Source organism: Narcine bancroftii, chromosome 8 (genome assembly GCF_036971445.1).
Source record: "Narcine bancroftii isolate sNarBan1 chromosome 8, sNarBan1.hap1, whole genome shotgun sequence".
In the NCBI taxonomy this organism is placed as follows: domain Eukaryota; kingdom Metazoa; phylum Chordata; class Chondrichthyes; order Torpediniformes; family Narcinidae; genus Narcine; species Narcine bancroftii.
In genome coordinates this window covers 126098404-126242582 of record NC_091476.1, presented here as the reverse complement: position 1 = coordinate 126242582, position 144179 = coordinate 126098404, and positions in this window count along the sequence as shown.

Here is a 144179-nt window from a genome sequence, read left to right as displayed (position 1 = left end):
GGAATCAGATATGGGGAATCAGAGGTGGGGAATCAGAGGCAGGGAATCAGATGTGCGGAATCAGAGATGGGGAATCAGAGGCAGGGAATCAGAATCAGAAGCGGGGAATCAGAGGCCGGGTATCAGAGGCCGGGAATCAGATGCTGGGAATAAGAGGCCGGGAATCAGAGGTGGGGAATCAGAGTCCGGGAATCAGAGATGGGGATTCAGAGGCGGGGAATGAGATATGGAGAATCAGAGGCGGGGAATCAGAGGCCGGGAAACAGAGGTGGGGAATCAGATATGGGGAATCAGAGGTGGCGAATCAAAGGCGGTGAATCAGAGATGGGGAATCAGAGGCGGGGAATCAGAGGCAGGGAATCAGATGCGGGGAATCAGAGGCGGGGAATCAGAGCTGGCGAATCAGAGGCGGGGAATCAGAGGTGGGCAATCAGAGGCGGGGAATCAGATATGGGGAATCAGAGGCGGGGAATCAGAGGCGGGGAAACAGAGGCGGGGAATCAAATATAGGGAATCAGAGGTGGGGAATCAGAGGTTGTGAATCAGAGATGGGGAATCAAGGCGGGGAATCAGAGGCAGGGAATCAGACACGGGGAATCAGAGGCGGGGATTCAGAGCTGGGGAATCAGAGGCGGGGAATCAGAGTTGGGGAATCAGAGGCAGGGAATCAGATATGGGGAATCAGAGGAGGGGAATCAGAGGCGGGGAAACAGAGGCGGGGAATCAGATATGGGGAAAGAGGTGGGGAATCAGGGGCAGGGAATCAGTGGCAGGGAATCAGAGGCGGGGAATCAGAGGCGGGGAATCAGAGGCAGGGAATCAGACACGGGGAATCAGAGGCGGGGAATCAGAGATGGGGAATCAGAGGCGGGGAATCAGAGGCAGGGAATCGGACGCCGGGAATCAGAGTCAGGGAATCAGAGCTGGGGAATCAGAGGCGGGGAATCAGAGTTGGGGAATCAGAGGCGGGGAATCAGATATGGGGAAATAGAGGCGGGGAATCAGATATGGGGAATCAGAGGTGTGGAATCAGAGGTTGGGAATCAGAGGAAGGGAATCAGAGTCGGGGAAACAGAGGCGGGGAATCAGATATGTGGAATCTGAGGTGGCGAATCAAAGGCGGTGAAACAGAGATGGGGAATCAGGGCAGGGAATCAGAGGCAGGGAATCAAACACGGGGAATCAGAGCTGGGGAATCAGAGGCGGGGAATCAGAGTTGGGAATCAGAGGCGGGGCATCAGAGGCGGGGAAACAGAGGCGGGGAATCAGATATGGGGAATCAGAGGTGGGGAATCAGAGATGGGGAATCAGAGGCGGGGAATCAGAGGCAGGGAATCAGATGCGGGGAATCAGAGGCGGGGAATCAGAGCTGGCGAATCAGAGGCGGGGAATCAGAGGTGGGCAATAAGAGGATGGGAATCAGATATGGGGAATCAGAGGCGGGGAATTAGAGCTGGGGAATCACAGGCGGGGAATCAGAGTTGGGGAATCAGAGGCGGGGAATCAGATATGGGGAAACAGAGGCGGGGAATCAGAGGCGGTGAAACAGAGGCGGGGAATCAGATATGGGGAATCAGAGGTGGGGAATCAGAGGTTGGGAATCAGAGGCCTGGAATCAGAGGCGGGGAATCAGAGGCAGGGAATCAGATGCGGGGAATCAGAGGAGGGGAATCAGAGCTGGGGAATCAGAGGCGGGGTATTAGAGTTGGGGAATCAGAGGAGGGGAATCAGACGCGGGGAATCAGAGGGGGGGAATCATAGCTGGCGAATCAGAGGCGGGGAATCAGAGGTGGGCAATCAGAGGCCGGGAATCAGAGGTGGTGAATCAGAGATGGGGAATCAGAGGCGGGGAATCAGTGGCAGGGAATCAGATATGTGGAATCAGAGGCGTGGAATCAGAGGCAGGGAATCAGACACGGGGAATCAGACACGGGGAATCAGAGGTGGGGAATCAGAGATGGGGAATCAGAGGCGGTGAATCAGAGATGGGGAATCAGAGGCGGGGAATCAGAGGCAGGAAATCAGACACGGGGATTCAGAGGCTGGGAATCAGACGGGGGGAATCAAAGGCGGGGAATCAGAGCTGGGGAATCAGAGGCAGGGAATCAGAGGCGGGGAATCAGATATGTGGAATCAGAGGCTGGGATTCAGAGGCGGGGAATCAGAGGCAGGGAATCAGACACGGGGAATCAGAGGTGGGGAATCAGAGATGGGGAATCAGAGGCGGGGAATCAGAGGCAGGGAATAAGACGCGGGGAATCTGAGGCGGGGAATCAGAGCTGGGGAATCAGAGGTGGGGAATCAGAGTTGGGGAATCAGAGGCAGGGAATCGGATGTGCGGAATCAGAGATGGGGAATCAGATGTGGGGAATCAGAGGAATCAGAGATGGGGAATCAGAGGCGGGGAATCAGAGGCAGGAAATCGGACACGGGGATTCAGAGGCTGGGAATCAGACGGGGGGAATCAAAGGCGGGGAATCAGAGCTGGGGAATCAGAGGCAGGGAATCAGAGTTGGGGATTCAGAGACGGGGAATCAGATATGGGGAAACAGAGGCGGGGAATCAGAGGCGGGCAAACAGAGGCGGGGTATTAGATATGGGGAATCAGAGGTGGGGAATCAGAGGTGGTGAATCAGTGATGGGGAATCACAGGCGGGGAATCAGAGGCAGGGAATAGAACGCAGGGAATCAGACGCAGGGAATCAGAGCTGGGGAATCAGAGGCGGGGAATCATAGTTGGGAATCAGAGGCGGGGAATCAGATATGGGGAAACAGAGGCGGGGAATCAGAGGCGGGGAAACAGAGGCGGGGAATCAGATATGGGGAATCGGATGCGGGGAATCAGAGGCGGGGAATCAGAGCTGGGGAATCAGAGGCGGGGAATCAGAGTTGGGGCATCAGAGGTGGGGAATTAGATATAGGGAAACAGAGGCGGGGAATCAGAGGCGGGGAAACAGAGGCGGGGAATCAGATATGGGGAATCAGAGGTGGGGAATCGGAGGCAGGGAATCAGATGTGCGGAATCAGAGATGGGGAATCAGAGGCAGGGAATCAGAATCAGAAGCGGGGAATCAGAGGCCGGGTATCAGAGGCCGGGAATCAGATGCTGGGAATAAGAGGCCGGGAATCAGAGGTGGGGAATCAGAGTCCGGGAATCAGAGATGGGGATTCAGAGGCGGGGAATGAGATATGGAGAATCAGAGGCGGGGAATCAGAGGCCGGGAAACAGAGGTGGGGAATCAGATATGGGGAATCAGAGGTGGCGAATCAAAGGCGGTGAATCAGAGATGGGGAATCAGAGGCGGGGAATCAGAGGCAGGGAATCAGATGCGGGGAATCAGAGGCGGGGAATCAGAGCTGGCGAATCAGAGGCGGGGATTCAGAGGTGGGCAATCAGAGGCGGGGAATCAGATATGGGGAATCAGAGGCGGGGAATCAGAGGCGGGGAAACAGAGGCGGGGAATCAAATATAGGGAATCAGAGGTGGGGAATCAGAGGTTGTGAATCAGAGATGGGGAATCAAGGCGGGGAATCAGAGGCAGGGAATCAGACACGGGGAATCAGAGGCGGGGATTCAGAGCTGGGGAATCAGAGGCGGGGAATCAGAGTTGGGGAATCAGAGGCAGGGAATCAGATATGGGGAATCAGAGGAGGGGAATCAGAGGCGGGGAAACAGAGGCGGGGAATCAGATATGGGGAAAGAGGTGGGGAATCAGGGGCAGGGAATCAGTGGCAGGGAATCAGAGGCGGGGAATCAGAGGCGGGGAATCAGAGGCAGGGAATCGGACACGGGGAATCAGAGGCGGGGAATCAGAGATGGGGAATCAGAGGCGGGGAATCAGAGGCAGGGAATCGGACGCCGGGAATCAGAGTCAGGGAATCAGAGCTGGGGAATCAGAGGCGGGGAATCAGAGTTGGGGAATCAGAGGCGGGGAATCAGATATGGGGAAATAGAGGCGGGGAATCAGATATGGGGAATCAGAGGTGTGGAATCAGAGGTTGGGAATCAGAGGAAGGGAATCAGAGTCGGGGAAACAGAGGCGGGGAATCAGATATGTGGAATCTGAGGTGGCGAATCAAAGGCGGTGAAACAGAGATGGGGAATCAGGGCAGGGAATCAGAGGCAGGGAATCAAACACGGGGAATCAGAGCTGGGGAATCAGAGGCGGGGAATCAGAGTTGGGAATCAGAGGCGGGGCATCAGAGGCGGGGAAACAGAGGCGGGGAATCAGATATGGGGAATCAGAGGTGGGGAATCAGAGGTTGGGAATCAGAGGCAGGGAATCAGATGCGGGGAATCAGAGGCGGGGAATCAGAGGAAGGGAATCAGATGTGCGGAATCGGAGATGGGGAATCAGAGGCAGGGAATCAGAGGCGGGGAATCAGAGGCGGGGAATCAGAGGCCGGGAATCAGATATGGGGAAACTGAGGCGGGGAATCCGAGGCGGGGAAACAGAGGCGGGGAATCAGATATGGGGAATCAGAGGTGGGGAATCAGAGGTTGGGAATCAGAGGCAGGGAATCAGAGGCTTGGAATCAGATGCAGGGAATCAGATGCGGGGAATCAGAGGCGGGGAATCAGAGCTGAGGAATCAGAGGAGGGGAATCAGATTTGGGGAATCAGAGGTGGGGACTTAGATATTGGGAAACAGAGGAGGGGAATCAGAGGCGGGGAAACAGAGGCGGGGAATCAGATATGGGGAATCAGAGGTGGGGAATCAGAGGCAGGGAATCAGATGTGCGGAATCAGAGATGGGGAATCAGAGGCAGGGAAACAGAATCAGAAGCAGGGAATCAGAGGCAGGGAATCAGAGGCCGGAATCAGATGCTGGGAATCAGAGGCCTGGAATCAGAGGCGGGGAATCAGAGGCAGGGAATCAGATGCGGGGAATCAGAGGCGGGGAATCAGAGCTGGGGAATCAGAGGCGGGTATTAGAGTTGGGGAATTAGAGGAGGGGAATCAGATATGGGGAAACAGAGGTAGGGAATCAGAGGCGGGGAAACAGAGGCAGGGAATCAGATATGGGGAATCAGAGGCGGGGAATCAGAGGTGGGGAATCATAGGCATGGAATCGGATGTGCGGAATCAGAGATTGGGAATCAGAGGCCGGGAATCAGAGGTGGTGAATCAGAGATGGGGAATCAGAGGCGGGGAATCAGAGGCAGGGTATCAGACGCGGGGAATCAGAGGTGGGCAATCAGAGGCGGGGAATCAGATATGGGGAATCAGAGGCGGGGAATCAGAGGCGGGGAAACAGAGGCGGGGAATCAGATATGGGGAATCAGAGGTGGGGCATCAGAGGTTGTGAATCACAGATGGGGAATCAGAGGCGGGGAATCAGAGGCAGGGAATCAGACGCGGGGAATCAGAGGCGGGGATTCAGAGCTGGGGAATCAGAAGCGGGGAATCAGAGTTGGGGAATCAGAGGCGGGGAATCAGATATGGGGAATCAGAGGCAGGGAATCAGAGGCGGGGAATCAGAGGCAGGGAATCAGACGCGGGGAATCTGAGGCGGGGAATCAGAGCTGGGGAATCAGAGGTGGGGAATCAGAGTTGGGGAATCAGAGGCAGGGAATTGAATGTGCGGAATCAGAGATGGGGAATCAGAGGTGGGGAATCAGAGGCGGTGAATTAGAGATGGGGAATCAGAGGCGGGGAATCAGAGGCAGGAAATCAGACACGGGGATTCAGAGGCTGGGAATCAGACGGGGGGAATCAAAGGCGGGGAATCAGAGCTGGGGAATCTGAGGCAGGGAATCAGAGTTGGGGATTCAGAGGCGGGGAATCAGATATGGGGAAACAGAGGCGGGGAATCAGAGGCGGGCAAACAGAGGCGGGGAATTAGATATGGGGAATCAGAGGTAGGGAATCAGAGGTGGTGAATCAGTGATGGGGAATCACAGGCGGGGAATCAGAGGCAGGGAATAGAACGCGGGGAATCAGAGGCAGGGAATCAGAGCTGGGGAATCAGAGGCGGGGAATAATAGTTGGGAATCAGAGGCGGGAATCAGATATGGGGAAACAGAGGTGGAGAATCAGAGGCGGGGAAACAGAGGCGGGGAATCAGATATGGGGAATCGGATGCAGGGAATCAGAGGCGGGGAATCAGAGCTGGGGAATCAGAGGCGGGGAATCAGAGTTGGGGCATCAGAGGTGGGGAATTAGATATAGGGAAACAGAGGCGGGGAATCAGAGGCGGGGAAACAGAGGCGGGGAATCAGATATGGGGAATCAGAGGTGGGGAATCAGAGGCAGGGAATCAGATGTGCGGAATCAGAGATGGGGAATCAGAGGCAGGGAATCAGAATCAGAAGCGGGGAATCAGAGGCCGGGAATCAGATGCTGGGAATAAGAGGCCGGGAATCAGAGGAGGGGAATCAGAGTCCGGGAATCAGAGATGGGGATTCAGAGGCGGGGAATCAGATATGGAGAATCAGAGATGGGGAATCAGAGGCGGGGAATCAGAGGCAGGGAATCGGACGCCGGGAATCAGAGGCGGGGAATCAGACCTGGGGAATCAGAGGTGGGGAATCAGAGTTGGGGAATCAGAGGCGGGGAATCAGATATGGGAAATCAGAGGTGGGGAATCAGGGGCGGGGAATCAGTGGCAGGGAATCAGAGCTGGGGAATCAGAGGTGGGGAATCAGAGCTGGGGAAACAGAGGCGGGGAATCAGATATGGGGAATCAGAGGTGGGGAATCAGGGGCGGGGAATCAGTGGCAGGGAATCAGAGGCCGGGAATAAAAGGCGGGGAATCAGAGCTGGGGAATCAGAGGCGGGGAATCAGAGTTGGGGAATCAGAGGAGGGGAATCAGATATGGGGAAACAGAGGCCGGGAATCAGAGGCAGGGTAACAGAGGCGGGGAATCAGATATGGGGAATCAGAGGTGGGGAATTAGAGGTTGCGAATCAGAGGCGGGGAAACAGAGGCGGGGAATCAAATATAGGGAATCAGAGGTGGGGAATCAGAGGTTGTGAATCAGAGATGGGGAATCAAGGCGGGGAATCAGAGGCAGGGAATCAGACGCGGGGAATCAGAGGCGGGGATTCAGAGCTGGGGAATCAGAGGCGGTGAATCAGAGTTGGGGAATCAGAGGCAGGGAATCAGATATGGGGAATCAGAGGCGGGGAATCAGAGGCGGGGAAACAGAGGCGGGGAATCAGATATGGGGAATCAGAATTGGGGAATCAGGGGCAGGGAATCAGTGGCAGGGAATCAGAGGCGGGGAATCAGAGGCGGGGAATCAGAGGCAGGGAATCAGACACGGGGAATCGGAGGCGGGGAATCAGAGATGGGGAATCAGAGGCGGGGAATCAGAGGCAGGGAATCGGACTCCGGGAATCAGAGTCGGGGAATCAGAGCTGGGGAATCAGAGGCGGGGAATCAGAGTTGGGGAATCAGAGGCGGGGAATCAGATATGGGGAAATAGAGGCGGGGAATCAGATATGGGGAATCAGAGGTGTGGAATCAGAGGTTGGGAATCAGAGGCAGGGAATCAGAGTCGGGGAATCAGATATGGGGAATCAGAGGTGGCGAATCAAAGGCGGTGAAACAGAGATGGGGAATCAGGGCAGGGAATCAGAGGCAGGGAATCAAACACGGGGAATCAGAGCTGGGGAATCAGAGGCGGGGAATCAGAGTTGGGAATCAGAGGCGGGGAATCAGAGGCGGGGAAACAGAGGCGGGGAATCAGATATGGGGAATCAGAGGTGGGGAATCCGAGGTTGGGAATCAGAGGCAGGGAATCAGAGGCGGGGAATCAGAGGTGGGGAATCAGAGGAAGGGAATCAGATGTGCGGAATCGGAGATGGGGAATCAGAGGCAGGGAATCAGAGGCGGGGAATCAGAGGCGGGGAATCAGAGGCCGGGAATCAGATATGGGGAAACAGAGGCGGGGAATCCGAGGCGGGGAAACAGAGGCGGGGAATCAGATATGGGGAATCAGAGGTGGGGAATCAGAGGTTGTGAATCAGAGGCAGGGAATCAGAGGCTTGGAATCAGATGCAGGGAATCAGATGCGGGAATCAGAGGCGGGGAATCAGAGCTGGGGAATCAGAGGTGGGGAATCAGATTTGGGGAATCAGAGGCGGGGACTTAGATATTGGGAAACAGAGGCGGGGAATCAGAGGCGGGGAAACCCAGGCGGGGAATCAGATATGGGGAATCAGAGGTGGGGAATCAGAGGCAAGGAATCAGATGTGCGGAATCAGATATGGGGAATCAGAGGCAGGGAATCAGAATCAGAAGCTGGGAATCAGAGGCCGGGAATCAGAGGCCGGAATCAGATGCTGGGAATCAGAGGCCTGGAATCAGAGGCGGGGAATCAGATATGGGGAATCAGAGGTGGGGAATCAGAGGTTGTGAATCAGAGGCAGGGAATCAGAGGCTTGGAATCAGATGCAGGGTATCAGATGCGGGGAATCAGAGGCGGGGAATCAGAGCTGGGGAATCAGAGGTGGGGAATGAGATTTGGGGAATCAGAGGCGGGGACTTAGATATTGGGAAACAGAGGCGGGGAATCAGAGGCGGGGAAACCCAGGCGGGGAATCAGATATGGGGAATCAGAGGTGGGGAATCAGAGGCGAGGAATCAGATGTGCGGAATCAGATATGGGGAATCAGAGGCAGGGAATCAGAATCAGAAGCTGGGAATCAGAGGCCGGGAATCAGAGGCCGGAATCAGAAGCGGGGTATCAGTGGCCGGGAATCAGAGGAAGGTAATCAGAGGCAGGGGATCAAACACGGGGAATCAGAGGCTGGGAATCAGAGCTGTGGAATCAGAGGCGGGGAATCAGAGCTGGGGAATCACAGGCGGGGAATCAGAGATGGGGAATCAGAGGCGGGGAATCAGAGGCAGGGAATCAGATGCGGGGAATCAGAGGCGGGGAATCAGAGCTGGCGAATCAGAGGCAGGGAATCAGAGGTGGGCAATCAGATATGGGGAATCAGAGGCGGGGAATCAGAGCTGGGGAATCACAGGCGGGGAAACAGAGGCGGGGAATCAGAGGCGGTGAAACAGAGGCGGGGAATCAGATATTGGGAATCAGAGGTGGGGAATCAGAGGTTGGGAATCAGAGGCCTGGAATCAGAGGCGTGGTATCAGAGGCAGGGAATCAGATGCGGGGAATCAGAGGAAGGGAATCAGAGCTGGGGAATCAGAGGCGGGGTATTAGAGTTGGGGAATCAGAGGCGGGGAATCAGACGCGGGGAATCAGAGGGGGGGAATCATAGCTGGCGAATCAGAGGCGGGGAATCAGAGGTGGGCAATCAGAGGCCGGGAATCAGAGGTGGTGAATCAGAGATGGGGAATCAGAGGCGGGGAATCAGTGGCAGGGAATCAGATATGGGGAATCAGAGGCGTGGAATCAGAGGCAGGGAATCAGACACGGGGAATCAGACACGGGGAATCAGAGGTGGGGAATCAGAGATGGGGAATCAGAGGCGGTGAATCAGAGATGGGGAATCAGAGGCGGGGAATCAGAGGCAGGAAATCAGACATGGGGATTCAGAGGCTGGGAATCAGACGGGGGGAATCAAAGGCGGGAATCAGAGCTGGGGAATCAGAGGCAGGGAATCAGAGGCGGGGAATCAGATATGGGGAATCAGAGGCTGGTATTCAGAGGCGGGGAATCAGAGGCAGGGAATCAAACACGGGGAATCAGAGGTGGGGAATCAGAGATGGGGAATCAGAGGCGGGGAATCAGAGTTGGGGAATCAGAGGCAGGGAATCGGATGTGCGGAATCAGACATGGGGAATCAGAGGTGGGGAATCAGAGGCGGTGAATCAGAGATGGGGATTCAGAGGCGGGGAATCAGAGGCAGGAAATCAGACACGGGGATTCAGAGGCTGGGAATCAGACGGGGGGAATCAAAGGCGGGGAATCAGAGCTGGGGAATCAGAGTTGGGGATTCAGAGACGGGGAATCAGATATGGGGAAACAGAGGCGGGGAATCAGAGGCGGGCAAACAGAGGCGGGTAATTAGATATGGGGAATCAGATGTGGGGAATCAGAGGTGGTGAATCAGTGATGGGGAATCACAGGCGGGGAATCAGAGGCAGGGAATAGAACGCAGGGAATCAGAGGCAGGGAATCAGAGCTGGGGAATCAGAGGCGGGGAATCATAGTTGGGAATCAGAGGCGGGGAATCAGATATTGGGAAACAGAGGCGGGGAATCAGAGGCGGGGAAACAGAGGCGGGGAATCACATATGGGGAATCGGATGCGGGGAATCAGAGGCGGGGAATCAGAGCTGGGGAATCAGAGGCGGGGAATCAGAGTTGGGGCATCAGAGGTGGGGAATTAGATATAGGGAAACAGAGGTGGGGAATCAGAGGCGGGGAAACAGAGGCGGGGAATCAGATATGGGGAATCAGAGGTGGGGAATCAGAGGCAGGGAATCAGATGTGCGGAATCAGAGATGGGGAATCAGAGGCAGGGAATCAGAATCAGAAGCGGGGAATCAGAGGCCGGGAATCAGAGGCCGGGAATCAGATGCTGGGAATAAGAGGCCGGGAATCAGAGGTGGGGAATCAGAGTCCGGGAATCAGAGATGGGGATTCAGAGGCGGGGAATGAGATATGGAGAATCAGAGGCGGGGAATCAGAGGCCGGGAAACAGAGGTGGGGAATCAGATATGGGGAATCAGAGGTGGCGAATCAAAGGGGGTGAATCAGAGATGGGGAATCAGAGGCGGGGAATCAGAGGCAGGGAATCAGATGCGGGGAATCAGAGGCGGGGAATCAGAGCTGGCGAATCAGAGGCGGGGAATCAGAGGTGGACAATCAGAGCCGGGGAATCAGATATGGGGAATCAGAGGCGGGGAATCAGAGGCGGGGAAACAGAGGTGGGGAATCAGATATGGGGAAACAGAGGTGGCGAATCAAAGGCGGTGAATCAGAGATGGGGAATCAGAGGCGGGGAATCAGAGGCAGGGAATCAAAAACGGGGAATCAGAGGCGGGGAATCAGAGCTGGGGAATCAAAGGCGGGGAAGCAGAGTAGGAGAATCAGAGGTGGGGAATCAGATATGGGGAAACAGGGGCGGGGAATCAGAGGCGGGGAAACAGAGGCGGGGAATCAGATATGGGGAATCAGAGGTGTGGAATCAGAGGTTGGGAATCAGAGGCGGGGAAACAGAGGAGGGGAATCAGATATGGGGAATCAGAGGTGGCGAATTAAAGGCGGTGAATCAGAGATGGGGAATCATGGCAGGGAATCAGAGGCAGGGAATCAAACACGGGGAATCAGAGGCGTGGAATCAGAGCTGGGGAATCAGAGGCGGGGATTCAGAGTTGGGGAATCAGAGGCGGGGAATCAGAGGCGGGGAAACAGAGGCGGGGAATCAGATATGGGGAATCAGAGGTGGGGATTCAGAGGTTGGGAATCAGAAGGAGGGAATCAGAGGCGGGGAATCAGAGGTGGGGAATCAGAGGCAGGAAATCCGATGTGCGGAATCGGAGATGGGGAATCAGAGGCAGGGAACCAGAGGCGGGGAAGCAGAGGCGGGGAATCAGAGGCCGGGAATCAGATATGGGGAAACAGAGTCGGGGAATCAGAGGCGGGGAAACAGAGGCGGGGAATCAGATATGGGGAATCAGAGGTGGGGAATCAGAGGCTGGGAATCAGAGGCAGGGAATCAGAGGCTGGGAATCAGATGCAGGGAATCAGATGCGGGGAATCAGAGGCGGGGAATCAGAGCTGGGGAATCAGAGGTGGGGAATCAGAGTTGGGGAATCAGAGTCGGGGACTTAGATATGGGGAAACAGAGGCAGGGAATCAGAGGCGGGGAAACAGACGCGGGGAATCAGAGGCGGGTATCAGAGCTGGGGAATCAGAGGCGGGGAATCAGAGTTGGGGAATCAGAGGCGGGGAATCAGAGGCGGGGAATCAGAGGCGGGGAAACAGAGGCAGGGAATCAGATATGGGGAATCAGAGGTGGGGTATCAGGGGCAGGGAATCAGTGGCAGGGAATCAGAGGCGGGGAATCAGAGGCGGGGAATCAGAGGCAGGGAATCAGACACGGGGAATCAGATATGGGGAAACAGAGGCGGGGAATCAGAGGCGGGCAAACAGAGGCGGGGAATTAGATATGGGGAATCAGAGGTGGGGAATCAGAGGTGGTGAATCAGAGATGGGGAATCACAGGCGGGGAATCAGAGGCAGGGAATAGAACGCGGGGAATCAGAGGCGGGGAATCAGAGCTGGGGAATCAGAGGCGGGGAATCATAGTTGGGAATCAGAGGCGGGGAATCAGATATGGGGAAACAGAGGCGGGGAATCAAAGGCGGGGAAACAGAGGCGGGGAATCAGATATGGGGAATCGGATGCGGGGAATCAGAGGCGGGGAATCAGAGCTGGGGAATCAGAGGCGGGGTATCAGAGTTGGGGCATCAGAGGTGGGGAATTAGATATGGGGAAACAGAGGCGGGGAATCAGAGGCGGAGAAACAGAGGTGGGGAATCAGATATGGGGAATCAGAGGTGGGGAATCAGAGGCAGGGAATCAGATGTGCGGAATCAGAGATGGGGAATCAGAGGCAGGGAATCAGAATCAGAAGCGGGGAATCAGAGGCCGGGAATCAGAGGCCGGGATTCAGATGCCGGGAATAAGAGGCCGGGAATCAGAGGTGGGGAATCAGAGTCCGGGAATCAGAGATGGGGATTCAGAGGCGGGGAATGATATATGGGGAATCAGAGGCGGGGAATCAGAGGCGGGGTAACAGAGGTAGGGAATCAAATATGGGGAATCAGAGGTGTCGAATCAAAGGCGGTGAATCAGAGATGGGGAATCAGAGGCGGGGAATCAGAGGCAGGGAATCAAACACGCGGAATCAGAGGCGGGGAATCAGAGCTGGGGAATCAGAGGTGGGGAATCAGAGTTGGGGAATCAGAGGCGGGGAATCAGATATGGGGAAACAGGGGCGGAGAATCAGAGGCAGGGAAACAGAGGCGGGGAATCAGATATGGGGAATAAGAGGTGGGGAATCAGAGGTTGGGAATCAGAGGCCTGGAATCAGAGGCGGGGAATCAGAGGCAGGGAATCAGATGCGGGGAATCAGAGGAGGGGAATCAGAGCTGGGGAATCAGAGGCGGGGTATTAGAGTTGGGGAATCAGAGGAGGGGAATCAGACGCGGGGAATCAGAGGGGGGGAATCATAGCTGGCGAATCAGAGGCGGGGAATCAGAGGTGGGCAATCAGAGGCCGGGAATCAGAGGTGGTGAATCAGAGATGGGGAATCAGAGGCGGGGAATCAGTGGCAGGGAATCAGATATGGGGAATCAGAGGCGTGGAATCAGAGGCAGGGAATCAGACACGGGGAATCAGACACGGGGAATCAGAGGTGGGGAATCAGAGATGGGGAATCAGAGGCGGTGAATCAGAGATGGGGAATCAGAGGCGGGGAATCAGAGGCAGGAAATCAGACACGGGGATTCAGAGGCTGGGAATCAGACGGGGGGAATCAAAGGCGGGGAATCAGAGCTGGGGAATCAGAGGCAGGGAATCAGAGGCGGGGAATCAGATATGTGGAATCAGAGGCTGGGATTCAGAGGCGGGGAATCAGAGGCAGGGAATCAGACACGGGGAATCAGAGGTGGGGAATCAGAGATGGGGAATCAGAGGCGGGGAATCAGAGGCAGGGAATAAGACGCGGGGAATCTGAGGCGGGGAATCAGAGCTGGGGAATCAGAGGTGGGGAATCAGAGTTGGGGAATCAGAGGCAGGGAATCGGATGTGCGGAATCAGAGATGGGGAATCAGATGTGGGGAATCAGAGGAATCAGAGATGGGGAATCAGAGGCGGGGAATCAGAGGCAGGAAATCAGACACGGGGATTCAGAGGCTGGGAATCAGACGGGGGGAATCAAAGGCGGGGAATCAGAGCTGGGGAATCAGAGGCAGGGAATCAGAGTTGGGGATTCAGAGACGGGGAATCAGATATGGGGTAACAGAGGCGGGGAATCAGAGGCGGGCAAACAGAGGCGGGGTATTAGATATGGGGAATCAGAGGTGGGGAATCAGAGGTGGTGAATCAGTGATGGGGAATCACAGGCGGGGAATCAGAGGCAGGGAATAGAACGCAGGGAATCAGACGCAGGGAATCAGAGCTGGGGAATCAGAGGCGGGGAATCATAGTTGGGAATCAGAGGCGGGGAATCAGATATGGGGAAACAGAGGCGGGGAATCAGAGGCGGGGAAACAGAGGCGGGGAATCAGATATGGGGAATCGGATGCGGGGAATCAGAGGCGGGGAATCAGAGCAGGGGAATCAGAGGCGGGGAATCAGAGTTGGGGCATCAGAGGTGGGGAATTAGATATAGGGAAACAGAGGCGGGGAATCAGAGGCGGGGAAACAGAGGCGGGGAATCAGATATGGGGAATCAGAGGTGGGGAATCAGAGGCAGGGAATCAGATGTGCGGAATCAGAGATGGGGAATCAGAGGCAGGGAATCAGAATCAGAAGCGGGGAATCAGAGGCCGGGTATCAGAGGCCGGGAATCAGATGCTGGGAATAAGAGGCCGGGAATCAGAGGTGGGGAATCAGAGTCCGGGAATCAGAGATGGGGATTCAGAGGCGGGGAATGAGATATGGAGAATCAGAGGCGGGGAATCAGAGGCCGGGAAACAGAGGTGGGGAATCAGATATGGGGAATCAGAGGTGGCGAATCAAAGGCGGTGAATCAGAGATGGGGAATCAGAGGCGGGGAATCAGAGGCAGGGAATCAGATGCGGGGAATCAGAGGCGGGGAATCAGAGCTGGCGAATCAGAGGCGGGGAATCAGAGGTGGGCAATCAGAGGCGGGGAATCAGATATGGGGAATCAGAGGCGGGGAATCAGAGGCGGGGAAACAGAGGCGGGGAATCAAATATAGGGAATCAGAGGTGGGGAATCAGAGGTTGTGAATCAGAGATGGGGAATCAAGGCGGGGAATCAGAGGCAGGGAATCAGACACGGGGAATCAGAGGCGGGGATTCAGAGCTGGGGAATCAGAGGCGGGGAATCAGAGTTGGGGAATCAGAGGCAGGGAATCAGATATGGGGAATCAGAGGAGGGGAATCAGAGGCGGGGAAACAGAGGCGGGGAATCAGATATGGGGAAAGAGGTGGGGAATCAGGGGCAGGGAATCAGTGGCAGGGAATCAGAGGCGGGGAATCAGAGGCGGGGAATCAGAGGCAGGGAATCAGACACGGGGAATCAGAGGCGGGGAATCAGAGATGGGGAATCAGAGGCGGGGAATCAGAGGCAGGGAATCGGACGCCGGGAATCAGAGTCAGGGAATCAGAGCTGGGGAATCAGAGGCGGGGAATCAGAGTTGGGGAATCAGAGGCGGGGAATCAGATATGGGGAAATAGAGGCGGGGAATCAGATATGGGGAATCAGAGGTGTGGAATCAGAGGTTGGGAATCAGAGGAAGGGAATCAGAGTCGGGGAAACAGAGGCGGGTAATCAGATATGTGGAATCTGAGGTGGCGAATCAAAGGCGGTGAAACAGAGATGGGGAATCAGGGCAGGGAATCAGAGGCAGGGAATCAAACACGGGGAATCAGAGCTGGGGAATCAGAGGCGGGGAATCAGAGTTGGGAATCAGAGGCGGGGCATCAGAGGCGGGGAAACAGAGGCGGGGAATCAGATATGGGGAATCAGAGGTGGGGAATCAGAGATGGGGAATCAGAGGCGGGGAATCAGAGGCAGGGAATCAGATGCGGGGAATCAGAGGCGGGGAATCAGAGCTGGCGAATCAGAGGCGGGGAATCAGAGGTGGGCAATAAGAGGATGGGAATCAGATATGGGGAATCAGAGGCGGGGAATTAGAGCTGGGGAATCACAGGCGGGGAATCAGAGTTGGGGAATCAGAGGCGGGGAATCAGATATGGGGAAACAGAGGCGGGGAATCAGAGGCGGTGAAACAGAGGCGGGGAATCAGATATGGGGAATCAGAGGTGGGGAATCAGAGGTTGGGAATCAGAGGCCTGGAATCAGAGGCGGGGAATCAGAGGCAGGGAATCAGATGCGGGGAATCAGAGGAGGGGAATCAGAGCTGGGGAATCAGAGGCGGGGTATTAGAGTTGGGGAATCAGAGGAGGGGAATCAGACGCGGGGAATCAGAGGGGGGGAATCATAGCTGGCGAATCAGAGGCGGGGAATCAGAGGTGGGCAATCAGAGGCCGGGAATCAGAGGTGGTGAATCAGAGATGGGGAATCAGAGGCGGGGAATCAGTGGCAGGGAATCAGAGCTGGGGAATAAGAGGCGGGGAATCATAGTTGGGAATCAGAGGCGGGGAATCAGATATGGGGAAACAGAGGCGGGGAATCAAAGGCGGGGAAACAGAGGCGGGGAATCAGATATGGGGAATCGGATGCGGGGAATCAGAGGCGGGGAATCAGAGCTGGGGAATCAGAGGCGGGGTATCAGAGTTGGGGCATCTGACGTGGGGAATTAGATATGGGGAAACTGAGGCGGGGAATCAGAGGCGGGGAAACAGAGGCGGGGAATCAGATATGGGGAATCAGAGGTGGGGAATCAGAGGCAGGGAATCAGATGTGCGGAATCAGAGATGGGGAATCAGAGGCAGGGAATCAGAATCAGAAGCGGGGAATCAGAGGCCGGGAATCAGAGGCCGGGATTCAGATGCCGGGAATAAGAGGCCGGGAATCAGAGGTGGGGAATCAGAGTCCGGGAATCAGAGATGGGGATTCAGAGGCGGGGAATGATATATGGGGAATCAGAGGCCGGGAATCAGAGGCGGGGTAACAGAGGTGGGGAATCAGATATGGGGAATCAGAGGTGGCGAATCAAAGGCGGTGAATCAGAGATGGGGAATCAGAGGCGGGGAATCAGAGGCAGGGAATCAAACACGGGGAATCAGAGGCGGGGAATCAGAGCTGGGGAATCAGAGGCGGGGAATCAGAGTTGGGGAATCAGAGGCGGGGAATCAGATATGGGGAAACAGGGGCGGGGAATCAGAGGCAGGGAAACAGAGGCGGGGAATCAGATATGGGGAATCAGAGGCAGGGAATCAGAATCAGAAGCGGGGTATCAGTGGCCGGGTATCAGAGGAAGGTAATCAGAGGCAGGGGATCAAACACGGGGAATCAGAGGCTGGGAATCAGAGCTGTGGAATCAGAGGCGGGGAATCAGAGCTGGGGAATCACAGGCGGGGAATCAGAGATGGGGAATCAGAGGCGGGGAATCAGAGGCAGGGAATCAGATGCGGGGAATCAGAGGCGGGGAATCAGAGCTGGCGAATCAGAGGCGGGGAATCAGAGGTGGGCAATCAGAGGATGGGAATCAGATATGGGGAATCAGAGGCGGGGAATCAGAGCTGGGGAATCACAGGCGGGGAAACAGAGGCGGGGAATCAGAGGCGGTGAAACAGAGGCGGGGAATCAGATATTGGGAATCAGAGGTGGGGAATCAGAGGTTGGGAATCAGAGGCCTGGAATCAGAGGCGTGGTATCAGAGGCAGGGAATCAGATGCGGGGAATCAGAGGAGGGGAATCAGAGCTGGGGAATCAGAGGCGGGGTATTAGAGTTGGGGAATCAGAGGCGGGGAATCAGACGCGGGTAATCAGAGGGGGGGAATCATAGCTTGCGAATCAGAGGCGGGGAATCAGAGGTGGGCAATCAGAGGCCGGGAATCAGAGGTGGTGAATCAGAGATGGGGAATCAGAGGCGGGGAATCAGTGGCAGGGAATCAGATATGGGGAATCAGAGGCGTGGAATCAGAGGCAGGGAATCAGACACGGGGAATCAGACACGGGGAATCAGAGGTGGGGAATCAGAGATGGGGAATCAGAGGCGGTGAATCAGAGATGGGGAATCAGAGGCGGGGAATCAGAGGCAGGAAATCAGACATGGGGATTCAGAGGCTGGGAATCAGACGGGGGGAATCAAAGGCGGGGAATCAGAGCTGGGGAATCAGAGGCAGGGAATCAGAGGCGGGGAATCAGATATGGGGAATCAGAGGCTGGTATTCAGAGGCGGGGAATCAGAGGCAGGGAATCAAACACGGGGAATCAGAGGTGGGGAATCAGAGATGGGGAATCAGAGGCGGGGAATCAGAGTTGGGGAATCAGAGGCAGGGAAACGGATGTGCGGAATCAGACATGGGGAATCAGAGGTGGGGAATCAGAGGCGGTGAATCAGAGATGGGGAATCACAGGCGGGGAATCAGAGGCAGGGAATAGAACGCGGGGAATCAGAGGCGGGGAATCAGAGCTGGGGAATAAGAGGCGGGGAATCATAGTTGGGAATCAGAGGTGGGGAATCAGATATGGGGAAACAGAGGCGGGGAATCAAAGGCGGGGAAACAGAGGCGGGGAATCAGATATGGGGAATCGGATGCGGGGAATCAGAGGCGGGGAATCAGAGCTGGGGAATCAGAGGCGGGGTATCAGAGTTGGGGCATCTGACGTGGGGAATTAGATATGGGGAAACTGAGGCGGGGATTCAGAGGCGGGGAAACAGAGGCGGGGAATCAGATATGGGGAATCAGAGGTGGGGAATCAGAGGCAGGGAATCAGATGTGCGGAATCAGAGATGGGGAATCAGAGGCAGGGAATCAGAATCAGAAGCGGGGAATCAGAGGCCGGGAATCAGAGGCCGGGATTCAGATGCCGGGAATAAGAGGCCGGGAATCAGAGGTGGGGAATCAGAGTCCGGGAATCAGAGATGGGGATTCAGAGGCGGGGAATGATATATGGGGAATCAGAGGCCGGGAATCAGAGGCGGGGTAACAGAGGTGGGGAATCAGATATGGGGAATCAGAGGTGGCGAATCAAAGGCGGTGAATCAGAGATGGGGAATCAGAGGCGGGGAATCAGAGGCAGGGAATCAAACACGGGGAATCAGAGGCGGGGAATCAGAGCTGGGGAATCAGAGGCGGGGAATCAGAGTTGGGGAATCAGAGGCGGGGAATCAGATATGGGGAAACAGGGGCGGGGAATCAGAGGCAGGGAAACAGAGGCGGGGAATCAGATATGGGGAATCAGAGGCAGGGAATCAGAATCAGAAGCGGGGTATCAGTGGCCGGGAATCAGAGGAAGGTAATCAGAGGCAGGGGATCAAACACGGGGAATCAGAGGCTGGGAATCAGAGCTGTGGAATCAGAGGCGGGGAATCAGAGCTGGGGAATCACAGGCGGGGAATCAGAGATGGGGAATCAGAGGCGGGGAATCAGAGGCAGGGAATCAGATGCGGGGAATCAGAGGCGGGGAATCAGATATGGGGAATAAGAGGTGGGGAATCAGAGGTTGGGAATCAGAGGCCTGGAATCAGAGGCGGGGAATCAGAGGCAGGGAATCAGATGCGGGGAATCAGAGGAGGGGAATCAGAGCTGGGGAATCAGAGGCGGGGTATTAGAGTTGGGGAATCAGAGGAGGGGAATCAGACGCGGGGAATCAGAGGGGGGGAATCATAGCTGGCGAATCAGAGGCGGGGAATCAGAGGTGGGCAATCAGAGGCCGGGAATCAGAGGTGGTGAATCAGAGATGGGGAATCAGAGGCGGGGAATCAGTGGCAGGGAATCAGATATGGGGAATCAGAGGCGTGGAATCAGAGGCAGGGAATCAGACACGGGGAATCAGACACGGGGAATCAGAGGTGGGGAATCAGAGATGGGGAATCAGAGGCGGTGAATCAGAGATGGGGAATCAGAGGCGGGGAATCAGAGGCAGGAAATCAGACACGGGGATTCAGAGGCTGGGAATCAGACGGGGGGAATCAAAGGCGGGGAATCAGAGCTGGGGAATCAGAGGCAGGGAATCAGAGGCGGGGAATCAGATATGTGGAATCAGAGGCTGGGATTCAGAGGCGGGGAATCAGAGGCAGGGAATCAGACACGGGGAATCAGAGGTGGGGAATCAGAGATGGGGAATCAGAGGCGGGGAATCAGAGGCAGGGAATAAGACGCGGGGAATCTGAGGCGGGGAATCAGAGCTGGGGAATCAGAGGTGGGGAATCAGAGTTGGGGAATCAGAGGCAGGGAATCGGATGTGCGGAATCAGAGATGGGGAATCAGATGTGGGGAATCAGAGGAATCAGAAATGGGGAATCAGAGGCGGGGAATCAGAGGCAGGAAATCAGACACGGGGATTCAGAGGCTGGGAATCAGACGGGGGGAATCAAAGGCGGGGAATCAGAGCTGGGGAATCAGAGGCAGGGAATCAGAGTTGGGGATTCAGAAACGGGGAATCAGATATGGGGTAACAGAGGCGGGGAATCAGAGGCGGGCAAACAGAGGCGGGGTATTAGATATGGGGAATCAGAGGTGGGGAATCAGAGGTGGTGAATCAGTGATGGGGAATCACAGGCGGGGAATCAGAGGCAGGGAATAGAACGCAGGGAATCAGACGCAGGGAATCAGAGCTGGGGAATCAGAGGCGGGGAATCATAGTTGGGAATCAGAGGCGGGGAATCAGATATGGGGAAACAGAGGCGGGGAATCAGAGGCGGGGAAACAGAGGCGGGGAATCAGATATGGGGAATCGGATGCGGGGAATCAGAGGCGGGGAATCAGAGCAGGGGAATCAGAGGCGGGGAATCAGAGTTGGGGCATCAGAGGTGGGGAATTAGATATAGGGAAACAGAGGCCGGGAATCAGAGGCAGGGTAACAGAGGCGGGGAATCAGATATGGGGAATCAGAGGTGGGGAATTAGAGGTTGCGAATCAGAGGCGGGGAAACAGAGGCGGGGAATCAAATATAGGGAATCAGAGGTGGGGAATCAGAGGTTGTGAATCAGAGATGGGGAATCAAGGCGGGGAATCAGAGGCAGGGAATCAGACGCGGGGAATCAGAGGCGGGGATTCAGAGCTGGGGAATCAGAGGCGGTGAATCAGAGTTGGGGAATCAGAGGCAGGGAATCAGATATGGGGAATCAGAGGCGGGGAATCAGAGGCGGGGAAACAGAGGCGGGGAATCAGATATGGGGAATCAGAATTGGGGAATCAGGGGCAGGGAATCAGTGGCAGGGAATCAGAGGCGGGGAATCAGAGGCGGGGAATCAGAGGCAGGGAATCAGACACGGGGAATCGGAGGCGGGGAATCAGAGATGGGGAATCAGAGGCGGGGAATCAGAGGCAGGGAATCGGACTCCGGGAATCAGAGTCGGGGAATCAGAGCTGGGGAATCAGAGGCGGGGAATCAGAGTTGGGGAATCAGAGGCGGGGAATCAGATATGGGGAAATAGAGGCGGGGAATCAGATATGGGGAATCAGAGGTGTGGAATCAGAGGTTGGGAATCAGAGGCAGGGAATCAGAGTCGGGGAATCAGATATGGGGAATCAGAGGTGGCGAATCAAAGGCGGTGAAACAGAGATGGGGAATCAGGGCAGGGAATCAGAGGCAGGGAATCAAACACGGGGAATCAGAGCTGGGGAATCAGAGGCGGGGAATCAGAGTTGGGAATCAGAGGCGGGGAATCAGAGGCGGGGAAACAGAGGCGGGGAATCAGATATGGGGAATCAGAGGTGGGGAATCCGAGGTTGGGAATCAGAGGCAGGGAATCAGAGGCGGGGAATCAGAGGTGGGGAATCAGAGGAAGGGAATCAGATGTGCGGAATCGGAGATGGGGAATCAGAGGCAGGGAATCAGAGGCGGGGAATCAGAGGCGGGGAATCAGAGGCCGGGAATCAGATATGGGGAAACAGAGGCGGGGAATCCGAGGCGGGGAAACAGAGGCGGGGAATCAGATATGGGGAATCAGAGGTGGGGAATCAGAGGTTGTGAATCAGAGGCAGGGAATCAGAGGCTTGGAATCAGATGCAGGGAATCAGATGCGGGAATCAGAGGCGGGGAATCAGAGCTGGGGAATCAGAGGTGGGGAATCAGATTTGGGGAATCAGAGGCGGGGACTTAGATATTGGGAAACAGAGGCGGGGAATCAGAGGCGGGGAAACCCAGGCGGGGAATCAGATATGGGGAATCAGAGGTGGGGAATCAGAGGCAAGGAATCAGATGTGCGGAATCAGATATGGGGAATCAGAGGCAGGGAATCAGAATCAGAAGCTGGGAATCAGAGGCCGGGAATCAGAGGCCGGAATCAGATGCTGGGAATCAGAGGCCTGGAATCAGAGGCGGGGAATCAGATATGGGGAATCAGAGGTGGGGAATCAGAGGTTGTGAATCAGAGGCAGGGAATCAGAGGCTTGGAATCAGATGCAGGGTATCAGATGCGGGGAATCAGAGGCGGGGAATCAGAGCTGGGGAATCAGAGGTGGGGAATGAGATTTGGGGAATCAGAGGCGGGGACTTAGATATTGGGAAACAGAGGCGGGGAATCAGAGGCGGGGAAACCCAGGCGGGGAATCAGATATGGGGAATCAGAGGTGGGGAATCAGAGGCGAGGAATCAGATGTGCGGAATCAGATATGGGGAATCAGAGGCAGGGAATCAGAATCAGAAGCTGGGAATCAGAGGCCGGGAATCAGAGGCCGGAATCAGAAGCGGGGTATCAGTGGCCGGGAATCAGAGGAAGGTAATCAGAGGCAGGGGATCAAACACGGGGAATCAGAGGCTGGGAATCAGAGCTGTGGAATCAGAGGCGGGGAATCAGAGCTGGGGAATCACAGGCGGGGAATCAGAGATGGGGAATCAGAGGCGGGGAATCAGAGGCAGGGAATCAGATGCGGGGAATCAGAGGCGGGGAATCAGAGCTGGCGAATCAGAGGCAGGGAATCAGAGGTGGGCAATCAGAGGATGGGAATCAGATATGGGGAATCAGAGGCGGGGAATCAGAGCTGGGGAATCACAGGCGGGGAAACAGAGGCGGGGAATCAGAGGCGGTGAAACAGAGGCGGGGAATCAGATATTGGGAATCAGAGGTGGGGAATCAGAGGTTGGGAATCAGAGGCCTGGAATCAGAGGCGTGGTATCAGAGGCAGGGAATCAGATGCGGGGAATCAGAGGAAGGGAATCAGAGCTGGGGAATCAGAGGCGGGGTATTAGAGTTGGGGAATCAGAGGCGGGGAATCAGACGCGGGGAATCAGAGGGGGGGAATCATAGCTGGCGAATCAGAGGCGGGGAATCAGAGGTGGGCAATCAGAGGCCGGGAATCAGAGGTGGTGAATCAGAGATGGGGAATCAGAGGCGGGGAATCAGTGGCAGGGAATCAGATATGGGGAATCAGAGGCGTGGAATCAGAGGCAGGGAATCAGACACGGGGAATCAGACACGGGGAATCAGAGGTGGGGAATCAGAGATGGGGAATCAGAGGCGGTGAATCAGAGATGGGGAATCAGAGGCGGGGAATCAGAGGCAGGAAATCAGACATGGGGATTCAGAGGCTGGGAATCAGACGGGGGGAATCAAAGGCGGGAATCAGAGCTGGGGAATCAGAGGCAGGGAATCAGAGGCGGGGAATCAGATATGGGGAATCAGAGGCTGGTATTCAGAGGCGGGGAATCAGAGGCAGGGAATCAAACACGGGGAATCAGAGGTGGGGAATCAGAGATGGGGAATCAGAGGCGGGGAATCAGAGTTGGGGAATCAGAGGCAGGGAATCGGATGTGCGGAATCAGACATGGGGAATCAGAGGTGGGGAATCAGAGGCGGTGAATCAGAGATGGGGATTCAGAGGCGGGGAATCAGAGGCAGGAAATCAGACACGGGGATTCAGAGGCTGGGAATCAGACGGGGGGAATCAAAGGCGGGGAATCAGAGCTGGGGAATCAGAGTTGGGGATTCAGAGACGGGGAATCAGATATGGGGAAACAGAGGCGGGGAATCAGAGGCGGGCAAACAGAGGCGGGTAATTAGATATGGGGAATCAGATGTGGGGAATCAGAGGTGGTGAATCAGTGATGGGGAATCACAGGCGGGGAATCAGAGGCAGGGAATAGAACGCAGGGAATCAGAGGCAGGGAATCAGAGCTGGGGAATCAGAGGCGGGGAATCATAGTTGGGAATCAGAGGCGGGGAATCAGATATTGGGAAACAGAGGCGGGGAATCAGAGGCGGGGAAACAGAGGCGGGGAATCACATATGGGGAATCGGATGCGGGGAATCAGAGGCGGGGAATCAGAGCTGGGGAATCAGAGGCGGGGAATCAGAGTTGGGGCATCAGAGGTGGGGAATTAGATATAGGGAAACAGAGGTGGGGAATCAGAGGCGGGGAAACAGAGGCGGGGAATCAGATATGGGGAATCAGAGGTGGGGAATCAGAGGCAGGGAATCAGATGTGCGGAATCAGAGATGGGGAATCAGAGGCAGGGAATCAGAATCAGAAGCGGGGAATCAGAGGCCGGGAATCAGAGGCCGGGAATCAGATGCTGGGAATAAGAGGCCGGGAATCAGAGGTGGGGAATCAGAGTCCGGGAATCAGAGATGGGGATTCAGAGGCGGGGAATGAGATATGGAGAATCAGAGGCGGGGAATCAGAGGCCGGGAAACAGAGGTGGGGAATCAGATATGGGGAATCAGAGGTGGCGAATCAAAGGGGGTGAATCAGAGATGGGGAATCAGAGGCGGGGAATCAGAGGCAGGGAATCAGATGCGGGGAATCAGAGGCGGGGAATCAGAGCTGGCGAATCAGAGGCGGGGAATCAGAGGTGGACAATCAGAGCCGGGGAATCAGATATGGGGAATCAGAGGCGGGGAATCAGAGGCGGGGAAACAGAGGTGGGGAATCAGATATGGGGAAACAGAGGTGGCGAATCAAAGGCGGTGAATCAGAGATGGGGAATCAGAGGCGGGGAATCAGAGGCAGGGAATCAAAAACGGGGAATCAGAGGCGGGGAATCAGAGCTGGGGAATCAAAGGCGGGGAAGCAGAGTAGGAGAATCAGAGGTGGGGAATCAGATATGGGGAAACAGGGGCGGGGAATCAGAGGCGGGGAAACAGAGGCGGGGAATCAGATATGGGGAATCAGAGGTGTGGAATCAGAGGTTGGGAATCAGAGGCGGGGAAACAGAGGAGGGGAATCAGATATGGGGAATCAGAGGTGGCGAATTAAAGGCGGTGAATCAGAGATGGGGAATCATGGCAGGGAATCAGAGGCAGGGAATCAAACACGGGGAATCAGAGGCGTGGAATCAGAGCTGGGGAATCAGAGGCGGGGATTCAGAGTTGGGGAATCAGAGGCGGGGAATCAGAGGCGGGGAAACAGAGGCGGGGAATCAGATATGGGGAATCAGAGGTGGGGATTCAGAGGTTGGGAATCAGAAGGAGGGAATCAGAGGCGGGGAATCAGAGGTGGGGAATCAGAGGCAGGAAATCCGATGTGCGGAATCGGAGATGGGGAATCAGAGGCAGGGAACCAGAGGCGGGGAAGCAGAGGCGGGGAATCAGAGGCCGGGAATCAGATATGGGGAAACAGAGTCGGGGAATCAGAGGCGGGGAAACAGAGGCGGGGAATCAGATATGGGGAATCAGAGGTGGGGAATCAGAGGCTGGGAATCAGAGGCAGGGAATCAGAGGCTGGGAATCAGATGCAGGGAATCAGATGCGGGGAATCAGAGGCGGGGAATCAGAGCTGGGGAATCAGAGGTGGGGAATCAGAGTTGGGGAATCAGAGTCGGGGACTTAGATATGGGGAAACAGAGGCAGGGAATCAGAGGCGGGGAAACAGACGCGGGGAATCAGAGGCGGGTATCAGAGCTGGGGAATCAGAGGCGGGGAATCAGAGTTGGGGAATCAGAGGCGGGGAATCAGAGGCGGGGAATCAGAGGCGGGGAAACAGAGGCAGGGAATCAGATATGGGGAATCAGAGGTGGGGTATCAGGGGCAGGGAATCAGTGGCAGGGAATCAGAGGCGGGGAATCAGAGGCGGGGAATCAGAGGCAGGGAATCAGACACGGGGAATCAGATATGGGGAAACAGAGGCGGGGAATCAGAGGCGGGCAAACAGAGGCGGGGAATTAGATATGGGGAATCAGAGGTGGGGAATCAGAGGTGGTGAATCAGAGATGGGGAATCACAGGCGGGGAATCAGAGGCAGGGAATAGAACGCGGGGAATCAGAGGCGGGGAATCAGAGCTGGGGAATCAGAGGCGGGGAATCATAGTTGGGAATCAGAGGCGGGGAATCAGATATGGGGAAACAGAGGCGGGGAATCAAAGGCGGGGAAACAGAGGCGGGGAATCAGATATGGGGAATCGGATGCGGGGAATCAGAGGCGGGGAATCAGAGCTGGGGAATCAGAGGCGGGGTATCAGAGTTGGGGCATCAGAGGTGGGGAATTAGATATGGGGAAACAGAGGCGGGGAATCAGAGGCGGAGAAACAGAGGTGGGGAATCAGATATGGGGAATCAGAGGTGGGGAATCAGAGGCAGGGAATCAGATGTGCGGAATCAGAGATGGGGAATCAGAGGCAGGGAATCAGAATCAGAAGCGGGGAATCAGAGGCCGGGAATCAGAGGCCGGGATTCAGATGCCGGGAATAAGAGGCCGGGAATCAGAGGTGGGGAATCAGAGTCCGGGAATCAGAGATGGGGATTCAGAGGCGGGGAATGATATATGGGGAATCAGAGGCGGGGAATCAGAGGCGGGGTAACAGAGGTAGGGAATCAAATATGGGGAATCAGAGGTGTCGAATCAAAGGCGGTGAATCAGAGATGGGGAATCAGAGGCGGGGAATCAGAGGCAGGGAATCAAACACGCGGAATCAGAGGCGGGGAATCAGAGCTGGGGAATCAGAGGTGGGGAATCAGAGTTGGGGAATCAGAGGCGGGGAATCAGATATGGGGAAACAGGGGCGGAGAATCAGAGGCAGGGAAACAGAGGCGGGGAATCAGATATGGGGAATAAGAGGTGGGGAATCAGAGGTTGGGAATCAGAGGCCTGGAATCAGAGGCGGGGAATCAGAGGCAGGGAATCAGATGCGGGGAATCAGAGGAGGGGAATCAGAGCTGGGGAATCAGAGGCGGGGTATTAGAGTTGGGGAATCAGAGGAGGGGAATCAGACGCGGGGAATCAGAGGGGGGGAATCATAGCTGGCGAATCAGAGGCGGGGAATCAGAGGTGGGCAATCAGAGGCCGGGAATCAGAGGTGGTGAATCAGAGATGGGGAATCAGAGGCGGGGAATCAGTGGCAGGGAATCAGATATGGGGAATCAGAGGCGTGGAATCAGAGGCAGGGAATCAGACACGGGGAATCAGACACGGGGAATCAGAGGTGGGGAATCAGAGATGGGGAATCAGAGGCGGTGAATCAGAGATGGGGAATCAGAGGCGGGGAATCAGAGGCAGGAAATCAGACACGGGGATTCAGAGGCTGGGAATCAGACGGGGGGAATCAAAGGCGGGGAATCAGAGCTGGGGAATCAGAGGCAGGGAATCAGAGGCGGGGAATCAGATATGTGGAATCAGAGGCTGGGATTCAGAGGCGGGGAATCAGAGGCAGGGAATCAGACACGGGGAATCAGAGGTGGGGAATCAGAGATGGGGAATCAGAGGCGGGGAATCAGAGGCAGGGAATAAGACGCGGGGAATCTGAGGCGGGGAATCAGAGCTGGGGAATCAGAGGTGGGGAATCAGAGTTGGGGAATCAGAGGCAGGGAATCGGATGTGCGGAATCAGAGATGGGGAATCAGATGTGGGGAATCAGAGGAATCAGAGATGGGGAATCAGAGGCGGGGAATCAGAGGCAGGAAATCAGACACGGGGATTCAGAGGCTGGGAATCAGACGGGGGGAATCAAAGGCGGGGAATCAGAGCTGGGGAATCAGAGGCAGGGAATCAGAGTTGGGGATTCAGAGACGGGGAATCAGATATGGGGTAACAGAGGCGGGGAATCAGAGGCGGGCAAACAGAGGCGGGGTATTAGATATGGGGAATCAGAGGTGGGGAATCAGAGGTGGTGAATCAGTGATGGGGAATCACAGGCGGGGAATCAGAGGCAGGGAATAGAACGCAGGGAATCAGACGCAGGGAATCAGAGCTGGGGAATCAGAGGCGGGGAATCATAGTTGGGAATCAGAGGCGGGGAATCAGATATGGGGAAACAGAGGCGGGGAATCAGAGGCGGGGAAACAGAGGCGGGGAATCAGATATGGGGAATCGGATGCGGGGAATCAGAGGCGGGGAATCAGAGCAGGGGAATCAGAGGCGGGGAATCAGAGTTGGGGCATCAGAGGTGGGGAATTAGATATAGGGAAACAGAGGCGGGGAATCAGAGGCGGGGAAACAGAGGCGGGGAATCAGATATGGGGAATCAGAGGTGGGGAATCAGAGGCAGGGAATCAGATGTGCGGAATCAGAGATGGGGAATCAGAGGCAGGGAATCAGAATCAGAAGCGGGGAATCAGAGGCCGGGTATCAGAGGCCGGGAATCAGATGCTGGGAATAAGAGGCCGGGAATCAGAGGTGGGGAATCAGAGTCCGGGAATCAGAGATGGGGATTCAGAGGCGGGGAATGAGATATGGAGAATCAGAGGCGGGGAATCAGAGGCCGGGAAACAGAGGTGGGGAATCAGATATGGGGAATCAGAGGTGGCGAATCAAAGGCGGTGAATCAGAGATGGGGAATCAGAGGCGGGGAATCAGAGGCAGGGAATCAGATGCGGGGAATCAGAGGCGGGGAATCAGAGCTGGCGAATCAGAGGCGGGGAATCAGAGGTGGGCAATCAGAGGCGGGGAATCAGATATGGGGAATCAGAGGCGGGGAATCAGAGGCGGGGAAACAGAGGCGGGGAATCAAATATAGGGAATCAGAGGTGGGGAATCAGAGGTTGTGAATCAGAGATGGGGAATCAAGGCGGGGAATCAGAGGCAGGGAATCAGACACGGGGAATCAGAGGCGGGGATTCAGAGCTGGGGAATCAGAGGCGGGGAATCAGAGTTGGGGAATCAGAGGCAGGGAATCAGATATGGGGAATCAGAGGAGGGGAATCAGAGGCGGGGAAACAGAGGCGGGGAATCAGATATGGGGAAAGAGGTGGGGAATCAGGGGCAGGGAATCAGTGGCAGGGAATCAGAGGCGGGGAATCAGAGGCGGGGAATCAGAGGCAGGGAATCAGACACGGGGAATCAGAGGCGGGGAATCAGAGATGGGGAATCAGAGGCGGGGAATCAGAGGCAGGGAATCGGACGCCGGGAATCAGAGTCAGGGAATCAGAGCTGGGGAATCAGAGGCGGGGAATCAGAGTTGGGGAATCAGAGGCGGGGAATCAGATATGGGGAAATAGAGGCGGGGAATCAGATATGGGGAATCAGAGGTGTGGAATCAGAGGTTGGGAATCAGAGGAAGGGAATCAGAGTCGGGGAAACAGAGGCGGGTAATCAGATATGTGGAATCTGAGGTGGCGAATCAAAGGCGGTGAAACAGAGATGGGGAATCAGGGCAGGGAATCAGAGGCAGGGAATCAAACACGGGGAATCAGAGCTGGGGAATCAGAGGCGGGGAATCAGAGTTGGGAATCAGAGGCGGGGCATCAGAGGCGGGGAAACAGAGGCGGGGAATCAGATATGGGGAATCAGAGGTGGGGAATCAGAGATGGGGAATCAGAGGCGGGGAATCAGAGGCAGGGAATCAGATGCGGGGAATCAGAGGCGGGGAATCAGAGCTGGCGAATCAGAGGCGGGGAATCAGAGGTGGGCAATAAGAGGATGGGAATCAGATATGGGGAATCAGAGGCGGGGAATTAGAGCTGGGGAATCACAGGCGGGGAATCAGAGTTGGGGAATCAGAGGCGGGGAATCAGATATGGGGAAACAGAGGCGGGGAATCAGAGGCGGTGAAACAGAGGCGGGGAATCAGATATGGGGAATCAGAGGTGGGGAATCAGAGGTTGGGAATCAGAGGCCTGGAATCAGAGGCGGGGAATCAGAGGCAGGGAATCAGATGCGGGGAATCAGAGGAGGGGAATCAGAGCTGGGGAATCAGAGGCGGGGTATTAGAGTTGGGGAATCAGAGGAGGGGAATCAGACGCGGGGAATCAGAGGGGGGGAATCATAGCTGGCGAATCAGAGGCGGGGAATCAGAGGTGGGCAATCAGAGGCCGGGAATCAGAGGTGGTGAATCAGAGATGGGGAATCAGAGGCGGGGAATCAGTGGCAGGGAATCAGAGCTGGGGAATAAGAGGCGGGGAATCATAGTTGGGAATCAGAGGCGGGGAATCAGATATGGGGAAACAGAGGCGGGGAATCAAAGGCGGGGAAACAGAGGCGGGGAATCAGATATGGGGAATCGGATGCGGGGAATCAGAGGCGGGGAATCAGAGCTGGGGAATCAGAGGCGGGGTATCAGAGTTGGGGCATCTGACGTGGGGAATTAGATATGGGGAAACTGAGGCGGGGAATCAGAGGCGGGGAAACAGAGGCGGGGAATCAGATATGGGGAATCAGAGGTGGGGAATCAGAGGCAGGGAATCAGATGTGCGGAATCAGAGATGGGGAATCAGAGGCAGGGAATCAGAATCAGAAGCGGGGAATCAGAGGCCGGGAATCAGAGGCCGGGATTCAGATGCCGGGAATAAGAGGCCGGGAATCAGAGGTGGGGAATCAGAGTCCGGGAATCAGAGATGGGGATTCAGAGGCGGGGAATGATATATGGGGAATCAGAGGCCGGGAATCAGAGGCGGGGTAACAGAGGTGGGGAATCAGATATGGGGAATCAGAGGTGGCGAATCAAAGGCGGTGAATCAGAGATGGGGAATCAGAGGCGGGGAATCAGAGGCAGGGAATCAAACACGGGGAATCAGAGGCGGGGAATCAGAGCTGGGGAATCAGAGGCGGGGAATCAGAGTTGGGGAATCAGAGGCGGGGAATCAGATATGGGGAAACAGGGGCGGGGAATCAGAGGCAGGGAAACAGAGGCGGGGAATCAGATATGGGGAATCAGAGGCAGGGAATCAGAATCAGAAGCGGGGTATCAGTGGCCGGGAATCAGAGGAAGGTAATCAGAGGCAGGGGATCAAACACGGGGAATCAGAGGCTGGGAATCAGAGCTGTGGAATCAGAGGCGGGGAATCAGAGCTGGGGAATCACAGGCGGGGAATCAGAGATGGGGAATCAGAGGCGGGGAATCAGAGGCAGGGAATCAGATGCGGGGAATCAGAGGCGGGGAATCAGAGCTGGCGAATCAGAGGCGGGGAATCAGAGGTGGGCAATCAGAGGATGGGAATCAGATATGGGGAATCAGAGGCGGGGAATCAGAGCTGGGGAATCACAGGCGGGGAAACAGAGGCGGGGAATCAGAGGCGGTGAAACAGAGGCGGGGAATCAGATATTGGGAATCAGAGGTGGGGAATCAGAGGTTGGGAATCAGAGGCCTGGAATCAGAGGCGTGGTATCAGAGGCAGGGAATCAGATGCGGGGAATCAGAGGAGGGGAATCAGAGCTGGGGAATCAGAGGCGGGGTATTAGAGTTGGGGAATCAGAGGCGGGGAATCAGACGCGGGTAATCAGAGGGGGGGAATCATAGCTTGCGAATCAGAGGCGGGGAATCAGAGGTGGGCAATCAGAGGCCGGGAATCAGAGGTGGTGAATCAGAGATGGGGAATCAGAGGCGGGGAATCAGTGGCAGGGAATCAGATATGGGGAATCAGAGGCGTGGAATCAGAGGCAGGGAATCAGACACGGGGAATCAGACACGGGGAATCAGAGGTGGGGAATCAGAGATGGGGAATCAGAGGCGGTGAATCAGAGATGGGGAATCAGAGGCGGGGAATCAGAGGCAGGAAATCAGACATGGGGATTCAGAGGCTGGGAATCAGACGGGGGGAATCAAAGGCGGGGAATCAGAGCTGGGGAATCAGAGGCAGGGAATCAGAGGCGGGGAATCAGATATGGGGAATCAGAGGCTGGTATTCAGAGGCGGGGAATCAGAGGCAGGGAATCAAACACGGGGAATCAGAGGTGGGGAATCAGAGATGGGGAATCAGAGGCGGGGAATCAGAGTTGGGGAATCAGAGGCAGGGAAACGGATGTGCGGAATCAGACATGGGGAATCAGAGGTGGGGAATCAGAGGCGGTGAATCAGAGATGGGGAATCACAGGCGGGGAATCAGAGGCAGGGAATAGAACGCGGGGAATCAGAGGCGGGGAATCAGAGCTGGGGAATAAGAGGCGGGGAATCATAGTTGGGAATCAGAGGTGGGGAATCAGATATGGGGAAACAGAGGCGGGGAATCAAAGGCGGGGAAACAGAGGCGGGGAATCAGATATGGGGAATCGGATGCGGGGAATCAGAGGCGGGGAATCAGAGCTGGGGAATCAGAGGCGGGGTATCAGAGTTGGGGCATCTGACGTGGGGAATTAGATATGGGGAAACTGAGGCGGGGATTCAGAGGCGGGGAAACAGAGGCGGGGAATCAGATATGGGGAATCAGAGGTGGGGAATCAGAGGCAGGGAATCAGATGTGCGGAATCAGAGATGGGGAATCAGAGGCAGGGAATCAGAATCAGAAGCGGGGAATCAGAGGCCGGGAATCAGAGGCCGGGATTCAGATGCCGGGAATAAGAGGCCGGGAATCAGAGGTGGGGAATCAGAGTCCGGGAATCAGAGATGGGGATTCAGAGGCGGGGAATGATATATGGGGAATCAGAGGCCGGGAATCAGAGGCGGGGTAACAGAGGTGGGGAATCAGATATGGGGAATCAGAGGTGGCGAATCAAAGGCGGTGAATCAGAGATGGGGAATCAGAGGCGGGGAATCAGAGGCAGGGAATCAAACACGGGGAATCAGAGGCGGGGAATCAGAGCTGGGGAATCAGAGGCGGGGAATCAGAGTTGGGGAATCAGAGGCGGGGAATCAGATATGGGGAAACAGGGGCGGGGAATCAGAGGCAGGGAAACAGAGGCGGGGAATCAGATATGGGGAATCAGAGGCAGGGAATCAGAATCAGAAGCGGGGTATCAGTGGCCGGGAATCAGAGGAAGGTAATCAGAGGCAGGGGATCAAACACGGGGAATCAGAGGCTGGGAATCAGAGCTGTGGAATCAGAGGCGGGGAATCAGAGCTGGGGAATCACAGGCGGGGAATCAGAGATGGGGAATCAGAGGCGGGGAATCAGAGGCAGGGAATCAGATGCGGGGAATCAGAGGCGGGGAATCAGATATGGGGAATAAGAGGTGGGGAATCAGAGGTTGGGAATCAGAGGCCTGGAATCAGAGGCGGGGAATCAGAGGCAGGGAATCAGATGCGGGGAATCAGAGGAGGGGAATCAGAGCTGGGGAATCAGAGGCGGGGTATTAGAGTTGGGGAATCAGAGGAGGGGAATCAGACGCGGGGAATCAGAGGGGGGGAATCATAGCTGGCGAATCAGAGGCGGGGAATCAGAGGTGGGCAATCAGAGGCCGGGAATCAGAGGTGGTGAATCAGAGATGGGGAATCAGAGGCGGGGAATCAGTGGCAGGGAATCAGATATGGGGAATCAGAGGCGTGGAATCAGAGGCAGGGAATCAGACACGGGGAATCAGACACGGGGAATCAGAGGTGGGGAATCAGAGATGGGGAATCAGAGGCGGTGAATCAGAGATGGGGAATCAGAGGCGGGGAATCAGAGGCAGGAAATCAGACACGGGGATTCAGAGGCTGGGAATCAGACGGGGGGAATCAAAGGCGGGGAATCAGAGCTGGGGAATCAGAGGCAGGGAATCAGAGGCGGGGAATCAGATATGTGGAATCAGAGGCTGGGATTCAGAGGCGGGGAATCAGAGGCAGGGAATCAGACACGGGGAATCAGAGGTGGGGAATCAGAGATGGGGAATCAGAGGCGGGGAATCAGAGGCAGGGAATAAGACGCGGGGAATCTGAGGCGGGGAATCAGAGCTGGGGAATCAGAGGTGGGGAATCAGAGTTGGGGAATCAGAGGCAGGGAATCGGATGTGCGGAATCAGAGATGGGGAATCAGATGTGGGGAATCAGAGGAATCAGAAATGGGGAATCAGAGGCGGGGAATCAGAGGCAGGAAATCAGACACGGGGATTCAGAGGCTGGGAATCAGACGGGGGGAATCAAAGGCGGGGAATCAGAGCTGGGGAATCAGAGGCAGGGAATCAGAGTTGGGGATTCAGAAACGGGGAATCAGATATGGGGTAACAGAGGCGGGGAATCAGAGGCGGGCAAACAGAGGCGGGGTATTAGATATGGGGAATCAGAGGTGGGGAATCAGAGGTGGTGAATCAGTGATGGGGAATCACAGGCGGGGAATCAGAGGCAGGGAATAGAACGCAGGGAATCAGACGCAGGGAATCAGAGCTGGGGAATCAGAGGCGGGGAATCATAGTTGGGAATCAGAGGCGGGGAATCAGATATGGGGAAACAGAGGCGGGGAATCAGAGGCGGGGAAACAGAGGCGGGGAATCAGATATGGGGAATCGGATGCGGGGAATCAGAGGCGGGGAATCAGAGCAGGGGAATCAGAGGCGGGGAATCAGAGTTGGGGCATCAGAGGTGGGGAATTAGATATAGGGAAACAGAGGCGGGGAATCAGAGGCGGGGAAACAGAGGCGGGGAATCAGATATGGGGAATCAGAGGTGGGGAATCAGAGGCAGGGAATCAGATGTGCGGAATCAGAGATGGGGAATCAGAGGCAGGGAATCAGAATCAGAAGCGGGGAATCAGAGGCCGGGTATCAGAGGCCGGGAATCAGATGCTGGGAATAAGAGGCCGGGAATCAGAGGTGGGGAATCAGAGTCCGGGAATCAGAGATGGGGATTCAGAGGCGGGGAATGAGATATGGAGAATCAGAGGCGGGGAATCAGAGGCCGGGAAACAGAGGTGGGGAATCAGATATGGGGAATCAGAGGTGGCGAATCAAAGGCGGTGAATCAGAGATGGGGAATCAGAGGCGGGGAATCAGAGGCAGGGAATCAGATGCGGGGAATCAGAGGCGGGGAATCAGAGCTGGCGAATCAGAGGCGGGGAATCAGAGGTGGGCAATCAGAGGCGGGGAATCAGATATGGGGAATCAGAGGCGGGGAATCAGAGGCGGGGAAACAGAGGCGGGGAATCAAATATAGGGAATCAGAGGTGGGGAATCAGAGGTTGTGAATCAGAGATGGGGAATCAAGGCGGGGAATCAGAGGCAGGGAATCAGACACGGGGAATCAGAGGCGGGGATTCAGAGCTGGGGAATCAGAGGCGGGGAATCAGAGTTGGGGAATCAGAGGCAGGGAATCAGATATGGGGAATCAGAGGAGGGGAATCAGAGGCGGGGAAACAGAGGCGGGGAATCAGATATGGGGAAAGAGGTGGGGAATCAGGGGCAGGGAATCAGTGGCAGGGAATCAGAGGCGGGGAATCAGAGGCGGGGAATCAGAGGCAGGGAATCAGACACGGGGAATCAGAGGCGGGGAATCAGAGATGGGGAATCAGAGGCGGGGAATCAGAGGCAGGGAATCGGACGCCGGGAATCAGAGTCAGGGAATCAGAGCTGGGGAATCAGAGGCGGGGAATCAGAGTTGGGGAATCAGAGGCGGGGAATCAGATATGGGGAAATAGAGGCGGGGAATCAGATATGGGGAATCAGAGGTGTGGAATCAGAGGTTGGGAATCAGAGGAAGGGAATCAGAGTCGGGGAAACAGAGGCGGATAATCAGATATGTGGAATCTGAGGTGGCGAATCAAAGGCGGTGAAACAGAGATGGGGAATCAGGGCAGGGAATCAGAGGCAGGGAATCAAACACGGGGAATCAGAGCTGGGGAATCAGAGGCGGGGAATCAGAGTTGGGAATCAGAGGCGGGGCATCAGAGGCGGGGAAACAGAGGCGGGGAATCAGATATGGGGAATCAGAGGTGGGGAATCAGAGATGGGGAATCAGAGGCGGGGAATCAGAGGCAGGGAATCAGATGCGGGGAATCAGAGGCGGGGAATCAGAGCTGGCGAATCAGAGGCGGGGAATCAGAGGTGGGCAATAAGAGGATGGGAATCAGATATGGGGAATCAGAGGCGGGGAATTAGAGCTGGGGAATCACAGGCGGGGAATCAGAGTTGGGGAATCAGAGGCGGGGAATCAGATATGGGGAAACAGAGGCGGGGAATCAGAGGCGGTGAAACAGAGGCGGGGAATCAGATATGGGGAATCAGAGGTGGGGAATCAGAGGTTGGGAATCAGAGGCCTGGAATCAGAGGCGGGGAATCAGAGGCAGGGAATCAGATGCGGGGAATCAGAGGAGGGGAATCAGAGCTGGGGAATCAGAGGCGGGGTATTAGAGTTGGGGAATCAGAGGAGGGGAATCAGACGCGGGGAATCAGAGGGGGGGAATCATAGCTGGCGAATCAGAGGCGGGGAATCAGAGGTGGGCAATCAGAGGCCGGGAATCAGAGGTGGTGAATCAGAGATGGGGAATCAGAGGCGGGGAATCAGTGGCAGGGAATCAGATATGGGGAATCAGAGGCGTGGAATCAGAGGCAGGGAATCAGACACGGGGAATCAGACACGGGGAATCAGAGGTGGGGAATCAGAGATGGGGAATCAGAGGCGGTGAATCAGAGATGGGGAATCAGAGGCGGGGAATCAGAGGCAGGAAATCAGACACGGGGATTCAGAGGCTGGGAATCAGACGGGGGGAATCAAAGGCGGGGAATCAGAGCTGGGGAATCAGAGGCAGGGAATCAGAGGCGGGGAATCAGATATGTGGAATCAGAGGCTGGGATTCAGAGGCGGGGAATCAGAGGCAGGGAATCAGACACGGGGAATCAGAGGTGGGGAATCAGAGATGGGGAATCAGAGGCGGGGAATCAGAGGCAGGGAATAAGACGCGGGGAATCTGAGGCGGGGAATCAGAGCTGGGGAATCAGAGGTGGGGAATCAGAGTTGGGGAATCAGAGGCAGGGAATCGGATGTGCGGAATCAGAGATGGGGAATCAGATGTGGGGAATCAGAGGAATCAGAGATGGGGAATCAGAGGCGGGGAATCAGAGGCAGGAAATCGGACACGGGGATTCAGAGGCTGGGAATCAGACGGGGGGAATCAAAGGCGGGGAATCAGAGCTGGGGAATCAGAGGCAGGGAATCAGAGTTGGGGATTCAGAGACGGGGAATCAGATATGGGGAAACAGAGGCGGGGAATCAGAGGCGGGCAAACAGAGGCGGGGTATTAGATATGGGGAATCAGAGGTGGGGAATCAGAGGTGGTGAATCAGTGATGGGGAATCACAGGCGGGGAATCAGAGGCAGGGAATAGAACGCAGGGAATCAGACGCAGGGAATCAGAGCTGGGGAATCAGAGGCGGGGAATCATAGTTGGGAATCAGAGGCGGGGAATCAGATATGGGGAAACAGATGCGGGGAATCAGAGGCGGGGAAACAGAGGCGGGGAATCAGATATGGGGAATCGGATGCGGGGAATCAGAGGCGGGGAATCAGAGCTGGGGAATCAGAGGCGGGGAATCAGAGTTGGGGCATCAGAGGTGGGGAATTAGATATAGGGAAACAGAGGCGGGGAATCAGAGGCGGGGAAACAGAGGCGGGGAATCAGATATGGGGAATCAGAGGTGGGGAATCAGAGGCAGGGAATCAGATGTGCGGAATCAGAGATGGGGAATCAGAGGCAGGGAATCAGAATCAGAAGCGGGGAATCAGAGGCCGGGTATCAGAGGCCGGGAATCAGATGCTGGGAATAAGAGGCCGGGAATCAGAGGTGGGGAATCAGAGTCCGGGAATCAGAGATGGGGATTCAGAGGCGGGGAATGAGATATGGAGAATGAGAGGCGGGGAATCAGAGGCCGGGAAACAGAGGTGGGGAATCAGATATGGGGAATCAGAGGTGGCGAATCAAAGGCGGTGAATCAGATGCGGGGAATCAGAGGCGGGGAATCAGAGCTGGCGAATCAGAGGCGGGGAATCAGAGGTGGGCAATCAGAGGCGGGGAATCAGATATGGGGAATCAGAGGCGGGGAATCAGAGGCGGGGAAACAGAGGCGGGGAATCAAATATAGGGAATCAGAGGTGGGGAATCAGAGGTTGTGAATCAGAGATGGGGAATCAAGGCGGGGAATCAGAGGCAGGGAATCAGACACGGGGAATCAGAGGCGGGGATTCAGAGCTGGGGAATCAGAGGCGGGGAATCAGAGTTGGGGAATCAGAGGCAGGGAATCAGAGGCAGGGAATAAGACGCGGGGAATCTGAGGCGGGGAATCAGAGCTGGGGAATCAGAGGTGGGGAATCAGAGTTGGGGAATCAGAGGCAGGGAATCGGATGTGCGGAATCAGAGATGGGGAATCAGATGTGGGGAATCAGAGGAATCAGAGATGGGGAATCAGAGGCGGGGAATCAGAGGCAGGAAATCAGACACGGGGATTCAGAGGCTGGGAATCAGACGGGGGGAATCAAAGGCGGGGAATCAGAGCTGGGGAATCAGAGGCAGGGAATCAGAGTTGGGGATTCAGAGACGGGGAATCAGATATGGGGAAACAGAGGCGGGGTATCAGAGGCGGGCAAACAGAGGCGGGGTATTAGATATGGGGAATCAGAGGTGGGGAATCAGAGGTAGTGAATCAGTGATGGGGAATCACAGGCGGGGAATCAGAGGCAGGGAATAGAACGCAGGGAATCAGACGCAGGGAATCAGAGCTGGGGAATCAGAGGCGGGGAATCAAAGTTGGGAATCAGAGGCGGGGAATCAGATATGGGGAAACAGAGGCGGGGAATCAGAGGCGGGGAAACAGAGGCGGGGAATCAGATATGGGGAATCGGATGCGGGGAATCAGAGGCGGGGAATCAGAGCAGGGGAATCAGAGGCGGGGAATCAGAGTTGGGGCATCAGAGGTGGGGAATTAGATATAGGGAAACAGAGGCGGGGAATCAGAGGCGGGGAAACAGAGTCGGGGAATCAGATATGGGGAATCAGAGGTGGGGAATCAGAGGCAGGGAATCAGATGTGCGGAATCAGAGATGGGGAATCAGAGGCAGGGAATCAGAATCAGAAGCGGGGAATCAGAGGCCGGGTATCAGAGGCCGGGAATCAGATGCTGGGAATAAGAGGCCGGGAATCAGAGGTGGGGAATCAGAGTCCGGGAATCAGAGATGGGGATTCAGAGGCGGGGAATGAGATATGGAGAATCAGAGGCGGGGAATCAGAGGCCGGGAAACAGAGGTGGGGAATCAGATATGGGGAATCAGAGGTGGCGAATCAAAGGCGGTGAATCAGAGATGGGGAATCAGAGGCGGGGAATCAGAGGCAGGGAATCAGATGCGGGGAATCAGAGGCGGGGAATCAGAGCTGGCGAATCAGAGGCGGGGAATCAGAGGTGGGCAATCAGAGGCGGGGAATCAGATATGGGGAATCAGAGGCGGGGAATCAGAGGCGGGGAAACAGAGGCGGGGAATCAAATATAGGGAATCAGAGGTGGGGAATCAGAGGTTGTGAATCAGAGATGGGGAATCAAGGCGGGGAATCAGAGGCAGGGAATCAGACACGGGGAATCAGAGGCGGGGATTCAGAGCTGGGGAATCAGAGGCGGGGAATCAGAGTTGGGGAATCAGAGGCAGGGAATCAGATATGGGGAATCAGAGGAGGGGAATCAGAGGCGGGGAAACAGAGGCGGGGAATCAGATATGGGGAAAGAGGTGGGGAATCAGGGGCAGGGAATCAGTGGCAGGGAATCAGAGGCGGGGAATCAGAGGCGGGGAATCAGAGGCAGGGAATCAGACACGGGGAATCAGAGGCGGGGAATCAGAGATGGGGAATCAGAGGCGGGGAATCAGAGGCAGGGAATCGGACGCCGGGAATCAGAGTCAGGGAATCAGAGCTGGGGAATCAGAGGCGGGGAATCAGAGTTGGGGAATCAGAGGCGGGGAATCAGATATGGGGAAATAGAGGCGGGGAATCAGATATGGGGAATCAGAGGTGTGGAATCAGAGGTTGGGAATCAGAGGAAGGGAATCAGAGTCGGGGAAACAGAGGCGGGGAATCAGATATGTGGAATCTGAGGTGGCGAATCAAAGGCGGTGAAACAGAGATGGGGAATCAGGGCAGGGAATCAGAGGCAGGGAATCAAACACGGGGAATCAGAGCTGGGGAATCAGAGGCGGGGAATCAGAGTTGGGAATCAGAGGCGGGGCATCAGAGGCGGGGAAACAGAGGCGGGGAATCAGATATGGGGAATCAGAGGTGGGGAATCAGAGATGGGGAATCAGAGGCGGGGAATCAGAGGCAGGGAATCAGATGCGGGGAATCAGAGGCGGGGAATCAGAGCTGGCGAATCAGAGGCGGGGAATCAGAGGTGGGCAATAAGAGGATGGGAATCAGATATGGGGAATCAGAGGCGGGGAATTAGAGCTGGGGAATCACAGGCGGGGAATCAGAGTTGGGGAATCAGAGGCGGGGAATCAGATATGGGGAAACAGAGGCGGGGAATCAGAGGCGGTGAAACAGAGGCGGGGAATCAGATATGGGGAATCAGAGGTGGGGAATCAGAGGTTGGGAATCAGAGGCCTGGAATCAGAGGCGGGGAATCAGAGGCAGGGAATCAGATGCGGGGAATCAGAGGAGGGGAATCAGAGCTGGGGAATCAGAGGCGGGGAATCAGAGCTGTGGAATCAGAGGCGGGGAATCAGAGCTGGGGAATCACAGGCGGGGAATCAGAGATGGGGAATCAGAGGCGGGGAATCAGAGGCAGGGAATCAGATGCGGGGAATCAGAGGCGGGGAATCAGATATGGGGAATAAGAGGTGGGGAATCAGAGGTTGGGAATCAGAGGCCTGGAATCAGAGGCGGGGAATCAGAGGCAGGGAATCAGATGCGGGGAATCAGAGGAGGGGAATCAGAGCTGGGGAATCAGAGGCGGGGTATTAGAGTTGGGGAATCAGAGGAGGGGAATCAGACGCGGGGAATCAGAGGGGGGGAATCATAGCTGGCGAATCAGAGGCGGGGAATCAGAGGTGGGCAATCAGAGGCCGGGAATCAGAGGTGGTGAATCAGAGATGGGGAATCAGAGGCGGGGAATCAGTGGCAGGGAATCAGATATGGGGAATCAGAGGCGTGGAATCAGAGGCAGGGAATCAGACACGGGGAATCAGACACGGGGAATCAGAGGTGGGGAATCAGAGATGGGGAATCAGAGGCGGTGAATCAGAGATGGGGAATCAGAGGCGGGGAATCAGAGGCAGGAAATCAGACACGGGGATTCAGAGGCTGGGAATCAGACGGGGGGAATTAAAGGCGGGGAATCAGAGCTGGGGAATCAGAGGCAGGGAATCAGAGGCGGGGAATCAGATATGTGGAATCAGAGGCTGGGATTCAGAGGCGGGGAATCAGAGGCAGGGAATCAGACACGGGGAATCAGAGGTGGGGAATCAGAGATGGGGAATCAGAGGCGGGGAATCAGAGGCAGGGAATAAGACGCGGGGAATCTGAGGCGGGGAATCAGAGCTGGGGAATCAGAGGTGGGGAATCAGAGTTGGGGAATCAGAGGCAGGGAATCGGATGTGCGGAATCAGAGATGGGGAATCAGATGTGGGGAATCAGAGGAATCAGAGATGGGGAATCAGAGGCGGGGAATCAGAGGCAGGAAATCAGACACGGGGATTCAGAGGCTGGGAATCAGACGGGGGGAATCAAAGGCGGGGAATCAGAGCTGGGGAATCAGAGGCAGGGAATCAGAGTTGGGGATTCAGAGACGGGGAATCAGATATGGGGTAACAGAGGCGGGGAATCAGAGGCGGGCAAACAGAGGCGGGGTATTAGATATGGGGAATCAGAGGTGGGGAATCAGAGGTGGTGAATCAGTGATGGGGAATCACAGGCGGGGAATCAGAGGCAGGGAATAGAACGCAGGGAATCAGACGCAGGGAATCAGAGCTGGGGAATCAGAGGCGGGGAATCATAGTTGGGAATCAGAGGCGGGGAATCAGATATGGGGAAACAGAGGCGGGGAATCAGAGGCGGGGAAACAGAGGCGGGGAATCAGATATGGGGAATCGGATGCGGGGAATCAGAGGCGGGGAATCAGAGCAGGGGAATCAGAGGCGGGGAATCAGAGTTGGGGCATCAGAGGTGGGGAATTAGATATAGGGAAACAGAGGCGGGGAATCAGAGGCGGGGAAACAGAGGCGGGGAATCAGATATGGGGAATCAGAGGTGGGGAATCAGAGGCAGGGAATCAGATGTGCGGAATCAGAGATGGGGAATCAGAGGCAGGGAATCAGAATCAGAAGCGGGGAATCAGAGGCCGGGTATCAGAGGCCGGGAATCAGATGCTGGGAATAAGAGGCCGGGAATCAGAGGTGGGGAATCAGAGTCCGGGAATCAGAGATGGGGATTCAGAGGCGGGGAATGAGATATGGAGAATCAGAGGCGGGGAATCAGAGGCCGGGAAACAGAGGTGGGGAATCAGATATGGGGAATCAGAGGTGGCGAATCAAAGGCGGTGAATCAGAGATGGGGAATCAGAGGCGGGGAATCAGAGGCAGGGAATCAGATGCGGGGAATCAGAGGCGGGGAATCAGAGCTGGCGAATCAGAGGCGGGGAATCAGAGGTGGGCAATCAGAGGCGGGGAATCAGATATGGGGAATCAGAGGCGGGGAATCAGAGGCGGGGAAACAGAGGCGGGGAATCAAATATAGGGAATCAGAGGTGGGGAATCAGAGGTTGTGAATCAGAGATGGGGAATCAAGGCGGGGAATCAGAGGCAGGGAATCAGACACGGGGAATCAGAGGCGGGGATTCAGAGCTGGGGAATCAGAGGCGGGGAATCAGAGTTGGGGAATCAGAGGCAGGGAATCAGATATGGGGAATCAGAGGAGGGGAATCAGAGGCGGGGAAACAGAGGCGGGGAATCAGATATGGGGAAAGAGGTGGGGAATCAGGGGCAGGGAATCAGTGGCAGGGAATCAGAGGCGGGGAATCAGAGGCGGGGAATCAGAGGCAGGGAATCAGACACGGGGAATCAGAGGCGGGGAATCAGAGATGGGGAATCAGAGGCGGGGAATCAGAGGCAGGGAATCGGACGCCGGGAATCAGAGTCAGGGAATCAGAGCTGGGGAATCAGAGGCGGGGAATCAGAGTTGGGGAATCAGAGGCGGGGAATCAGATATGGGGAAATAGAGGCGGGGAATCAGATATGGGGAATCAGAGGTGTGGAATCAGAGGTTGGGAATCAGAGGAAGGGAATCAGAGTCGGGGAAACAGAGGCGGGTAATCAGATATGTGGAATCTGAGGTGGCGAATCAAAGGCGGTGAAACAGAGATGGGGAATCAGGGCAGGGAATCAGAGGCAGGGAATCAAACACGGGGAATCAGAGCTGGGGAATCAGAGGCGGGGAATCAGAGTTGGGAATCAGAGGCGGGGCATCAGAGGCGGGGAAACAGAGGCGGGGAATCAGATATGGGGAATCAGAGGTGGGGAATCAGAGATGGGGAATCAGAGGCGGGGAATCAGAGGCAGGGAATCAGATGCGGGGAATCAGAGGCGGGGAATCAGAGCTGGCGAATCAGAGGCGGGGAATCAGAGGTGGGCAATAAGAGGATGGGAATCAGATATGGGGAATCAGAGGCGGGGAATTAGAGCTGGGGAATCACAGGCGGGGAATCAGAGTTGGGGAATCAGAGGCGGGGAATCAGATATGGGGAAACAGAGGCGGGGAATCAGAGGCGGTGAAACAGAGGCGGGGAATCAGATATGGGGAATCAGAGGTGGGGAATCAGAGGTTGGGAATCAGAGGCCTGGAATCAGAGGCGGGGAATCAGAGGCAGGGAATCAGATGCGGGGAATCAGAGGAGGGGAATCAGAGCTGGGGAATCAGAGGCGGGGTATTAGAGTTGGGGAATCAGAGGAGGGGAATCAGACGCGGGGAATCAGAGGGGGGGAATCATAGCTGGCGAATCAGAGGCGGGGAATCAGAGGTGGGCAATCAGAGGCCGGGAATCAGAGGTGGTGAATCAGAGATGGGGAATCAGAGGCGGGGAATCAGTGGCAGGGAATCAGATATGGGGAATCAGAGGCGTGGAATCAGAGGCAGGGAATCAGACACGGGGAATCAGACACGGGGAATCAGAGGTGGGGAATCAGAGATGGGGAATCAGAGGCGGTGAATCAGAGATGGGGAATCAGAGGCGGGGAATCAGAGGCAGGAAATCAGACACGGGGATTCAGAGGCTGGGAATCAGACGGGGGGAATCAAAGGCGGGGAATCAGAGCTGGGGAATCAGAGGCAGGGAATCAGAGGCGGGGAATCAGATATGTGGAATCAGAGGCTGGGATTCAGAGGCGGGGAATCAGAGGCAGGGAATCAGACACGGGGAATCAGAGGTGGGGAATCAGAGATGGGGAATCAGAGGCGGGGAATCAGAGGCAGGGAATAAGACGCGGGGAATCTGAGGCGGGGAATCAGAGCTGGGGAATCAGAGGTGGGGAATCAGAGTTGGGGAATCAGAGGCAGGGAATCGGATGTGCGGAATCAGAGATGGGGAATCAGATGTGGGGAATCAGAGGAATCAGAGATGGGGAATCAGAGGCGGGGAATCAGAGGCAGGAAATCGGACACGGGGATTCAGAGGCTGGGAATCAGACGGGGGGAATCAAAGGCGGGGAATCAGAGCTGGGGAATCAGAGGCAGGGAATCAGAGTTGGGGATTCAGAGACGGGGAATCAGATATGGGGAAACAGAGGCGGGGAATCAGAGGCGGGCAAACAGAGGCGGGGTATTAGATATGGGGAATCAGAGGTGGGGAATCAGAGGTGGTGAATCAGTGATGGGGAATCACAGGCGGGGAATCAGAGGCAGGGAATAGAACGCAGGGAATCAGACGCAGGGAATCAGAGCTGGGGAATCAGAGGCGGGGAATCATAGTTGGGAATCAGAGGCGGGGAATCAGATATGGGGAAACAGAGGCGGGGAATCAGAGGCGGGGAAACAGAGGCGGGGAATCAGATATGGGGAATCGGATGCGGGGAATCAGAGGCGGGGAATCAGAGCTGGGGAATCAGAGGCGGGGAATCAGAGTTGGGGCATCAGAGGTGGGGAATTAGATATAGGGAAACAGAGGCGGGGAATCAGAGGCGGGGAAACAGAGGCGGGGAATCAGATATGGGGAATCAGAGGTGGGGAATCAGAGGCAGGGAATCAGATGTGCGGAATCAGAGATGGGGAATCAGAGGCAGGGAATCAGAATCAGAAGCGGGGAATCAGAGGCCGGGTATCAGAGGCCGGGAATCAGATGCTGGGAATAAGAGGCCGGGAATCAGAGGTGGGGAATCAGAGTCCGGGAATCAGAGATGGGGATTCAGAGGCGGGGAATGAGATATGGAGAATGAGAGGCGGGGAATCAGAGGCCGGGAAACAGAGGTGGGGAATCAGATATGGGGAATCAGAGGTGGCGAATCAAAGGCGGTGAATCAGATGCGGGGAATCAGAGGCGGGGAATCAGAGCTGGCGAATCAGAGGCGGGGAATCAGAGGTGGGCAATCAGAGGCGGGGAATCAGATATGGGGAATCAGAGGCGGGGAATCAGAGGCGGGGAAACAGAGGCGGGGAATCAAATATAGGGAATCAGAGGTGGGGAATCAGAGGTTGTGAATCAGAGATGGGGAATCAAGGCGGGGAATCAGAGGCAGGGAATCAGACACGGGGAATCAGAGGCGGGGATTCAGAGCTGGGGAATCAGAGGCGGGGAATCAGAGTTGGGGAATCAGAGGCAGGGAATCAGAGGCAGGGAATAAGACGCGGGGAATCTGAGGCGGGGAATCAGAGCTGGGGAATCAGAGGTGGGGAATCAGAGTTGGGGAATCAGAGGCAGGGAATCGGATGTGCGGAATCAGAGATGGGGAATCAGATGTGGGGAATCAGAGGAATCAGAGATGGGGAATCAGAGGCGGGGAATCAGAGGCAGGAAATCAGACACGGGGATTCAGAGGCTGGGTATCAGACGGGGGGAATCAAAGGCGGGGAATCAGAGCTGGGGAATCAGAGGCAGGGAATCAGAGTTGGGGATTCAGAGACGGGGAATCAGATATGGGGAAACAGAGGCGGGGAATCAGAGGCGGGCAAACAGAGGCGGGGTATTAGATATGGGGAATCAGAGGTGGGGAATCAGAGGTGGTGAATCAGTGATGGGGAATCACAGGCGGGGAATCAGAGGCAGGGAATAGAACGCAGGGAATCAGACGCAGGGAATCAGAGCTGGGGAATCAGAGGCGGGGAATCATAGTTGGGAATCAGAGGCGGGGAATCAGATATGGGGAAACAGAGGCGGGGAATCAGAGGCGGGGAAACAGAGGCAGGGAATCAGATATGGGGAATCGGATGCGGGGAATCAGAGGCGGGGAATCAGAGCAGGGGAATCAGAGGCGGGGAATCAGAGTTGGGGCATCAGAGGTGGGGAATTAGATATAGGGAAACAGAGGCGGGGAATCAGAGGCGGGGAAACAGAGTCGGGGAATCAGATATGGGGAATCAGAGGTGGGGAATCAGAGGCAGGGAATCAGATGTGCGGAATCAGAGATGGGGAATCAGAGGCAGGGAATCAGAATCAGAAGCGGGGAATCAGAGGCCGGGTATCAGAGGCCGGGAATCAGATGCTGGGAATAAGAGGCCGGGAATCAGAGGTGGGGAATCAGAGTCCGGGAATCAGAGATGGGGATTCAGAGGCGGGGAATGAGATATGGAGAATCAGAGGCGGGGAATCAGAGGCCGGGAAACAGAGGTGGGGAATCAGATATGGGGAATCAGAGGTGGCGAATCAAAGGCGGTGAATCAGAGATGGGGAATCAGAGGCGGGGAATCAGAGGCAGGGAATCAGATGCGGGGAATCAGAGGCGGGGAATCAGAGCTGGCGAATCAGAGGCGGGGAATCAGAGGTGGGCAATCAGAGGCGGGGAATCAGATATGGGGAATCAGAGGCGGGGAATCAGAGGCGGGGAAACAGAGGCGGGGAATCAAATATAGGGAATCAGAGGTGGGGAATCAGAGGTTGTGAATCAGAGATGGGGAATCAAGGCGGGGAATCAGAGGCAGGGAATCAGACACGGGGAATCAGAGGCGGGGATTCAGAGCTGGGGAATCAGAGGCGGGGAATCAGAGTTGGGGAATCAGAGGCAGGGAATCAGATATGGGGAATCAGAGGAGGGGAATCAGAGGCGGGGAAACAGAGGCGGGGAATCAGATATGGGGAAAGAGGTGGGGAATCAGGGGCAGGGAATCAGTGGCAGGGAATCAGAGGCGGGGAATCAGAGGCGGGGAATCAGAGGCAGGGAATCAGACACGGGGAATCAGAGGCGGGGAATCAGAGATGGGGAATCAGAGGCGGGGAATCAGAGGCAGGGAATCGGACGCCGGGAATCAGAGTCAGGGAATCAGAGCTGGGGAATCAGAGGCGGGGAATCAGAGTTGGGGAATCAGAGGCGGGGAATCAGATATGGGGAAATAGAGGCGGGGAATCAGATATGGGGAATCAGAGGTGTGGAATCAGAGGTTGGGAATCAGAGGAAGGGAATCAGAGTCGGGGAAACAGAGGCGGGGAATCAGATATGTGGAATCTGAGGTGGCGAATCAAAGGCGGTGAAACAGAGATGGGGAATCAGGGCAGGGAATCAGAGGCAGGGAATCAAACACGGGGAATCAGAGCTGGGGAATCAGAGGCGGGGAATCAGAGTTGGGAATCAGAGGCGGGGCATCAGAGGCGGGGAAACAGAGGCGGGGAATCAGATATGGGGAATCAGAGGTGGGGAATCAGAGATGGGGAATCAGAGGCGGGGAATCAGAGGCAGGGAATCAGATGCGGGGAATCAGAGGCGGGGAATCAGAGCTGGCGAATCAGAGGCGGGGAATCAGAGGTGGGCAATAAGAGGATGGGAATCAGATATGGGGAATCAGAGGCGGGGAATTAGAGCTGGGGAATCACAGGCGGGGAATCAGAGTTGGGGAATCAGAGGCGGGGAATCAGATATGGGGAAACAGAGGCGGGGAATCAGAGGCGGTGAAACAGAGGCGGGGAATCAGATATGGGGAATCAGAGGTGGGGAATCAGAGGTTGGGAATCAGAGGCCTGGAATCAGAGGCGGGGAATCAGAGGCAGGGAATCAGATGCGGGGAATCAGAGGAGGGGAATCAGAGCTGGGGAATCAGAGGCGGGGTATTAGAGTTGGGGAATCAGAGGAGGGGAATCAGACGCGGGGAATCAGAGGGGGGGAATCATAGCTGGCGAATCAGAGGCGGGGAATCAGAGGTGGGCAATCAGAGGCCGGGAATCAGAGGTGGTGAATCAGAGATGGGGAATCAGAGGCGGGGAATCAGTGGCAGGGAATCAGATATGTGGAATCAGAGGCGTGGAATCAGAGGCAGGGAATCAGACACGGGGAATCAGACACGGGGAATCAGAGGTGGGGAATCAGAGATGGGGAATCAGAGGCGGTGAATCAGAGATGGGGAATCAGAGGCGGGGAATCAGAGGCAGGAAATCAGACACGGGGATTCAGAGGCTGGGAATCAGACGGGGGGAATCAAAGGCGGGGAATCAGAGCTGGGGAATCAGAGGCAGGGAATCAGAGGCGGGGAATCAGATATGTGGAATCAGAGGCTGGGATTCAGAGGCGGGGAATCAGAGGCAGGGAATCAGACACGGGGAATCAGAGGTGGGGAATCAGAGATGGGGAATCAGAGGCGGGGAATCAGAGGCAGGGAATAAGACGCGGGGAATCTGAGGCGGGGAATCAGAGCTGGGGAATCAGAGGTGGGGAATCAGAGTTGGGGAATCAGAGGCAGGGAATCGGATGTGCGGAATCAGAGATGGGGAATCAGATGTGGGGAATCAGAGGAATCAGAGATGGGGAATCAGAGGCGGGGAATCAGAGGCAGGAAATCGGACACGGGGATTCAGAGGCTGGGAATCAGACGGGGGGAATCAAAGGCGGGGAATCAGAGCTGGGGAATCAGAGGCAGGGAATCAGAGTTGGGGATTCAGAGACGGGGAATCAGATATGGGGAAACAGAGGCGGGGAATCAGAGGCGGGCAAACAGAGGCGGGGTATTAGATATGGGGAATCAGAGGTGGGGAATCAGAGGTGGTGAATCAGTGATGGGGAATCACAGGCGGGGAATCAGAGGCAGGGAATAGAACGCAGGGAATCAGACGCAGGGAATCAGAGCTGGGGAATCAGAGGCGGGGAATCATAGTTGGGAATCAGAGGCGGGGAATCAGATATGGGGAAACAGAGGCGGGGAATCAGAGGCGGGGAAACAGAGGCGGGGAATCAGATATGGGGAATCGGATGCGGGGAATCAGAGGCGGGGAATCAGAGCTGGGGAATCAGAGGCGGGGAATCAGAGTTGGGGCATCAGAGGTGGGGAATTAGATATAGGGAAACAGAGGCGGGGAATCAGAGGCGGGGAAACAGAGGCGGGGAATCAGATATGGGGAATCAGAGGTGGGGAATCGGAGGCAGGGAATCAGATGTGCGGAATCAGAGATGGGGAATCAGAGGCAGGGAATCAGAATCAGAAGCGGGGAATCAGAGGCCGGGTATCAGAGGCCGGGAATCAGATGCTGGGAATAAGAGGCCGGGAATCAGAGGTGGGGAATCAGAGTCCGGGAATCAGAGATGGGGATTCAGAGGCGGGGAATGAGATATGGAGAATCAGAGGCGGGGAATCAGAGGCCGGGAAACAGAGGTGGGGAATCAGATATGGGGAATCAGAGGTGGCGAATCAAAGGCGGTGAATCAGAGATGGGGAATCAGAGGCGGGGAATCAGAGGCAGGGAATCAGATGCGGGGAATCAGAGGCGGGGAATCAGAGCTGGCGAATCAGAGGCGGGGAATCAGAGGTGGGCAATCAGAGGCGGGGAATCAGATATGGGGAATCAGAGGCGGGGAATCAGAGGCGGGGAAACAGAGGCGGGGAATCAAATATAGGGAATCAGAGGTGGGGAATCAGAGGTTGTGAATCAGAGATGGGGAATCAAGGCGGGGAATCAGAGGCAGGGAATCAGACACGGGGAATCAGAGGCGGGGATTCAGAGCTGGGGAATCAGAGGCGGGGAATCAGAGTTGGGGAATCAGAGGCAGGGAATCAGATATGGGGAATCAGAGGAGGGGAATCAGAGGCGGGGAAACAGAGGCGGGGAATCAGATATGGGGAAAGAGGTGGGGAATCAGGGGCAGGGAATCAGTGGCAGGGAATCAGAGGCGGGGAATCAGAGGCGGGGAATCAGAGGCAGGGAATCGGACACGGGGAATCAGAGGCGGGGAATCAGAGATGGGGAATCAGAGGCGGGGAATCAGAGGCAGGGAATCGGACGCCGGGAATCAGAGTCAGGGAATCAGAGCTGGGGAATCAGAGGCGGGGAATCAGAGTTGGGGAATCAGAGGCGGGGAATCAGATATGGGGAAATAGAGGCGGGGAATCAGATATGTGGAATCAGAGGTGTGGAATCAAAGGTTGGGAATCAGAGGAAGGGAATCAGAGTCGGGGAAACAGAGGCGGGGAATCAGATATGTGGAATCTGAGGTGGCGAATCAAAGGCGGTGAAACAGAGATGGGGAATCAGGGCAGGGAATCAGAGGCAGGGAATCAAACACGGGGAATCAGAGCTGGGGAATCAGAGGCGGGGAATCAGAGTTGGGAATCAGAGGCGGGGCATCAGAGGCGGGGAAACAGAGGCGGGGAATCAGATATGGGGAATCAGAGGTGGGGAATCAGAGGTTGGGAATCAGAGGCAGGGAATCAGATGCGGGGAATCAGAGGCGGGGAATCAGAGGAAGGGAATCAGATGTGCGGAATCGGAGATGGGGAATCAGAGGCAGGGAATCAGAGGCGGGGAATCAGAGGCGGGGAATCAGAGGCCGGGAATCAGATATGGGGAAACTGAGGCGGGGAATCCGAGGCGGGGAAACAGAGGCGGGGAATCAGATATGGGGAATCAGAGGTGGGGAATCAGAGGTTGGGAATCAGAGGCAGGGAATCAGAGGCTTGGAATCAGATGCAGGGAATCAGATGCGGGGAATCAGAGGCGGGGAATCAGAGCTGAGGAATCAGAGGAGGGGAATCAGATTTGGGGAATCAGAGGTGGGGACTTAGATATTGGGAAACAGAGGAGGGGAATCAGAGGCGGGGAAACAGAGGCGGGGAATCAGATATGGGGAATCAGAGGTGGGGAATCAGAGGCAGGGAATCAGATGTGCGGAATCAGAGATGGGGAATCAGAGGCAGGGAAACAGAATCAGAAGCAGGGAATCAGAGGCAGGGAATCAGAGGCCGGAATCAGATGCTGGGAATCAGAGGCCTGGAATCAGAGGCGGGGAATCAGAGGCAGGGAATCAGATGCGGGGAATCAGAGGCGGGGAATCAGAGCTGGGGAATCAGAGGCGGGTATTAGAGTTGGGGAATTAGAGGAGGGGAATCAGATATGGGGAAACAGAGGTAGGGAATCAGAGGCGGGGAAACAGAGGCAGGGAATCAGATATGGGGAATCAGAGGCGGGGAATCAGAGGTGGGGAATCATAGGCATGGAATCGGATGTGCGGAATCAGAGATTGGGAATCAGAGGCCGGGAATCAGAGGTGGTGAATCAGAGATGGGGAATCAGAGGCGGGGAATCAGAGGCAGGGTATCAGACGCGGGGAATCAGAGGTGGGCAATCAGAGGCGGGGAATCAGATATGGGGAATCAGAGGCGGGGAATCAGAGGCGGGGAAACAGAGGCGGGGAATCAGATATGGGGAATCAGAGGTGGGGCATCAGAGGTTGTGAATCACAGATGGGGAATCAGAGGCGGGGAATCAGAGGCAGGGAATCAGACGCGGGGAATCAGAGGCGGGGATTCAGAGCTGGGGAATCAGAAGCGGGGAATCAGAGTTGGGGAATCAGAGGCGGGGAATCAGATATGGGGAATCAGAGGCAGGGAATCAGAGGCGGGGAATCAGAGGCAGGGAATCAGACGCGGGGAATCTGAGGCGGGGAATCAGAGCTGGGGAATCAGAGGTGGGGAATCAGAGTTGGGGAATCAGAGGCAGGGAATTGAATGTGCGGAATCAGAGATGGGGAATCAGAGGTGGGGAATCAGAGGCGGTGAATTAGAGATGGGGAATCAGAGGCGGGGAATCAGAGGCAGGAAATCAGACACGGGGATTCAGAGGCTGGGAATCAGACGGGGGGAATCAAAGGCGGGGAATCAGAGCTGGGGAATCTGAGGCAGGGAATCAGAGTTGGGGATTCAGAGGCGGGGAATCAGATATGGGGAAACAGAGGCGGGGAATCAGAGGCGGGCAAACAGAGGCGGGGAATTAGATATGGGGAATCAGAGGTAGGGAATCAGAGGTGGTGAATCAGTGATGGGGAATCACAGGCGGGGAATCAGAGGCAGGGAATAGAACGCGGGGAATCAGAGGCAGGGAATCAGAGCTGGGGAATCAGAGGCGGGGAATAATAGTTGGGAATCAGAGGCGGGAATCAGATATGGGGAAACAGAGGTGGAGAATCAGAGGCGGGGAAACAGAGGCGGGGAATCAGATATGGGGAATCGGATGCAGGGAATCAGAGGCGGGGAATCAGAGCTGGGGAATCAGAGGCGGGGAATCAGAGTTGGGGCATCAGAGGTGGGGAATTAGATATAGGGAAACAGAGGCGGGGAATCAGAGGCGGGGAAACAGAGGCGGGGAATCAGATATGGGGAATCAGAGGTGGGGAATCAGAGGCAGGGAATCAGATGTGCGGAATCAGAGATGGGGAATCAGAGGCAGGGAATCAGAATCAGAAGCGGGGAATCAGAGGCCGGGAATCAGATGCTGGGAATAAGAGGCCGGGAATCAGAGGAGGGGAATCAGAGTCCGGGAATCAGAGATGGGGATTCAGAGGCGGGGAATCAGATATGGAGAATCAGAGATGGGGAATCAGAGGCGGGGAATCAGAGGCAGGGAATCGGACGCCGGGAATCAGAGGCGGGGAATCAGACCTGGGGAATCAGAGGTGGGGAATCAGAGTTGGGGAATCAGAGGCGGGGAATCAGATATGGGAAATCAGAGGTGGGGAATCAGGGGCGGGGAATCAGTGGCAGGGAATCAGAGCTGGGGAATCAGAGGTGGGGAATCAGAGCTGGGGAAACAGAGGCGGGGAATCAGATATGGGGAATCAGAGGTGGGGAATCAGGGGCGGGGAATCAGTGGCAGGGAATCAGAGGCCGGGAATAAAAGGCGGGGAATCAGAGCTGGGGAATCAGAGGCGGGGAATCAGAGTTGGGGAATCAGAGGAGGGGAATCAGATATGGGGAAACAGAGGCCGGGAATCAGAGGCAGGGTAACAGAGGCGGGGAATCAGATATGGGGAATCAGAGGTGGGGAATTAGAGGTTGCGAATCAGAGGCGGGGAAACAGAGGCGGGGAATCAAATATAGGGAATCAGAGGTGGGGAATCAGAGGTTGTGAATCAGAGATGGGGAATCAAGGCGGGGAATCAGAGGCAGGGAATCAGACGCGGGGAATCAGAGGCGGGGATTCAGAGCTGGGGAATCAGAGGCGGTGAATCAGAGTTGGGGAATCAGAGGCAGGGAATCAGATATGGGGAATCAGAGGCGGGGAATCAGAGGCGGGGAAACAGAGGCGGGGAATCAGATATGGGGAATCAGAATTGGGGAATCAGGGGCAGGGAATCAGTGGCAGGGAATCAGAGGCGGGGAATCAGAGGCGGGGAATCAGAGGCAGGGAATCAGACACGGGGAATCGGAGGCGGGGAATCAGAGATGGGGAATCAGAGGCGGGGAATCAGAGGCAGGGAATCGGACTCCGGGAATCAGAGTCGGGGAATCAGAGCTGGGGAATCAGAGGCGGGGAATCAGAGTTGGGGAATCAGAGGCGGGGAATCAGATATGGGGAAATAGAGGCGGGGAATCAGATATGGGGAATCAGAGGTGTGGAATCAGAGGTTGGGAATCAGAGGCAGGGAATCAGAGTCGGGGAATCAGATATGGGGAATCAGAGGTGGCGAATCAAAGGCGGTGAAACAGAGATGGGGAATCAGGGCAGGGAATCAGAGGCAGGGAATCAAACACGGGGAATCAGAGCTGGGGAATCAGAGGCGGGGAATCAGAGTTGGGAATCAGAGGCGGGGAATCAGAGGCGGGGAAACAGAGGCGGGGAATCAGATATGGGGAATCAGAGGTGGGGAATCCGAGGTTGGGAATCAGAGGCAGGGAATCAGAGGCGGGGAATCAGAGGTGGGGAATCAGAGGAAGGGAATCAGATGTGCGGAATCGGAGATGGGGAATCAGAGGCAGGGAATCAGAGGCGGGGAATCAGAGGCGGGGAATCAGAGGCCGGGAATCAGATATGGGGAAACAGAGGCGGGGAATCCGAGGCGGGGAAACAGAGGCGGGGAATCAGATATGGGGAATCAGAGGTGGGGAATCAGAGGTTGTGAATCAGAGGCAGGGAATCAGAGGCTTGGAATCAGATGCAGGGAATCAGATGCGGGAATCAGAGGCGGGGAATCAGAGCTGGGGAATCAGAGGTGGGGAATCAGATTTGGGGAATCAGAGGCGGGGACTTAGATATTGGGAAACAGAGGCGGGGAATCAGAGGCGGGGAAACCCAGGCGGGGAATCAGATATGGGGAATCAGAGGTGGGGAATCAGAGGCAAGGAATCAGATGTGCGGAATCAGATATGGGGAATCAGAGGCAGGGAATCAGAATCAGAAGCTGGGAATCAGAGGCCGGGAATCAGAGGCCGGAATCAGATGCTGGGAATCAGAGGCCTGGAATCAGAGGCGGGGAATCAGATATGGGGAATCAGAGGTGGGGAATCAGAGGTTGTGAATCAGAGGCAGGGAATCAGAGGCTTGGAATCAGATGCAGGGTATCAGATGCGGGGAATCAGAGGCGGGGAATCAGAGCTGGGGAATCAGAGGTGGGGAATGAGATTTGGGGAATCAGAGGCGGGGACTTAGATATTGGGAAACAGAGGCGGGGAATCAGAGGCGGGGAAACCCAGGCGGGGAATCAGATATGGGGAATCAGAGGTGGGGAATCAGAGGCGAGGAATCAGATGTGCGGAATCAGATATGGGGAATCAGAGGCAGGGAATCAGAATCAGAAGCTGGGAATCAGAGGCCGGGAATCAGAGGCCGGAATCAGAAGCGGGGTATCAGTGGCCGGGAATCAGAGGAAGGTAATCAGAGGCAGGGGATCAAACACGGGGAATCAGAGGCTGGGAATCAGAGCTGTGGAATCAGAGGCGGGGAATCAGAGCTGGGGAATCACAGGCGGGGAATCAGAGATGGGGAATCAGAGGCGGGGAATCAGAGGCAGGGAATCAGATGCGGGGAATCAGAGGCGGGGAATCAGAGCTGGCGAATCAGAGGCAGGGAATCAGAGGTGGGCAATCAGAGGATGGGAATCAGATATGGGGAATCAGAGGCGGGGAATCAGAGCTGGGGAATCACAGGCGGGGAAACAGAGGCGGGGAATCAGAGGCGGTGAAACAGAGGCGGGGAATCAGATATTGGGAATCAGAGGTGGGGAATCAGAGGTTGGGAATCAGAGGCCTGGAATCAGAGGCGTGGTATCAGAGGCAGGGAATCAGATGCGGGGAATCAGAGGAAGGGAATCAGAGCTGGGGAATCAGAGGCGGGGTATTAGAGTTGGGGAATCAGAGGCGGGGAATCAGACGCGGGGAATCAGAGGGGGGGAATCATAGCTGGCGAATCAGAGGCGGGGAATCAGAGGTGGGCAATCAGAGGCCGGGAATCAGAGGTGGTGAATCAGAGATGGGGAATCAGAGGCGGGGAATCAGTGGCAGGGAATCAGATATGGGGAATCAGAGGCGTGGAATCAGAGGCAGGGAATCAGACACGGGGAATCAGACACGGGGAATCAGAGGTGGGGAATCAGAGATGGGGAATCAGAGGCGGTGAATCAGAGATGGGGAATCAGAGGCGGGGAATCAGAGGCAGGAAATCAGACATGGGGATTCAGAGGCTGGGAATCAGACGGGGGGAATCAAAGGCGGGAATCAGAGCTGGGGAATCAGAGGCAGGGAATCAGAGGCGGGGAATCAGATATGGGGAATCAGAGGCTGGTATTCAGAGGCGGGGAATCAGAGGCAGGGAATCAAACACGGGGAATCAGAGGTGGGGAATCAGAGATGGGGAATCAGAGGCGGGGAATCAGAGTTGGGGAATCAGAGGCAGGGAATCGGATGTGCGGAATCAGACATGGGGAATCAGAGGTGGGGAATCAGAGGCGGTGAATCAGAGATGGGGATTCAGAGGCGGGGAATCAGAGGCAGGAAATCAGACACGGGGATTCAGAGGCTGGGAATCAGACGGGGGGAATCAAAGGCGGGGAATCAGAGCTGGGGAATCAGAGTTGGGGATTCAGAGACGGGGAATCAGATATGGGGAAACAGAGGCGGGGAATCAGAGGCGGGCAAACAGAGGCGGGTAATTAGATATGGGGAATCAGATGTGGGGAATCAGAGGTGGTGAATCAGTGATGGGGAATCACAGGCGGGGAATCAGAGGCAGGGAATAGAACGCAGGGAATCAGAGGCAGGGAATCAGAGCTGGGGAATCAGAGGCGGGGAATCATAGTTGGGAATCAGAGGCGGGGAATCAGATATTGGGAAACAGAGGCGGGGAATCAGAGGCGGGGAAACAGAGGCGGGGAATCACATATGGGGAATCGGATGCGGGGAATCAGAGGCGGGGAATCAGAGCTGGGAAATCAGAGGCGGGGAATCAGAGTTGGGGCATCAGAGGTGGGGAATTAGATATAGGGAAACAGAGGTGGGGAATCAGAGGCGGGGAAACAGAGGCGGGGAATCAGATATGGGGAATCAGAGGTGGGGAATCAGAGGCAGGGAATCAGATGTGCGGAATCAGAGATGGGGAATCAGAGGCAGGGAATCAGAATCAGAAGCGGGGAATCAGAGGCCGGGAATCAGAGGCCGGGAATCAGATGCTGGGAATAAGAGGCCGGGAATCAGAGGTGGGGAATCAGAGTCCGGGAATCAGAGATGGGGATTCAGAGGCGGGGAATGAGATATGGAGAATCAGAGGCGGGGAATCAGAGGCCGGGAAACAGAGGTGGGGAATCAGATATGGGGAATCAGAGGTGGCGAATCAAAGGGGGTGAATCAGAGATGGGGAATCAGAGGCGGGGAATCAGAGGCAGGGAATCAGATGCGGGGAATCAGAGGCGGGGAATCAGAGCTGGCGAATCAGAGGCGGGGAATCAGAGGTGGACAATCAGAGCCGGGGAATCAGATATGGGGAATCAGAGGCGGGGAATCAGAGGCGGGGAAACAGAGGTGGGGAATCAGATATGGGGAAACAGAGGTGGCGAATCAAAGGCGGTGAATCAGAGATGGGGAATCAGAGGCGGGGAATCAGAGGCAGGGAATCAAAAACGGGGAATCAGAGGCGGGGAATCAGAGCTGGGGAATCAAAGGCGGGGAAGCAGAGTAGGAGAATCAGAGGTGGGGAATCAGATATGGGGAAACAGGGGCGGGGAATCAGAGGCGGGGAAACAGAGGCGGGGAATCAGATATGGGGAATCAGAGGTGTGGAATCAGAGGTTGGGAATCAGAGGCGGGGAAACAGAGGAGGGGAATCAGATATGGGGAATCAGAGGTGGCGAATTAAAGGCGGTGAATCAGAGATGGGGAATCATGGCAGGGAATCAGAGGCAGGGAATCAAACACGGGGAATCAGAGGCGTGGAATCAGAGCTGGGGAATCAGAGGCGGGGATTCAGAGTTGGGGAATCAGAGGCGGGGAATCAGAGGCGGGGAAACAGAGGCGGGGAATCAGATATGGGGAATCAGAGGTGGGGATTCAGAGGTTGGGAATCAGAAGGAGGGAATCAGAGGCGGGGAATCAGAGGTGGGGAATCAGAGGCAGGAAATCCGATGTGCGGAATCGGAGATGGGGAATCAGAGGCAGGGAACCAGAGGCGGGGAAGCAGAGGCGGGGAATCAGAGGCCGGGAATCAGATATGGGGAAACAGAGTCGGGGAATCAGAGGCGGGGAAACAGAGGCGGGGAATCAGATATGGGGAATCAGAGGTGGGGAATCAGAGGCTGGGAATCAGAGGCAGGGAATCAGAGGCTGGGAATCAGATGCAGGGAATCAGATGCGGGGAATCAGAGGCGGGGAATCAGAGCTGGGGAATCAGAGGTGGGGAATCAGAGTTGGGGAATCAGAGTCGGGGACTTAGATATGGGGAAACAGAGGCAGGGAATCAGAGGCGGGGAAACAGACGCGGGGAATCAGAGGCGGGTATCAGAGCTGGGGAATCAGAGGCGGGGAATCAGAGTTGGGGAATCAGAGGCGGGGAATCAGAGGCGGGGAATCAGAGGCGGGGAAACAGAGGCAGGGAATCAGATATGGGGAATCAGAGGTGGGGTATCAGGGGCAGGGAATCAGTGGCAGGGAATCAGAGGCGGGGAATCAGAGGCGGGGAATCAGAGGCAGGGAATCAGACACGGGGAATCAGATATGGGGAAACAGAGGCGGGGAATCAGAGGCGGGCAAACAGAGGCGGGGAATTAGATATGGGGAATCAGAGGTGGGGAATCAGAGGTGGTGAATCAGAGATGGGGAATCACAGGCGGGGAATCAGAGGCAGGGAATAGAACGCGGGGAATCAGAGGCGGGGAATCAGAGCTGGGGAATCAGAGGCGGGGAATCATAGTTGGGAATCAGAGGCGGGGAATCAGATATGGGGAAACAGAGGCGGGGAATCAAAGGCGGGGAAACAGAGGCGGGGAATCAGATATGGGGAATCGGATGCGGGGAATCAGAGGCGGGGAATCAGAGCTGGGGAATCAGAGGCGGGGTATCAGAGTTGGGGCATCAGAGGTGGGGAATTAGATATGGGGAAACAGAGGCGGGGAATCAGAGGCGGAGAAACAGAGGTGGGGAATCAGATATGGGGAATCAGAGGTGGGGAATCAGAGGCAGGGAATCAGATGTGCGGAATCAGAGATGGGGAATCAGAGGCAGGGAATCAGAATCAGAAGCGGGGAATCAGAGGCCGGGAATCAGAGGCCGGGATTCAGATGCCGGGAATAAGAGGCCGGGAATCAGAGGTGGGGAATCAGAGTCCGGGAATCAGAGATGGGGATTCAGAGGCGGGGAATGATATATGGGGAATCAGAGGCGGGGAATCAGAGGCGGGGTAACAGAGGTAGGGAATCAAATATGGGGAATCAGAGGTGTCGAATCAAAGGCGGTGAATCAGAGATGGGGAATCAGAGGCGGGGAATCAGAGGCAGGGAATCAAACACGCGGAATCAGAGGCGGGGAATCAGAGCTGGGGAATCAGAGGTGGGGAATCAGAGTTGGGGAATCAGAGGCGGGGAATCAGATATGGGGAAACAGGGGCGGAGAATCAGAGGCAGGGAAACAGAGGCGGGGAATCAGATATGGGGAATCAGGGGTGGGGAATCAGAGGTTGGGAATCAGAGGCAGGGAATCAGAGGCGTGGAAACAGAGGCGGGGATTCAGATATGGGGAATCAGAGGTGGGGAATCAGGGGCGTGGAATCAGAGGCAGGGAATTAGATGTGATGAATCAGAGATGGGGAATCAGAGGCAGGGAATCAGAATCAGAAGCGGGGTATCAGAGGCCGGGAATCAGAGGAAGGTAATCAGAGGCAGGGGATCAAACACGGGGAATCAGAGGCTGGGAATCAGAGCTGGGGAATCACAGGCGGGGAATGAGAGATGGGGAATCAGAGGCGGAGAATCAGAGGCAGGGAATCAGATGCGGGGAATCAGAGGCGGGGAATCAGAGCTGGCGAATCAGAGGCGGGGAATCAGAGGTGGGCAATAAGTGGATGGGAATCAGATATGGGGAATCAGAGGCGGGGAATTAGAGCTGGGGAATCACAGGCGGGGAATCAGAGTTGGGGAATCAGAGGCGGGGAATCACATATGGGGAAACAGAGGCGGGGAATCAGAGGCGGTGAAACAGAGGCGGGGAATCAGATATGGGGAATCAGAGGTGGGGAATCAGAGGTTGGGAATCAGAGGCCTGGAATCAGAGGCGGGGAATCAGAGGCAGGGAATCAGATGCGGGGAATCAGAGGAGGGGAATCAGAGCTGGGGAATCAGAGGCGGGGTATTAGAGTTGGGGAATCAGAGGCGGGGAATCAGACGCGGGGAATCAGAGGGGGGGAATCATAGCTGGCGAATCAGAGGCGGGGAATCAGAGGTGGGAAATCAGAGGCCGGGAATCAGAGGTGGTGAATCAGAGATGGGGAATCAGAGGCGGGGAATCAGTGGCAGGGAATCAGATATGGGGAATCAGAGGCGTGGAATCAGAGGCAGGGAATCAGACACGTGGAATCAGACACGGGGAATCAGAGGTGGGGAATCAGAGATGGGGAATCAGAGGCGGTGAATCAGAGATGGGGAATCAGAGGCGGGGAATCAGAGGCAGGATATCAGACACGGGGATTCAGAGGCTGGGAATCAGACGGGGGGAATCAAAGGCGGGGAATCAGAGCTGGGGAATCAGAGGCAGGGAATCAGAGGCGGGGAATCAGATATGTGGAATCAGAGGCTGGGATTCAGAGGCGGGGAATCAGAGGCAGGGAATCAGACACGGGGAATCAGAGGTGGGGAATCAGAGATGGGGAATCAGAGGCGGGGAATCAGAGGCAGGGAATCAGACGCGGGGAATCTGAGGCGGGAAATCAGAGCTGGGGAATCAGAGGTGGGGAATCAGAGTTGGGGAATCAGAGGCAGGGAATCGGATGTGCGGAATCAGAGATGGGGAATCAGATGTGGGGAATCAGAGGAATCAGAGATGGGGAATCAGAGGCGGGGAATCAGAGGCAGGAAATCAGACACGGGGATTCAGAGGCTGGGAATCAGACGGGGGGAATCAAAGGCGGGGAATCAGAGCTGGGGAATCAGAGGCAGGGAATCAGAGTTGGGGATTCAGAGACGGGGAATCAGATATGGGGAAACAGAGGCGGGGAATCAGAGGCGGGCAAACAGAGGCTGGGAATTAGATATGGGGAATCAGAGGTGGGGAATCAGAGGTGGTGAATCAGTGATGGGGAATCACAGGCGGGGAATCAGAGGCAGGGAATAGAACGCAGGGAATCAGACGCAGGGAATCAGAGCTGGGGAATCAGAGGCGGGGAATCATAGTTGGGAATCAGAGGCGGGGAATCAGATATGGGGAAACAGAGGCGGGGAGTCAGAGGCGGGGAAACAGAGGCGGGGAATCAGATATGGGGAATCGGATGCGGGGAATCAGAGGCGGGGAATCAGAGCTGGGGAATCAGAGGCGGGGAATCAGATTTGGGGCATCAGAGGTGGGGAATTAGATATAGGGAAACAGAGGCGGGGAATCAGAGGCGGGGAAACAGAGGCGGGGAATCAGATATGGGGAATCAGAGGTGGGGAATCAGAGGCAGGGAATCAGATGTGCGGAATCAGAGATGGGGAATCAGAGGCAGGGAATCAGAATCAGAAGCGGGGAATCAGAGGCCGGGTATCAGAGACCGGGAATCAGATGCTGGGATTAAGAGGCCGGGAATCAGAGGTGGGGAATCAGAGTCCGGGAATCAGAGATGGGGATTCAGAGGCGGGGAATGAGATATGGAGAATCAGAGGCGGGGAATCAGAGGCCGGGAAACAGAGGTGGGGAATCAGATATGGGGAATCAGAGGTGGCGAATCAAAGGCGGTGAATTAGAGGCAGGGAATCAGATGCGGGGAATCAGAGGCGGGGAATCAGAGCTGGCGAATCAGAGGCGGGGAATCAGAGGTGGGCAATCAGAGGCGTGGAATCAGATATGGGGAATCAGAGGCGGGGAATCAGAGGCGGGGAAACAGAGGCGGGGAATCAAATATAGGGAATCAGAGGTGGGGAATCAGAGGTTGTGAATCAGAGATGGGGAATCAAGGCGGGGAATCAGAGGCAGGGAATCAGACACGGGGAATCAGAGGCGGGGATTCAGAGCTGGGGAATCAGAGGCGGGGAATCAGAGTTGGGGAATCAGAGGCAGGGAATCAGATATGGGGAATCAGAGGCGGGGAATCAGAGGCGGGGAAACAGAGGCGGGGAATCAGATATGGGGAAAGAGGTGGGGAATCAGGGGCAGGGAATCAGTGGCAGGGAATCAGAGGCGGGGAATCAGAGGCGGGGAATCAGAGGCAGGGAATCAGACACGGGGAATCAGAGGCGGGGAATCAGAGATGGGGAATCAGAGGCGGGGAATCAGAGGCAGGGAATCGGACGCCGGGAATCAGAGTCGGGGAATCAGAGCTGGGGAATCAGAGGCGGGGAATCAGAGTTGGGGAATCAGAGGCGGGGAATCAGATATGGGGAAATAGAGGCGGGGAATCAGATATGGGGAATCAGAGGTGTGGAATCAGAGGTTGGGAATCAGAGGAAGGGAATCAGAGTCGGGGAAACAGAGGCGGGGAATAGGATATGTGGAATCAGATGTGGCGAATCAAAGGCGGTGAAACAGAGATGGGGAATCAGGGCAGGGAATCAGAGGCAGGGAATCAAACACGGGGAATCAGAGCTGGGGAATCAGAGTCGGGGAATCAGAGTTGGGAATCAGAGGCGGGGAATCAGAGGCGGGGAAACAGAGGCGGGGAATCAGATATGGGGAATCAGAGGTGGGGTATCAGAGGTTGGGAATCAGAGGCAGGGAATCAGATGCGGGGAATCAGAGGCGGGGAATCAGAGGAAGGGAATCAGATGTGCGGAATCGGAGATGGGGAATCAGAGGCAGGGAATCAGAGGCGGGGAATCAGAGGCTTGGAATCAGATGCAGGGAATCAGATGCGGGGAATCAGAGGCGGGGAATCAGAGCTGGGGAATCAGAGGTGGGGAATCAGATTTGGGGAATCAGAGGTGCGGACATAGATATTGGGAAACAGAGGAGGGGAATCAGAGGCGGGGAAACAGAGGCGGGGAATCAGATATGGGGAATCAGAGGTGGGGAATCAGAGGCAGGGAATCAGATGTGCGGAATCAGAGATAGGGAATCAGAGGCAGGGAAACAGAATCAGAAGCAGGGAATCAGAGGCCGGGAATCAGAGGCCGGAATCAGATGCTGGGAATCAGAGGCCTGGAATCAGAGGCGGGGAATCAGAGGCAGGGAATCAGATGCGGGGAATCAGAGGCGGGGAATCAGAGCTGGGGAATCAGAGGCGGGTATTAGAGTTGGGGAATTAGAGGCGGGGAATCAGATATGGGGAAACGGAGGTAGGGAATCAGAGGCGGGGAAACAGAGGCAGGGAATCAGATATGGGGAATCAGAGGCGGGGAATCAGAGGTGGGGAATCATAGGCATGGAATCGGATGTGCGGAATCAGAGATTGGGAATCAGAGGCCGGGAATCAGAGGTGGTGAATCAGAGATGGGGAATCAGAGGCGGGGAATCAGAGGCAGGGTATCAGACGCGGGGAATCAGAGGTGGGCATTCAGAGGCGGGGAATCAGATATGGGGAATCAGAGGCGGGGAATCAGAGGCGGGGAAACAGAGGCGGGGAATCAGATATGGGGAATCAGAGGTGGGGCATCAGAGGTTGTGAATCACAGATGGGGAATCTGAGGCGGGGAATCAGAGGCAGGGAATCAGACGCGGGGAATCAGAGGCGGGGATTCAGAGCTGGGGAATCAGAAGCGGGGAATCAGAGTTGGGGAATCAGAGGCGGGGAATCAGATATGGGGAATCAGAGGCAGGGAATCAGAGGCGGGGAATCAGAGGCAGGGAATCAGACGCGGGGAATCTGAGGCGGGGAATCAGAGCTGGGGAATCAGAGGTGGGGAATCAGAGTTGGGGAATCAGAGGCAGGGAATTGGATGTGCGGAATCAGAGATGGGGAATCAGAGGTGGGGAATCAGAGGCGGGGAATCAGAGGCGGGCAAAGAGAGGCGGGGAATTAGATATGGGGAATCAGAGGTAGGGAATCAGAGGTGGTGAATCAGTGATGGGGAATCACAGGCGGGGAATCAGAGGCAGGGAATCAGAGCTGGGGAATCAGAGGCGGGGAATCATAGTTGGGAATCAGAGGCGGGAATCAGATATGGGGAAACAGAGGTGGGGAATCAGAGGCGGGGAAACAGAGGCGGGGAATCAGATATGGGGAATCGGATGCAGGGAATCAGAGGCGGGGAATCAGAGCTGGGGAATCAGAGGCGGGGAATCAGAGTTGGGGCATCAGAGGTGGGGAATTAGATATAGGGAAACAGAGGCGGGGAATCAGAGGCGGGGAAACAGAGGCGGGGAATCAGATATGGGGAATCAGAGGTGGGGAATCAGAGGCAGGGAATCAGATGTGCGGAATCAGAGATGGGGAATCAGAGGCAGGGAATCAGAATCAGAAGCGGGGAATCAGAGGCCGGGAATCAGAGGCCGGGAATCAGATGCTGGGAATAAGAGGCCGGGAATCAGAGGAGGGGAATCAGAGTCCGGGAATCAGAGATGGGGATTCAGAGGCGGGGAATCAGATATGGAGAATCAGAGATGGGGAATCAGAGGCGGAGAATCAGAGGCAGGGAATCGGACGCCGGGAATCAGAGGCGGGGAATCAGAGCTGGGGAATCAGAGGTGGGGAATCAGAGTTGAGGAATCAGAGGCGGGGAATCAGATATGGGGAAATAGAGGCGGGGAATCAGATATGGGGAATCAGAGGTGTGGAATCAGAGGTTGGGAATCAGAGGCAGGGAATCAGAGGCGGGGAAACAGAGGCGGGGAATCAGATATATGGAATCAGAGGTGGCGAATCAAAGGCGGTTAAACAGAGATGGGGAATCAGGGCAGGGAATCAGAGGCAGGGAATCATTGCTGGGGAAACAGAGGCGGTGGATCAGATATGGGAAATCAGAGGTGGGGAATCAGGGGCGGGGAATCAGTGGCAGGGAATCAGAGCTGGGGAATCAGAGGTGGGGAATCAGAGCTGGGGAAACAGAGGCGGGGAATCAGATATGGGGAATCAGAGGTGGGGAATCAGGGGCGGGGAATCAGTGGCAGGGAATCAGAGGCCGGGAATAAAAGGCGGGGAATCAGAGCTGGGGAATCAGAGGCGGGGAATCAGAGTTGGGGAATCAGAGGAGGGGAATCAGATATGGGGAAACAGAGGCCGGGAATCAGAGGCAGGGTAACAGAGGCGGGGAATCAGATATGGGGAATCAGAGGTGGGGAATTAGAGGTTGCGAATCAGAGGCGGGGAAACAGAGGCGGGGAATCAAATATATGGAATCAGAGGTGGGGAATCAGAGGTTGTGAATCAGAGATGGGGAATCAAGGCGGGGAATCAGAGGCAGGGAATCAGACGCGGGGAATCAGAGGCGGGGATTCAGAGCTGGGGAATCAGAGGCGGTGAATAAGAGTTGGGGAATCAGAGGCAGGGAATCAGATATGGGGAATCAGAGGCGGGGAATCAGAGGCGGGGAAACAGAGGCGGGGAATCAGATATGGGGAATCAGAATTGGGGAATCAGGGGCAGGGAATCAGTGGCAGGGAATCAGAGGCGGGGAATCAGAGGCGGGGAATCAGAGGCAGGGAATCAGACACGGGGAATCGGAGGCGGGGAATCAGAGATGGGGAATCAGAGGCGGGGAATCAGAGGCAGGGAATCGGACTCCGGGAATCAGAGTCGGGGAATCAGAGCTGGGGAATCAGAGGCGGGGAATCAGAGTTGGGGAATCAGAGGCGGGGAATCAGATATGGGGAAATAGAGGCGGGGAATCAGATATGGGGAATCAGAGGTGTGGAATCAGAGGTTGGGAATCAGAGGCAGGGAATCAGAGTCGGGGAATCAGATATGGGGAATCAGAGGTGGCGAATCAAAGGCGGTGAAACAGAGATGGGGAATCAGGGCAGGGAATCAGAGGCAGGGAATCAAACACGGGGAATCAGAGCTGGGGAATCAGAGGCGGGGAATCAGAGTTGGGAATCAGAGGCGGGGAATCAGAGACGGGGAAACAGAGGCGGGGAATCAGATATGGGGAATCAGAGGTGGGGAATCCGAGGTTGGGAATCAGAGGCAGGGAATCAGAGGCGGGGAATCAGAGGTGGGGAATCAGAGGAAGGGAATCAGATGTGCGGAATCGGAGATGGGGAATCAGAGGCAGGGAATCAGAGGCGGGGAATCAGATGCGGGGAATCAGAGGCCGGGAATCAGATATGGGGAAGCAGAGGCGGGGAATCCGAGGCGGGGAAACAGAGGCGGGGAATCAGATATGGGGAATCAGAGGTGGGGAATCAGAGGTTGTGAATCAGAGGCAGGGAATCAGAGGCTTGGAATCAGATGCAGGGAATCAGATGCGGGGAATCAGAGGCGGGGAATCAGAGCTGGGGAATCAGAGGTGGGGAATCAGATTTGGGGAATCAGAGGCGGGGACTTAGATATTGGGAAACAGAGGCGGGGAATCAGAGGCGGGGAAACCCAGGCGGGGAATCAGATATGGGGAATCAGAGGTGGGGAATCAGAGGCAAGGAATCAGATGTGCGGAATCAGATATGGGGAATCAGAGGCAGGGAATCAGAATCAGAAGCTGGGAATCAGAGGCCGGGAATCAGAGGCCGGAATCAGATGCTGGGAATCAGAGGCCTGGAATCAGAGGCGGGGAATCAGAGGCAGGGAATCAGATGCGGGGAATCAGAGGCGGGGAATCAGAGCAGGGGAATCAGAGGCGGGGTATTAGAGTTGGGGAATCAGAGGCGGGGAATCAGATATGGGGAAACAGAGGTGGGGAATCAGAGGCGGGGAAACAGAGGCAGGGAATCAGATATGGGGAATCAGAGGTGGGGAATCAGAGATGGGGAATCAGAGGCGGTGAATCAGAGATGGGGAATCAGAGGCGGAGAATCAGAGGCAGGAAATCAGACACGGGGATTCAGAGGCTGGGAATCAGACGGGGGGAATCAAAGGCGGGGAATCAGAGCTGGGGAATCAGAGGCAGGGAATCAGAGGCGGGGAATCAGATATGGGGAATCAGAGGCTGGGATTCAGAGGCGGGGAATCAGAGGCAGGGAATCAGACACGGGGAATCAGAGGTGGGGAATCAGAGATGGGGAATCAGAGGCGGGGAATCAGAGGCAGGGAATAAGACGCGGGGAATCTGAGGCGGGGAATCAGAGCTGGGGAATCAGTGGTGGGGAATCAGAGTTGGGGAATCAGAGGCAGGGAATCGGATGTGCGGAATCAGAGATGGGGAATCAGATGTGGGGAATCAGAGGAATCAGAGATGGGGAATCAGAGGCTGGGAATCAGAGGCAGGAAATCAGAGATGGGGATTCAGAGGCGGGGAATGAGATATGGAGAATCAGAGGCGGGGAATCAGAGGCCGGGAAACAGAGGTGGGGAATCAGATATGGGGAATCAGAGGTGGCGAATCAAAGGTGGTGAATCAGAGATGGGGAATCAGAGGCGGGGAATCAGAGGCAGGGAATCAGATGCGGGGAATCAGAGGCGGGGAATCAGAGCTGGCGAATCAGAGGCGGGGAATCAGAGGTGGGCAATCAGAGGCGGGGAATCAGATATGGGGAATCAGAGGCGGGGAATCAGAGGCGGGGAAAGAGAGGCGGGGAATCAAATATAGGGAATCAGAGGTGGGGAATCAGAGGTTGTGAATCAGAGATGGGGAATCAAGGCGGGGAATCAGAGGCAGGGAATCAGACACGGGGAATCAGAGGCGGGGATTCAGAGCTGGGGAATCAGAGGCGGGGAATCAGAGTTGGGGAATCAGAGGCAGGGAATCAGATATGGGGAATCAGAGGCGGGGTATCAGAGGCGGGGAAACAGAGGCGGGGAATCAGATATGGGGAAAGAGGTGGGGAATCAGGGGCAAGGAATCAGTGGCAGGGAATTAGAGGCGGGGAATCAGAGGCGGGGAATCAGAGGCAGGGAATCAGACACGGGGAATCAGAGGCGGGGAATCAGAGATGGGGAATCAGAGGCGGGGAATCAGAGGCAGGGAATCGGACGCCGGGAATCAGAGTCGGGGAATCAGAGCTGGGGAATCAGAGGCGGGGAATCAGAGTTGGGGAATCAGAGGCGGGGAATCAGATATGGGGAAATAGAGGCGGGGAATCAGATATGGGGAATCAGAGGTGTGGAATCAGAGGTTGGGAATCAGAGGAAGGGAATCAGAGTCGGGGAAACAGAGGCGGGGAATCAGATATGTGGAATCAGAGGTGGCGAATCAAAGGCGGTGAAACAGAGATGGGGAATCAGGGCAGGGAATCAGAGGCAGGGAAAACACGGGGAATCAGAGCTGGGGAATCAGAGGCGGGGAATCAGAGTTGGGAATCAGAGGCGGGGAATCAGAGGCGGGGAAACAGAGGCGGGGAATCAGATATGGGGAATCAGAGGTGGGGAATCAGAGGTTGGGAATCAGAGGCAGGGAATCAGAGGCGGGGAATCAGAGGCGGGGAATCAGAGGAAGGGAATCAGATGTGCGGAATAGGAGATGGGGAATCAGAGGCAGGGAATCAGATGCGGGGAATCAGAGGCGGGGAATCAGAGGCCGGATATCAGATATGGGGAAACTGAGGTGGGGAATCCGAGGCGGGGAAACAGAGGCGGGGAATCAGATATGGGGAATCAGAGGTGGGGAATCAGAGGTTGGGAATCAGAGGCAAGGAATCAGAGGCTTGGAATCAGATGCAGGGAATCAGATGCGGGGAATCAGAGGCGGGGAATCAGAGCTGGGGAATCAGAGGTGGGGAATCAGATTTGGGGAATCAGAGGTGGGGACTTAGATATTGGGAAACAGAGGAGGGGAATCAGAGGCGGGGAAACAGAGGCGGGGAATCAGATATGGGGAATCAGAGGTGGGGAATCAGAGGCAGGGAATCAGATGTGCGGAATCAGAGATGGGGAATCAGAGGCAGGGAAACAGAATCAGAAGCAGGGAATCAGAGGCCGGGAATCAGAGGCCGGAATCAGATGCTGGGAATAAGAGGCCTGGAATCAGAGGCGGGGAATCAGAGGCAGGGAATCAGATGCGGGGAATCAGAGGCGGGGAATCAGAGCTGGGGAATCAGAGGCGGGTATTAGAGTTGGGGAATTAGAGGCGGGGAATCAGATATGGGGAAACAGAGGTAGGGAATCAGAGGCGGGGAAACAGAGGCAGGGAATCAGATATGGGGAATCAGAGGCGGGGAATCAGAGGTGGGGAATCATAGGCATGGAATCGGATGTGCGGAATCAGAGATTGGGAATCAGAGGCCGGGAATCAGAGGTGGTGAATCAGAGATGGGGAATCAGAGGCGGGGAATCAGAGGCAGGGTATCAGACGCGGGGAATCAGAGGTGGGCAATCAGAGGCGGGGAATCAGATATGGGGAATCAGAGGTGGGGAATCAGAGGCGGGGAAACAGAGGCGGGGAATCAGATATGGGGAATCAGAGGTGGGGCATCAGAGGTTGTGAATCACAGATGGGGAATCAGAGGCGGGGAATCAGAGGCAGGGAATCAGACGCGGGGAATCAGAGGCGGGGATTCAGAGCTGGGGAATCAGAAGCGGGGAATCACAGTTGGGGAATCAGAGGCGGGGAATCAGATATGGGGAATCATAGGCAGGGAATCAGAGGCGGGGAATCAGAGGCAGGGAATCAGACGCGGGGAATCTGAGGCGGCGAATCAGAGCTGGGGAATCAGAGGTGGGGATTCAGAGTTGGGGAATCAGAGGCAGGGAATTGGATGTGCGGAATCAGAGATGGGGAATCAGAGGTGGGGAATCAGAGGCGGTGAATCAGAGATGGGGAATCAGAGGCGGGGAATCAGAGGCAGGAAATCAGACACGGGGATTCAGAGGCTGGGAATCAGACGGGGGGAATCAAAGGTGGGGAATCAGAGTTGGGGAATCAGAGGCAGGGAATTGGATGTGCGGAATCAGAGATGGGGAATCAGAGGTGGGGAATCAGAGGCGGTGAATCAGAGGCGGGGAATCAGAGGCGGGCAAACAGAGGCGGGGAATTAGATATGGGGAATCAGAGGTAGGGAATCAGAGGTGGTGAATCAGTGATGGGGAATCACAGGCGGGGAATCAGAGGCAGGGAATAGAACGCGGGGAATCAGAGGCAGGGAATCAGAGCTGGGGAATCAGAGGCGGGGAATTATAGTTGGGAATCAGAGGCGGGAATCAGATATGGGGAAACAGAGGTGGGGAATCAGAGGCGGGGAAACAGAGGCGGGGAATCAGATATGGGGAATCGGATGCAGGGAATCAGAGGCGGGGAATCAGAGATGGGGAATCAGAGGCGGGGAATCAGAGTTGGGGCATCAGAGGTGGGGAATAAGATATAGGGAAACAGAGGCGGGGAATCAGAGGCGGGGAAACAGAGGCGGGGAATCAGATATGGGGAATCAGAGGTGGGGAATCAGAGGCAGGGAATCAGATGTGCGGAATCAGAGATGGGGAATCAGAGGCAGGGAATCAGAATCAGAAGCGGGGAATCAGAGGCCGGGAATCAGAGGCCGGGAATCAGATGCTGGGAATAAGAGGCCGGGAATCAGAGGAGGGGAATCAGAGTCCGGGAATCAGAGATGGGGATTCAGAGGCGGGGAATCAGATATGGAGAATCAGAGATGGGGAATCAGAGGCGGGGAATCAGAGGCAGGGAATCGGACGCCGGGAATCAGAGGCGGGGAATCAGAGCTGGGGAATCAGAGGTGGGGAATCAGAGTTGGGGAATCAGAGGCGGGGAATAAGATATGGGGAAATAGAGGCGGGGAATCAGATATGGGGAATCAGAGGTGTGGAATCAGAGGTTGGGAATCAGAGGCAGGGAATCAGAGGCGGGGAAACAGAGGCGGGGAATCAGATATGGGGAATCAGAGGTGGCGAATCAAAGGCGGTGAAACAGAGATGGGGAATCAGGGCAGGGAATCAGAGGCAGGGAATCAGAGCTGGGGAAACAGAGGCGGGGAATCAGATATGGGAAATCAGAGGTGGGGAATCAGGGGCGGGGAATCAGTGGCAGGGAATCAGAGCTGGGGAATCAGAGGTGGGGAATCAGAGCTGGGGAAACAGAGGCGGGGAATCAGATATGGGGAATCAGAGGTGGGGAATAAGGGGCGGGGAATCAGTGGCAGGGAATCAGAGGCCGGGAATAAAAGGCGGGGAATCAGAGCTGGGGAATCAGAGGCGGGGAATCAGAGTTGGGAAATCAGAGGAGGGGAATCAGATATGGGGAAACAGAGGCCGGGAATCAGAGGCAGGGTAACAGAGGCGGGGAATCAGATATGGGGAATCAGAGGTGGGGAATTAGAGGTTGCGAATCAGAGGCGGGGAAACAGAGGCGGGGAATCAAATATAGGGAATCAGAGGTGGGGAATCAGAGGTTGTGAATCAGAGATGGGGAATCAAGGCGGGGAATCAGAGGCAGGGAATCAGACGCGGGGAATCAGAGGCGGGGATTCGGAGCTGGGGAATCAGAGGCGGTGAATCAGAGGCAAGGAATCAGATGTGCGGAATCAGATATGGGGAATCAGAGGCAGGGAATCAGAATCAGAAGCTGGGAATCAGAGGCCGGGAATCAGAGGCCGGAATCAGATGCTGGGAATCAGAGGCCTGGAATCAGAGGCGGGGAATCAGAGGCAGGGAATCAGATGCGGGGAATCAGAGGCGGGGAATCAGAGCAGGGGAATCAGAGGCTGGGTATTAGAGTTGGGGAATCAGAGGCGGGGAATCAGACGGGGGGAAACAGAGGTGGGGAATCAGAGGCGGGGAAACAGAGGCAGGGAATCAGATATGGGGAATCAGAGGTGGGGAATCAGAGATGGGGAATCAGAGGCGGTGAATCAGAGATGGGGAATCAGAGGCGGGGAATCAGAGGCAGGAAATCAGACACGGGGATTCAGAGGCTGGGAATCAGACGGGGGGAATCAAAGGCGGGGAATCAGAGCTGGGGAATCAGAGGCAGGGAATCAGAGGCGGGGAATCAGATATGGGGAATCAGAGGCTGGGATTCAGAGGCGGGGAATCAGAGGCAGGGAATCAGACACGGGGAATCAGAGGTGGGGAATCAGAGATGGGGAATCAGAGGCGGGGAATCAGAGGCAGGGAATAAGACGCGGGGAATCTGAGGCGGGGAATCAGAGCTGGGGAATCAGTGGTGGGGAATCAGAGTTGGGGAATCAGAGGCAGGGAATCGGATGTGCGGAATCAGAGATGGGGAATCAGATGTGGGGAATCAGAGGAATCAGAGATGGGGAATCAGAGGCTGGGAATCAGAGGCAGGAAATCAGACACGGGGATTCAGAGGCTGGGAATCAGACGGGGGGAATCAAAGGCGGGGAATCAGAGCTGGGGAATCAGAGGCAGGGAATCAGAGTTGGGGATTCAGAGACGGGGAATCAGATATGGGGAAACAGAGGCGGGGAATCAGAGGCGGGCAAACAGAGGCGGGGAATTAGATATGGGGAATCAGAGGTGGGGAATCAGAGGTGGTGAATCAGTGATGGGGAATCACAGGCGGGGAATCAGAGGCAGGGAATAGAACGCAGGGAATCAGACGCAGGGAATCAGAGCTGGGGAATCAGAGGCGGGGAATCATAGTTGGAAATCAGAGGCGGGGAATCAGATATGGGGAAACAGAGGCAGGGAATCAGAGGCGGGGAAACAGAGGCGGGGAATCTGATATGGGGAATCGGATGCGGGGAATCAGAGGCGGGGAATCAGAGCTGGGGAATCAGAGGCGGGGAATCAGAGTTGGGGCATCAGAGGTGGGGAATTAGATATAGGGAAACAGAGGCGGGGAATCGGAGGCGGGGAAACAGAGGCGGGGAATCAGATATGAGGAATCAGAGGTGGGGAATCAGATGCAGGGATTCAGATGTGCTGAATCAGAGATGGGGAATCAGAGGCAGGGAATCAGAATCAGAAGCGGGGAATCAGAGGCCGGGAATCAGAGGCCGGGAATCAGATGCTGGGAATAAGAGGCCGGGAATCAGAGGTGGGGAATCAGAGTCCGGGAATCAGAGATGGGGATTCAGAGGCGGGGAATGAGATATGGAGAATCAGAGGCGGGGAATCAGAGGCCGGGAAACAGAGATGGGGAATCAGATATGGGGAATCAGAGGTGGCGAATCAAAGGCGGTGAATCAGAGATGGGGAATCAGAGGCGGGGAATCAGAGGCAGGGAATCAGATGCGGGGAATCAGAGGCGGGGAATCAGAGCTGGCGAATCAGAGGCGGGGAATCAGAGGTGGGCAATCAGAGGCGGGGAATCAGATATGGGGAATCAGAGGCGGGGAATCAGAGGCGGGGAAAGAGAGGCGGGGAATCAAATATAGGGAATCAGAGGTGGGGAATCAGAGGTTGTGAATCAGAGATGGGGAATCAAGGCGGGGAATCAGAGGCAGGGAATCAGACACGGGGAATCAGAGGCGGGGATTCAGAGCTGGGGAATCAGAGGCGGGGAATCAGAGTTGGGGAATCAGAGGCAGGGAATCAGATATGGGGAATCAGAGGCGGGGAATCAGAGGCGGGGAAACAGAGGCGGGGAATCAGATATGGGGAAAGAGGTGGGGAATCAGGGGCAAGGAATCAGTGGCAGGGAATCAGAGGCGGGGAATCAGAGGCGGGGAATCAGAGGCAGGGAATCAGACACGGGGAATCAGAGGCGGGGAATCAGAGATGGGGAATCAGAGGCGGGGAATCAGAGGCAGGGAATCGGACGCCGGGAATCAGAGTCGGGGAATCAGAGCTGGGGAATCAGAGGTGGGGAATCAGAGTTGGGGAATCAGAGGCGGGGAATCAGATATGGGGAAATAGAGGCGGGGAATCAGATATGGGGAATCAGAGGTGTGGAATCAGAGGTTGGGAATCAGAGGAAGGGAATCAGAGTCGGGGAAACAGAGGCGGGGAATCAGATATGTGGAATCAGAGGTGGCGAATCAAAGGCGGTGAAACAGAGATGGGGATTCAGGGCAGGGAATCACAGGCAGGGAATCAAACACGGGGAATCAGAGCTGGGGAATCAGAGGCGGGGAATCAGAGTTGGGAATCAGAGGCGGGGAATCAGAGGCGGGGAAACAGAGGCGGGGAATCAGATATGGTGAATCAGAGGTGGGGAATCAGAGGTTGGGAATCAGAGGCAGGGAATCAGAGGCGGGGAATCAGAGGCGGGGAATCAGAGGAAGGGAATCAGATGTGCGGAATCGGAGATGGGGAATCAGAGGCAGGGAATCAGATGCGGGGAATCAGAGGCGGGGAATCAGAGGCCGGGAATCAGATATGGGGAAACTGAGGCGGGGAATCCGAGGCGGGGAAACAGAGGCGGGGAATCAGATATGGGGAATCAGAGGTGGGGAATCAGAGGTTGGGAATCAGAGGCAGGGAATCAGAGGCTTGGAATCAGATGCAGGGAATCAGATGCGGGGAATCAGAGGCGGGGAATCAGAGCTGGGGAATCAGAGGTGGGGAATCAGATTTGGGGAATCAGAGGTGGGGACTTAGATATTGGGAAACAGAGGAGGGGAATCAGAGGCGGGGAAACAGAGGCGGGGAATCAGATATGGGGAATCAGAGGTGGGGAATCAGAGGCAGGGAATCAGATGTGCGGAATCAGAGATGGGGAATCAGAGGCAGGGAAACAGAATCAGAAGCAGGGAATCAGAGGCCGGGAATCAGAGGCCGGAATCAGATGCTGGGAATAAGAGGCCTGGAATCAGAGGCGGGGAATCAGAGGCAGGGAATCAGATGCGGGGAATCAGAGGCGGGGAATCAGAGCTGGGGAATCAGAGGCGGGTATTAGAGTTGGGGAATTAGAGGCGGGGAATCAGATATGGGGAAACAGAGGTAGGGAATCAGAGGCGGGGAAACAGAGGCAGGGAATCAGATATGGGGAATCAGAGGCGGGGAATCAGAGGTGGGGAATCATAGGCATGGAATCGGATGTGCGGAATCAGAGATTGGGAATCAGAGGCCGGGAATCAGAGGTGGTGAATCAGAGATGGGGAATCAGAGGCGGGGAATCAGAGGCAGGGTATCAGACGCGGGGAATCAGAGGTGGGCAATCAGAGGCGGGGAATCAGATATGGGGAATCAGAGGCGGGGAATCAGAGGCGGGGAAACAGAGGCGGGGAATCAGATATGGGGAATCAGAGGTGGGGCATCAGAGGTTGTGAATCACAGATGGGGAATCAGAGGCGGGGAATCAGAGGCAGGGAATCAGACGCGGGGAATCAGAGGCGGGGATTCAGAGCTGGGGAATCAGAAGAGGGGAATCAGAGTTGGGGAATCAGAGGCGGGGAATCAGATATGGGGAATCAGAGGCAGGGAATCAGAGGCGGGGAATCAGAGGCAGGGAATCAGACGCGGGGAATCTGAGGCGGCGAATCAGAGCTGGGGAATCAGAGGTGGGGAATCAGAGTTGGGGAATCAGAGGCAGGGAATTGGATGTGCGGAATCAGAGATGGGGAATCAGAGGTGGGGAATCAGAGGCGGTGAATCAGAGATGGGGAATCAGAGGCGGGGAATCAGAGGCAGGAAATCAGACACGGGGATTCAGAGGCTGGGAATCAGACGGGGGGAATCAAAGGCGGGGAATCAGAGCTGGGGAATCTGAGGCAGGGAATCAAAGTTGGGGATTCAGAGGCGGGGAATCAGATATGGGGAAACAGAGGCGGGGAATCAGAGGCGGGCAAACAGAGGCGGGGAATTAGATATGGGGAATCAGAGGTAGGGAATCAGAGGTGGTGAATCAGTGATGGGGAATCACAGGCGGGGAATCAGAGGCAGGGAATAGAACGCGGGGAATCAGAGGCAGGGAATCAGAGCTGGGGAATCAGAGGCGGGGAATTATAGTTGGGAATCAGAGGCGGGAATCAGATATGGGGAAACAGAGGTGGGGAATCAGAGGCGGGGAAACAGAGGCGGGGAATCAGATATGGGGAATCAGAGGTGGGGAATCAGAGGCAGGGAATCAGATGTGCGGAATCAGAGATGGGGAATCAGAGGCAGGGAATCAGAATCAGAAGCGGGGAATCAGAGGCCGGGAATCAGAGGCCGGGAATCAGATGCTGGGAATAAGAGGCCGGGAATCAGAGGAGGGGAATCAGAGTCCGGGAATCAGAGATGGGGATTCAGAGGCGGGGAATCAGATATGGAGAATCAGAGATGGGGAATCAGAGGCGGGGAATCAGAGGCAGGGAATCGGACGCCGGGAATCAGAGGCGGGGAATCAGAGCTGGGGAATCAGAGGTGGGGAATCAGAGTTGGGGAATCAGAGGCGGGGAATAAGATATGGGGAAATAGAGGCGGGGAATCAGATATGGGGAATCAGAGGTGTGGAATCAGAGGTTGGGAATCAGAGGCAGGGAATCAGAGGCGGGGAAACAGAGGCGGGGAATCAGATATGGGGAATCAGAGGTGGCGAATCAAAGGCGGTGAAACAGAGATGGGGAATCAGGGCAGGGAATCAGAGGCAGGGAATCAGAGCTGGGGAAACAGAGGCGGGGAATCAGATATGGGAAATCAGAGGTGGGGAAACAGGGGCGGGGAATCAGTGGCAGGGAATCAGAGCTGGGGAATCAGAGGTGGGGAATCAGAGCTGGGGAAACAGAGGCGGGGAATCAGATATGGGGAATCAGAGGTGGGGAATAAGGGGCGGGGAATCAGTGGCAGGGAATCAGAGGCCGGGAATAAAAGGCGGGGAATCAGAGCTGGGGAATCAGAGGCGGGGAATCAGAGTTGGGAAATCAGAGGAGGGGAATCAGATATGGGGAAACAGAGGCCGGGAATCAGAGGCAGGGTAACAGAGGCGGGGAATCAGATATGAGGAATCAGAGGTGGGGAATTAGAGGTTGCGAATCAGAGGCGGGGAAACAGAGGCGGGGAATCAAATATAGGGAATCAGAGGTGGGGAATCAGAGGTTGTGAATCAGAGATGGGGAATCAAGGCGGGGAATCAGAGGCAGGGAATCAGACGCGGGGAATCAGAGGCGGGGATTCGGAGCTGGGGAATCAGAGGCGGTGAATCAGAGTTGGGGAATCAGATATGGGGAATCAGAGGCGGGGAATCAGAGGCGGGGAAACAGAGGCGGGGAATCAGATATGGGGAATCAGAATTGGGGAATCAGGGGCAGGGAATCAGTGGCAGGGAATCAGAGGCGGGGAATCAGAGGCGGGGAATCAGAGGCAGGGAATCAGACACGGGGAATCGGAGGCGGGGAATCAGAGATGGGGAATCAGAGGCGGGGAATCAGAGGCAGGGAATCGGACTCCGGGAATCAGAGTCGGGGAATCAGAGCTGGGGAATCAGAGGCGGGGAATCAGAGTTGGGGAATCAGAGGCGGGGAATCAGATATGGGGAAATAGAGGCGGGGAATCAGATATGGGGAATCAGAGGTGTGGAATCAGAGGTTGGGAATCAGAGGCAGGGAATCAGAGTCGGGGAATCAGATATGGGGAATCAGAGGTGGCGAATCAAAGGCGGTGAAACAGAGATGGGGAATCAGGGCAGGGAATCAGAGGCAGGGAATCAAACACGGGGAATCAGAGCTGGGGAATCAGAGGCGGGGATTCAGAGTTGGGAATCAGAGGCGGGGTATCAGAGGCGGGGAAACAGAGGCGGGGAATCAGATATGGGGAATCAGAGGTGGGGAATCCGAGGTTGGGAATCAGAGGCAGGGAATCAGAGGCGGGGAATCAGAGGCGGGGAATCAGAGGAAGGGAATCAGATGTGCGGAATCGGAGATGGGGAATCAGAGGCAGGGAATCAGAGGCGGGGAATCAGAGGCGGGGAATCCGAGGCGGGGAAACAGAGGCGGGGAATCAGATATGGGGAATCAGAGGTGTGGAATCAGAGGTTGGGAATCAGAGGCAGGGAATCAGAGGCTTGGAATCAGATGCAGGGAATCAGATGCGGGGAATCAGAGGCGGGGAATCAGAGCTGGGGAATCAGAGGTGGGGAATCAGATTTGGGGAATCAGAGGCGGGGACTTAGATATTGGGAAACAGAGGCGGGGAATCAGAGGCGGGGAAACCCAGGCGGGGAATCAGATATGGGGAATCAGAGGTGGGGAATCAGAGGCAAGGAATCAGATGTGCGGAATCAGAAATGGGGAATCAGAGGCAGGGAATCAGAATCAGAAGCTGGGAATCAGAGGCCGGGAATCAGAGGCCGGAATCAGATGCTGGGAATCAGAGGCCTGGAATCAGAGGCGGGGAATCAGAGGCAGGGAATCAGATGAGGGGAATCAGAGGCGGGGAATCAGAGCTGGGGAATCAGAGGCGGGGTATTAGAGTTGGGGAATCAGAGGCGGGGAATCAGATATGGGGAAACAGAGGTGGGGAATCAGAGGCGGGGAAACAGAGGCAGGGAATCAGATATGGGGAATCAGACGTGGGGAATCAGAGATGGGGAATCTGAGGCGGTGAATCAGAGATGGGGAATCAGAGGCGGGGAATCAGAGGCAGGAAATCAGACACGGGGATTCAGAGGCTGGGAATCAGACGGGGGGAATCAAAGGCGGGGAATCAGAGCTGGGGAATCAGAGGCAGGGATTCAGAGGCGGGGAATCAGATATGGGGAATCAGAGGCTGGGATTCAGAGGCGGGGAATCAGAGGCAGGGAATCAGACACGGGGAATCAGAGGTGGGGAATCAGAGATGGGGAATCAGAGGCGGGGAATCAGAGGCAGGGAATAAGACGCGGGGAATCTGAGGCGGGGAATCAGAGCTGGGGAATCAGTGGTGGGGAATCAGAGTTGGGGAATCAGAGGCAGGGAATCGGATGTGCGGAATCAGAGATGGGGAATCAGATGTGGGGAATCAGAGGAATCAGAGATGGGGAATCAGAGGCGGGGAATCAGAGGAAGGGAATCAGATGTGCGGAATCGGAGATGGGGAATCAGAGGCAGGGAATCAGATATGGGGAAACAGAGGCGGGGAATCCGAGGCGGGGAAACAGAGGCGGGGAATCAGATATGGGGAATCAGAGGTGTGGAATCAGAGGTTGGGAATCAGAGGCAGGGAATCAGAGGCTTGGAATCAGATGCAGGGAAACAGATGCGGGGAATCAGAGGCGGGGAATCAGAGCTGGGGAATCAGAGGTGGGGAATCAGATTTGGGGAATCAGAGGCGGGGACTTAGATATTGGGAAACAGAGGCGGGAAATCAGATATGGGGAATCAGAGGTGGGGAATCAGAGGCAAGGAATCAGATGTGCGGAATCAGAAATGGGGAATCAGAGGCAGGGAATCAGAATCAGAAGCTGGGAATCAGAGGCCGGGAATCAGAGGCCGGAATCAGATGCTGGGAATCAGAGGCCTGGAATCAGAGGTGGGGAATCAGAGGCAGGGAATCAGATGAGGGGAATCAGAGGCGGGGAATCAGAGCTGGGGAATCAGAGGCGGGGTATTAGAGTTGGGGAATCAGAGGCGGGGAATCAGATATGGGGAAACAGAGGTGGGGAATCAGAGGCGGGGAAACAGAGGCAGGGAATCAGATATGGGGAATCAGACGTGGGGAATCAGAGATGGGGAATCAGAGGCGGTGAATCAGAGATGGGGAATCAGAGGCGGGGAATCAGAGGCAGGAAATCAGACACGGGGATTCAGAGGCTGGGAATCAGACGGGGGGAATCAAAGGCGGGGAATCAGAGCTGGGGAATCAGAGGCAGGGAATCAGAGGCGGGGAATCAGATATGGGGAATCAGAGGCTGGGATTCAGAGGCGGGGAATCAGAGGCAGGGAATCAGACACGGGGAATCAGAGGTGGGGAATCAGAGATGGGGAATCAGAGGCGGGGAATCAGAGGCAGGGAATAAGACGCGGGGAATCTGAGGCGGGGAATCAGAGCTGGGGAATCAGAGGTGGGGAATCAGAGTTGGGGAATCAGAGGCAGGGAATCGGATGTGCGGAATCAGAGATGGGGAATCAGATGTGGGGAATCAGAGGAATCAGAGATGGGGAATCAGAGGCGGGGAATCAGAGGCAGGAAATCAGACACGGGGATTCAGAGGCTGGGAATCAGACGGGGGGAATCTAAGGCGGGGAATCAGAGCTGGGGAATCAGAGGCAGGGAATCAGAGTTGGGGATTCAGAGACGGGGAATCAGAATTGGGGAAACAGAGGCGGGGAATCAGAGGCGGGCAAACAGAGGCGGGGAATTAGATATGGGGAATCAGAGGTGGGCAATCAGAGGTGGTGAATCAGTGATGGGGAATCACAGGCGGGGAATCAGAGGCAGGGAATAGAACGCAGGGAATCAGACGCAGGGAATCAGAGCTGGGGAATCAGAGGCGGGGAATCATAGTTGGGAATCAATGGCGGGGAATCAGATATGGGGAAACAGAGGCGGGGAATCAGAGGCGGGGAAACAGAGGCGGGGAATCAGATATGGGGAATCGGATGCGGGGAATCAGAGGCGGGGAATCAGAGCTGGGGAATCAGAGGCGGGGAATCAGAGTTGGGGCATCAGAGGTGGGGAATTAGATATAGGGAAACAGAGGCGGGGAATCAGAATCAGAAGCGGGGAATCAGAGGCCGGGAATCAGAGGCCGGGAATCAGATGCTGGGAATAAGAGGCCGGGAATCAGAGGTGGGGAATCAGAGTCCGGGAATCAGAGATGGGGATTCAGAGGCGGGGAATGAGATATGGAGAATCAGAGGCGGGGAATCAGAGGCCGGGAAACAGAGGTGGGGAATCAGATATGGGGAATCAGAGGTGGCGAATCAAAGGCGGTGAATCAGAGATGGGGAATCAGAGGCGGGGAATCAGAGTCAGGGAATCAGATGCGGGGAATCAGAGGCGGGGAATCAGAGCTGGCGAATCAGAGGCGGGGAATCAGAGGTGGGCAATCAGAGGCGGGGAATCAGATATGGGGAATCAGAGGCGGGGAATCAGAGGCGGGGAAAGAGAGGCGGGGAATCAAATATAGGGAATCAGAGGTGGGGAATCAGAGGTTGTGAATCAGAGATGGGGAATCAAGGCGGGGAATCAGAGGCAGGGAATCAGACACGGGGAATCAGAGGCGGGGATTCAGAGCTGGGGAATCAGAGGCGGGGAATCAGAGTTGGGGAATCAGAGGCAGGGAATCAGATATGGGGAATCAGAGGCGGGGAATCAGAGGCGGGGAAACAGAGGCGGGGAATCAGATATGGGGAATCAGAGGTGGGGAATCAGGGGCAGGGATTCAGTGTCAGGGAATCAGAGGCGGGGAATCAGAGGCGGGGAATCAGAGGCAGGGAATCAGACACGGGGAATCAGAGGCGGGGAATCAGAGATGGGGAATCAGAGGCGGGGAATCAGAGGCAGGGAATCGGACGCCGGGAATCAGAGTCAGGGAATCAGAGCTGGGGAATCAGAGGCGGGGAATCAGAGGCGGGGAATCAGAGGCAGGGAATCAGACACGGGGAATCAGAGGCGGGGAATCAGAGATGGGGAATCAGAGGCGGGGAATCAGAGGCAGGGAATCGGACGCCGGGAATCAGAGTCAGGGAATCAGAGCTGGGGAATCAGAGGCGGGGAATCAGAGTTGGGGAATCAGAGGCGGGGATTCAGATATGGGGAAATAGAGGCGGGGAATCAGATATGGGGAATCAGAGGTGTGGAATCAGAGGTTGGGAATCAGAGGAAGGGAATCAGAGTCGGGGAAACAGAGGCGGGGAATCAGATATGTGGAATCAGAGGTGGGGAATCAAAGGCGGTGAAACAGAGATGGGGAATCAGGGCCGGGAATCAGAGGCAGGGAATCAAACACGGGGAATCAGAGCTGGGGAATCAGAGGCGGGGAATCAGAGTTGGGAATCAGAGGCGGGGAATCAGAGGTGGGGAAACAGAGGCGGGGAATCAGATATGGGGAATCAGAGGTGGGGAATCAGAGGTTGGGAATCAGAGGCAGGGAATCGGAGATGGGGAATCAGAGGCAGGGAATCAGAGGCGGGGAATCAGAGGCGGGGAATTAGAGGCAGGGAATCAGATATGGGGAAACTGAGGCGGGGAATCCGAGAGCGGGGAAACAGAGGCGGGGAATCAGATATGGGAATCAGAGGTGGGGAATCAGAGGTTGGGAATCAGAGGCAGGGAATCAGAGGCTTGGAATCAGATGCAGGGAATCAGATGCGGGGAATCAGAGGCGGGGAATCAGAGCTGGGGAATCAGAGGTGGGGAATCAGATTTGGGGAATCAGAGGTGGGGACTTAGATATTGGGAAACAGAGGCGGGGAATCAGAGGCGGGGAAACAGAAGCGGGGAATCAGATATGGGGAATCAGAGGTGGGGAATCAGAGGCAGGGAATCAGATGTGCGGAATCAGAGATGGGGAATCAGAGGCAGGGAATCAGAATCAGAAGCAGGGAATCAGAGGCCGGGAATCAGAGGCCGGAATCAGATGATGGGAATCAGAGGCCTGGAATCAGAGGCGGGGAATCAGAGGCAGGGAATCAGATGCGGGGAATCAGAGGCGGGGAATCAGAGCTGGGGAATCAGAGGCGGGGTATTAGAGTTGGGGAATCAGAGGCGGGGAATCAGATATGGGGAAACAGAGGTAGGGAATCAGAGGCGGGGAAACAGAGGCAGGGAATCAGATAAGGGGAATCAGAGGCGGGGAATCAGAGGTGGGGAATCATAGGCAGGGAATCGGATGTGCGGAATCAGAGATGGGGAATCAGAGGCCGGGAATCAGAGGTGGTGAATCAGAGATGGGGAATCAGAGGCGGGGAATCAGAGGCAGGGTATCAGACGCGGGGAATCAGAGGTGGGCAATCAGAGGCGGGGAATCAGATATGGGGAATCAGAGGCGGGGAATCAGAGGCGGGGAAACAGAGGCGGGGAATCAGATATGGGGAATCAGAGGTGGGGCATCAGAGGTTGTGAATCACAGATGGGGAATCAGAGGCGGGGAATCAGAGGCAGGGAATCAGACGCGGGGAATCAGAGGCGGGGATTCAGAGCTGGGGAATCAGAAGCGGGGAATCAGAGGCGGGGAATCAGAGGCGGGGAATCAGATATGGGGAATCAGAGGCAGGGAATCAGAGGCGGGGAATCAGAGGCAGGGAATCAGATGCGGGGAATCTGAGGCGGGGAATCAGAGCTGGGGAATCAGAGGTGGGGAATCAGAGTTGGGGAATCAGAGGCAGGGAATTGGATGTGCGGAATCAGAGATGGGGAATCAGAGGTGGGGAATCAGAGGCGGTGAATCAGAGATGGGGAATCAGAGGCGGGGAATCAGAGGCAGGAAATCAGACACGGGGATTCAGAGGCTGGGAATCAGACGGGGGGAATCAAAGGCGGGGAATCAGAGCTGGGGAATCTGAGGCAGGGAATCAGAGTTGGGGATTCAGAGGCGGGGAATCAGATATGGGGAAACAGAGGCGGGGAATCAGAGGCGGGCAAACAGAGGCGGGGAATTAGATATGGGGAATCAGAGGTAGGGAATCAGAGGTGGTGAATCAGTGATGGGGAATCACAGGCGGGGAATCAGAGGCAGGGAATAGAACGCGGGGAATCAGAGGCAGGGAATCAGAGCTGGGGAATCAGAGGCGGGGAATCATAGTTGGGAATCAGAGGCGGGAATCAGATATGGGGAAACAGAGGCGGGGAATCAGAGGCGGGGAAACAGAGGCGGGGAATCAGATATGGGGAATCGGATGCAGGGAATCAGAGGCGGGGAATCAGAGCTGGGGAATCAGAGGCGGGGATTCAGAGTTGGGGCATCAGAGGTGGGGAATTAGATATAGGGAAACAGAGGCGGGGAATCAGAGGCGGGGAAACAGAGGCGGGGAATCAGATATGGGGAATCAGAGGTGGGGAATCAGAGGCAGGGAATCAGATGTGCGGAATCAGAGATGGGGAATCAGAGGCAGGGAATCAGAAGCGGGGAATCAGAGGCCGGGAATCAGAGGCCGGGAATCAGATGCTGGGAATAAGAGGCCGGGAATCAGAGGAGGGGAATCAGAGTCCGGGAATCAGAGATGGGGATTCAGAGGCGGGGAATGAGATATGGAGAATCAGAGGCGGGGAATCAGAGGCGGGGAAACAGAGGTGGGAAATTAGATATGGGGAATCAGAGGTGGCGAATCAAAGGCGGTGAATCAGTGATGGGGAATCAGAGGCGGGGAATCAGAGGCAGGGAATCAGATGCGGGGAATCAGAGGCGGGGAATCAGAGCTGGCGAATCAGAGGCTGGGAATCAGAGGTGGGCAATCAGAGGCGGGGAATCAGATATGGGGAATCAGAGGCGGGGAATCAGAGGCGGGGAAACAGAGGCGGGGAATCAAATATAGGGAATCAGAGGTGGGGAATCAGAGGTTGTGAATCAGAGATGGGGAATCAAGGCGGGGAATCAGAGGCAGGGAATCAGACGCGGGGAATCAGAGGCGGGGATTCAGAGCTGGGGAATCAGAGGCGGGGAATCAGAGTTGGGGAATCAGAGGCAGGGTATCAGATATGGGGAATCAGAGGCGGGGAATCAGAGGCCGGGAATCAGATATGGGGAAACAGAGGCGGGGAATCCGAGGCGGGGAAACAGAGGCGGGGAATCAGATATGGGGAATCAGACGTGTGGAATCACAGGTTGGGAATCAGAGGCAGGGAATCAGAGGCTTGGAATCAGATGCAGGGTATCAGATGCGGGGAATCAGAGGCGGGGAATCAGAGCTGGGGATTCAGAGGTGGGGAATCAGATTTGGGGAATCAGAGGTGGGGACTTAGATATTGGGAAACAGAGGCGGGGTATCAGAGGCGGGGAAACAGAGGCGGGGAATCAGATATGGGGAATCAGAGGTGGGGAATCAGAGGCAGGGAATCAGATGTGCGGAATCAGAGATGGGGAATCAGAGGCAGAGAATCAGAATCAGAAGCAAGGAATCAGAGGCCGGGAATCAGAGGCCGGAATCAGATTCTGGGAATCAGAGGCCTGGAATCAGAGGCGGGGAATCAGAGGCAGGGAATCAGATGCAGGGAATCAGAGGCGGGGAATCAGAGCTGGGGAATCAGAGGCGGGGTATTAGAGTTGGGGAAACAGAGGCGGGGAATCAGATATGGGGAAACAGAGGTGGGGAATCAGAGGCGGGGAAACAGAAGCAGGGAATCAGATATGGGGAATCAGAGGTGGGGCATCAGAGGTTGTGAATCACAGATGGGGAATCAGAGGCGGGGAATCAGAGGCAGGGAATCAGACGCGGGGAATCAGAGGCGGGGATTCGGAGCTGGGGAATCAGAGGCGGTGAATCAGAGTTGGGGAATCAGATATGGGGAATCAGAGGCGGGGAATCAGAGGCGGGGAAACAGAGGCGGGGAATCAGATATGGGGAATCAGAATTGGGGAATCAGGGGCAGGGAATCAGTGGCAGGGAATCAGAGGCGGGGAATCAGAGGCGGGGAATCAGAGGCAGGGAATCAGACACGGGGAATCGGAGGCGGGGAATCAGAGATGGGGAATCAGAGGCGGGGAATCAGAGGCAGGGAATCGGACTCCGGGAATCAGAGTCGGGGAATCAGAGCTGGGGAATCAGAGGCGGGGAATCAGAGTTGGGGAATCAGAGGCGGGGAATCAGATATGGGGAAATAGAGGCGGGGAATCAGATATGGGGAATCAGAGGTGTGGAATCAGAGGTTGGGAATCAGAGGCAGGGAATCAGAGTCGGGGAATCAGATATGGGGAATCAGAGGTGGCGAATCAAAGGCGGTGAAACAGAGATGGGGAATCAGGGCAGGGAATCAGAGGCAGGGAATCAAACACGGGGAATCAGAGCTGGGGAATCAGAGGCGGGGATTCAGAGTTGGGAATCAGAGGCGGGGTATCAGAGGCGGGGAAACAGAGGCGGGGAATCAGATATGGGGAATCAGAGGTGGGGAATCCGAGGTTGGGAATCAGAGGCAGGGAATCAGAGGCGGGGAATCAGAGGCGGGGAATCAGAGGAAGGGAATCAGATGTGCGGAATCGGAGATGGGGAATCAGAGGCAGGGAATCAGAGGCGGGGAATCAGAGGCGGGGAATCCGAGGCGGGGAAACAGAGGCGGGGAATCAGATATGGGGAATCAGAGGTGTGGAATCAGAGGTTGGGAATCAGAGGCAGGGAATCAGAGGCTTGGAATCAGATGCAGGGAATCAGATGCGGGGAATCAGAGGCGGGGAATCAGAGCTGGGGAATCAGAGGTGGGGAATCAGATTTGGGGAATCAGAGGCGGGGACTTAGATATTGGGAAACAGAGGCGGGGAATCAGAGGCGGGGAAACCCAGGCGGGGAATCAGATATGGGGAATCAGAGGTGGGGAATCAGAGGCAAGGAATCAGATGTGCGGAATCAGAAATGGGGAATCAGAGGCAGGGAATCAGAATCAGAAGCTGGGAATCAGAGGCCGGGAATCAGAGGCCGGAATCAGATGCTGGGAATCAGAGGCCTGGAAACAGAGGCGGGGAATCAGAGGCAGGGAATCAGATGAGGGGAATCAGAGGCGGGGAATCAGAGCTGGGGAATCAGAGGCGGGGTATTAGAGTTGGGGAATCAGAGGCGGGGAATCAGATATGGGGAAACAGAGGTGGGGAATCAGAGGCGGGGAAACAGAGGCAGGGAATCAGATATGGGGAATCAGACGTGGGGAATCAGAGATGGGGAATCAGAGGCGGTGAATCAGAGATGGGGAATCAGAGGCCGGGAATCAGAGGCCGGAATCAGATGCTGGGAATCAGAGGCCTGGAATCAGAGGTGGGGAATCAGAGGCAGGGAATCAGATGAGGGGAATCAGAGGCGGGGAATCAGAGCTGGGGAATCAGAGGCGGGGTATTAGAGTTGGGGAATCAGAGGCGGGGAATCAGATATGGGGAAACAGAGGTGGGGAATCAGAGGCGGGGTAACAGAGGCAGGGAATCAGATATGGGGAATCAGACGTGGGGAATCAGAGATGGGGAATCAGAGGCGGTGAATCAGAGATGGGGAATCAGAGGCGGGGAATCAGAGGCAGGAAATCAGACACGGGGATTCAGAGGCTGGGAATCAGACGGGGGGAATCAAAGGCGGGGAATCAGAGCTGGGGAATCAGAGGCAGGGAATCAGAGGCGGGGAATCAGATATGGGGAATCAGAGGCTGGGATTCAGAGGCGGGGAATCAGAGGCAGGGAATCAGACACGGGGAATCAGAGGTGGGGAATCAGAGATGGGGAATCAGAGGCGGGGAATCAGAGGCAGGGAATAAGACGCGGGGAATCTGAGGCGGGGAATCAGAGCTGGGGAATCAGAGGTGGGGAATCAGAGTTGGGGAATCAGAGGCAGGGAATCGGATGTGCGGAATCAGAGATGGGGAATCAGATGTGGGGAATCAGAGGAATCAGAGATGGGGAATCAGAGGCGGGGAATCAGAGGCAGGAAATCAGACACGGGGATTCAGAGGCTGGGAATCAGACGGGGGGAATCAAAGGCGGGGTATCAGAGCTGGGGAATCAGAGGCAGGGAATTTGAGTTGGGGATTCAGAGACGGGGAATCAGAATTGGGGAAACAGAGGCGGGGAATCAGAGGCGGGCAAACAGAGGCGGGGAATTAGATATGGGGAATCAGAGGTGGGCAATCAGAGGTGGTGAATCAGTGATGGGGAATCACAGGCGGGGAATCAGAGGCAGGGAATAGAACGCAGGGAATCAGAGGCGGGGAATCATAGTTGGGAATCAATGGCGGGGAATCAGATATGGGGAAACAGAGGCGGGGAATCAGAGGCGGGGAAACAGAGGCGGGGAATCAGATATGGGGAATCGGATGCGGGGAATCAGAGGCGGGGAATCAGAGCTGGGGAATCAGAGGCGGGGAATCAGAGTTGGGGCATCAGAGGTGGGGAATTAGATATAGGGAAACAGAGGCGGGGAATCAGAATCAGAAGCGGGGAATCAGAGGCCGGGAATCAGAGGCCGGGAATCAGATGCTGGGAATAAGAGGCCGGGAATCAGAGGTGGGGAATCAGAGTCCGGGAATCAGAGATGGGGATTCAGAGGCGGGGAATGAGATATGGAGAATCAGAGGCGGGGAATCAGAGGCCAGGAAACAGAGGTGGGGAATCAGATATGGGGAATCAGAGGTGGCGAATCAAAGGCGGTGAATCAGAGATGGGGAATCAGAGGCGGGGAATCAGAGTCAGGGAATCAGATGCGGGGAATCAGAGGCGGGGAATCAGAGCTGGCGAATCAGAGGCGGGGAATCAGAGGTGGGCAATCAGAGGCGGGGAATCAGATATGGGGAATCAGAGGCGGGGAATCAGAGGCGGGGAAAGAGAGGCGGGGAATCAAATATAGGGAATCAGAGGTGGGGAATCAGAGGTTGTGAATCAGAGATGGGGAATCAAGGCGGGGAATCAGAGGCAGGGAATCAGACACGGGGAATCAGAGGCGGGGATTCAGAGCTGGGGAATCAGAGGCGGGGAATCAGAGTTGGGGAATCAGAGGCAGGGAATCAGATATGGGGAATCAGAGGCGGGGAATCAGAGGCGGGGAAACAGAGGCGGGGAATCAGATATGGGGAATCAGAGGTGGGGAATCAGGGGCAGGGATTCAGTGTCAGGGAATCAGAGGCGGGGAATCAGAGGCGGGGAATCAGAGGCAGGGAATCAGACACGGGGAATCAGAGGCGGGGAATCAGAGATGGGGAATCAGAGGCGGGGAATCAGAGGCAGGGAATCGGACGCCGGGAATCAGAGTCAGGGAATCAGAGCTGGGGAATCAGAGGCGGGGAATCAGAGTTGGGGAATCAGAGGCGGGGATTCAGATATGGGGAAATAGAGGCGGGGAATCAGATATGGGGAATCAGAGGTGTGGAATCAGAGGTTGGGAATCAGAGGAAGGGAATCAGAGTCGGGGAAACAGAGGCGGGGAATCAGATATGTGGAATCAGAGGTGGGGAATCAAAGGCGGTGAAACAGAGATGGGGAATCAGGGCCGGGAATCAGAGGCAGGGAATCAAACACGGGGAATCAGAGCTGGGGAATCAGAGGCGGGGAATCAGAGTTGGGAATCAGAGGCGGGGAATCAGAGGTGGGGAAACAGAGGCGGGGAATCAGATATGGGGAATCAGAGGTGGGGAATCAGAGGTTGGGAATCAGAGGCAGGGAATCGGAGATGGGGAATCAGAGGCAGGGAATCAGAGGCGGGGAATCAGAGGCGGGGAATTAGAGGCAGGGAATCAGATATGGGGAAACTGAGGCGGGGAATCCGAGAGCGGGGAAACAGAGGCGGGGAATCAGATATGGGAATCAGAGGTGGGGAATCAGAGGTTGGGAATCAGAGGCAGGGAATCAGAGGCTTGGAATCAGATGCAGGGAATCAGATGCGGGGAATCAGAGGCGGGGAATCAGAGCTGGGGAATCAGAGGTGGGGAATCAGATTTGGGGAATCAGAGGTGGGGACTTATATATTGGGAAACAGAGGCGGGGAATCAGAGGCGGGGAAACAGAAGCGGGGAATCAGATATGGGGAATCAGAGGTGGGGAATCAGAGGCAGGGAATCAGATGTGCGGAATCAGAGATGGGGAATCAGAGGCAGGGAATCAGAATCAGAAGCAGGGAATCAGAGGCCGGGAATCAGAGGCCGGAATCAGATGATGGGAATCAGAGGCCTGGAATCAGAGGCGGGGATTCAGAGGCAGGGAATCAGATGCGGGGAATCAGAGGCGGGGAATCAGAGCTGGGGAATCAGAGGCGGGGTATTAGAGTTGGGGAATCAGAGGCGGGGAATCAGATATGGGGAAACAGAGGTAGGGAATCAGAGGCGGGGAAACAGAGGCAGGGAATCAGATAAGGGGAATCAGAGGCGGGGAATCAGAGGTGGGGAATCATAGGCAGGGAATCGGATGTGCGGAATCAGAGATGGGGAATCAGAGGCCGGGAATCAGAGGTGGTGAATCAGAGATGGGGAATCAGAGGCGGGGAATCAGAGGCAGGGTATCAGACGCGGGGAATCAGAGGTGGGCAATCAGAGGCGGGGAATCAGATATGGGGAATCAGAGGCGGGGAATCAGAGGCGGGGAAACAGAGGCGGGGAATCAGATATGGGGAATCAGAGGTGGGGCATCAGAGGTTGTGAATCACAGATGGGGAATCAGAGGCGGGGAATCAGAGGCAGGGAATCAGACGCGGGGAATCAGAGGCGGGGATTCAGAGCTGGGGAATCAGAAGCGGGGAATCAGAGGCGGGGAATCAGAGGCGGGGAATCAGATATGGGGAATCAGAGGCAGGGAATCAGAGGCGGGGAATCAGAGGCAGGGAATCAGACGCGGGGAATCTGAGGCGGGGAATCAGAGCTGGGGAATCAGAGGTGGGGAATCAGAGTTGGGGAATCAGAGGCAGGGAATTGGATGTGCGGAATCAGAGATGGGGAATCAGAGGTGGGGAATCAGAGGCGGTGAATCAGAGATGGGGAATCAGAGGCGGGGAATCAGAGGCAGGAAATCAGACACGGGGATTCAGAGGCTGGGAATCAGACGGGGGGAATCAAAGGCGGGGAATCAGAGCTGGGGAATCTGAGGCAGGGAATCAGAGTTGGGGATTCAGAGGCGGGGAATCAGATATGGGGAAACAGAGGCGGGGAATCAGAGGCGGGCAAACAGAGGCGGGGAATTAGATATGGGGAATCAGAGGTAGGGAATCAGAGGTGGTGAATCAGTGATGGGGAATCACAGGCGGGGAATCAGAGGCAGGGAATAGAACGCGGGGAATCAGAGGCAGGGAATCAGAGCTGGGGAATCAGAGGCGGGGAATCATAGTTGGGAATCAGAGGCGGGAATCAGATATGGGGAAACAGAGGCGGGGAATCAGAGGCGGGGAAACAGAGGCGGGGAATCAGATATGGGGAATCGGATGCAGGGAATCAGAGGCGGGGAATCAGAGCTGGGGAATCAGAGGCGGGGATTCAGAGTTGGGGCATCAGAGGTGGGGAATTAGATATAGGGAAACAGAGGCGGGGAATCAGAGGCGGGGAAACAGAGGCGGGGAATCAGATATGGGGAATCAGAGGTGGGGAATCAGAGGCAGGGAATCAGATGTGCGGAATCAGAGATGGGGAATCAGAGGCAGGGAATCAGAAGCGGGGAATCAGAGGCCGGGAATCAGAGGCCGGGAATCAGATGCTGGGAATAAGAGGCCGGGAATCAGAGGAGGGGAATCAGAGTCCGGGAATCAGAGATGGGGATTCAGAGGCGGGGAATGAGATATGGAGAATCAGAGGCGGGGAATCAGAGGCAGGGAAACAGAGGTGGGAAATTAGATATGGGGAATCAGAGGTGGCGAATCAAAGGCGGTGAATCAGAGATGGGGAATCAGAGGCGGGGAATCAGAGGCAGGGAATCAGATGCGGGGAATCAGAGGCGGGGAATCAGAGCTGGCGAATCAGAGGCTGGGAATCAGAGGTGGGCAATCCCAGGCGGGGAATCAGATATGGGGAATCAGAGGCGGGGAATCAGAGGCGGGGAAACAGAGGCGGGGAATCAAATATAGGGAATCAGAGGTGGGGAATCAGAGGTTGTGAATCAGAGATGGGGAATCAAGGCGGGGAATCAGAGGCAGGGAATCAGACGCGGGGAATCAGAGGCGGGGATTCAGAGCTGGGGAATCAGAGGCGGGGAATCAGAGTTGGGGAATCAGAGGCAGGGTATCAGATATGGGGAATCAGAGGCGGGGAATCAGAGGCCGGGAATCAGATATGGGGAAACAGAGGCGGGGAATCCGAGGCGGGGAAACAGAGGCGGGGAATCAGATATGGGGAATCAGACGTGTGGAATCACAGGTTGGGAATCAGAGGCAGGGAATCAGAGGCTTGGAATCAGATGCAGGGTATCAGATGCGGGGAATCAGAGGCGGGGAATCAGAGCTGGGGATTCAGAGGTGGGGAATCAGATTTGGGGAATCAGAGGTGGGGACTTAGATATTGGGAAACAGAGGCGGGGAATCAGAGGCGGGGAAACAGAGGCGGGGAATCAGATATGGGGAATCAGAGGTGGGGAATCAGAGGCAGGGAATCAGATGTGCGGAATCAGAGATGGGGAATCAGAGGCAGAGAATCAGAATCAGAAGCAAGGAATCAGAGGCCGGGAATCAGAGGCCGGAATCAGATTCTGGGAATCAGAGGCCTGGAATCAGAGGCGGGGAATCAGAGGCAGGGAATCAGATGCAGGGAATCAGAGGCGGGGAATCAGAGCTGGGGAATCAGAGGCGGGGTATTAGAGTTGGGGAAACAGAGGCGGGGAATCAGATATTGGGAAACAGAGGTGGGGAATCAGAGGCGGGGAAACAGAAGCAGGGAATCAGATATGGGGAATCAGAGGTGGGGCATCAGAGGTTGTGAATCACAGATGGGGAATCAGAGGCGGGGAATCAGAGGCAGGGAATCAGACGCGGGGAATCAGAGGCGGGGATTCAGAGCTGGGGAATCAGAAGCGGGGAATCAGAGTTGGGGAATCAGAGGCGGGGAATCAGATATGGGGAATCAGAGGCAGGGAATCAGAGGCGGGGAATCAGAGGCAGGGAATCAGACGCGGGGAATCTGAGGCGGGGTATCAGAGCTGGGGAATCAGAGGTGGGGAATCAGAGTTGGGGAATCAGAGGCAGGGAATTGGATGTGCGGAATCAGAGAGGGGGAATCAGAGGTGGGGAATCAGAGGCGGTGAATCAGAGATGGGGAATCAGAGGCGGGGAATCAGAGGCAGGAAATCAGACACGGGGATTCAGAGGCTGGGAATCAGACGGGGGGAATCAAAGGCGGGGAATCAGAGCTGGGGAATCTGAGGCAGGGAATCAGAGTTGGGGATTCAGAGGCGGGGAATCAGATATGGGGAAACAGAGGCGGGGAATCATAGGCGTGCAAACAGAGGCGGGGAATTAGATATGGGGAATCAGAGGTAGGGAATCAGAGGTGGTGAATCAGTGATGGGGAATCACAGGCGGGGAATCAGAGGCAGGGAATAGAACGCGGGGAATCAGAGGCAGGGAATCAGAGCTGGGGAATCAGAGGAGGGGATTCATAGTTGGGAATCAGAGGCGGGAATCAGATATGGGGAAACAGAGGCGGGGAATCAGAGGCGGTGAAACAGAGGCGGGGAATCAGATATGGGGAATCGGATGCAGGGAATCAGAGGCGGGGAATCAGAGCTGGGGAATCAGAGGCGGTGAATCAGAGTTGGGGCATCAGAGGTGGGGAATTAGATATAGGGAAAAAGAGGCGGGGAATCAGAGGCGGGGAAACAGAGGCGGGGAATCAGATATGGGGAATCAGAGGTGGGGAATCAGAGGCAGGGAATCAGATGTGCGGAATCAGAGATGGGGAATAAGAGGCAGGGAATCAGAATCAGAAGCGGGGAATCAGAGGCCGGGAATCAGAGGCCGGGAATCAGATGCTGGGAATAAGAGGCCGGGAATCAGAGGTGGGGAATCAGATATGGGGAATCAGAGGTGGCGAATCAAAGGCGGTGAATCAGAGATGGGGAATCAGAGGCGGGGAATCAGAGGCAGGGAATCAGATGCGGGGAATCAGAGGCGGGGAATCAGAGCTGGCGAATCAGAGGCTGGGAATCAGAGGTGGGCAATCAGAGGCGGGGAATCAGATATGGGGAATCAGAGGCGGGGAATCAGAGGCGGGGAAACAGAGGCGGGGAATCAAATATAGGGAATCAGAGGTGGGTAATCAGAGGTTGTGAATCAGAGATGGGGAATCAAGGCGGGGAATCAGAGGCAGGGAATCAGACGCGGGGAATCAGAGGCGGGGATTCAGAGCTGGGGAATCAGAGGCGGGGAATCAGAGTTGGAGAATCAGAGGCAGGGAATCAGATATGGGGAATCAGAGGCGGGGAATCAGAGGCGGGGAAACAGAGGCGGGGAATCAGATGTGGGGAATCAGAGGTGGGGAATCAGGGGCAGGGAATCAGTGGCAGGGAATCAGAGGCGGGGAATCAGAGGCGGGGAATCAAAGGCAGGGAATCAGACACGGGGAATCAGAGGCGGGGAATCAGAGATGGGGAATCAGAGGCGGGGAATCAGAGGCAGGGAATCGGATGCCGGGAATCAGAGTCGGGGAATCAGAGCTGGGGAATCAGAGGCGGGGAATCAGAGTTGGGGAATCAGAGGCGGGGAATCAGATATGGGGAAATAGAGGCGGGGAATCAGATATGGGGAATCAGAGGTGTGGAATCAGAGGTTGGGAATCAGAGGCAGGGAATCAGAGTCCGGGAAACTGAGGCGGGGAATCAGATATTGGGAATCAGAGCTGGGGAATCAGAGGCAGGGAATCAGAGGCAGGGAATCAGAGGCAGGGAATCAAACACGGGGAATCAGAGCTGGGGAATCAGAGGCGGGCAATCAGAGTTGGGAATCAGAGGCGGGGAATCAGAGGCGGGGAAACAGAGGCGGGGAATCAGATATGGGGAATCAGAGGTGGGGAATCCGAGGTTGGGAATCAGAGGCAGGGAATCAGTGGCGGAAAATCAGAGGCGGGGAATCAGAGGAAGGGAATCAGATGTGCGGAATCGGAGATGGGGAAGCAGAGGCAGGGAATCAGAGGCGGGGAATCAGAGGCGGGGAATCAGAGGCCGGGAATCAGATATGGGGAAACAGAGGCGGGGAATGCGAGGCGGGGAAACAGAGGCGGGGAATCAAATATGGGGAATCAGAGGTGGGGAATCAGAGGTTGGGAATCAGAGGCAGGGAAACAGAGGCTTGGAATCAGATGCAGGGAATCAGATGCGGGGAATCAGAGGCAGGGAATCAGACACGGGGAATCAGAGGTGGGGAATCAGATTTGGGGAATCAGAGGCGGGGACTTAGATATTGGGAAACAGAGGCGGGGAATCAGAGGCGGGGAAACCCAGGCGGGGAATCAGATATGGGGAATCAGAGGTGGGGAATCAGAGGCAAGGAATCAGATGTGCGGAATCAGAGATGGGGAATCAGAGGCAGGGAATCAGAATCAGAAGCAGGGAATCAGAGGCCGGGAATCAGAGGCCGGAATCAGATGTTGGGAATCAGAGGCCTGGAATCAGAGGCGGGGAATCAGAGGCAGGGAATCAGATGCGGGGAATCAGAGGCGGGGAATCAGAGCTGGGGAATCAGAGGCGGGGATTCAGAGTTGGGGAATCAGAGGCGGGGAATCAGAGGCGGGGAAACAGAGGCGGGGAATCAGATATGTGGAATCAGAGGTGGGGAATCAGAGGTTGGGAATCAGAAGCAGGGAATCAGAGGCGGGGAATCAGAGGCGGGGAATCAGAGGCAGGGAATCCGATGTGCGGAATCGGAGATGGGGAATCAGAGGCAGGGAATCAGAGGCGGGGAATCAGAGGCGGAGAATCAGAGGCCGGGAATCAGATATGGGGAAACAGAGGCGGGGAATCGGAGGCGGGGAAACAGAGGCGGGGAATCAGATATGGGGAATCAGAGGTGGGGAATCAGAGGTTGGGAATCAGAGGCAGGGATTCAGAGGCTGGGAATCAGATGCAGGGAATCAGATGCGGGGAATCAGAGGCGGGGAATCAGAGCTGGGGAATCAGAGGTGGGGAATCAGAGTTGGGGAATCAGAGTCGGGGACTTAGATATGGGGAAACAGAGGCGGGGAATCAGAGGCGGGGAAACAGACGCGGGGAATCAGAGGCGGGGATTCAGAGCTGGTGAATCAGAGGCGGGGAATCAGAGTTGGGGAATCAGAGGCGGGGAATCAGATATGGGGAATCAGAGGCGGGGAATCAGAGGCGGGGAAACAGAGGCAGGGAATCAGATATGGGGAATCAGAGGTGGGGTATCAGGGGCAGGGAATCAGTGGCAGGGAATCAGAGGCGGGGAAACAGAGGCGGGGAATCAGAGGCAGGGAATCAGACACGGGGAATCAGATATGGGGATACAGAGGCGGGGAATCAGAGGCGGGCAAACAGAGGCGGGGAATTAGATATGGGGAATCAGAGGTGTGGAATCAGAGGTTGGGAATCAGAGGCAGGGAATCAGAGTCCGGGAAACTGAGGCGGGGAATCAGATATTGGGAATCAGAGCTGGGGAATCAGAGGCAGGGAATCAGAGGCGGGGAATCAGAGTTGGGAATCAGAGGCGGGGAATCAGAGGCGGGGAAACAGAGGCGGGGAATCAGATATGGGGAATCAGAGGTGGGGAATCCGAGGTTGGGAATCAGAGGCAGGGAATCAGTGGCGGAAAATCAGAGGCGGGGAATCAGAGGAAGGGAATCAGATGTGCGGAATCGGAGATGGGGAATCAGAGGCAGGGAATCAGAGGCGGGGAATCAGAGGCGGGGAATCAGAGGCCGGCAATCAGATATGGGGAAACAGAGGCGGGGAATCCGAGGCGGGGAAACAGAGGCGGGGAATCAAATATGGGGAATCAGAGGTGGGGAATCAGAGGTTGGGAATCAGAGGCAGGGAATCAGAGGCTTGGAATCAGATGCAGGGAATCAGATGCGGGGAATCAGAGGCAGGGAATCAGAGCTGGGGAATCAGAGGTGGGGAATCAGATTTGGGGAATCAGAGGCGGGGACTTCGATATTGGGAAACAGAGGCGGGGAATCAGAGGCGGGGAAACCCAGGCGGGGAATCAGATATGGGGAATCAGAGGTGGGGAATCAGAGGCAAGGAATCAGATGTGCGGAATCAGAGATGGGGAATCAGAGGCAGGGAATCAGAATCAGAAGCAGGGAATCAGAGGCCGGGAATCAGAGGCCGGATTCAGATGCTGGGAATCAGAGGCCTGGAATCAGAGGCGGGGAATTAGAGGCAGGGAATCAGATGCGGGGAATCAGAGGCGGGGAATCAGAGCTGGGGAATCAGAGGCGGGGATTCAGAGTTGGGGAATCAGAGGCGGGGAATCAGAGGCGGGGAAACAGAGGCGGAGAATCAGATATGGGGAATCAGAGGTGGGGAATCAGAGGTTGGGAATCAGAAGCAGGGAATCAGAGGCGGGGAATCAGAGGCGGGGAATCAGAGGCAGGGAATCCTATGTGCGGAATCGGAGATGGGGAATCAGAGGCAGGGAATCAGAGGCGGGGAATCAGAGGCGGAGAATCAGAGGCCGGGAATCAGATATGGGGAAACAGAGGCGGGGAATCAGAGGCGGGGAAACAGAGGCGGGGAATCAGATATGGGGAATCAGAGGTGGGGAATCAGAGGTTGGGAATCAGATGCAGGGAATCAGATGCGGGGAATCAGAGGCGGGGATTCAGAGCTGGGGAATCAGAGGTGGGGAATCAGAGTTGGGGAATCAGAGTCGGGGACTTAGATATGGGGAATCAGAGGCGGGGAATCAGAGGCGGGGAAACAGACGCGGGGAATCAGAGGCGGGGAATCAGAGGCGGGGAATCAGAGGCGGGGAAACAGAGGCAGGGAATCAGATATGGGGAATAAGAGGTGGGGTATCAGGGGCAGGGAATCAGTGGCAGGGAATCAGAGGCGGGGAAACAGAGGAGGGGAATCAGAGGCAGGGAATCAGACACGGGGAATCAGATATGGGGAAACAGAGGCGGGGAATCAGAGGCGGGCAAACAGAGGCGGGGAATTAGATATGGGGAATCAGAGGTGGGGAATCAGAGGTGGTGAATCAGAGATGGGGAATCACAGGCGGGGAATCAGAGGCAGGGAATAGAACGCGGGGAATCAGAGGCGGGGAATCAGAGCTGGGGAATCAGAGGCGGGGAATCATAGTTAGGAATCAGAGGCGGGGAATCAGATATGGGGAAACAGAGGCGGGGAATCAAAGGCGGGGAAACAGAGGCGGGGAATCAGATATGGGGAATCGGATGCGGGGAATCAGAGGCGGGGAATAGGAGCTGGGGAATCAGAGGCGGGGTATCAGAGTTGGGGCATCTGAGGTGGGGAATTAGATATGGGGAAACAGAGGCGGGGAATCAGAGGCGGGGAAACAGAAGCGAGGAATCAGATATGGGGAATCAGAGGTGGGGAATCAGAGGCAGGGAATCAGATGTGCGGAATCAGAGATGGGGAATCAGAGGCAGGGAATCAGAATCACAAGCGGGGAATCAGAGGCCGGGAATCAGAGGTGGGGAATCAGAGTCCGGGAATCAGAGATGGGGATTCAGAGGCGGGGAATGATATATGGGGAATCAGAGGCGGGGAATCAGAGGCGGGGTAACAGAGGTGGGGAATCAGATATGGGGAATCAGAGGTGGGGAATCAGAGGTTGGGAATCAGAGGCAGGGAATCAGAGGCTGGGAATCAGATGCAGGGAATCAGATGCGGGGAATCAGAGGCGGGGAATCAGAGCTGGGGAATCAGAGGTGGGAATCAGAGGCGGGGAATCAGAGGCGGGGAAACAGAGGCGGGGAATCAGATATGGGGAATCAGAGGTGGGGAATCCGAGGTTGGGAATCAGAGGCAGGGAATCAGTGGCGGAAAATCAGAGGCGGGGAATCAGAGGAAGGGAATCAGATGTGCGGAATCGGAGATGGGGAATCAGAGGCAGGGAATCAGAGGCGGGGAATCAGAGGCGGGGAATCAGAGGCCGGCAATCAGATATGGGGAAACAGAGGCGGGGAATCCGAGGCGGGGAAACAGAGGCGGGGAATCAAATATGGGGAATCAGAGGTGGGGAATCAGAGGTTGGGAATCAGAGGCAGGGAATCAGAGGCTTGGAATCAGATGCAGGGAATCAGATGCGGGGAATCAGAGGCAGGGAATCAGAGCTGGGGAATCAGAGGTGGGGAATCAGATTTGGGGAATCAGAGGCGGGGACTTCGATATTGGGAAACAGAGGCGGGGAATCAGAGGCGGGGAAACCCAGGCGGGGAATCAGATATGGGGAATCAGAGGTGGGGAATCAGAGGCAAGGAATCAGATGTGCGGAATCAGAGATGGGGAATCAGAGGCAGGGAATCAGAATCAGAAGCAGGGAATCAGAGGCCGGGAATCAGAGGCCGGATTCAGATGCTGGGAATCAGAGGCCTGGAATCAGAGGCGGGGAATTAGAGGCAGGGAATCAGATGCGGGGAATCAGAGGCGGGGAATCAGAGCTGGGGAATCAGAGGCGGGGATTCAGAGTTGGGGAATCAGAGGCGGGGAATCAGAGGCGGGGAAACAGAGGCGGAGAATCAGATATGGGGAATCAGAGGTGGGGAATCAGAGGTTGGGAATCAGAAGCAGGGAATCAGAGGCGGGGAATCAGAGGCGGGGAATCAGAGGCAGGGAATCCTATGTGCGGAATCGGAGATGGGGAATCAGAGGCAGGGAATCAGAGGCGGGGAATCAGAGGCGGAGAATCAGAGGCCGGGAATCAGATATGGGGAAACAGAGGCGGGGAATCAGAGGCGGGGAAACAGAGGCGGGGAATCAGATATGGGGAATCAGAGGTGGGGAATCAGAGGTTGGGAATCAGATGCAGGGAATCAGATGCGGGGAATCAGAGGCGGGGATTCAGAGCTGGGGAATCAGAGGCGGGGAATCAGAGGCGGGGAAACAGACGCGGGGAATCAGAGGCGGGGAATCAGAGGCGGGGAATCAGAGGCGGGGAAACAGAGGCAGGGAATCAGATATGGGGAATAAGAGGTGGGGTATCAGGGGCAGGGAATCAGTGGCAGGGAATCAGAGGCGGGGAAACAGAGGAGGGGAATCAGAGGCAGGGAATCAGACACGGGGAATCAGATATGGGGAAACAGAGGCGGGGAATCAGAGGCGGGCAAACAGAGGCGGGGAATTAGATATGGGGAATCAGAGGTGGGGAATCAGAGGTGGTGAATCAGAGATGGGGAATCACAGGCGGGGAATCAGAGGCAGGGAATAGAACGCGGGGAATCAGAGGCGGGGAATCAGAGCTGGGGAATCAGAGGCGGGGAATCATAGTTAGGAATCAGAGGCGGGGAATCAGATATGGGGAAACAGAGGCGGGGAATCAAAGGCGGGGAAACAGAGGCGGGGAATCAGATATGGGGAATCGGATGCGGGGAATCAGAGGCGGGGAATAGGAGCTGGGGAATCAGAGGCGGGGTATCAGAGTTGGGGCATCTGAGGTGGGGAATTAGATATGGGGAAACAGAGGCGGGGAATCAGAGGCGGGGAAACAGAAGCGAGGAATCAGATATGGGGAATCAGAGGTGGGGAATCAGAGGCAGGGAATCAGATGTGCGGAATCAGAGATGGGGAATCAGAGGCAGGGAATCAGAATCACAAGCGGGGAATCAGAGGCCGGGAATCAGAGGTGGGGAATCAGAGTCCGGGAATCAGAGATGGGGATTCAGAGGCGGGGAATGATATATGGGGAATCAGAGGCGGGGAATCAGAGGCGGGGTAACAGAGGTGGGGAATCAGATATGGGGAATCAGAGGTGGGGAATCAGAGGTTGGGAATCAGAGGCAGGGAATCAGAGGCTGGGAATCAGATGCAGGGAATCAGATGCGGGGAATCAGAGGCGGGGAATCAGAGCTGGGGAATCAGAGGTGGGGAATCAGAGTTGGGGAATCAGAGTCGGGGACTTAGATATGGGGAAACAGAGGCGGGGAATCAGAGGCGGGGAAACAGACGCGGGGAATCAGAGGCGGGGAATCAGAGGCGGGGAATCAGAGGCGGGGAAACAGAGGCAGGGAATCAGATATGGGGAATCAGAGGTGGGGTATCAGGGGCAGGGAATCAGTGGCAGGGAATCAGAGGCGGGGAAACAGAGGCGGGGAATCAGAGGCAGGGAATCAGACACGGGGAATCAGATATGGGGAAACAGAGGCGGGGAATCAGAGGCGGGCAAACAGAGGCAGGGAATTAGATATGGGGAATCAGAGGTGGGGAATCAGAGGTGGTGAATCAGAGATGGGGAATCACAGGCGGGGAATCAGAGGCAGGGAATAGAACGCGGGGAATCAGAGGCGGGGAATCAGAGCTGGGGAATCAGAGGCGGGGAATCATAGTTGGGAATCAGAGGCGGGGAATCAGATATGGGGAAACAGAGGCGGGGAATCAAAGGCGGGGAAACAGAGGCGGGGAATCAGATATGGGGAATCGGATGCGGGGAATCAGAGGCGGGGAATAGGAGCTGGGGAATCAGAGGCGGGGTATCAGAGTTGGGGCATCTGAGGTGGGGAATTAGATATGGGGAAACAGAGGTGGGGAATCAGAGGCGGGGAAACAGAGGCGAGGAATCAGATATGGGGAATCAGAGGTGGGGAATCAGAGGCAGGGAATCAGATGTGCGGAATCAGAGATAGGGAATCAGAGGCAGGGAATCAGAATCACAAGCGGGGAATCAGAGGCCGGGAATCAGAGGTGGGGAATCAGAGTCCGGGAATCAGAGATGGGGATTCAGAGGCGGGGAATGATATATGGGGAATCAGAGGCGGGGAATCAGAGGCGGGGTAACAGAGGTGGGGAATCAGATATGGGGAATCAGAGGTGGCGAATCAAAGGCGGTGAATCAGAGATGGGGAATCAGAGGCGGGGAATCAGAGGCAGGGAATCAAACACGGGGAATCAGAGGCGGGGAATCAGAGGCGGGGAAACAGAGGCGGGGAATCAGATATGGGGAATCAGAGGTGGGGAATCAGAGGTTGGGAATCAGAGGCAGGGAATCAGAGGCTGGGAATCAGATGCAGGGAATCAGATGCGGGGAATCAGAGGCGGGGAATCAGAGCTGGGGAATCAGAGGTGGGGAATCAGAGTTGGGGAATCAGAGTCGGGGACTTAGATATGGGGAAACAGAGGCGGGGAATCAGAGGCGGGGAAACAGACGCGGGGAATCAGAGGCGGGGAAACAGAGGCGGGGAATCAGATATGGGGAATCAGAGGTGGGGAATCAGAGGTTGGGAATCAGAGGCAGGGAATCTGAGGCTGGGAATCAGATGCAGGGAATCAGATGCGGGGAATCAGAGGCGGGGAATCAGAGCTGGGGAATCAGAGGTGGGGAATCAGAGTTGGGGAATCAGAGTCGGGGACTTAGATATGGGGAAACAGAGGCGGGGAATCAGAGGCGGGGAAACAGACGCGGGGAATCAGAGGCGGGGAATCAGAGGCGGGGAATCAGAGGCGGGGAAACAGAGGCAGGGAATCAGATATGGGGAATCAGAGGTGGGGTATCAGGGGCAGGGAATCAGTGGCAGGGAATCAGAGGCGGGGAAACAGAGGCGGGGAATCAGAGGCAGGGAATCAGACACGGGGAATCAGATATGGGGAAACAGAGGCGGGGAATCAAAGGCGGGCAAACAGAGGCGGGGAATTAGATATGGGGAATCAGAGGTGGGGAATCAGAGGTGGTGAATCAGAGATGGGGAATCACAGGCGGGGAATCAGAGGCAGGGAATAGAACGCGGGGAATCAGAGGCGGGGAATCAGAGCTGGGGAATCAGAGGCGGGGAATCATAGTTGGGAATCAGAGGCGGGGAATCAGATATGGGGAATCAGAGGTGGGGAATCAGAGGTTGGGAATCAGAAGCAGGGAATCAGAGGCGGGGAATCAGAGGCGGGGAATCAGAGGCAGGGAATCCGATGTGCGGAATCGGAGATGGGGAATCAGAGGCAGGGAATCAGAGGCGGGGAATCAGAGGCGGGGAATCAGAGGCAGGGAATCCGATGTGCGGAATCGGAGATGGGGAATCAGAGGCAGGGAATCAGAGGCGGGGAATCAGAGGCGGGGAATCAGAGGTTGGGAATCAGAGGCAGGGAATCAGAGGCTGGGAATCAGATGCAGGGAATCAGATGCGGGGAATCAGAGGCGGGGAATCAGAGCTGGGGAATCAGAGGTGGGGAATCAGAGTTGGGGAATCAGAGTCGGGGACTTAGATATGGGGAAACAGAGGCGGGGAATCAGAGGCGGGGAAACAGACGCGGGGATTCAGAGGCGGGGAATCAGAGGCGGGGAATCAGAGGCGGGGAAACAGAGGCAGGGAATCAGATATGGGGAATCAGAGGTGGGGTATCAGGGGCAGGGAATCAGTGGCAGGGAATCAGAGGCGGGGAAACAGAGGCGGGGAATCAGAGGCAGGGAATCAGACACGGGGAATCAGATATGGGGAAACAGAGGCGGGGAATCAGAGGCGGGCAAACAGAGGCGGGGAATTAGATATGGGGAATCAGAGGTGGGGAATCAGAGGTGGTGAATCAGAGATGGGTAATCACAGGCGGGGAATCAGAGGCAGGGAATAGAACGCGGGGAATCAGAGGCGGGGAATCAGAGCTGGGGAATCAGAGGCGGGGAATCATAGTTGGGAATCAGAGGCGGGGAATCAGATATGGGGAAACAGAGGCGGGGAATCAAAGGCGGGGAAACAGAGGCGGGGAATCAGATATGGGGAATCAGAGGTGGGGAATCAGAGGTTGGGAATCAGAGGCAGGGAATCAGAGGCTGGGAATCAGATGCAGGGAATCAGAGGCGGGGAAACAGAGGCGGGGAATCAGATATGGGGAATCAGAGGTGGGGAATCAGAGGTTGGGAATCAGAGGCAGGGAATCAGAGGTTGGGAATCAGAGGCAGGGAATCAGAGGCTGGGAATCAGATGCAGGGAATCAGATGCGGGGAATCAGAGGCGGGGAATCAGAGCTGGGGAATCAGAGGTGGGGAATCAGAGTTGGGGAATCAGAGTCGGGGACTTAGATATGGGGAAACAGAGGCGGGGAATCAGAGGCGGGGAAACAGACGCGGGGAATCAGAGGCGGGGAAACAGAGGCGGGGAATCAGATATGGGGAATCAGAGGTGGGGAATCAGAGGTTGGGAATCAGAGGCAGGGAATCAGAGGCTGGGAATCAGATGCAGGGAATCAGATGCGGGGAATCAGAGGCGGGGAATCAGAGCTGGGGAATCAGAGGTGGGGAATCAGAGTTGGGGAATCAGAGTCGGGGACTTAGATATGGGGAAACAGAGGCGGGGAATCAGAGGCGGGGAAACAGACGCGGGGAATCAGAGGCGGGGAATCAGAGGCGGGGAATCAGAGGCGGGGAAACAGAGGCAGGGAATCAGATATGGGGAATCAGAGGTGGGGTATCAGGGGCAGGGAATCAGTGGCAGGGAATCAGAGGCGGGGAAACAGAGGCGGGGAATCAGAGGCAGGGAATCAGACACGGGGAATCAGATATGGGGAAACAGAGGCGGGGAATCAGAGGCGGGCAAACAGAGGCGGGGAATTAGATATGGGGAATCAGAGGTGGGGAATCAGAGGTGGTGAATCAGAGATGGGGAATCACAGGCGGGGAATCAGAGGCAGGGAATAGAACGCGGGGAATCAGAGGCGGGGAATCAGAGCTGGGGAATCAGAGGCGGGGAATCATAGTTGGGAATCAGAGGCGGGGAATCAGATATGGGGAATCAGAGGTGGGGAATCAGAGGTTGGGAATCAGAAGCAGGGAATCAGAGGCGGGGAATCAGAGGCGGGGAATCAGAGGCAGGGAATCCGATGTGCGGAATCGGAGATGGGGAATCAGAGGCAGGGAATCAGAGGCGGGGAATCAGAGGCGGGGAATCAGAGGCAGGGAATCCGATGTGCGGAATCGGAGATGGGGAATCAGAGGCAGGGAATCAGAGGCGGGGAATCAGAGGCGGGGAATCAGAGGTTGGGAATCAGAGGCAGGGAATCAGAGGCTGGGAATCAGATGCAGGGAATCAGATGCGGGGAATCAGAGGCGGGGAATCAGAGCTGGGGAATCAGAGGTGGGGAATCAGAGTTGGGGAATCAGAGTCGGGGACTTAGATATGGGGAAACAGAGGCGGGGAATCAGAGGCGGGGAAACAGACGCGGGGAATCAGAGGCGGGGAATCAGAGGCGGGGAATCAGAGGCGGGGAAACAGAGGCAGGGAATCAGATATGGGGAATCAGAGGTGGGGTATCAGGGGCAGGGAATCAGTGGCAGGGAATCAGAGGCGGGGAAACAGAGGCGGGGAATCAGAGGCAGGGAATCAGACACGGGGAATCAGATATGGGGAAACAGAGGCGGGGAATCAGAGGCGGGCAAACAGAGGCGGGGAATTAGATATGGGGAATCAGAGGTGGGGAATCAGAGGTGGTGAATCAGAGATGGGGAATCACAGGCGGGGAATCAGAGGCAGGGAATAGAACGCGGGGAATCAGAGGCGGGGAATCAGAGCTGGGGAATCAGAGGCGGGGAATCATAGTTGGGAATCAGAGGCGGGGAATCAGATATGGGGAAACAGAGGCGGGGAATCAAAGGCGGGGAAACAGAGGCGGGGAATCAGATATGGGGAATCAGAGGTGGGGAATCAGAGGTTGGGAATCAGAGGCAGGGAATCAGAGGCTGGGAATCAGATGCAGGGAATCAGATGCGGGGAATCAGAGGCGGGGAATCAGAGCTGGGGAATCAGAGGTGGGGAATCAGAGTTGGGGAATCAGAGTCGGGGACTTAAATATGGGGAAACAGAGGCGGGGAATCAGAGGCGGGGAAACAGACGCGGGGAATCAGAGGCGGGGAATCAGAGGCGGGGAATCAGAGGCGGGGAAACAGAGGCAGGGAATCAGATATGGGGAATCAGAGGTGGGGTATCAGGGGCAGGGAATCAGTGGCAGGGAATCAGAGGCGGGGAAACAGAGGCGGGGAATCAGAGGCAGGGAATCAGACACGGGGAATCAGATATGGGGAAACAGAGGCGGGGAATCAGAGGCGGGCAAACAGAGGCGGGGAATTAGATATGGGGAATCAGAGGTGGGGAATCAGAGGTGGTGAATCAGAGATGGGGAATCACAGGCGGGGAATCAGAGGCAGGGAATAGAACGCGGGGAATCAGAGGCGGGGAATCAGAGCTGGGGAATCAGAGGCGGGGAATCATAGTTGGGAATCAGAGGCGGGGAATCAGATATGGGGAAACAGAGGCGGGGAATCAAAGGCGGGGAAACAGAGGCGGGGAATCAGATATGGGGAATCGGATGCGGGGAATCAGAGGCGGGGAATAGGAGCTGGGGAATCAGAGGCGGGGTATCAGAGTTGGGGCATCTGAGGTGGGGAATTAGATATGGGGAAACAGAGGCGGGGAATCAGAGGCGGGGAAACAGAGGCGAGGAATCAGATATGGGGAATCAGAGGTGGGGAATCAGAGGCAGGGAATCAGATGTGCGGAATCAGAGATGGGGAATCAGAGGCAGGGAATCAGAATCACAAGCGGGGAATCAGAGGCCGGGAATCAGAGGTGGGGAATCAGAGTCCGGGAATCAGAGATGGGGATTCAGAGGCGGGGAATGATATATGGGGAATCAGATGCGGGGAATCAGAGGCGGGGTAACAGAGGTGGGGAATCAGATATGGGGAATCAGAGGTGGGGAATCAGAGGTTGGGAATCAGAGGCAGGGAATCAGAGGCTGGGAATCAGATGCAGGGAATCAGATGCAGGGAATCAGAGGCGGGGAATCAGAGCTGGGGAATCAGAGGTGGGGAATCAGAGTTGGGGAATCAGAGTCGGGGACTTAGATATGGGGAAACAGAGGCGGGGAATCAGAGGCGGGGAAACAGACACGGGGAATCAGAGGCGGGGAATCAGAGGCGGGGAATCAGAGGCGGGGAAACAGAGGCAGGGAATCAGATATGGGGAATCAGAGGTGGGGTATCAGGGGCAGGGAATCAGAATCAGAAGCGGGGTATCAGTGGCCGGGAATCAGAGGAAGGTAATCAGAGGCAGGGGATCAAACACGGGGAATCAGAGGCTGGGAATCAGAGCTGGGGAATCAGAGGCGGGGAATCAGAGCTGGGGAATCACAGGCGGGGAATCAGAGATGGGGAATCAGAGGCGGGGAATCAGAGGCAGGGAATCAGATGCGGGGAATCAGAGGCGGGGAATCAGAGCTGGCGAATCAGAGGCGGGGAATCAGAGGTGGGCAATCAGAGGATGGGAATCAGATATGGGGAATCAGAGGCGGGGAATCAGAGCTGGGGAATCACAGGCGGGGAATCAGAGTTGGGGAATCAGAGGCGGGGAATCAGATATGGGGAAACAGAGGCGGGGAATCAGAGGCGGTGAAACAGAGGCGGGGAATCAGATATTGGGAATCAGAGGTGGGGAATCAGAGGTTGGGAATCAGAGGCCTGGAATCAGAGGCGTGGAATAAGAGGCAGGGAATCAGATGCGGGGAATCAGAGGAGGGGAATCAGAGCTGGGGAATCAGAGGCGGGGTATTAGAGTTGGGGAATCAGAGGCGGGGAATCAGACGCGGGGAATCAGAGGGGGGGAATCATAGCTGGCGAATCAGAGGCGGGGAATCAGAGGTGGGCAATCAGAGGCCGGGAATCAGAGGTGGTGAATCAGAGATGGGGAATCAGACGCGGGGAATCAGTGGCAGGGAATCAGATATGGGGAATCAGAGGCGTGGAATCAGAGGCAGTGAATCAGACATGGGGAATCAGACACGGGGAATCAGAGGTGGGGAATCAGAGATGGGGAATCAGAGGCGGTGAATCAGAGATGCGGAATCAGAGGCGGGGAATCAGAGGCAGGAAATCAGACACGCGGATTCAGAGGCTGGGAATCAGACGGGGGGAATCAAAGGCGGGGAATCAGAGCTGGGGAATCAGAGGCAGGGAATCAGAGGCGGGGAATCAGATATGGGGAATCAGAGGCTGGTATTCAGAGGCGGGGAATCAGAGGCAGGGAATCAGACACGGGGAATCAGAGGTGGGGAATCAGAGATGGGGAATCAGAGGCGGGAAATCAGATATGGGGAATCAGAGGTGGGGTATCAGGGGCAGGGAATCAGTGGCAGGGAATCAGAGGCGGGGAAACAGAGGCGGGGAATCAGAGGCAGGGAATCAGACACGGGGAATCAGATATAGGGAAACAGAGGCGGGGAATCAGAGGCGGGCAAACAGAGGCGGGGAATTAGATATGGGGAATCAGAGGTGGGGAATCAGAGGTGGTGAATCAGAGATGGGGAATCACAGGCGGGAAATCAGAGGCAGGGAATAGAACGCGGGGAATCAGAGGCGGGGAATCAGAGCTGGGGAATCAGAGGCGGGGAATCATAGTTGGGAATCAGAGGCGGGGAATCAGATATGGGGAAACAGAGGCGGGGAATCAAAGGCAGGGAAACAGAGGCGGGGAATCGGATGCGGGGAATCAGAGGCGGGGAATAGGAGCTGGGGAATCAGAGGCGGGGTATCAGAGTTGGGGCATCTGAGGTGGGGAATTAGATATGGGGAAACAGAGGCGGGGAATCAGAGGCGGGGAAACAGAGGCGAGGAATCAGATATGGGGAATCAGAGGTGGGGAATCAGAGGCAGGGAATCAGATGTGCGGAATCAGAGATGGGGAATCAGAGGCAGGGAATCAGAATCACAAGCGGGGAATCAGAGGCCGGGAATCAGAGGCCGGGATTCAGATGCCGGGAATAAGAGGCCGGGAATCAGATGTGGGGAATCAGAGTCCGGGAATCAGAGATGGGGATTCAGAGGCGGGGAATGATATATGGGGAATCAGAGGCGGGGAATCAGAGGCGGGGTAACAGAGGTGGGGAATCAGATATGGGGAATCAGAGGTGGCGAATCAAAGGCAGTGAATCAGAGATGGGGAATCAGAGGCGGGGAATCAGAGGCAGGGAATCAAACACGGGGAATCAGAGGCGGGGAATCAGAGCTGGGGAATCAGAGGCGGGGAATCAGAGTTGGGGAATCAGAGGCGGGGAATCAGATATGGGGAAACAGGGGCGGGGAATCAGAGGCAGGGAAACAGAGGCGGGGAATCAGATATGGGGAATCAGGGGTGGGGAATCAGAGGTTGGGAATCAGAGGCAGGGAATCAGAGGCGTGGAAACAGAGGCGGGGATTCAGATATGGGGAATCAGAGGTGGGGAATCAGGGGCGTGGAATCAGAGGCAGGGAATTAGATGTGGTGAATCAGAGATGGGGAATCAGAGGCAGGGAATCAGAATCAGAAGCGGGGTATCAGTGGCCGGGAATCAGAGGAAGGTAATCAGAGGCAGGGGATCAAACACGGGGAATCAGAGGCTGGGAATCAGAGCTGGGGAATCAGAGGCGGGGAATCAGAGCTGGGGAATCACAGGCGGGGAATCAGAGATGGGGAATCAGAGGCGGGGAATCAGAGGCAGGGAATCAGATGCGGGGAATCAGAGGCTGGGAATCAGAGCTGGCGAATCAGAGGCGGGGAATCAGAGGTGGGCAATCAGAGGATGGGAATCAGATATGGGGAATCAGAGGCGGGGAATCAGAGCTGGGGAATCACAGGCGGGGAATCAGAGTTGGGGAATCAGAGGCGGGGAATCAGATATGGGGAAACAGAGGCGGGGTATCAGAGGCGGTGAAACAGAGGCGGGGAATCAGATATTGGGAATCAGAGGTGGGGAATCAGAGGTTGGGAATCAGAAGCCTGGAATCAGAGGCGTGGAATCAGAGGCAGGGAATCAGATGCGGGGAATCAGAGGAGGGGAATCAGAGCTGGGGAATCAGAGGCGGGGTATTAGAGTTGGGGAATCAGAGGCGGGGAATCAGACGCGGGGAATCAGAGGGGGGGAATCATAGCTGGCGAATCAGAGGCGGGGAATCAGAGGTGGGCAATCAGAGGCCGGGAATCAGAGGTGGTGAATCAGAGATGGGGAATCAGAGGCGGGGAATCAGTGGCAGGGAATCAGATATGGGGAATCAGAGGCGTGGAATCAGAGGCAGGGAATCAGACACGGGGAATCAGACACGGGGAATCAGAGGTGGGGAATCAGAGATGGGGAATCAGAGGCGGTGAATCAGAGATGGGGAATCAGAGGCGGGGAATCAGAGGCAGGAAATCAGACACGGGGATTCTGAGGCTGGGAATCAGACGGGGGGAATCAAAGGCGGGGAATCAGAGCTGGGGAATCAGAGGCAAGGAATCAGAGGCGGGGAATCAGATATGGGGAATCAGAGGCTGGTATTCAGAGGTGGGGAATCAGAGGCAGGGAATCAGACACGGGGAATCAGAGGTGGGGAATCAGAGATGGGGAATCAGAGGCGGGGAATCAGAGTTGGGGAATCAGAGGCAGGGAATCGGATGTGCGGAATCAGAGATGGGGAATCAGAGGTGGGGAATCAGAGGCGGTGAATCAGAGATGGGGAATCAGAGGCGGGGAATCAGAGGCAGGAAATCAGACACGGGGATTCAGAGGCTGGGAATCAGACGGGGGGAATCAAAGGCGGGGAATCAGAGCTGGGGAATCAGAGGCAGGGAATCAGAGTTGGGGATTCAGAGACGGGGAATCAGATATGGGGAATCAGATGTGGGGAATCAGAGGTGGTGAATCAGTGATGGCGAATCACAGGCAGGGAATCAGAGGCAGGGAATAGAACGCAGGGAATCAGAGGCAGGGAATCAGAGCTGGGGAATCAGAGGCGGGGAATCATAGTTGGGAATCAGAGGCGGGGAATCAGATATGGGGAAACAGAGGCGGGGAATCAGAGGCGGGGAAACAGAGGAGGGGAATCAGATATGGGGAATCGGATGCGGGGAATCAGAGGCGGGGAATCAGAGCTGGGGAATCAGAGGCGGGGAATCAGAGTTGGGGCATCAGAGGTGGGGAATTAGATATAGGGAAACAGAGGCGGGGAATCAGAGGCGGGGAAACAGAGGCGGGGAATCAGATATGGGGAATCAGAGGTGGGGAATCAGAGGCAGGGAATCAGATGTGCGGAATCAGAGATGGGGAATCAGAGGCAGGGAATCAGAATCAGAAGCGGGGAATCAGAGGCCGGGAATCAGAGGCCGGGAATCGGATGCTGGGAATAAGAGGCCGGGAATCAGAGGTGGGGAATCAGAGTCCGGGAATCAGAGATGGGGATTCAGAGGCGGGGAATGAGATATGGAGAATCAGAGGCGGGGAATCAGAGGCCGGGAAACAGAGGTGGGGAATCAGATATGGGGAATCAGAGGTGGCGAATCAAAGGCGGTGAATCAGAGATGGGGAATCAGAGGCGGGGAATCAGAGGCAGGGAATCAGTTGCGGGGAATCAGAGGCGGGGAATCAGAGCTGGCGAATCAGAGGCGGGGAATCAGAGGTGGGCAATCAGAGACGGGGAATCAGATATGGGGAATCAGAGGCGGGTAATCAGAGGCGGGGAAACAGAGGTGGGGAATCAGATATGGGGAAACAGAGGTGGCGAATCAAAGGCGGTGAATCAGAGATGGGGAATCAGAGGCGGGGAATCAGAGGCAGGGAATCAAAAACGGGGAATCAGAGGCGGGGAATCAGAGCTGGGGAATCAGAGGCGGGGAAGCAGAGTAGGAGAATCAGAGGCAGGGAATCAGATATGGGGAAACAGGGGCGGGGAATCAGAGGCGGGGAAACAGAGGCGGGGAATCAGAGGCGGGGAATCAGAGGTGTGGAATCAGAGGTTGGGAATCAGAGGCGGGGAAACAGAGGAGGGGAATCAGATATGGGGAATCAGAGGTGGCGAATTAAAGGCGGTGAATCAGAGATGGGGAATCAGGGCAGGGAATCAGAGGCAGGGAATCAAACACGGGGAATCAGAGGCGTGGAATCAGAGCTGGGGAATCAGAGGCGGGGATTCAGAGTTGGGGAATCAGAGGCGGGGAATCAGAGGCGGGGAAACAGAGGCGGGGAATCAGATATGGGGAATCAGAGGTGGGGAATCAGAGGTTGCGAATCAGAAGCAGGGAATCAGAGGCGGGGAATCAGAGGCGGGGAATCAGAGGCAGGAAATCCGATGTGCGGAATCGGAGATGGGGAATCCGAGGCAGGGAATCAGAGGCGGGGAATCAGAGGCGGGGAATCAGAGGCCGGGAATCAGATATGGGGAAACAGAGGCGGGGAATCCGAGGCGGGGAAACAGAGGCGGGGAATCAGATATGGGGAATCAGAGGTGGGGAATCAGAGGTTGGGAATCAGAGGCAGGGAATCAGAGGCTGGGAATCAGATGCAGGGAATCAGATGAGGGGAATCAGAGGCGGGGAATCAGAGCTGGGGAATCAGAGGTGGGGAATCAGAGTTGGGGAATCAGAGTCGGGGACTTAGATATGGGGAAACAGAGGCAGGGAATCAGAGGCGGGGAAACAGACGCGGGGAATCAGAGGCGGGTATCAGAGCTGGGGAAACAGAGGCGGGGAATCAGAGTTGGGGAATCAGAGGCGGGGAATCAGAGGCGGGGAATCAGAGGCGGGGAATCAGAGGCTGGGAAACAGAGGCAGGGAATCAGATATGGGGAATCAGAGGTGGGGTATCAGGGGCAGGGAATCAGTGGCAGGGAATCAGAGGCGGGGAATCAGAGGCGGGGAATCAGAGGCAGGGAATCAGACACGGGGAATCAGATATGGGGAAACAGAGACGGGGAATCAGAGGCGGGCAAACAGAGGCGGGGAATTAGATAAGGGGAATCAGAGGTGGGGAATCAGAGGTGGTGAATCAGAGATGGGGAATCACAGGCGGGGAATCAGAGGCAGGGAATAGAACGCGGGGAATCAGAGGCGGGGAATCAGAGCTGGGGAATCAGAGGCGGGGAATCATAGTTGGGAATCAGAGGCGGGGAATCAGATATGGGGAAACAGAGGCGGGGAATCAAAGGCGGGGAAACAGAGGCGGGGAATCAGATATGGGGAATCGGATGCGGGGAATCAGAGGCGGGGAATCAGAGCTGGGGAATCAGAGGCGGGGTTTCAGAGTTGGGGCATCAGAGGTGGGGAATTAGATATGGGGAAACAGAGGCGGGGAATCAGAGGCGGGGAAACAGAGGTGGGGAATCAGATATGGGGAATCAGAGGTGGGGAATCAGAGGCAGGGAATCAGATGTGCGGAATCAGAGATGGGGAATCAGAGGCAGGGAATCAGAATCAGAAGCGGGGAATCAGAGGCCGGGAATCAGAGGCCGGGATACAGATGCCGGGAATAAGAGGCCGGGAATCAGAGGTGGGGAATCAGAGTCCGGGAATCAGAGATGGGGATTCAGAGGCGGGGAATCAGAGGCGGGGTAACAGAGGTGGGGAATCAGATATGGGGAATCAGAGGTGTCGAATCAAAGGCGGTGAATCAGAGATGGGGAATCAGAGGCCGTGAATCAGAGGCAGGGAATCAAACACGGGGAATCAGAGGCGGGGAATCAGAGCTGGGGAATCAGAGGTGGGGAATCAGAGTTGGGGAATCAGAGGCGGGGAATCAGATATGGGGAAACAGGGGCGGAGAATCAGAGGCAGGGAAACAGAGGCGGGGAATCAGATATGGGGAATCAGGGGTGGGGAATCAGAGGTTGGGAGTCAGAGGCAGGGAATCAGAGGCGTGGAAACAGAGGCGGGGATTCAGATATGGGGAATCAGAGGTGGGGAATCAGGGGCGTGGAATCAGAGTCAGGGAATTAGATGTGGTGAATCAGAGATGGGGTATCAGAGGCAGGGAATCAGAATCAGAAGCGGGGTATCAGAGGCCGGGAATCAGAGGAAGGTAATCAGAGGCAGGGGATCAAACACGGGGAATCAGAGGCTGGGAATCAGAGCTGGGGAATCACAGGCGGGGAATCAGAGATGGGGAATCACAGGCGGGGAATCAGAGTTGGGGAATCAGAGGCGGGGAATCAGATATGGGGAAACAGAGTCGGGGAATCAGAGGCGGTGAAACAGAGGCGGGGAATCAGATATGGGGAATCAGAGGTTGGGAATCAGAGGCGGTGAAACAGAGGCCTGGAATCAGATATGGGGAATCAGAGGTTGGGAATCAGAGGTTGGGAATCAGAGGCCTGGAATCAGAGGCGGGGAATCAGAGGCAGGGATTCAGATGCGGGGAATCAGAGGAGGGGAATCAGAGCTGGGGAATCAGAGGCGGGGTATTAGAGTTGGGGAATCAGAGGCGGGGAATCAGACGCGGGGAATCAGAGGGGGGGAATCATAGCTGGCGAATCAGAGGCGGGGAATCAGAGGTGGGCAATCAGAGGCCGGGAATCAGAGGTGGTGAATCAGAGATGGGGTATCAGAGGCGGGGAATCAGTGGCAGGGAATCAGATATGGGGAATCAGAGGCGTGGAATCAGAGGCAGGGAATCAGACACGGTGAATCAGACACGGGGAATCAGAGGTGGGGAATCAGAGATGGGGAATCAGAGGCGGTGAAACAGAGATGGGGAATCAGAGGCGGGGAATCAGAGGCAGGAAATCAGACACGGGGATTCAGAGGCTGGGAATTAGACGGGGGGAATCAAAGGCGGGGAATCAGAGCTGGGGAATCAGAGGCAGGGAATCAGAGGCGGGGAATCAGATATGGGGAATCAGAGGCTGGGATTCAGAGCTGGGGAATCAGAGGTGGGGAATCAGAGTTGGGGAATCAGAGGCAGGGAATCGGATGTGCGGAATCAGAGATGGGGAATCAGATGTGGGGAATCAGAGGAATCAGAGATGGGGAATCAGAGGCGGGGAATCAGATGCAGGAAATCAGACACGGGGATTCAGAGGCTGGGAATCAGACGGGGGGAATCAAAGGCGGGGAATCAGAGCTGGGGAATCAGAGGCAGGGAATCAGAGTTGGGGATTCAGAGACGGGGAATCAGATATGGGGAAACAGAGGTGGGGAATCAGAGGCGGGCAAACAGAGGTGGGGAATTAGATATGGGGAATCAGAGGTGGGGAATCAGAGGTGGTGAATCAGTGATGGGGAATCACAGGCGGGGAATCAGAGGCAGGGAATAGAACGCAGGGAATCAGACGCAGGGAATCAGAGCTGGGGAATCAGAGGCGGGGAATCATAGTTGGGAATCAGAGGCGGGGAATCAGATATGGGGAAACAGAGGCGGGGAATCAGAGGCAGGGAAACAGAGGCGGGGAATCAGATATGGGGAATCGGATGCGGGGAATCAGAGGCGGGGAATCAGAGCTGGGGAATCAGAGGCGGGGAATCAGAGTTGGGGCATCAGAGGTGGGGAATTAGATATAGGGAAACAGAGGTGGGGAATCAGAGGCGGGGAAACAGAGGCGGGGAATCAGATATGGGGAATCAGAGGTGGGGAATCAGAGGCAGAGAATCAGATGTGCGGAATCAGAGATGGGGAATCAGAGGCAGGGAATCAGAATCAGAAGCGGGGAATCAGAGGCCGGGAATCAGAGGCCGGGAATCAGATGCTGGGAATAAGAGGCCGGGAATCAGATGTGGGGAATCAGAGTCCGGGAATCAGAGATGGGGATTCAGAGGCGGGGAATGAGATATGGAGAATCAGAGGCGGGGAATCATAGGCGGGGAAACAGAGGCGGGGAATCAAATATAGGGAATCAGAGGTGGGGAATCAGAGGTTGTGAATCAGAGATGGGGAATCAAGGCGGGGAATCAGAGGCAGGGAATCAGACACGGGGAATCAGAGGCGGGGATTCAGAGCTGGGGAATCAGAGGCGGGGAATCAGAGTTGGGGAATCAGAGGCAGGGAATCAGATATGGGGAATCAGAGGCGGGGAATCAGAGGCGGGGAAACAGAGGCTGGGAATCAGATATGGGGAATCAGAGGTGGGGAATCAGGGGCAGGGAATCAGTGGCAGGGAATCAGAGGCGGGGAATCAGAGGCGGGGAATCAGAGGCAGGGAATCAGACACGGGGAATCAGAGGCGGGGAATCAGAGATGGGGAATCAGAGGCGGGGAATCAGAGGCAGGGAATCGGACGCCGGGAATCAGAGTCGGGGAATCAGAGCTGGGGAATCAGAGGCGGGGAATCAGAGTTGGGGAATCAGAGGCGGGGAATCAGATATGGGGAAATAGAGGCGGGGAATCAGATATGGGGAATCAGAGGTGTGGAATCAGAGGTTGGGAATCAGAGGAAGGGAATCAGAGTCGGGGAAACAGAGGCGGGGAATCAGATATGTGGAATCAGAGGTGGCGAATCAAAGGCGGTGAAACAGAGATGGGGAATCAGGGCAGGGAATCAGAGGCAGGGAATCAAACACGGGGAATCAGAGCTGGCGAATCAGAGGCGGGGAATCAGAGTTGGGAATCAGAGGCGGGGAATCAGAGGCGGGGAAACAGAGGCGGGGAATCAGATATGGGGAATCAGAGGTGGGGAATCAGAGGTTGGGAATCAGAGGCAGGGAATCAGAGGCGGGGAATCAGAGGCGGGGAATCAGAGGAAGGGAATCAGATGTGCGGAATCGGAGATGGGGAATCAGAGGCAGGGAATCAGAGGCGGGGAATCAGAGGCCGGGAATCAGAGGCCGGGAATCAGATATGGGGAAACTGAGGCGGGGAATCCGAGGCGGGGAAACAGAGTCGGGGAATCAGATATGGGGAATCAGAGGTGGGGAATCAGAGGTTGGGAATCAGAGGCAGGGAATCAGAGGCTTGGAATCAGATGCAGGGAATCAGATGCGGGGAATCAGAGGCGGGGAATCAGAGCTGGGGAATCAGAGGTGGGGAATCAGATTTGGGGAATCAGAGGTGGGGACTTAGATATTGGGAAACAGAGGCGGGGAATCAGAGGCGGGGAAACAGAGGCGGGGAATCAGATATGGGGAATCAGAGGTGGGGAATCAGAGGCAGGGAATCAGATGTGCGGAATCAGAGATGGGGAATCAGAGGCAGGGAAACAGAATCAGAAGCAGGGAATCAGAGGCCGGGAATCAGAGGCCGGAATCAGATGCTGGGAATCAGAGGCATGGAATCAGAGGTGGGGAATCAGAGGCAGGGAATCAGATGCGGGGAATCAGAGGCGGGGAATCAGAGCTGGGGAATCAGAGGCGGGGTATTAGAGTTGGGGAATCAGAGGCGGGGAATCAGATATGGGGAAACAGAGGTAGGGAATCAGAGGCGGGGAAACAGAGGCAGGGAATCAGATATGGGGAATCAGAGGCGGGGAATCAGAGGTGGGGAATCATAGGCAGGGAATCGGATGTGCGGAATCAGAGATGGGGAATCAGAGGCCGGGAATCAGAGGTGGTGAATCAGAGATGGGGAATCAGAGGCGGGGAATCAGAGGCAGGGTATCAGACGCGGGGAATCAGAGGTGGGCAATCAGAGGCGGGGAATCAGATATGGGGAATCAGAGGCGGGGAATCAGAGGCGGGGAAACAGAGGCGGGGAATCAGATATGGGGAATCAGAGGTGGGGCATCAGAGGTTGTGAATCACAGATGGGGAATCAGAGGCGGGGAATCAGAGGCAGGGAATCAGATGCGGGGAATCAGAGGCGGGGATTCAGAGCTGGGGAATCCGAAGCGGGGAATCAGAGTTGGGGAATCAGAGGCGGGGAATCAGATATGGGGAATCAGAGGCAGGGAATCAGAGGCGGGGAATCAGAGGCAGGGAATCAGACGCGGGGAATCTGAGGCGGGGAATCAGAGCTGGGGAATCAGAGGTGGGGAATCAGAGTTGGGGAATCAGAGGCAGGGAATTGGATGTGCGGAATCAGAGATGGGGAATCAGAGGTGGGGAATCAGAGGCGGTGAATCAGAGATGGGGAATCAGAGGTGGGGAATCAGAGGCAGGAAATCAGACACGGGGATTCAGAGGCTGGGAATCAGACGGGGGGAATCAAAGGCGGGGAATCAGAGCTGGGTAATCTGAGGCAGGGAATCAGAGTTGGGGATTCAGAGGCGGGGAATCAGATATGGGGAAACAGAGGCGGGGAATCAGAGGCGGGCAAACAGAGGCGGGGAATTAGATATGGGGAACCAGAGGTAGGGAATCAGAGGTGGTGAATCAGTGATGGGGAATCACAGGCGGGGAATCAGAGGCAGGGAATAGAACGCGGGGAATCAGAGGCAGGGAATCAGAGCTGGGGAATCAGAGGCGGGGAATCATAGTTGGGAATCAGAGGCGGGAATCAGATATGGGGAAACAGAGGCGGGGAATCAGAGGCGGGGAAACAGAGGCGGGGAATCAGATATGGGGAATCGGATGCAGGGAATCAGAGGTGGGGAATCAGAGCTGGGGAATCAGAGGCGCGGAATCAGAGTTGGGGCATCAGAGGTGGGGAATTAGACATAGGGAAACAGAGGCGGGGAATCAGAGGCGGGGAAACAGAGGCGGGGAATCAGATATGGGGAATCAGAGGTGGGGAATCAGAGGCAGGGAATCAGATGTGCGGAATCAGAGATGGGGAATCAGAGGCAGGGAATCAGAATCAGAAGCGGGGAATCAGAGACCGGGAATCAGAGGCCGGGAATCAGATGCTGGGAATAAGAGGCCGGGAATCGGAGGAGGGGAATCAGAGTCCGGGAATCAGAGATGGGGATTCAGAGGCGGGGAATCAGATATGGAGAATCAGAGATGGGGAATCAGAGGCGGGGAATCAGAGGCAGGGAATCGGACGCCGGGAATCAGTGGCGGGGAATCAGAGCTGGGGAATCAGAGGCGGGGAATCAGAGTTGGGGAATCAGAGGCGGGGAATCAGGTATGGGGAAATAGAGGCGGGGAATCAGATATGGGGAATCAGAGGTGTGGAATCAGAGGTTGGGAATCAGAGGCAGGGAATCAGAGGCGGGAAACAGAGGCGGGGAATCAGATATGGGGAATCAGAGGTGGCGAATCAAAGGCGGTGAAACAGAGATGGGAAATCAGGGCAGGGAATCAGAGGCAGGGAATCAGAGCTGGGGAAACAGAGGCGGGGAATCAGATATGGGAAATCAGAGGTGGGGAATCAGGGGCGGGGAATCAGTGGCAGGGAATCAGAGCTGGGGAATCAGAGGTGGGGAATCAGAGCTGGGGAAACAGAGGCGGGGAATCAGATATGGGGAATCAGAGGTGGGGAATCAGGGGCGGGGAATCAGTGGCAGGGAATCAGAGGCCGGGAATAAAAAGCGGGGAATCAGAGCTGGGGAATCAGAGGCGGGGAATCAGAGTTGGGGAATCAGAGGAGGGGAATCACATATGGGGAAACAGAGGCCGGGAATCAGAGGCAGGGTAACAGAGGCGGGGAGTCAGATATGGGGAATCAGAGGTGGGGAATTAGAGGTTGCGAATCAGAGGCGGGGAAACAGAGGCGGGGAATCAAATATAGGGAATCAGAGGTGGGGAATCAGAGGTTGTGAATCAGAGATGGGGAATCAAGGCGGGGAATCAGAGGCAGGGAATCTGACGCGGGGAATCAGAGGCGGGGATTCAGAGCTGGGGAATCAGAGGCGGTGAATCAGAGTTGGGGAATCAGAGGCAGGGAATCAGATATGGGGAATCAGAGGCGGGGAAACAGAGGCGGGGAATCAGATATGGGGAATCAGAATTGGAGAATCAGGGGCAGGGAATCAGTGGCAGGGAATCAGAGGCGGGGAATCAGAGGCAGGGAATCAGAGGCAGGGAATCAGACACGGGGAATCGGAGGCGGGGAATCAGAGATGGGGAATCAGAGGCGGGGAATCAGAGGCAGGGAATCGGACTCCAGGAATCAGAGTCGGGGAATCAGAGCTGGGGAATCAGAGGCGGGGAATCAGAGTTGGGGAATCAGAGGCGGGGAATCAGATATGGGGAAATAGAGGCGGGGAATCAGATATGGGGAATCAGAGGTGTGGAATCAGAGGTTGGGAATCAGAGGCAGGGAATCAGAGTCGGGGAAACAGAGGCAGGGAATCAGATATGGGGAATCAGAGGTGGCGAATCAAAGGCGGTGAAACAGAGATGGGGAATCAGGGCAGGGAATCAGAGGCAGGGAATCAAACACGGGGAATCAGAGCTGGGGAATCAGAGGCGGGGAATCAGAGTTGGGAATCAGAGGCGGGGAATCAGAGTCGGGGAAACAGAGGCGGGGAATCAGATATGGGGAATCAGAGGTGGGGAATCCGAGGTTGGGAATCAGAGGCAGGGAATCAGAGGCGGGGAATCAGAGGCGGGGAATCAGAGGAAGGGAATCAGATGTGCGGAATCGGAGATGGGGAATCAGAGGCAGGGAATCAGAGGCGGGGAATCAGAGGCGGGGAATCAGAGGCCGGGAATCAGATATGGGGAAACAGAGGCGGGGAATCCGAGGCGGGGAAACAGAGGCGGGGAATCAAATATGGGGAATCAGAGGTGGGGAATCAGAGGTTGGGAATCAGAGGCAGGGAATCAGAGGCTTGGAATCCGATGCAGGGAATCAGATGCGGGGAATCAGAGACGGGGAATCAGAGCTGGGGAATCAGAGGTGGGGAATCAGATTTGGGGAATCAGAGGCGGGGACTTAGATATTGGGAAACAGAGGCGGGGAATCAGAGGCGGGGAAACCCAGGCGGGGAGTCAGATATGGGGAATCAGAGGTGGGGAATCAGAGGCAAGGAATCAGATGTGCGGAATCAGAGATGGGGAATCAGAGGCCGGAATCAGATGCTGGGAATCAGAGGCCTGGAATCAGAGGCGGGGAATCAGAGGCAGGGAATCAGATGCGGGGAATCAGAGGCGGGGTATCAGAGCTGGGGAATCAGAGGTGGGGTATTAGAGTTGGGGAATCAGAGGCGGGGAATCAGATATGGGGAAACAGAGGTGGGGAATCAGAGGCGGGGAAACAGAGGCAGGGAATCAGATATGGGGAATCAGAGGTGGGGAATCAGAGATGGGGAATCAGAGGCGGTGAATCAGAGATGGGGAATCAGAGGCGGGGAATCAGAGGCAGGAAATCAGACACGGGGATTCAGAAGCTGGGAATCAGACGGGGGGAATCAAAGGCGGGGAATCAGAGCTGGGGAATCAGAGGCAGGGAATCAGAGGCGGGGAATCAGATATGGGGAATCAGAGGCTGGGATTCAGAGGCGGGGAATCAGAGGCAGGGAATCAGACACCTGGAATCAGAGGTGGGGAATCAGAGATGGGGAATCAGAGGCGGGGAATCAGAGGCAGGGAATCAGACGCGATGAATCTGAGGCGGGGAATCAGAGCTGGGGAATCAGAGGTGGGGAATCAGAGATGGGGAATCAGAGGCAGGGAATCGGATGTGCGGATTCAGAGATGGGGAATCAGATGTGGGGAATCAGAGGAATCAGAGATGGGGAATCAGAGGCGGCGAATCAGAGGCAGGAAATCAGACACGGGGATTCAGAGGCTGGGAATCAGACGGGGGGAATCAAAGGCGGGGAATCAGAGCAGGGGAATCAGAGGCAGGGAATCAGAGTTGGGGATTCAGAGACGGGGAATCAGATATGGGGAAACACAGGCGGGGAATCAGATATGGGGAAATAGAGGCGGGGAATCAGATATGGGGAATCAGAGGTGTGGAATCAGAGGTTGGGAATCAGAGGCAGGGAATCAGAGTCGGGGAAACAGAGGCGGGGAATCAGATATGGGGAATCAGAGGTGGCGAATCAAAGGCGGTGAAACAGAGATGGGGAATCAGGGCAGGGAATCAGAGGCAGGGAATCAAACACGGGGAATCAGAGCTGGGGAATCAGAGGCGGGGAATCAGAGTTGGGAATCAGAGGCGGGGAATCAGAGTCGGGGAAACAGAGGCGGGGAATCAGATATGGGGAATCAGAGGTGGGGAATCCGAGGTTGGGAATCAGAGGCAGGGAATCAGAGGCGGGGAATCAGAGGCGGGGAATCAGAGGAAGGGAATCAGATGTGCGGAATCGGAGATGGGGAATCAGAGGCAGGGAATCAGAGGCGGGGAATCAGAGGCGGGGAATCAGAGGCCGGGAATCAGATATGGGGAAACAGAGGCGGGGAATCAGAGGCAGGGAATCAGAGTTGGGGATTCAGAGACGGGGAATCAGATATGGGGAAACAGAGGCGGGGAATCAGAGGCGGGCAAACAGAGGCGGGGAATTAGATATGGGGAATCAGAGGTGGGGAATCAGAGGTGGTGAATCAGTGATGGGGAATCACAGGCGGGGAATCAGAGGCAGAGAATAGAATGCAGGGAATCAGACGCAGGGAATCAGAGCTGGGGAATCAGAGGCGGGGAATCATAGTTGGGAATCAGAGGCGGGGAATCAGATATGGGGAAACAGAGGCGGGGAATCAGTGGCGGGGAAACAGAGGCGGGGAATCAGATATGGGGAATCGGATGCGGGGAATCAGAGGCGGGGAATCAGAGCTGGGGAATCAGAGGCGGGGAATCAGAGTTGGGGCATCAGAGGTGGGGAATTAGATATAGGGAAACAGAGGCGGGAAATCAGATGCGGGGAAACAGAGGCGGGGAATCAGATATGGGGAATCAGAGGTGGGGAATCAGAGGCAGGGAATCAGATGTGCGGAATCAGAGATGGGGAATCAGAGGCAGGGAATCAGAATCAGAAGCGGGGAATCAGAGGCCGGGAATCAGAGGCCGGGAATCAGATGCTCGGAATAAGAGGCCGGGAATCAGAGGTGGGGAATCAGAGTCCGGGAATCAGAGATGGGGAATCAGATATGGGGAATCAGAGGTGGCGAATCAAAGGCGGTGAATCAGAGATGGGGAATCAGATGCGGGGAATCAGAGGCGGGGAATCAGAGCTGGTGAATCAGAGGCGGGGAATTAGAGGTGGGCAATCAGAGGCGGGGAATCAGATATGGGGAATCAGAGGCGGGGAATCAGAGGTGGGGAAACAGAGGCGGGGAATCAAATATAGGGAATCAGAGGTGGGGAATCAGAGGTTGTGAATCAGAGATGGGGAATCAAGGCGGGGAATCAGAGGCAGGGAATCAGACACGGGGAATCAAAGGCGGGGATTCAGAGCTGGGGAATCAGAGGCGGGGAATCAGAGTTGGGGAATCAGAGGCAGGGAATCAGATATGGGGAATCAGAGGCGGGGAATCAGAGGCGGGGAAACAGAGGCGGGGAATCAGATATGGGGAATCAGAGGTGGGGAATCAGGGGCAGGGAATCAGTGGCAGGGAATCAGAGGCGGGGAATCAGAGGCTGGGAATCAGAGGCAGGGAATCAGACACGGGGAATCAGAGGCGGGGAATCAGAGATGGGGAATCAGAGGCGGGGAATCAGAGGCAGGGAATCGGACGCCGGAAATCAGAGTCGGGGAATCAGAGCTGGGGAATCAGAGGCGGGGAATCAGAGTTGGGGAATCAGAGGCGGGGATTCAGATATGGGGAAATAGAGGCGGGGAATCAGATATGGGGAATCAGAGGTGTGGAATCAGAGGTTGGGAATCAGAGGAAGGGAATCAGAGTCGGGGAAACAGAGGCGGGGAATCAGATATGTGGAATCAGAGGTGGCGAATCAAAGGCGGTGAAACAGAGATGGGGAATCAGGGCAGGGAATCAGAGGCAGGGAATCAAACACGGGGAATCAGAGCTGGGGAATCAGAGGCGGGGAATCAGAGTTGGGAATCAGAGGCGGGGAATCAGAGGCAGGGAAACAGAGGCGGGGAATCAGATATGGGGAATCAGAGGTGGGGAATCAGAGGTTGGGAATCAGAGGCAGGGAATCAGAGGCGGGTGAATCAGAGGCGGGGAATCAGAGGAAGGGAATCAGATGTGCGGAATCGGAGATGGGGAATCAGAGGCAGGGAATCAGAGGCGGGGAATCAGAGGCGGGGAATCAGAGGCCGGGCATCAGATATGGGGAAACAGAGGCGTGGAATCCGAGGCGGGGAAACAGAGGCGGGGAATCAGATATGGGGAATCAGAGGTGGGGAATCAGAGTTTGGGAATCAGAGGCAGGGAATCAGAGGCTTGGAATCAGATGCAGGGAATCAGATGCGGGGAATCAGAGGCGGGGAATCAGAGCTGGGGAATCAGAGGTGGGGAATCAGATTTGGGGAATCAGAGGCGGGGACTTAGATATTGGGAAACAGAGGCGGGGAATCAGAGGCGGGGAAACCCAGGCGGGGAATCAGATATGGGGAATCAGAGGTGGGGAATCAGAGGCAGGGAATCAGATGTGCGGAATCAGAGATGGGGAATCAGAGGCAGGGAATCAGAATCAGAAGCGGGGAATCAGAGGCCGGGAATCAGAGGCCGGGAATCAGATGCTGGGAATAAGAGGCCGGGAATCGGAGGAGGGGAATCAGAGTCCGGGAATCAGAGATGGGGATTCAGAGGCGGGGAATCAGATATGGAGAATCAGAGATGGGGAATCAGAGGCGGGGAATCAGAGGCAGGGAATCGGACGCCGGGAATCAGTGGCGGGGAATCAGAGCTGGGGAATCAGAGGCGGGGAATCAGAGTTGGGGAATCAGAGGCGGGGAATCAGGTATGGGGAAATAGAGGCGGGGAATCAGATATGGGGAATCAGAGGTGTTGAATCAGAGGTTGGGAATCAGAGGCAGGGAATCAGAGGCGGGGAAACAGAGGCGGGGAATCAGATATGGGGAATCAGAGGTGGCGAATCAAAGGCGGTGAAACAGAGATGGGAAATCAGGGCAGGGAATCAGAGGCAGGGAATCAGAGCTGGGGAAACAGAGGCGGGGAATCAGATATGGGAAATCAGAGGTGGGGAATCAGGGGCGGGGAATCAGTGGCAGGGAATCAGAGCTGGGGAATCAGAGGTGGGGAATCAGAGCTGGGGAAACAGAGGCGGGGAATCAGATATGGGGAATCAGAGGTGGGGAATCAGGGGCGGGGAATCAGTGGCAGGGAATCAGAGGCCGGGAATAAAAAGCGGGGAATCAGAGCTTGGGAATCAGAGGCGGGGAATCAGAGTTGGGGAATCAGAGGAGGGGAATCAGATATGGGGAAACAGAGGCCGGGAATCAGAGGCAGGGTAACAGAGGCGGGGAATCAGATATGGGGAATCAGAGGTGGGGAATTAGAGGTTGCGAATCAGAGGCGGGGAAACAGAGGCGGGGAATCAAATATAGGGAATCAGAGGTGGGGAATCAGAGGTTGTGAATCAGAGATGGGGAATCAAGGCGGGGAATCAGAGGCAGGGAATCAGACGCGGGGAATCAGAGGCGGGGATTCAGAGCTGGGGAATCAGAGGCGGTGAATCAGAGTTGGGGAATCAGAGGCAGGGAATCAGATATGGGGAATCAGAGGCGGGGAAACAGAGGCGGGGAATCAGATATGGGGAATCAGAATTGGAGAATCAGGGGCAGGGAATCAGTGGCAGGGAATCAGAGACGGGGAATCAGAGGCGGGGAATCAGAGGCAGGGAATCAGACACGGGGAATCGGAGGTGGGGAATCAGAGATGGGGAATCAGAGGCGGGGAATCAGAGGCAGGGAATCGGACTCCAGGAATCAGAGTCGGGGAATCAGAGCTGGGGAATCAGAGGCGGGGAATCAGAGTTGGGGAATCAGAGGCGGGGAATCAGATATGGGGAAATAGAGGCGGGGAATCAGATATGGGGAATCAGAATTGTGGAATCAGAGGTTGGGAATCAGAGGCAGGGAATCAGAGTCGGGGAAACAGAGGCGGGGAATCAGATATGGGGAAACAGAGGTAGGGAATCAGAGGCGGGGAAACAGAGGCAGGGAATCAGATATGGGGAATCAGAGGCGGGGAATCAGAGGTGGGGAATCATAGGCAGGGAATCGGATGTGCGGAATCAGAGATGGGGAATCAGAGGCCGGGAATCAGAGGTGGTGAATCAGAGATGGGGAATCAGAGGCGGGGAATCAGAGGCAGGGTATCAGACGCGGGGAATCAGAGGTGGGCAATCAGAGGCGGGGAATCAGATATGGGGAATCAGAGGCGGGGAATCAGAGGCGGGGAAACAGAGGCGGGGAATCAGATATGGGGAATCAGAGGTGGGGCATCAGAGGTTGTGAATCACAGATGGGGAATCAGAGGCGGGGAATCAGAGGCAGGGAATCAGATGCGGGGAATCAGAGGCGGGGATTCAGAGCTGGGGAATCCGAAGCGGGGAATCAGAGTTGGGGAATCAGAGGCGGGGAATCAGATATGGGGAATCAGAGGCAGGGAATCAGAGGCGGGGAATCAGAGGCAGGGAATCAGACGCGGGGAATCTGAGGCGGGGAATCAGAGCTGGGGAATCAGAGGTGGGGAATCAGAGTTGGGGAATAAGAGGCAGGGAATTGGATGTGCGGAATCAGAGATGGGGAATCAGAGGTGGGGAATCAGAGGCGGTGAATCAGAGATGGGGAATCAGAGGTGGGGAATCAGAGGCAGGAAATCAGACACGGGGATTCAGAGGCTGGGAATCAGACGGGGGGAATCAAAGGCGGGGAATCAGAGCTGGGTAATCTGAGGCAGGGAATCAGAGTTGGGGATTCAGAGGCGGGGAATCAGATATGGGGAAACAGAGGCGGGGAATCAGAGGCGGGCAAACAGAGGCGGGGAATTAGATATGGGGAACCAGAGGTAGGGAATCAGAGGTGGTGAATCAGTGATGGGGAATCACAGGCGGGGAATCAGAGGCAGGGAATAGAACGCGGGGAATCAGAGGCAGGGAATCAGAGCTGGGGAATCAGAGGCGGGGAATCATAGTTGGGAATCAGAGGCGGGAATCAGATATGGGGAAACAGAGGCGGGGAATCAGAGGCGGGGAAACAGAGGCGGGGAATCAGATATGGGGAATCGGATGCAGGGAATCAGAGGTGGGGAATCAGAGCTGGGGAATCAGAGGCGCGGAATCAGAGTTGGGGCATCAGAGGTGGGGAATTAGACATAGGGAAACAGAGGCGGGGAATCAGAGGCGGGGAAACAGAGGCGGGGAATCAGATATGGGGAATCAGAGGTGGGGAATCAGAGGCAGGGAATCAGATGTGCGGAATCAGAGATGGGGAATCAGAGGCAGGGAATCAGAATCAGAAGCGGGGAATCAGAGACCGGGAATCAGAGGCCGGGAATCAGATGCTGGGAATAAGAGGCCGGGAATCGGAGGAGGGGAATCAGAGTCCGGGAATCAGAGATGGGGATTCAGAGGCGGGGAATCAGATATGGAGAATCAGAGATGGGGAATCAGAGGCGGGGAATCAGAGGCAGGGAATTAGACGCCGGGAATCAGTGGCGGGGAATCAGAGCTGGGGAATCAGAGGCGGGGAATCAGAGTTGGGGAATCAGAGGCGGGGAATCAGGTATGGGGAAATAGAGGCGGGGAATCAGATATGGGGAATCAGAGGTGTGGAATCAGAGGTTGGGAATCAGAGGCAGGGAATCAGAGGCGGGAAACAGAGGCGGGGAATCAGATATGGGGAATCAGAGGTGGCGAATCAAAGGCGGTGAAACAGAGATGGGAAATCAGGGCAGGGAATCAGAGGCAGGGAATCAGAGCTGGGGAAACAGAGGCGGGGAATCAGATATGGGAAATCAGAGGTGGGGAATCAGGGGCGGGGAATCAGTGGCAGGGAATCAGAGCTGGGGAATCAGAGGTGGGGAATCAGAGCTGGGGAAACAGAGGCGGGGAATCAGATATGGGGAATCAGAGGTGGGGAATCAGGGGCGGGGAATCAGTGGCAGGGAATCAGAGGCCGGGAATAAAAAGCGGGGAATCAGAGCTGGGGAATCAGAGGCGGGGAATCAGAGTTGGGGAATCAGAGGAGGGGAATCACATATGGGGAAACAGAGGCCGGGAATCAGAGGCAGGGTAACAGAGGCGGGGAGTCAGATATGGGGAATCAGAGGTGGGGAATTAGAGGTTGCGAATCAGAGGCGGGGAAACAGAGGCGGGGAATCAAATATAGGGAATCAGAGGTGGGGAATCAGAGGTTGTGAATCAGAGATGGGGAATCAAGGCGGGGAATCAGAGGCAGGGAATCTGACGCGGGGAATCAGAGGCGGGGATTCAGAGCTGGGGAATCAGAGGCGGTGAATCAGAGTTGGGGAATCAGAGGCAGGGAATCAGATATGGGGAATCAGAGGCGGGGAAACAGAGGCGGGGAATCAGATATGGGGAATCAGAATTGGAGAATCAGGGGCAGGGAATCAGTGGCAGGGAATCAGAGGCGGGGAATCAGAGGCGGGGAATCAGAGGCAGGGAATCAGACACGGGGAATCGGAGGCGGGGAATCAGAGATGGGGAATCAGAGGCGGGGAATCAGAGGCAGGGAATCGGACTCCAGGAATCAGAGTCGGGGAATCAGAGCTGGGGAATCAGAGGCGGGGAATCAGAGTTGGGGAATCAGAGGCGGGGAATCAGATATGGGGAAATAGAGGCGGGGAATCAGATATGGGGAATCAGAGGTGTGGAATCAGAGGTTGGGAATCAGAGGCAGGGAATCAGAGTCGGGGAAACAGAGGCAGGGAATCAGATATGGGGAATCAGAGGTGGCGAATCAAAGGCGGTGAAACAGAGATGGGGAATCAGGGCAGGGAATCAGAGGCAGGGAATCAAACACGGGGAATCAGAGCTGGGGAATCAGAGGCGGGGAATCAGAGTTGGGAATCAGAGGCGGGGAATCAGAGTCGGGGAAACAGAGGCGGGGAATCAGATATGGGGAATCAGAGGTGGGGAATCCGAGGTTGGGAATCAGAGGCAGGGAATCAGAGGCGGGGAATCAGAGGCGGGGAATCAGAGGAAGGGAATCAGATGTGCGGAATCGGAGATGGGGAATCAGAGGCAGGGAATCAGAGGTGGGGAATCAGAGTTGGGGAATAAGAGGCAGGGAATTGGATGTGCGGAATCAGAGATGGGGAATCAGAGGTGGGGAATCAGAGGCGGTGAATCAGAGATGGGGAATCAGAGGTGGGGAATCAGAGTTGGGGAATAAGAGGCAGGGAATTGGATGTGCGGAATCAGAGATGGGGAATCAGAGGTGGGGAATCAGAGGCGGTGAATCAGAGATGGGGAATCAGAGGTGGGGAATCAGAGGCAGGAAATCAGACACGGGGATTCAGAGGCTGGGAATCAGACGGGGGGAATCAAAGGCGGGGAATCAGAGCTGGGTAATCTGAGGCAGGGAATCAGAGTTGGGGATTCAGAGGCGGGGAATCAGATATGGGGAAACAGAGGCGGGGAATCAGAGGCGGGCAAACAGAGGCGGGGAATTAGATATGGGGAACCAGAGGTAGGGAATCAGAGGTGGTGAATCAGTGATGGGGAATCACAGGCGGGGAATCAGAGGCAGGGAATAGAACGCGGGGAATCAGAGGCAGGGAATCAGAGCTGGGGAATCAGAGGCGGGGAATCATAGTTGGGAATCAGAGGCGGGAATCAGATATGGGGAAACAGAGGCGGGGAATCAGAGGCGGGGAAACAGAGGCGGGGAATCAGATATGGGGAATCGGATGCAGGGAATCAGAGGTGGGGAATCAGAGCTGGGGAATCAGAGGCGCGGAATCAGAGTTGGGGCATCAGAGGTGGGGAATTAGACATAGGGAAACAGAGGCGGGGAATCAGAGGCGGGGAAACAGAGGCGGGGAATCAGATATGGGGAATCAGAGGTGGGGAATCAGAGGCAGGGAATCAGATGTGCGGAATCAGAGATGGGGAATCAGAGGCAGGGAATCAGAATCAGAAGCGGGGAATCAGAGACCGGGAATCAGAGGCCGGGAATCAGATGCTGGGAATAAGAGGCCGGGAATCGGAGGAGGGGAATCAGAGTCCGGGAATCAGAGATGGGGATTCAGAGGCGGGGAATCAGATATGGAGAATCAGAGATGGGGAATCAGAGGCGGGGAATCAGAGGCAGGGAATTAGACGCCGGGAATCAGTGGCGGGGAATCAGAGCTGGGGAATCAGAGGCGGGGAATCAGAGTTGGGGAATCAGAGGCGGGGAATCAGGTATGGGGAAATAGAGGCGGGGAATCAGATATGGGGAATCAGAGGTGTGGAATCAGAGGTTGGGAATCAGAGGCAGGGAATCAGAGGCGGGAAACAGAGGCGGGGAATCAGATATGGGGAATCAGAGGTGGCGAATCAAAGGCGGTGAAACAGAGATGGGAAATCAGGGCAGGGAATCAGAGGCAGGGAATCAGAGCTGGGGAAACAGAGGCGGGGAATCAGATATGGGAAATCAGAGGTGGGGAATCAGGGGCGGGGAATCAGTGGCAGGGAATCAGAGCTGGGGAATCAGAGGTGGGGAATCAGAGCTGGGGAAACAGAGGCGGGGAATCAGATATGGGGAATCAGAGGTGGGGAATCAGGGGCGGGGAATCAGTGGCAGGGAATCAGAGGCCGGGAATAAAAAGCGGGGAATCAGAGCTGGGGAATCAGAGGCGGGGAATCAGAGTTGGGGAATCAGAGGAGGGGAATCACATATGGGGAAACAGAGGCCGGGAATCAGAGGCAGGGTAACAGAGGCGGGGAGTCAGATATGGGGAATCAGAGGTGGGGAATTAGAGGTTGCGAATCAGAGGCGGGGAAACAGAGGCGGGGAATCAAATATAGGGAATCAGAGGTGGGGAATCAGAGGTTGTGAATCAGAGATGGGGAATCAAGGCGGGGAATCAGAGGCAGGGAATCTGACGCGGGGAATCAGAGGCGGGGATTCAGAGCTGGGGAATCAGAGGCGGTGAATCAGAGTTGGGGAATCAGAGGCAGGGAATCAGATATGGGGAATCAGAGGCGGGGAAACAGAGGCGGGGAATCAGATATGGGGAATCAGAATTGGAGAATCAGGGGCAGGGAATCAGTGGCAGGGAATCAGAGGCGGGGAATCAGAGGCGGGGAATCAGAGGCAGGGAATCAGACACGGGGAATCGGAGGCGGGGAATCAGAGATGGGGAATCAGAGGCGGGGAATCAGAGGCAGGGAATCGGACTCCAGGAATCAGAGTCGGGGAATCAGAGCTGGGGAATCAGAGGCGGGGAATCAGAGTTGGGGAATCAGAGGCGGGGAATCAGATATGGGGAAATAGAGGCGGGGAATCAGATATGGGGAATCAGAGGTGTGGAATCAGAGGTTGGGAATCAGAGGCAGGGAATCAGAGTCGGGGAAACAGAGGCAGGGAATCAGATATGGGGAATCAGAGGTGGCGAATCAAAGGCGGTGAAACAGAGATGGGGAATCAGGGCAGGGAATCAGAGGCAGGGAATCAAACACGGGGAATCAGAGCTGGGGAATCAGAGGCGGGGAATCAGAGTTGGGAATCAGAGGCGGGGAATCAGAGTCGGGGAAACAGAGGCGGGGAATCAGATATGGGGAATCAGAGGTGGGGAATCCGAGGTTGGGAATCAGAGGCAGGGAATCAGAGGCGGGGAATCAGAGGCGGGGAATCAGAGGAAGGGAATCAGATGTGCGGAATCGGAGATGGGGAATCAGAGGCAGGGAATCAGAGGCGGGGAATCAGAGGCGGGGAATCAGAGGCCGGGAATCAGATATGGGGAAACAGAGGCGGGGAATCCGAGGCGGGGAAACAGAGGCGGGGAATCAAATATGGGGAATCAGAGGTGGGGAATCAGAGGTTGGGAATCAGAGGCAGGGAATCAGAGGCTTGGAATCCGATGCAGGGAATCAGATGCGGGGAATCAGAGACGGGGAATCAGAGCTGGGGAATCAGAGGTGGGGAATCAGATTTGGGGAATCAGAGGCGGGGACTTAGATATTGGGAAACAGAGGCGGGGAATCAGAGGCGGGGAAACCCAGGCGGGGAGTCAGATATGGGGAATCAGAGGTGGGGAATCAGAGGCAAGGAATCAGATGTGCGGAATCAGAGATGGGGAATCAGAGGCCGGAATCAGATGCTGGGAATCAGAGGCCTGGAATCAGAGGCGGGGAATCAGAGGCAGGGAATCAGATGCGGGGAATCAGAGGCGGGGTATCAGAGCTGGGGAATCAGAGGTGGGGTATTAGAGTTGGGGAATCAGAGGCGGGGAATCAGATATGGGGAAACAGAGGTGGGGAATCAGAGGCGGGGAAACAGAGGCAGGGAATCAGATATGGGGAATCAGAGGTGGGGAATCAGAGATGGGGAATCAGAGGCGGTGAATCAGAGATGGGGAATCAGAGGCGGGGAATCAGAGGCAGGAAATCAGACACGGGGATTCAGAAGCTGGGAATCAGACGGGGGGAATCAAAGGCGGGGAATCAGAGCTGGGGAATCAGAGGCAGGGAATCAGAGGCGGGGAATCAGATATGGGGAATCAGAGGCTGGGATTCAGAGGCGGGGAATCAGAGGCAGGGAATCAGACACCTGGAATCAGAGGTGGGGAATCAGAGATGGGGAATCAGAGGCGGGGAATCAGAGGCAGGGAATCAGACGCGATGAATCTGAGGCGGGGAATCAGAGCTGGGGAATCAGAGGTGGGGAATCAGAGATGGGGAATCAGAGGCAGGGAATCGGATGTGCGGATTCAGAGATGGGGAATCAGATGTGGGGAATCAGAGGAATCAGAGATGGGGAATCAGAGGCGGCGAATCAGAGGCAGGAAATCAGACACGGGGATTCAGAGGCTGGGAATCAGACGGGGGGAATCAAAGGCGGGGAATCAGAGCAGGGGAATCAGAGGCAGGGAATCAGAGTTGGGGATTCAGAGACGGGGAATCAGATATGGGGAAACACAGGCGGGGAATCAGATATGGGGAAATAGAGGCGGGGAATCAGATATGGGGAATCAGAGGTGTGGAATCAGAGGTTGGGAATCAGAGGCAGGGAATCAGAGTCGGGGAAACAGAGGCGGGGAATCAGATATGGGGAATCAGAGGTGGCGAATCAAAGGCGGTGAAACAGAGATGGGGAATCAGGGCAGGGAATCAGAGGCAGGGAATCAAACACGGGGAATCAGAGCTGGGGAATCAGAGGCGGGGAATCAGAGTTGGGAATCAGAGGCGGGGAATCAGAGTCGGGGAAACAGAGGCGGGGAATCAGATATGGGGAATCAGAGGTGGGGAATCCGAGGTTGGGAATCAGAGGCAGGGAATCAGAGGCGGGGAATCAGAGGCGGGGAATCAGAGGAAGGGAATCAGATGTGCGGAATCGGAGATGGGGAATCAGAGGCAGGGAATCAGAGGCGGGGAATCAGAGGCGGGGAATCAGAGGCCGGGAATCAGATATGGGGAAACAGAGGCGGGGAATCAGAGGCAGGGAATCAGAGTTGGGGATTCAGAGACGGGGAATCAGATATGGGGAAACAGAGGCGGGGAATCAGAGGCGGGCAAACAGAGGCGGGGAATTAGATATGGGGAATCAGAGGTGGGGAATCAGAGGTGGTGAATCAGTGATGGGGAATCACAGGCGGGGAATCAGAGGCAGAGAATAGAATGCAGGGAATCAGACGCAGGGAATCAGAGCTGGGGAATCAGAGGCGGGGAATCATAGTTGGGAATCAGAGGCGGGGAATCAGATATGGGGAAACAGAGGCGGGGAATCAGTGGCGGGGAAACAGAGGCGGGGAATCAGATATGGGGAATCGGATGCGGGGAATCAGAGGCGGGGAATCAGAGCTGGGGAATCAGAGGCGGGGAATCAGAGTTGGGGCATCAGAGGTGGGGAATTAGATATAGGGAAACAGAGGCGGGAAATCAGATGCGGGGAAACAGAGGCGGGGAATCAGATATGGGGAATCAGAGGTGGGGAATCAGAGGCAGGGAATCAGATGTGCGGAATCAGAGATGGGGAATCAGAGGCAGGGAATCAGAATCAGAAGCGGGGAATCAGAGGCCGGGAATCAGAGGCCGGGAATCAGATGCTGGGAATAAGAGGCCGGGAATCAGAGGTGGGGAATCAGAGTCCGGGAATCAGAGATGGGGAATCAGATATGGGGAATCAGAGGTGGCGAATCAAAGGCGGTGAATCAGAGATGGGGAATCAGATGCGGGGAATCAGAGGCGGGGAATCAGAGCTGGTGAATCAGAGGCGGGGAATTAGAGGTGGGCAATCAGAGGCGGGGAATCAGATATGGGGAATCAGAGGCGGGGAATCAGAGGTGGGGAAACAGAGGCGGGGAATCAAATATAGGGAATCAGAGGTGGGGAATCAGAGGTTGTGAATCAGAGATGGGGAATCAAGGCGGGGAATCAGAGGCAGGGAATCAGACACGGGGAATCAAAGGCGGGGATTCAGAGCTGGGGAATCAGAGGCGGGGAATCAGAGTTGGGGAATCAGAGGCAGGGAATCAGATATGGGGAATCAGAGGCGGGGAATCAGAGGCGGGGAAACAGAGGCGGGGAATCAGATATGGGGAATCAGAGGTGGGGAATCAGGGGCAGGGAATCAGTGGCAGGGAATCAGAGGCGGGGAATCAGAGGCTGGGAATCAGAGGCAGGGAATCAGACACGGGGAATCAGAGGCGGGGAATCAGAGATGGGGAATCAGAGGCGGGGAATCAGAGGCAGGGAATCGGACGCCGGAAATCAGAGTCGGGGAATCAGAGCTGGGGAATCAGAGGCGGGGAATCAGAGTTGGGGAATCAGAGGCGGGGATTCAGATATGGGGAAATAGAGGCGGGGAATCAGATATGGGGAATCAGAGGTGTGGAATCAGAGGTTGGGAATCAGAGGAAGGGAATCAGAGTCGGGGAAACAGAGGCGGGGAATCAGATATGTGGAATCAGAGGTGGCGAATCAAAGGCGGTGAAACAGAGATGGGGAATCAGGGCAGGGAATCAGAGGCAGGGAATCAAACACGGGGAATCAGAGCTGGGGAATCAGAGGCGGGGAATCAGAGTTGGGAATCAGAGGCGGGGAATCAGAGGCGGGGAAACAGAGGCGGGGAATCAGATATGGGGAATCAGAGGTGGGGAATCAGAGGTTGGGAATCAGAGGCAGGGAATCAGAGGCGGGTGAATCAGAGGCGGGGAATCAGAGGAAGGGAATCAGATGTGCGGAATCGGAGATGGGGAATCAGAGGCAGGGAATCAGAGGCGGGGAATCAGAGGCGGGGAATCAGAGGCCGGGAATCAGATATGGGGAAACAGAGGCGTGGAATCCGAGGCGGGGAAACAGAGGCGGGGAATCAGATATGGGGAATCAGAGGTGGGGAATCAGAGTTTGGGAATCAGAGGCAGGGAATCAGAGGCTTGGAATCAGATGCAGGGAATCAGATGCGGGGAATCAGAGGCGGGGAATCAGAGCTGGGGAATCAGAGGTGGGGAATCAGATTTGGGGAATCAGAGGCGGGGACTTAGATATTGGGAAACAGAGGCGGGGAATCAGAGGCGGGGAAACCCAGGCGGGGAATCAGATATGGGGAATCAGAGGTGGGGAATCAGAGGCAGGGAATCAGATGTGCGGAATCAGAGATGGGGAATCAGAGGCAGGGAATCAGAATCAGAAGCGGGGAATCAGAGGCCGGGAATCAGAGGCCGGGAATCAGATGCTGGGAATAAGAGGCCGGGAATCGGAGGAGGGGAATCAGAGTCCGGGAATCAGAGATGGGGATTCAGAGGCGGGGAATCAGATATGGAGAATCAGAGATGGGGAATCAGAGGCGGGGAATCAGAGGCAGGGAATCGGACGCCGGGAATCAGTGGCGGGGAATCAGAGCTGGGGAATCAGAGGCGGGGAATCAGAGTTGGGGAATCAGAGGCGGGGAATCAGAGGCCGGGAATCAGATATGGGGAAACAGAGGCGGGGAATCAGAGGCAGGGAATCAGAGTTGGGGATTCAGAGACGGGGAATCAGATATGGGGAAACAGAGGCGGGGAATCAGAGGCGGGCAAACAGAGGCGGGGAATTAGATATGGGGAATCAGAGGTGGGGAATCAGAGGTGGTGAATCAGTGATGGGGAATCACAGGCGGGGAATCAGAGGCAGAGAATAGAATGCAGGGAATCAGACGCAGGGAATCAGAGCTGGGGAATCAGAGGCGGGGAATCATAGTTGGGAATCAGAGGCGGGGAATCAGATATGGGGAAACAGAGGCGGGGAATCAGTGGCGGGGAAACAGAGGCGGGGAATCAGATATGGGGAATCGGATGCGGGGAATCAGAGGCGGGGAATCAGAGCTGGGGAATCAGAGGCGGGGAATCAGAGTTGGGGCATCAGAGGTGGGGAATTAGATATAGGGAAACAGAGGCGGGAAATCAGATGCGGGGAAACAGAGGCGGGGAATCAGATATGGGGAATCAGAGGTGGGGAATCAGAGGCAGGGAATCAGATGTGCGGAATCAGAGATGGGGAATCAGAGGCAGGGAATCAGAATCAGAAGCGGGGAATCAGAGGCCGGGAATCAGAGGCCGGGAATCAGATGCTGGGAATAAGAGGCCGGGAATCAGAGGTGGGGAATCAGAGTCCGGGAATCAGAGATGGGGAATCAGATATGGGGAATCAGAGGTGGCGAATCAAAGGCGGTGAATCAGAGATGGGGAATCAGATGCGGGGAATCAGAGGCGGGGAATCAGAGCTGGTGAATCAGAGGCGGGGAATTAGAGGTGGGCAATCAGAGGCGGGGAATCAGATATGGGGAATCAGAGGCGGGGAATCAGAGGTGGGGAAACAGAGGCGGGGAATCAAATATAGGGAATCAGAGGTGGGGAATCAGAGGTTGTGAATCAGAGATGGGGAATCAAGGCGGGGAATCAGAGGCAGGGAATCAGACACGGGGAATCAAAGGCGGGGATTCAGAGCTGGGGAATCAGAGGCGGGGAATCAGAGTTGGGGAATCAGAGGCAGGGAATCAGATATGGGGAATCAGAGGCGGGGAATCAGAGGCGGGGAAACAGAGGCGGGGAATCAGATATGGGGAATCAGAGGTGGGGAATCAGGGGCAGGGAATCAGTGGCAGGGAATCAGAGGCGGGGAATCAGAGGCTGGGAATCAGAGGCAGGGAATCAGACACGGGGAATCAGAGGCGGGGAATCAGAGATGGGGAATCAGAGGCGGGGAATCAGAGGCAGGGAATCGGACGCCGGAAATCAGAGTCGGGGAATCAGAGCTGGGGAATCAGAGGCGGGGAATCAGAGTTGGGGAATCAGAGGCGGGGATTCAGATATGGGGAAATAGAGGCGGGGAATCAGATATGGGGAATCAGAGGTGTGGAATCAGAGGTTGGGAATCAGAGGAAGGGAATCAGAGTCGGGGAAACAGAGGCGGGGAATCAGATATGTGGAATCAGAGGTGGCGAATCAAAGTCGGTGAAACAGAGATGGGGAATCAGGGCAGGGAATCAGAGGCAGGGAATCAAACACGGGGAATCAGAGCTGGGGAATCAGAGGCGGGGAATCAGAGTTGGGAATCAGAGGCGGGGAATCAGAGGCGGGGAAACAGAGGCGGGGAATCAGATATGGGGAATCAGAGGTGGGGAATCAGAGGTTGGGAATCAGAGGCAGGGAATCAGAGGCGGGTGAATCAGAGGCGGGGAATCAGAGGAAGGGAATCAGATGTGCGGAATCGGAGATGGGGAATCAGAGGCAGGGAATCAGAGGCGGGGAATCAGAGGCGGGGAATCAGAGGCCGGGAATCAGATATGGGGAAACAGAGGCGTGGAATCCGAGGCGGGGAAACAGAGGCGGGGAATCAGATATGGGGAATCAGAGGTGGGGAATCAGAGTTTGGGAATCAGAGGCAGGGAATCAGAGGCTTGGAATCAGATGCAGGGAATCAGATGCGGGGAATCAGAGGCGGGGAATCAGAGCTGGGGAATCAGAGGTGGGGAATCAGATTTGGGGAATCAGAGGCGGGGACTTAGATATTGGGAAACAGAGGCGGGGAATCAGAGGCGGGGAAACCCAGGCGGGGAATCAGATATGGGGAATCAGAGGTGGGGAATCAGAGGCAGGGAATCAGATGTGCGGAATCAGAGATGGGGAATCAGAGGCAGGGAATCAGAATCAGAAGCGGGGAATCAGAGGCCGGGAATCAGAGGCCGGGAATCAGATGCTGGGAATAAGAGGCCGGGAATCGGAGGAGGGGAATCAGAGTCCGGGAATCAGAGATGGGGATTCAGAGGCGGGGAATCAGATATGGAGAATCAGAGATGGGGAATCAGAGGCGGGGAATCAGAGGCAGGGAATCGGACGCCGGGAATCAGTGGCGGGGAATCAGAGCTGGGGAATCAGAGGCGGGGAATCAGAGTTGGGGAATCAGAGGCGGGGAATCAGGTATGGGGAAATAGAGGCGGGGAATCAGATATGGGGAATCAGAGGTGTTGAATCAGAGGTTGGGAATCAGAGGCAGGGAATCAGAGGCGGGGAAACAGAGGCGGGGAATCAGATATGGGGAATCAGAGGTGGCGAATCAAAGGCGGTGAAACAGAGATGGGAAATCAGGGCAGGGAATCAGAGGCAGGGAATCAGAGCTGGGGAAACAGAGGCGGGGAATCAGATATGGGAAATCAGAGGTGGGGAATCAGGGGCGGGGAATCAGTGGCAGGGAATCAGAGCTGGGGAATCAGAGGTGGGGAATCAGAGCTGGGGAAACAGAGGCGGGGAATCAGATATGGGGAATCAGAGGTGGGGAATCAGGGGCGGGGAATCAGTGGCAGGGAATCAGAGGCCGGGAATAAAAAGCGGGGAATCAGAGCTTGGGAATCAGAGGCGGGGAATCAGAGTTGGGGAATCAGAGGAGGGGAATCAGATATGGGGAAACAGAGGCCGGGAATCAGAGGCAGGGTAACAGAGGCGGGGAATCAGATATGGGGAATCAGAGGTGGGGAATTAGAGGTTGCGAATCAGAGGCGGGGAAACAGAGGCGGGGAATCAAATATAGGGAATCAGAGGTGGGGAATCAGAGGTTGTGAATCAGAGATGGGGAATCAAGGCGGGGAATCAGAGGCAGGGAATCAGACGCGGGGAATCAGAGGCGGGGATTCAGAGCTGGGGAATCAGAGGCGGTGAATCAGAGTTGGGGAATCAGAGGCAGGGAATCAGATATGGGGAATCAGAGGCGGGGAAACAGAGGCGGGGAATCAGATATGGGGAATCAGAATTGGAGAATCAGGGGCAGGGAATCAGTGGCAGGGAATCAGAGACGGGGAATCAGAGGCGGGGAATCAGAGGCAGGGAATCAGACACGGGGAATCGGAGGCGGGGAATCAGAGATGGGGAATCAGAGGCGGGGAATCAGAGGCAGGGAATCGGACTCCAGGAATCAGAGTCGGGGAATCAGAGCTGGGGAATCAGAGGCGGGGAATCAGAGTTGGGGAATCAGAGGCGGGGAATCAGATATGGGGAAATAGAGGCGGGGAATCAGATATGGGGAATCAGAATTGTGGAATCAGAGGTTGGGAATCAGAGGCAGGGAATCAGAGTCGGGGAAACAGAGGCGGGGAATCAGATATGGGGAATCAGAGGTGGCGAATCAAAGGCGGTGAAACAGAGATGGGGAATCAGGGCAGGGAATCAGAGGCAGGGAATCAAACACGGGGAATCAGAGCTGGGGAATCAGAGGCGGGGAATCAGAGTTGGGAATCAGAGGCGGGGAATCAGAGTCGGGGAAACAGAGGCGGGGAATCAGATATGGGGAATCAGAGGTGGGGAATCCGAGGTTGGGAATCAGAGGCAGGGAATCAGAGGCGGGGAATCAGAGGCGGGGAATCAGAGGAAGGGAATCAGATGTGCGGAATCGGAGATGGGGAATCAGAGGCAGGGAATCAGAGGCGGGGAATCAGAGGCGGGGAATCAGAGGCCGGGAATCAGATATGGGGAAACAGAGGCGGGGAATCCGAGGCGGGGAAACAGAGGCGGGGAATCAAATATGGGGAATCAGAGGTGGGGAATCAGAGGTTGGGAATCAGAGGCAGGGAATCAGAGGCTTGGAATCAGATGCAGGGAATCAGATGCGGGGAATCAGAGGCGGGGAATCAGAGCTGGGGAATCAGAGGTGGGGAATCAGATTTGGGGAATCAGAGGCGGGGACTTAGATATTGGGAAACAGAGGCGGGGAATCAGAGGCGGGGAAACCCAGGCGGGGAATCAGATATGGGGAATCAGAGGTGGGAAATCAGAGGCAAGGAATCAGATGTGCGGAATCAGAGATGGGGAATCAGAGGCCGGAATCAGATGCTGGGAATCAGAGGCCTGGAATCAGAGGCGGGGAATCAGAGGCAGGGAATCAGATGCGGGGAATCAGAGGCGGGGAATCAGAGCTGGGGAATCAGAGGTGGGGTATTAGATTGGGGAATCAGAGGCGGGGAATCAGATATGGGGAAACAGAGGTGGGGAATCAGAGGCGGGGAAACAGAGGCAGGGAATCAGATATGGGGAATCAGAGGTGGGGAATCAGAGATGGGGAATCAGAGGCGGTGAATCAGAGATGGGGAATCAGAGGCGGGGAATCAGAGGCAGGAAATCAGACACGGGGATTCAGAAGCTGGGAATCAGACGGGGGGAATCAAAGGCGGGGAATCAGAGCTGGGGAATCAGAGGCAGGGAATCAGAGGCGGGGAATCAGATATGGGGAATCAGAGGCTGGGATTCAGAGGCGGGGAATCAGAGGCAGGGAATCAGACACCTGGAATCAGAGGTGGGGAATCAGAGATGGGGAATCAGAGGCGGGGAATCAGAGGCAGGGAATCAGACGCGATGAATCTGAGGCGGGGAATCAGAGCTGGGGAATCAGAGGTGGGGAATCAGAGATGGGGAATCAGAGGCAGGGAATCGGATGTGCGGATTCAGAGATGGGGAATCAGATGTGGGGAATCAGAGGAATCAGAGATGGGGAATCAGAGGCGGGGAATCAGAGGCAGGAAATCAGACACGGGGATTCAGAGGCTGGGAATCAGACGGGGGGAATCAAAGGCGGGGAATCAGAGCAGGGGAATCAGAGGCAGGGAATCAGAGTTGGGGATTCAGAGACGGGGAATCAGATATGGGGAAACAGAGGCGGGGAATCAGATATGGGGAAATAGAGGCGGGGAATCAGATATGGGGAATCAGAGGTGTGGAATCAGAGGTTGGGAATCAGAGGCAGGGAATCAGAGTCGGGGAAACAGAGGCGGGGAATCAGATATGGGGAATCAGAGGTGGCGAATCAAAGGCGGTGAAACAGAGATGGGGAATCAGGGCAGGGAATCAGAGGCAGGGAATCAAACACGGGGAATCAGAGCTGGGGAATCAGAGGCGGGGAATCAGATTTGGGAATCAGAGGCGGGGAATCAGAGTCGGGGAAACAGAGGCGGGGAATCAGATATGGGGAATCAGAGGTGGGGAATCCGAGGTTGGGAATCAGAGGCAGGGAATCAGAGGCGGGGAATCAGAGGCGGGGAATCAGAGGAAGGGAATCAGATGTGCGGAATCGGAGATGGGGAATCAGAGGCAGGGAATCAGAGGCGGGGAATCAGAGGCGGGGAATCAGAGGCCGGGAATCAGATATGGGGAAACAGAGGCGGGGAATCAGAGGCGGGGAATCAGAGTTGGGGAATCAGAGGCGGGGAATCAGATATGGGGAAACAGGGGCGGGGAATCAGAGGCAGGGAAACAGAGGCGGGGAATCAGATATGGGGAATCAGGGGTGGGGAATCAGAGGTTGGGAATCAGAGGCAGGGAATCAGAGGCGTGGAAACAGAGGCGGGGATTCAGATATGGGGAATCAGAGGTGGGGAATCAGGGGCGTGGAATCAGAGGCAGGGAATTAGATGTGGTGAATCAGAGATGGGGAATCAGAGGCAGGGAATCAGAATCAGAAGCGGGGTATCAGTGGCCGGGAATCAGAGGAAGGTAATCAGAGGCAGGGGATCAAACACGGGGAATCAGAGGCTGGGAATCAGAGCTGGGGAATCAGAGGCGGGGAATCAGAGCTGGGGAATCACAGGCGGGGAATCAGAGATGGGGAATCAGAGGCGGGGAATCAGAGGCAGGGAATCAGATGCGGGGAATCAGAGGCTGGGAATCAGAGCTGGCGAATCAGAGGCGGGGAATCAGAGGTGGGCAATCAGAGGATGGGAATCAGATATGGGGAATCAGAGGCGGGGAATCAGAGCTGGGGAATCACAGGCGGGGAATCAGAGTTGGGGAATCAGAGGCGGGGAATCAGATATGGGGAAACAGAGGCGGGGTATCAGAGGCGGTGAAACAGAGGCGGGGAATCAGATATTGGGAATCAGAGGTGGGGAATCAGAGGTTGGGAATCAGAAGCCTGGAATCAGAGGCGTGGAATCAGAGGCAGGGAATCAGATGCGGGGAATCAGAGGAGGGGAATCAGAGCTGGGGAATCAGAGGCGGGGTATTAGAGTTGGGGAATCAGAGGCGGGGAATCAGACGCGGGGAATCAGAGGGGGGGAATCATAGCTGGCGAATCAGAGGCGGGGAATCAGAGGTGGGCAATCAGAGGCCGAGAATCAGAGGTGGTGAATCAGAGATGGGGAATCAGAGGCGGGGAATCAGTGGCAGGGAATCAGATATGGGGAATCAGAGGCGTGGAATCAGAGGCAGGGTATCAGACACGGGGAATCAGACACGGGGATTCAGAGGTGGGGAATCAGAGATGGGGAATCAGAGGCGGTGAATCAGAGATGGGGAATCAGAGGCGGGGAATCAGAGGCAGGAAATCAGACACGGGGATTCTGAGGCTGGGAATCAGACGGGGGGAATCAAAGGCGGGGAATCAGAGCTGGGGAATCAGAGGCAAGGAATCAGAGGCGGGGAATCAGATATGGGGAATCAGAGGCTGGTATTCAGAGGTGGGGAATCAGAGGCAGGGAATCAGACACGGGGAATCAGAGGTGGGGAATCAGAGATGGGGAATCAGAGGCGGGGAATCAGAGTTGGGGAATCAGAGGCAGGGAATCGGATGTGCGGAATCAGAGATGGGGAATCAGAGGTGGGGAATCAGAGGCGGTGAATCAGAGATGGGGAATCAGAGGCGGGGAATCAGACGCAGGAAATCAGACACGGGGATTCAGAGGCTGGTAATCAGACGGGGGGAATCAAAGGCGGGGAATCAGAGCTGGGGAATCAGAGGCAGGGAATCAGAGTTGGGGATTCAGAGACGGGGAATCAGATATGGGGAAACAGAGGCGGGGAATCAGAGGCGGGCAAACAGAGGCTGGGAATTAGATATGGGGAATCAGATGTGGGGAATCAGAGGTGGTGAATCAGTGATGGCGAATCACAGGCAGGGAATCAGAGGCAGGGAATAGAACGCAGGGAATCAGAGGCAGGGAATCAGAGCTGGGGAATCAGAGGCGGGGAATCATAGTTGGGAATCAGAGGCGGGGAATCAGATATGGGGAAACAGAGGCGGGGAATCAGAGGCGGGGAAACAGAGGAGGGGAATCAGATATGGGGAATCGGATGCGGGGAATCAGAGGCGGGGAATCAGAGCTGGTGAATCAGAGGCGGGGAATCAGAGTTGGGGCATCAGAGGTGGGGAATTAGATATAGGGAAACAGAGGCGGGGAATCAGAGGCGGGGAAACAGAGGCGGGGAATCAGATATGGGGAATCAGAGGTGGGGAATCAGAGGCAGGGAATCAGATGTGCGGAATCAGAGATGGGGAATCAGAGGCAGGGAATCAGAATCAGAAGCGGGGAATCAGAGGCCGGGAATCAGAGGCCGGGAATCGGATGCTGGGAATAAGAGGCCGGGAATCAGAGGTGGGGAATCAGAGTCCGGGAATCAGAGATGGGGATTCAGAGGCGGGGAATGAGATATGGAGAATCAGAGGCGGGGAATCAGAGGCCGGGAAACAGAGGTGGGGAATCAGATATGGGGAATCAGAGGTGGCGAATCAAAGGCGGTGAATCAGAGATGGGGAATCAGAGGCGGGGAATCAGAGGCAGGGAATCAGTTGCGGGGAATCAGAGGCGGGGAATCAGAGCTGGCGAATCAGAGGCGGGGAATCAGAGGTGGGCAATCAGAGACGGGGAATCAGATATGGGGAATCAGAGGCGGGTAATCAGAGGCGGGGAAACAGAGGTGGGGAATCAGATATGGGGAAACAGAGGTGGCGAATCAAAGGCGGTGAATCAGAGATGGGGAATCAGAGGCGGGGAATCAGAGGCAGGGAATCAAAAACGGGGAATCAGAGGCGGGGAATCAGAGCTGGGGAATCAGAGGCGGGGAAGCAGAGTAGGAGAATCAGAGGCAGGGAATCAGATATGGGGAAACAGGGGCGGGGAATCAGAGGCGGGGAAACAGAGGCGGGGAATCAGAGGCGGGGAATCAGAGGTGTGGAATCAGAGGTTGGGAATCAGAGGCGGGGAAACAGAGGAGGGGAATCAGATATGGGGAATCAGAGGTGGCGAATTAAAGGCGGTGAATCAGAGATGGGGAATCAGGGCAGGGAATCAGAGGCAGGGAATCAAACACGGGGAATCAGAGGCGTGGAATCAGAGCTGGGGAATCAGAGGCGGGGATTCAGAGTTGGGGAATCAGAGGCGGGGAATCAGAGGCGGGGAAACAGAGGCGGGGAATCAGATATGGGGAATCAGAGGTGGGGAATCAGAGGTTGGGAATCAGAAGCAGGGAATCAGAGGCGGGGAATCAGAGGCGGGGAATCAGAGGCAGGAAATCCGATGTGCGGAATCGGAGATGGGGAATCCGAGGCAGGGAATCAGAGGCGGGGAATCAGAGGCGGGGAATCAGAGGCCGGGAATCAGATATGGGGAAACAGAGGCGGGGAATCAGAGGCGGGGAAACAGAGGCGGGGAATCAGATATGGGGAATCAGAGGTGGGGAATCAGAGGTTGGGAATCAGAGGCAGGGAATCAGAGGCTGGGAATCAGATGCAGGGAATCAGATGAGGGGAATCAGAGGCGGGGAATCAGAGCTGGGGAATCAGAGGTGGGGAATCAGAGTTGGGGAATCAGAGTCGGGGACTTAGATATGGGGAAACAGAGGCAGGGAATCAGAGGCGGGGAAACAGACGCGGGGAATCAGAGGCGGGTATCAGAGCTGGGGAATCAGAGGCGGGGAATCAGAGTTGGGGAATCAGAGGCGGGGAATCAGAGGCGGGGAATCAGAGGCGGGGAATCAGAGGCTGGGAAACAGAGGCAGGGAATCAGATATGGGGAATCAGAGGTGGGGTATCAGGGGCAGGGAATCA